This window comes from Melanerpes formicivorus, unplaced genomic scaffold (assembly GCF_026170545.1).
Source record: "Melanerpes formicivorus ecotype bairdi unplaced genomic scaffold, bMelFor1.0.p_v2 SCAF_39, whole genome shotgun sequence".
Taxonomy (NCBI): Eukaryota; Metazoa; Chordata; class Aves; order Piciformes; family Picidae; genus Melanerpes; species Melanerpes formicivorus.
In genome coordinates, this window is record NW_027142391.1 from 2,478,059 (window position 1) to 2,612,584 (window position 134,526).

Below are 134,526 nucleotides of genomic sequence, written 5' to 3' on the forward strand. Positions count from 1 at the left end.
CCCACTATGGTTTGCTTGACCTTTGTGATGCTGAGCCCACCACTTGCTCTGACAGTGGAACAAACTGCTCCGTGCAGAGATGTCCTGCCTCACAAAGCAGCCCCAGAGACAGGATGTCAAAACAATCCCCAGCATCTGAAAGAGCTGGGAATGGCCTTTTCAGCTCCCCAGTAGCTAGCCAGCAGCTTGTGCCAGCAGAGCTGCAGGTTTGCAGCAGGTTTCCAGCCTGACACGTAGGTGCTGGAACCCCAGAGGAAAAGCAAAAGCACAAATCTGTTTCCCCTTCCCCCTCCCCAAGGGTCTGTCACAAAAAGTTCCCTTCACTGGCATTGAAGGTGGGCCCCAGCTGCTCTGCTCCAGTGGGAAAGCACAGAATGGTTTCAGTTGGAAGGGACCTTAAAGATCATCCAGTTCCAACCCCCTTGCCATGGGCAAGGACGCCTCCTACCAGCCTCATCCAGCCTGGTCTTAAACACCAGCAGGGATGAGGCTCCCATAATGTCTCTGGGCAACCCCTTCCAGTGCCTCACCACCCTCACAGAGAAGAATTTGATCCTCAGCAGCCTTTAGTTGCCTTCTGCTCAGTCTCACACCCTGGAGGTGCCAGGGATTTGCTGAGTGGCTCAGTAGCAGCCAGGCTGTTGATGCCCATCAGATCCCACAAGTGCAGATTGCCGTCACAGGGACACCCACCAGAGCCAACTGCATCCCCTTGTTCTCCTCCGCAGACAAAGCACCCAGAGCCAGCTCCCTTCACACTCCTGGCCACCTGCCCTTTCAGTTCTCAAGCTGAGACAGTCACTTTTGCCTCACTTCCCCTCACTCTGTTATCTAAAACCATCTTCCCTGGGCAAGTCCTCAGCCTCCCACACTGGAGAGAGACAGAATAACTGCAGGGGCTGGGAAGCTGTCATCATCCCCTTGCTCTGCTAATGACATCAGCTGCCAGCCTGGCCCAGGTGGGCAGACAACGTGCTTGGGATTGCAACACATCCCAAAGGCTTCCCCATGCTTCAGCAGCCTCCTGCCTGCTGCCACCCAGGTAAAAAAGTGTTGACAAAAGAGTCTCTTCAGCAGGGGGGGTTATTAAGCCTGCTGCTGAGGAGCAGGAGGAATCCACCTTCCTCTCTGTGGATGATAGAAAGAAGTCCTTTGGGCATTAGGAAGAAGACCTTTGAGCATCAGGGGAAGTTCTTTGGGCATCAGGAAGAAGTTCTGCACCATGAGGGTGATGGAACACTGCACCAGGTTGCCCAGGGAGGTGGTGGAGGCTCCATCCCTGGAGACATTCAGCCCTTGCATCTGAGCAACCTGCTCTAGTGGAGGATGTCCCTGCTGACTGCAGGGGGCTTGGGCTGGATGAGCTTTGAGGCTCCCACCCTATTCTATTCCAAGGCACCCCCAGGTCCCTGCTGCTGTGGTGCTGCAGACAGGGGCAGCAGCTTTGGGGGATGCTGGCTGGCTTCCCAGCTGCACACAGCTCCAGGAGTGCTGCCCAGCTGGCACAGCTCAGCAGGTATCTCACTGTTAGGATGCTCTCCGTGGGGCAGTGCCCCCTGCAGCAGCTCTCAGCCATCTAACTGCATGCAGGAATGCCCTGAGTGAACATCCTTCTGCTCCTCTTTGTGGCTGGCTCAGGGAAGAGGCTGTGCTCAGGGAAGGAATCCAAGGACAAGTCCCCTGGGCAGCACTGCCAGCAGGCCAGCATTCCTGGTGGCACCTCATTTGGTGGAGCCAGTGAGATGCTGAGTGTCCTCCTGCCCAGCCCACAGTCACTCACACCTCTTTGCTGTGTGGTCAGGGAGGAGCTGCCTTAGGAAACTGGCTGGGAGTGAGCTGCTTCTGGCATTCAAGTGCACCCACCCTGACACAGAGCAGGCTGTGCTGCCTGCCCACATCCCCTGCCAGCGTTTCCATCAGCTCATGTCCTGGCAGAGAGCACAAATGCAAAGCAGAACCATGGCAGCAGCAGCCCTTGCATCCCATGGGGACAGCTCATGGCTCTTCCCATGCAGAGTGGCTCTGTGCTGCTCTGATAAGGGTCCCTGGTGTCCCCACTGAGGAGAAGCCCCACTCAGAGCCTGGAGCATGGGATGTAGATCCTTGCTTGGGTGGCCACCACACAACCCAGGACCATTGCCCAGCTGCCTCTGCATGCTCCCTCTCCCGTGGCATTCTTCAGCCCTCAGCAGGACCAGATCCTGCAGATGCTGCTCCCCAGAAGTGCCCTTGCCTGGTCAGAAGGAATTCAACCCAGAATCAATGCCCAGGTGCATGGCTGGGAGGAGAGCTCCTCAGGCTGGTGAGGCTGGGCCCCTGATGCAGTCCATGTGCTCACTGCCCCTACCACCCAACCCCACAGCTTTGTGGCCTCTCAGCCGGACACAAACCACTGCCCAGCATCCCTGCCGCTGGCTGTGCCCACAGGTGGCACACAACGGAGGGTGCAGGACCCGAGCCAGGCTGCGGTCGGGGATGCTCCAGCCTGTTCCAGGCTCAGCCCCACAGCACCATCTTGAGGTCTGGGCACCGCGGAGAGCAGCTGCTCCTCCAGGAACCGAGCAAGCTGCGAACGAGACATGGAATTAGCAGAACTTCCATCCTGAAGGGGACAAACAGCCGCAGGGGAACCAAATAACCAGAGGCCAATCCAGCTGCGTGCTTCCAGGGGTGAACCTGAGAAACCTCCTGGTCCAATAGCCACTTCCATCCCCACCTGCATCCCTTTCACAGCAGCTCTCAGGGTTTGTGCCCCATCCAAGTCCCAGGGGGCAATGCCAGGAGAGGGCTGCAGCCTGTGGCCCACTCACTCTGCAGGCACTCATGTCCTGGGGAGCTCAGCTGGGTGAAGGAGCCCTCGGGCAGGCACTCCCTGGGTTATTCTTTCTGTAATTGCTCCCATTCATTCCCACCACATTTTCTGCCAGAGCTGGAAACAATCACCAGGGACTGGTGAGCTTGGGGAAAGAGGAGGGAGGTGAAGGAGGACAATGGAAATTTCCCCAGAGGCATTCAAGTTCCAATTAAGCAGCTCAGCTACACAAATACAGAGAGCACAAGGAAGAATTGTCCAGCATCTATGTCACTGGAACTGTATTACCCTGCAGCTGCCTGCCAAAGCAGCCTGGAGTTACCCCCAGACATCTAAGCACAGGGAGCCTGTGGTGAGGTGAAGAGCAACAGCCAAGCTCCCAGGAGTGCTGTGCAAGAGCCTCAGAATCACAGCAGGGTGGAGGCTGGAAGGGACCTCTGCAGATCATCCACTCCACCCCCCCTGCTCCAGCAGGGCACCCACAGCAGCCTGCCCAGGAGCACAACATCCAGGGGGGGTTGGAATCTCTCCACAACCTCTCTGGGCAGCTGCTCCAGGGCTCAGCACCCTCACACCAAAGTTTTTCCTTAAATTCATGTGGAACCTCCTGGGTTCCAGTCTGTGCCCATTGCCCTTTGTCCTGTCCCTGAGCACCGCTGGCAAGAGTCAGGCCCCAGCCTCCTGCCCCCCACAGCTCCTTTAGCTCTTGCTGAGCGTTGCTCAGCTCCCCTCTGGGGCTGCTCTTCTCCAGGCTCACCAGCCCCAGGGCTCTCAGCCTTTGCTCCTCACAGAGCTGCTCCTTCAGCAGCTTTGCAGCCTCCACTGGGCTCTCTCCAGTAGTTCCCTGCCTCTCTTGAACTGGGGTGTCCAGAGCTGGACCCAGGATGCCAGGTGCAGCCTCACAGGGCAGAGCAGAGCCTGGTAATGCTTAGGAGGCAGCAGAACCCCTCTGGGGCTGTGCTTGCAGTCTGCACTGGATTTGGATCCATTTAACACACCTTGCTGTGCCCTGGGTGGTGGAGGAGCAATCCCAAGGAGAAGCCCAGAGAGCTCTTGTCCCTTCCCTTTGCTGTGTGGCTCTAGCTGGGACCATCCTCACAACCAGCCCCACTGCCTGCACTGCTCCCAGTGCTGACAGAGCATCCCTGGGGAGCAGATGGGATGCTCAGCTTCCAGTCCAGCTCAGTCTTTAGCACAGATGGGGCACAGCCAGGCAGCCACAGCCTTACCCTTGGATGGAAGGCTGCATTCCACTTCCTCTCACGGTATGTGCAGCAGGTTCCAGCTCCCTTTCCACTAGCCTCCCTCAAAGGAGGGATTTAGCATCCTTCCAATCAATGCTATGTTGTCCTTGGCTCCAAAAGATCTTCCTGATTGCTAGCTCAGCTTGACAGATGGTTCTTGTTTGCAGTGCCCCCAGCTGAGTCCTCCAATAGCTGAAGGCATCAGAGGGCCAATACCCAGCGGAAAGCTCTGGGAAATGGCTTCAACATTTCAGCCAGAATTTGAGCTGGGCTCAGAGGCTTCAGCTGGCAGGGAGGCAGGGAATTGGTTATGCAGGTGCTGGTTTCCAGTGGCCTAGAATTTCCCTGTGTTTGGCACAGGCTGTGCATCTCCTTGGGCTGGAGCGTGCTCCCATTCGCCCCGCCGTCAGCCCGGAGCGTCCCCACTGCTTTGAGTCGTGCCGGGCCAGATCCGTGCTGTGTGTGAGGGAAGAATTTGTTCTCCTCCTTTTCAGGAGTGCCTGAGCTTATTCATCACCAGCTCTGCACACAGGACAAGCCAGAGGAACTCCTCACTGGGAGTTAGAGCGTGTTGAGAGAAGCTCTTCCTGCCACGTGTGGAAACCTGTTAGCGCTCCGCTCTGCCGTGCTAAATCCCTCTCTAAGCTCCAGAGAAGGTTTCCATAAACATTTCTCCACGGGGATGCTGAGGCCCATGACAAAATCTGCCCATGGAAGCTCAGGGCTGAAGTCATCAGCTCAGTGCTGTTGAGCTGGACAGGCTGGAACAGAACTTCCCTGCGAGGAGGAAAGTCTTACCACATGGAGCTCCTTCCCTCCCTTCCTCCCTCCCTCCCTTCTTTCCTCCCTCCCTTCTTCCCTCCCAGATAAACTGCACTTCTCTTTTACCCTCCTTCAGCCTGGCTCAGAGAAGCTGTCTGATCCCATTCACATTAAGAGCAGATCCTGCTCTGGCTGGAGGTAAAGCCCCTGCTTGGCACCGACTGCCAGCGCTTGCAGTTCTTTTGGGGGGATGATTTTCTATCCCAGGAACTCAGGCTGCAGGAACTGAATGTTCCTCCACAGGCTGGTTCATAAATGTGAAGCACAGAGTAATGCTTTTAGCATCCCACCCTGGATCCCTGTCATAACCCTGAGGAGCTCTTCATGTCCTACCAGGCTGGTGGGGTCATGCAGGTGATGGAGAAGAGCTCTCAGGCTGGTGCTTGGAGCTAAGAGGAGCTTGTCTGAAGAGCAGGGAATGACTTCAGCACTGCAAGGCAGGGCAGGGGAGCTGTGTGTGTCCTGCAGCAATGGCTGAGTCCAAAGGCTTGTGGTCACTGGTCAGAGCAGACTCATGACCACAAAGAAAACAAAGAGAAAAGAAAAAGAGGCAGGGGAAAGGGGTGGAAAACCACATGAAAGACACCTGAGGAGGACTGGGAGGGACCTCAAGAGTCTGCTTCTCAGCCCCCAGAAAAGCTCCAATGCCACCCACAGAGGAATAATTAGTGCTTCAAAATGCTCCTGGTCTTTCTAGGCACCTCCACCTCTGCTCCTGAGGCTACTCCAGGACAGGAGAGGTTGCTGTGCCTGCAGCAGGAGAGGCTCCCAGCCTCGTGGCCGCCCATGCAAAGGCAGCAGCAGTTGGTGCATCTGCTTTCAGGAGTGCTGCTGTTGCTCAGCACTGGCTGTAAATCCCACTGCTGCCTGCAGCTCCAGGAGCCATGCTCATTCACCAGTCCCTCATGCCATCTCCCAGGGGCTTGCCCAGCAGCTGGATGCCTGATGCTTGCCTTGGAGCCTGACTCCAGGTCAGGAATGATGTCAGACACAGACAGGCTGATGAGGAAATCTGCATTGCTATAGCAACTGAGCCCTGGCACTGCTGAGCCTGGGCTGCAGGACTCCTCCTGAAACCTTCTCTTGGTGTATGAGAGCTGGGCCTTAGGTGCTGGAGCTGTCTGTGCAGCAAAGGCATCCAGGAGCAGTGTGAGCAGCTGGTAGCAAATTAAGAGGAAAGGGACACTAAATGAGACACAAGGCCACTTTTCTGTCTTGGAGAAGCCATCTGGAAGACACTCAAGAAGCATCACCAGCCCTAAACACAAAATCCCAGTATGGTAGAAGCTGGAAGGGACCTCTGGAGATGTCCAGTCAGGCTCACAATGCCCAGGCAGGTTCTGAAAGCCTCCAGAGAAGGAGACTCCACAACCTGTCTGAGCAACCTGCTCCCATGTCCTGGCACCTAAACAGCCCCATGGGCTCTCAGCCTTTCCTCCTCACAGAGATGCTCCAGGCACCTCAGTAGCTCTGTAGCCTCCAGTGGGCTCTCTCCAGCAGTTCCCTGTCCCTGGGGAGCCCAGAACTGGACACAACACTGCAGATGTGGCCTCACCAGGGCAGAGTAGAAGGGGAGGAGAACCTCTGTTGACACATTAACAAGTGACAACTGAAAGCCTGCTGAGGTCTGCTGCATTTTGCTCAGCTGTCTGATCCCTGCTTGTGCTGCATTTGTGTGTAGGGGGTTAGGAGTCCAGCTCTGCATTAGCACCTGGTCCACTGCATGCTCTCAGGCATGGCATAGGAGTGGCCCTGTAACTGTCTCTTCTGTTTTCCCTTCTGCCAGCACAGCTGCCTCCAGCCCTGGTGTGAAGGACCAAGTCATGATGAAACACCCACTGAGAGATGACATCTCCCTGGTGATTTCATCAGCTTTGGGTCTGGGCCAGTGATGGCAGAAGAGCAGGGAAGCACAAAGGAACACTGCACCCAAGCAAAGCCAGCTCAGTGTCTCCTGAGGCACAGCAGTCCCAGGTTAGTGCCATGGCTTTGAATCCTGGAGGAGGTGTGGCAGAGGAATCCAATCCACACAGAAGTGGGCTTTAAAAACATCCAGCTAAAGGAGGGCAGACTTAGACTGGAGGGTAAGGAGAAATTCTTTACAGTGAGGGTGGGGAGACACTGGGAACAGGCTGCCCAGTGGCTGCCTCCTCCCTGGAGCTGTTCAAAGCCAGGCTGGATGAGACCTTGAGCAACCTGGGCTGGTGGGAGGTGTCCCTGCCCAGGGCAGGGGGTTGGAACTGGATGATCTGTAAGGTCCTTTCCAACCCAAACCATTCAGTGACTGCCTGCAAACACATTCCTGCCCTCCCTCAGCACCTTGCCAAGCAGAGCCAAGCTCTGAGCTCTGCCCTGGGGTGGGAGCTGACAGAACAAAGCCTGGCTGTGACTTCAGAAGAGGCAAGGCAGCCCTGGCTAGCAGCCTTTAGCCCCAACATCTGTGGCCACAGTCCCTGCCTGGCACAGCAGCTCTGCAGAAGGCAGGCTGGCACAGCTGCACTCAGGGCTTGATCCCAGGCTGAGGATATGAAGAACATCTCTGCAATCTCGACAGGAAATTTAGGATCAAAACCAGACTCAGCTCAGAGCTCCAGCAGCACTGCTTGCAAGGCATCCTCCTGCCCTCTGCCCAAGCCAGGGCACCCCTGAGGTACAGCCTGAACTGTCCAGCCAGCCAGGGTCAGCTGTGCTGCCCAGCAGCCTCTCTGCAGGTACATTCATTTCCCCTCTGTTATTAAAACTCTCTGTGAGGCAAAACACCAAATTAAATCGATTTTCTCGTGTTTGTATATTAGAAAGGCTGTGGCCAATAGCTCCGTGGGCTCCTTCTGCAGAGGCAGCAGTGGTTTCAGAGCACTTCAAAAGCAGCTGGGTTCACCGGCAGGTGAGCACAAGGAACAGCAGCTCCGATCAAGCAGCTGAAGCCAGCCAGCAAGTGCTGCCTCCAGGCAAAGCCTCGCTGTCCTGTAGCACGATGTCTCTGTGCCATGGAGCACAACTCCTCTTTCCCTTCAGTCCTCTCCAACCTGTGGCTGTTTCTCTCCTTTTAACTCTTCAGGAGTTAAAGGGAGTGGCACTGAAGAGCCACAGAGCCACAGAACTGTCAGGGTTGGAAGGGACCTCAAGGCTCAGCCGGCTCCAAGCCCCCTGCCATGGGCAGGGACACCTCACACCACAGCAGGTTGCTCACAGCCACCTCCAGCCTGGCTGCAAACACCTCCAGGGATGAGGCTTCCACCACCTCCCTGGGCAGCCTGTGCCAGGCTCTCACCACAACCAGAACAGAACAGAATTAACCAGGTTGGAAAAGACCTTTGAGATCATCAAGTCCAACCTCTCACCCAACACCTTCTGATCAACTCAACCATGGCACCAAGTGCCCCATCCAGTCTCTTCCTAAACACCTCCAGGGATGAGGCTTCCACCACCTCCCTGGGCAGCCTGTGCCAGGCTCTCACCACCCTCCTGGGGAAGAATTTTAAGGCACAGAAGAATTGTGAAGCACAAATCCTCACCTTTGAACTCAGTGCCAGGGTAGAGTGGACACCACGTGGCTGCTCCAGCTGAGACAGAACAAACTCCCTGGGTGGGCTTTGCATGATCTTTATTGATACACAGCACTGGGGATGCTGATATTTGGGAGCCAGGGCAACAACAGGCAGTGGGAGCACACAGCTTAGAGCAAGCAGCAGCACACTAACCCCACTAGCAGAACACTGAGACCCACAGGGGCAGGAGAGGAGAGGAACATGCATCCAGCTGCCATGCCAGACCTTCTCACACACACTCTGCTCCTCACTCAGTGGCAATTTAGTGACAGAGGAGCTGTGGTCTTACTGCAGAGACCACTGAGGTGAAGAGGGAGATCCAGCTGACTAAGCTAAGCAGCTGTTCAGACCCCGTGGGAGTCCTGCAGCGCCACAGGAGGAGGCACAGGCTGGGTCCTCCTGCCCAGCAGCTCTCCCAGAGACAGCTTCTGTTCCAGGAACACACTGCAGCCACCCCACACATCAGCCTGGGTATGGCAGATGCCACCCCCAGCACAGCAGACACCACCCTCCTGCCTACCTGCATCTCCCTGGGGGCCAGTCAGTGTCTGTGGCCCCACTCAGTCCTTGTTTCACACAACACAGTGCCAGTGCTGGAATGGCTCCAGGCATCCAGCCTTGCTGGGACACCAAAAGTTTCACAGCACTCAGCAACAGCAAAAGGAGCTCAAGCACTGCTGTAGATGAGGGGGAAGAGGGATTGCTAAGGGGAGAGTATCTGGTGGGTAGGCAGGTGTGGAACTCAGGCATCGCAGAGGCAGTGACCTACAGGCACCCTTGAGGGAGCTTAGAAACATTGGCACCCCAGCACTTGGGCAAACCACAGGTCCCCCCCTGGCTGGATGTTTCCCCAGGGGCTGCCTTTCCCAACAGGACCTCTCCAAGGCATGGAGCAAGGTCAGCAGCTGCTCCCACCCCTGTGTGGTCCTATTCAGGTGCTCCATGCCCCAGGTGAGGCTGAACACGCTGTCAAGGCTGGAAGTGGTGCTGTGCCCTGGAGGCAACAAGCACTGGGGGGAGTCCATGCTCCTTCCAGGGCTGAACACTCTCTGTGTCATCAAGGATTTGTGTTTTCCCTGTTTCCCTCACGGTGGGCAGAGTCCTACCTGCAGGAGATGGCTCACTTAGTGCATCCCCCTTCCTCTCACATCTAGGTCCTGCACAGCCTGCAGAGACCTCAGGGTGGTGATTCTGGGAGGTGATGGTGGGGAAGGACAGGTCAGGGAGAAGGTGGTGCTGGCTAGGGCAGGGTCTCTGGCGCTGCCAACTCATACCCAGGCCTTGACCTGAGTGTTCCACCCCCTGGCACAGCGGCAGAGGCCTCCCTCCTCGTACCAGCGCCACTTCACCCCCTTGTACACAGCCCTGCTGCAGGGCTGGAAGCACATGAAGAGGCGGAAGCGCCTGGCCAGGCTGCAGTAGATGGCCATGGCTGCCACTATCAGGGGGGACATGATGACAAAGCCAAGGATAATGAGGGCAGAGGAGCTGCTGTCATCCAAGAAGCTTCTGCAGTAGCGGGCAGCTGAGTGCAGCACCTGTGGGGAAAGATGAGGAGGAGACTGTCACAGACCTGGTGGTGGACAGGAGTGGTGAGCCAAGCTCCCTCCTTGTGCTTTCACACAAGGACACAGCTCTCCCTCTTCAGGCAATGCTGTGTGGCTGATCAGACATTGAATCAAGCTTTGGATTACTCCAGCATCACTGTGAGGCAAGAAGCAGGTCCTGGAGCAGGAGCCACTCATCTGTAAGTCATCAGAACAGCACTGGGTGGGCAGAAAACAAACCCCCCAAAGCCTTCTGCTGCTACATCAGTGTTGGTGGCACAACAGACTGGAAACACAGTAAATGAAAAGCAGCAAGATGTTAGATCCTGCAGGCAGAGGTTGGTCACTCCATAGCTACCCCCTGGCTGGAGCCTCTCCAGACTCCAGCCCTGGAACATCCTCCCCTGTGCTCTGTGTGCACACCAGGCTCATAGCTACCCTCTGGCTGGAGCCTCTCCAGACTCCAGCCCTGAAACATCCTCCCCTGTGCTCTGTGTGCACACCAGGCTCACTGCTACCCCCTGGCTGGAGCCTCTCCAGACTCCAGCCCTGGAACATCCTCCCCTGTGCTCTGTGTGCACACCAGGCTCACTGCTACCCCCTGGCTGGAGCCTCTCCAGACTCCAGCCCTGGAACATCCTCCCTTGTGCTCTGTGTGCACACCAGGCTCATAGCTATCCCCTGGCTGGAGCCTCTCCATACTCCAGCCCTGGAACATCCTCCCTTGTGCTCTGTGTGCACACCAGGCTCATAGCTATCCCCTGGCTGGAGCCTCTCCAGACTCTAGCCCTGGAACATCCTCCCTTGTGCTCTGTGTGCACACCAGGCTCACTGCTACCCCCTGGCTGGAGCCTCTCCAGACTCCAGCCCTGGAACATCCTCCCCTGTGCTCTGTGTGCACACCAGGCTCATAGCTATCCCCTGGCTGGAGCCTCTCCAGACTCCAGCCCTGGAACATCCTCCCCTGTGCTCTGTGTGCACACCAGGCTCACTGCTACCCCCTGGCTGGAGCCTCTCCAGACTCTAGCCCTGGAACATCCTCCCCTGTGCTCTGTGTGCACACCAGGCTCACTGCTACCCCCTGGCTGGAGCCTCTCCAGACTCCAGCCCTGGAACATCCTCCCCTGTGCTCTGTGTGCACACCAGGCTCATAGCTACCCCCTGGCTGGAGCCTCTCCAGACTCCAGCCCTGGAACATCCTCCCCTGTGCTCTGTGTGCACACCAAGCTCACTGCTACCTCCTGGCTGGAGCCTCTCCAGACTCCAGCCCTGGAACATCCTCCCCTGTGCTCTGTGTGCACACCAGGCTCACTGCTACCTCCTCACAACAACCTGCCCTGCAAAATCTGCCAGGAGAGCCCATTCACCCCAGGGTGCTGCAAAGCATCCAGCAGGCTAACTGCTCCTTGCTGAGTGGTATTTAAATGCCTCCTTTCATCCTGGCAGCAGGAGATCAGAACTGAGCCACTCTGAGTTGCCCTGCAATAGGAAATGCCAGAGGCAAGCCCCTTGTCCCCCACCTTCCTTTGCTTTTTCCATGTTCTTTCAGCAGCCCAAGAAACACAACCCTTCATACCCAGAAAAAGAAATCCAGCTAATGGATCTGCAGGGCAGAATTCAGCCTCTGGCTACCAGGGAGGCACTGAAAAGCCCAAAGAGAAAGCATTGCTCTTCTCAAGCCACGCTGCCACAGTCCCTCTCCACGGCTATCAAAGTCTGTGGTAAAAGGCTCCCTCCAGCCAACAGCAACACAGTTGTCACTCCTGATGGACTTGGCTGTACTCAAAAATCTTTTACATCTCCTCAAAGCCCTCCAGAGCCTCCCACTTAACCCTGCTGGGCATCAAACACATTTGCACCCCACAGTAAACCATTTCTAGAAGGTGTCAGAGCCACGATGGGAACTGCCTGGCCCCAAAGGAGCTGATTTCTCTAGGAATTATGCTCCACTCCAGCCAGCAGCAGCAGCCCTCGGGTCTGCTCTGCTCTACCACACAATTGCCATGACAGATGATTCCCTGCTCGTTCGTCTGCAGGACCAGGAAGAGCTGTTCAATAGCAGCAGCTATGAGCTGGCATCATTGCAGGGCAATAAAAACCAAAGGCAGACTTCTCCAGCCAGCAAAGGCACCAGGACTGAGCCAACAAATAACAGCACAGTCCCTTTGTCAGGCAGCTTGGGGACTGGGAGCTGTGGGCTGGCAGCTCGTGTTGCTGGGGTGCCAGCTGGAGAGCACAGTGCAAGGGCTCCAGCAGAAAGTCCCAGCACCTGCAGTCAAAAACTGAGGGCTCCTTGGAGTCTTAGCATGCTGCTGTGTCCCAGCATTGAGAGACCTCGAGGGAGCAAGCTAAGATTCCACCTGCAGAGTGGGAACCTCTACCACAAGGCACTGCAAGTGCTGCCACAGCTGAGTGGCAGTTTGCATCCCTGGGAAACAGGATCAGGGAGGGGGGCTCCTCCTGCACTGAGGAATGAGACCTCCACTGAGCAATGAAACCTCCCCAGCTACATCCATCCACAGCTCCACAGAAGTCCACAGAGCCTTCCTGGGTTGAACTGGGCACGTGGTTGACCACTGCTGCGTGGTTCAATCCTTTCCTACCACCCAACCTGCTCACTCAAGAGGTGCCAAGGGCTTGGGTGAGTCGATGGGGTGCAGAGACTTCATTAAAATGAAGGAGAAAAGCTTTGTTCTTTTAACATTTCTCAGTTAAATACATCAGTTTGGGAAGATTTTAATGACCTCCTCTCCAGCTCAGACTCTGTGGAATGGGGAGGCCAACAGCATCTCTGGTTTGAGCCTATTCTCCCTGTTGGGAGAGGGAGGTGGGAGGGAGAAGGAGCTACAGTGGGAGGGAGAAGGAGCTGCAGTGTGAAGGGAGAAGGAGCTGCAGTGGGAGGGGGAAGGAGCTGCAGTGTGAAGGGGGAAGGAGCTGCAGTGGGAGGGGGGAAGGAGCTGCAGTGTGAGGGGGGGAAGGAGCTGCAGTGTGAAGGGAGAAGGAGCTGCAGTGTGAGGGGGAAGGAGCTGCAGTGTGAGGGGGGAAGGAGCTGCAGTGTGAGGGGGGAAGGAGCTGCAGTGTGAAGGGAGAAGGAGCTGCAGTGTGAAGGGGGAAGGAGCTGCAGTGTGAAGGGGGAAGGAGCTGCAGTGTGAGGGGGGAAGGAGCTGCAGTGTGAGGGGGGAAGGAGCTGCAGTGTGAGGGGGGAAGGAGCTGCAGTGTGAAGGGGGAAGGAGCTGCAGTGGGAGGGGGAAGGAGCTGCAGTGTGAAGGGAGAAGCAGCTGCAGTGTGAAGGGGGAAGGAGCTGCAGTGTGAAGGGAGAAGGAGCTGCAGTATGAAGGGGGAAGGAGCTGCAGTGTGAAGGTGGTTTTCCCCCCAAAGTAGGATGCAAAAGAGCTCTTCTGGCTTAAGACAATCAACAAGAAGTCATCATGAGCTGGCCTAAGAGGAAAACAAGAGAACTGCTTTTTCACACCCACCTCAGCCAACTGCTTCCTGAAATATTTATGGATGCACCTCCAGAAGAAACTGATAGGAAATGAAATGATGAAATGCAGAGGACAGCGACCAACTGGAAGCAGACACAGGCAGCCAGAGCCCTTCCTGCCCTGCAGGCTCATTTCTGATCTGAGAAGCTGTACAGCACATTTGGGAGCACTAAATTGGCATAAAGAGAGGATTATATATTCTGTTGGACTTCTCTGGCTCGATAATTAGTCGCTTGGCAGGCCAAATGTGAGAAACACTGCAGAGGGCTTACCTAAATGGAGAGGAACAAGCCCCACCAGAGCCTGTGGAGGGCTCCTGTGAATGAGGGATGAGTTCTCAGTGACAGAGGTCACCCACAAAACCAGAGAGACAAATATTGTGACATGAAAATGCAAACAGCAGCTCCATCAAGCCAAGGAGGGCATTCACCTGACCTGCCCCAGCTGCTGGTTATTTTCATGGGAATGCAACCTCACTGCACAACCAAGCTCCCATTTCATGTGACCCTGGAAGGAGGGAGGGGTTAAAACGTGCCTTGCTCGTTCCTGCCAGGATCCAGGTGTGCCCACAGGATTGGCACCTCCTGCAAGCTTGTGAGTCGCTGTAGAGTTCTCTCTGATCACTTTGAATGACTGTGCAAAGTGCAGTGCACCAGGGATCAGGACCATGGGGGTCTCCTACTGCCCCAGTCTCCAAGGCAGCCTGTCTCAGTGATCTTGTCTCTCCAAAGGGAGCTTTCCTGACACTGAATGGATGGGTGCCAACCAGCTGCTTTAAGACAATTAGTCCAGAACCCAGAGAGCCTGTGGTTCCCTAAACAGCTGCACACAGCAGCCTTCCTTGCAGCCAAGACCCTGGCAGCAGGGAGGAGACACCACTGCCTTGTACACCTGAGAGCCTGCAGGTCACCATCAGCCATCACAAACCTGTCCTTGTCAGCCCAGACTTGACAAATACTCCCCACTATGGAAAGATTAACACATGAACACACTCCTTACAGAAACAAAGCCAAAGCTCAGGCTGCCCATCCTTGGCTTTACAACCACTTCTCTCCATGGGCTGAAATAAACCCTTATGGATGGCCCTGGATGGCTTACGGGTGGCTCTCAGCAGCCCAAGGGAGCAAAGCTTACTTACCTTGGAGTGGCATTGGAAGCCAAAGTAAACCACCACGATGGTGGGAAGCAGGACAATGGTGAAGATGACAAACATCAGGAGCAAATTCATGAAAAAGACCAAGGTGTTCATGGTGACTATCAGCAGGGTCCATGCCAAGCAGCACCAGGCGCTCCGCGGCTCCCTGGGAAGGAGTTGGTCATCGATGTCGTAGGGTGGGAGGCTGGGAATCATCCGAGACTTCTCCGAGAGGTTTTCTGCTCCAAAGTCCTCAGTGTCCTGCCCAGACATTCTTCAGGAAGACTGCTGGTCAAAAGTGGCTCGTTTGCTTTTTGGCAGCAGAACAGGGAAGAAATGAACAGAAGCCTTTTCTGCCTCCTCTACACGCTTAAGCAGAGATCATAATGGAGCAAGAAAGGAAAGGCCTCTCTTGGCCACCTGCCTTCCCAGGACCTGGCCAGCACAGGTTGTTTCCTTTCAGAATGCTTTCCAGCAGTGTCCCAACCTCAGTTTCCAAGTCAATGTGGCAGCTGGCAGCTTGGCAGTGGCTGTTACTTTGCTTTTGAATCCATGGTACTCCTGAATTTGTTGTTGTTCTTCCCAGGATTGTGATCCCAAGAGGTCCCAAACAGTTGCTGTCTCAGTTTTGGGAGGCTGCTTGGCTCCAGAGTATTGTCCTCCACCTTTGAGCACTGCTGTTTGCTAAGAATATCAGGCTTGGGCACTTGAAGACAGCTCCTTGACTTTAAATCATCTTTCCAAGCTCTTCACCCTCTCCCCAAGCAAATATTCCTGCTCAGCTCATCCGAACAAGGTGAGCAGTGAGGGCAGCAGGCAGCAGCTCTTTCCCCGCTCCCTGCCTTGCTGGAGCCCTCGCTCACACCTGGCAGAGCTGGAAGCAGAGAGCAGAGCAGTGTGTGGCTTCACTGCTCTCAGCTGCCTGCAGTGGCAGGCACTCAGACACAGGCAGTGTCTTCCTCTCCCAGCTGGGCTCAGAGCTGTGCAACGCTGCTCTGTTTACAAGAGGAGCTTCTGAAGCTGCTTTGTGTGTGAACCAATCCTTCACATCTGCCTGGCTGCTGATTTGAGCAGCACCCAAGAGCCACGCTCACACCATGCTGGTCCCTTTTTCATCCCAGTTGTTCTCCCTCTGGTTCCTTTTCCCCAATTTCCCTCTAGCTTAAGAAAAATAAACTAAAAGAATGACCATAAGGACATGGCTCCTGTGCCCAGCAGACCTCCCCTGTCCTCTGCAGTCAGCAGTTACAGCTTGCAGAACATATTGGTGTTCTTGTTGTGAAGGCAACAGCAGTCATCAATTATTTCACCTGCCTCATCTGATCGATATTATTTAAGAGTTTCAGTGATATCTGCACATTTAGGTAGCCTTTGAGATTCATGGCTAGGAGGGCAGGAGGGAGAACTCCAGAAGCAAGTGAGGTAGCACAGGTCTGACCAGAAGGTATCACACAGAATCACTATGGCTGGGAAAGACCTTCCAGAGCATCAAGTCCACTGCTGTTAAAGACAATCCTGACTACAGGCCCATGTAGTCTACTTCCAATTGGAGTGGAATTTAATGGAACAGACTGTCCTCTTGATGCTGAAAGCATCTTCTCAGCCTGGGCTGGAAGAGTGTTCTACACTACTCCTAGGAGCAAGAAGTGAGACAAATTGAGAGCATTTGCAGCCCACCAGGTGTAGTCAATATCAAAACAGAGCCTTTAAAACTGAAGTGAGCTCAGGAGCTGTTTAAGGACACAGATTTCAAAGGTGTAATGAGTAACCTGCCCTGGTGCAGCAGGAGGCTGTTTCCTCCTGTCCTGTCACTTGACACTAGGGAGAAGAGACCAACACCCACCTCACTACAACCTCCTTCTGGGGAGCTGGAGAGAGTGAGGAAGGTCTCACCTCAACCTCCTCTTCTCCAAGCCAAACAATCCCAGTTCCCTCTGCTGCTCCTCATAAAACCTCCAGTCTCTCCTTCTGCAGCCCTTGGATCCCAACCTCCTATTAAGGAACCAGATCAGATGAACTCATCACCAGCTTTCTATCAATTTGCTGGGAACACACAAGGCTGCTGCTATTGTCAGCCAGCTCCCTGGGGAAGCAGGCTCTGGAGGTGAGATGTGCCAATCTCTTCCTACTGCACAGTGACCTGGTGAAGAGCCTGGGAAAGGAGCTAAGAAATGTGTGGGCATGGCACTTAGGGACATGGTTTAATGGCCTTGGTGGTCTTAGCTTGAAGGCTGGACTGGATGATCTCAAAGGTCTCTTCCAAGTGAAACAACTCCATGATTCTGTGACTCTGGAGCCAGCTGAGTGTTCTGCAGCTCTCAGCATTGCTGTGGAGATGGCTGTGTGTGAACCTGGGCTCTTCACATCCATGGCCACAGCTCGCTCTTGAGACTCTGCCTGCTCAAGTTGGGCAAGATCTTTTCAGACCACGCTATGGCAACGAGAAGAAAGGTTTATTATTGATGCCTTTGGTTTTCAAAGTGAGAAATAGACCTGCAAATTGCTCCTTTCAATGGGTTACAAATTCATTTCCCTCAGCTCTGCCTGGGAAGTCAGAACCCAACAGACAACTGTCTCCCAGAGATGAAGACGTTCCTCTGCTTTTTCATTTCCCAGTGCCAGGCACTGAAATGTTTTTGAAAGGTGTGTACTAACTAATCCCAACCTTTGAAATGGATTTCAGAAGCACTCCAGCTGACAGGTCAATTTCGATTTTAACAAGGCTGTAAATCCCAGGAGCAGCTCTGTTTGGACAGCTGCTTTCCTGGGAGAGGAGGGAATGAATTCCAATAAATGCATGAGAGAGGGAGAGATTGAAAAATGCAGAGAGAAACAACCTTTAGACCAGTCACCAGAGGATTAAAAGTCAATTTTCATCTTGTTCCACCCATTTCTATCACTGCACTCTCAGGCTGAAAGGCTCTTAGGGGAGGACACAGGGCAGCAGCCTTTCCTGGCGCTGCAAAATGTGAAAGCTCTTCACAGATCTGTCCAGACACCCAGGGGGGAATAACCATTGGAACCATCCTGCTTGTAGGCAGCCACGGGGCCAGCAAAGCCCTGGGTCTGTGCAGGAAGGCAGATGCTGTTGGGTGTAACAAGTGCCTCCTGTCCATTCCTCCTGCAGGTGCCACCTCTGACTTACTGCCCCCCAAGAGGGGCACAAGATGTGGCAGTGCCTTTGCTCTGCACAGGAGTAAGTCTCAGCCAGAGCCTCTCTGCAGCCCAGCCCTTGGCAAGGAACATTCCCCAGCTGTGTTCTGGCTGCCAGAAGCAGCTCCTGGCTGTGCAAACCTGCCCTGAACCTCAGGAATTGCCATCACTGAGCAGAGACTGAGCTGAGAAGTCCAATCCCTGACCAGAATCAGTTCTGGTCTAGTTGAAACCAGGAGAGTAAGATTCCCCAAGCCTCTGATTCTGTGAAATGTCCACATCCAGCAAGTTCCTGGCCCCTAAGTGGGGAAGATGTCTTGATAAAGGTGCAGTTATGGGGCAGTTTCTGCACATAAAGGTACATCAAGGGTGGCTACCAGGAGGATGGTGACTCCCTTTATACAAGGAGTCATGTGGTGAAGGCAAGGAGTGATGGGGACAAGTCACTGCTGGGCAGATTCTGATTGGAATCCAGAAGAAAGCTTTTCACCATGAGAACAGTGAGACATTGGAACCACTTCCCAAGGGAACTGGTGGATTCCCCTACACTGGACAGCTTTAAGCTGGGTGCTGGGCCAGCTCATCTCTGAGGTCTTTTCCAACCTTGCTGATGCTGTGATTCATTCCAAGTCCACTGTCACCTAGAAAGGTTGGACCAGGTGATCCTTGGGGTCCCTTCCAGCCTGGCATTCTGTGAGCTGCTGGAACTGCTAACAATTAAAGATGATCAGAGAGAGAATCATTAATTCTCTGACTGCAGAGACATTTGCTGTTAACAGATCTTTTTTTCCCCCTCTGCCTATAAGGACAGCACCATCTCGTGGTTTCTGCAGCTCCTCGGTTTCATTGTACAGCTCAGCCTCTTTCAATGGCCAAAACGAAACTGCAAGACAAAACCAAATCATAGTTTTGAGTGTGAGAAATTAAAATACAAAAGAAAACCCCCCCAAAAAATGTTACTTGTAACAGAAACTATCGAGGATGATGAAGAGGCAAAGGCCTAGAGAGACAAGCTGTTAGAGAGGTTCTTTATTAATAAGCCAAAGAGCTTTGATAACATAGGATGTTAAGTGTCCCCTGCAAAACATTCCACAACAGCCAAGGAATGCTGAAAGAATGTCAAAAGGATGATCTCTGACCCTCAAATCCCAGATGCCTACAGCAAAGCTTGCAGGGGCAGGGGGCTCCAGGGGTTGCTGCGGACATCCAGGGGTGCTGGAGGCCACGGATGAAGGGCCAGGACTCTGGACACGCACGGTCAGGGAAGGGGCCATGGGCGATGCGTGCAGAAGAGCCTCACGCTGCAGCTAGATGGGGAGGCGATCGTTCTGCAAAGGCTTCCGCAAAGCTGCCTGCTCCCACGGGGCTTTAAAAAAAATCCCCCATCTTTCCCTTAAAAACCCACCCGTGAACCGCTCGGGCTGGAGCGAGGTGGGGGTCGGCTTCTTCTCTCTCCTATCAGGCGACAGGACGAGACGAAACGGCCTGAAATTGTGCCAGGGGAGGTTTAGGTTGGAGCTTAGGAACAGTGCGGGAGGAGAGGTCAGGGATCGGAGCAGGCTGCCCGGGGAGGCGGTGGAGTCCCCACGCCTGGAGAGGTGTGCGGTCACGGCACATGGGGACATGGTTTGAGGGCCACGGTGCTGCTCGGTCGATGCTCGGCCCGCGGGGGAAGCCGCACCGGCACCGGCGGAAGAGAGGCGGCGGAAGGGCAGCGGCCGGGGCCGGGCTCCCCCTGTCCCCGCCCCGGAAAGCGGCGAGCGCAGCGCTGCCGCGAACCGCCCGCCGGGATGGTGCTGCTGGGCGCCCCGTGCTGGATCCGCAGCCGCCTCACCGACCGCTTCTGGAGGGTGCAGGAGGTGCTGAAGTATGCACGGGTGAGTGTCCCTCCCCGGAGCCTGCCGCCGCCCGGAGCTCGGCTCCTCCGCCGCGGGGCCGCGGAGCGCAAGCCCTCCCCCGGCAGGGGGAAGTCACGGTGCAGCGCCTGAAGGGGACCTGCAGGGCGGCTGGGGAGGGGCTGCTCAGAAGGGGCTGTGGGGGTGGGATGAGAGGCAGTGGTTTGAAACGGGAGCAGGGCAGAGTTAGGTTGGGCATCAGGAGTCTGCACAGTGAGGGTGGGGAGAGACTGGAACAGGCTGCCCAGGGAGGTGGTTGAGGCTCCATCCCTGGAGGCATTCAAGGTCAAGCTTGATGTGTCCTTGGGCAGCCTGCTCTAGTTGGAGGTGTCCCTGCTGGCTGCGGGGGGAGTTAGACAAGATGCGCTTTGAGGCTCCCTTTCAACCCGGTGCTGTCTGTGGCAGCTGGAGGTCATCAGTGCTTGTGGTATCTGTGCCACAGCACCGTGTGTGGGAACCTTGCCCCCGGAGCCACAGCCTGTAGCCAGGTCTGGCTTTGGCTTTCTCCTGCTAGACCGAGATTTTTCAGCCTGCTCCAACTCCAAGTTTCCTGTGCCTTAAAGAGTATTTTCCTTTTATGCCAACTGCTGGTTGTGTGTGGAGCCTTGTCCTGAAGAGTTGTGAGATGCAGTTCAGCTTGTCTTAGTACCTGTGAAGGGTCTGAGCCTCTTGCTGTTGCCCTTCCAGCACTTCCGTGGGAGGAAGAACCGCTGCTACAAGCTGGCCGTGCGCAGCGTCCGGAGAGCTTTCGTGAAGTCCACAAAGGCCAGAAGAGAGAAGAAGAGATTCCTCAGAGCGGTAAAAAAGAGCAAGATGGGAGGTGTACATGTTACAGTGGGGCAAGAGCAGAACTGAAACAGACCTTTTTCTCCCCAAATCTTGTTACTGGCGGGTGGGAAAACAGGAGTTCAACGTGAGCACAGCCTCTCTGGGGCCTGAAGCAGCTCACAGTCTGAGATTCTCGCTTGTGTGCTGAGAAAGCTCAAGGTGTGAAGAGCCTGGAGAACCTCTGCTATGAGGACAGGCTGAGGGAGCTGGGGTTGTTCAGCCTGGAGAAGCCTCCAGAGGGAACCTTAGAACTGCTTTCTAGGACCTGAAAGGATCCTACAGAAAGGTTGCAGAGGGATTTTTTGTCAGGATGTCTAGAGACAGGACAAGGGGGAATGGTTTGAAGCTGAGTGAGGGCAGGGTTAGACTGGAGCTGACAAAGTGCCTCTTCAGTATGAGGGTGGTGAGACTCTGCAACAGGCTGCCCAGGGAGTCTGTGGCTGCCTCCTCCCTGGGAGTGTTGAAGGCCAGGTTGGAGGAGGCCTTGAGCAGCTGAGTCTAGTTGAGAGGTGTCCCTGGTCATGGTGGGGAGGTTGGGGTATCTACTCCAAGGTCTCTTCCAGCCTAAGCCATTCTATGGAAGTGTTATGTTTACTCTGTTGTGAGGAGGCCAGCATGACAAAAGTTACTTCTTCAAGTAGTTTATCTCCTAATATGTTAATTTTCCCCCCCTTTTTTTAAGCTCTGGATCACTAGGATTGAAGCAGCTTCTCTTGAACATGGTTTGAAGTACTCAGCTTTCATAAGCAATCTGTTTAAGGTAAGGAAGGTGCCTGAAGAGCAATTACTTTGAAACAACAGGTTAGAGAAACTGTCTAGTAGAGGGCTTCTGATGGGCCAGGCAGATTAATTTCTGGAAGCTCTAAAATCTTTCAAGCAGATGTAGGCTGACAAACCTATTAGAGGGCTGCTGACTGCTGTCTCTGAGTGCAGCTGCAAGGAACTGCAGCTACAGCCTCTGCTTGCCACTATTTGAAGAGTGATGGTGGGGACTCAGGGCATGGTGGAGGGCTTGAAAAGCTCCTTCTGGCAAGACTGAACTGCCAGCACTGACCTGGTTCTGGTGATGAAAGTCCTTCTGTTTAAGGAAGGAACTTCTTCATGAGCTAAGTTCTGCCCTAAACCTCTCTTCCTTTTATGCATAATCCTCTTTTCTCCTGGTGAACTTATTGTTCTACACGTTATTCTGCCCCCCAAACTGTTACTCTGCATCTTAAGAACTGCAAAGCTTGTATTAGCAAAAAAAAAAGCCCTAAAAAGCCCCCTCTGCTCTTCACTGCTGGCTTGTGTTTGGTGAGCATGGACAGTGCAGAGCTGGTGCCACTCTGCCTTGATCTGAAACACTCCCAAGGAATTGGTTTTTATTTTGTTGGTACTGGAATTGTGAGGTTAAGACTTTGGTTTCTGCTTCTGGAAGTGGAACTGCCAGGAACTTACATCAGATTGCAAAACATTTTGCCTTTGTTTCAATTCAGTAGGTAACTGTCTAGGGTTTCTGACCTCAGATAACTGAGTTTCTGACATGTTTCTTGTCAAGTAGTGCAGTTTCTAGGCTCAGGCCCCTGGTTACCCTTGTTGCACTGTAACCACAAGAGCCAAGCACTACCTAAAAGCTTCTTTCCCCCCACACTCCCCACTTTGCCTGCCCCTTTGACTCTTGTTTCAGAGCAGTGTGGGTTTTTCAGTGTTCCCCAGAAGATCTTCACAGTGGGAAAAGATGGATTTAGGTTAGACATTAGGAAGAAGTTCTTCTCCATGAGGGTGGTGAGGCACTGGAACAGGTTGCCCAGAGAAGCTGTAGAGGCTCCAAGTGTGGCAGTGTTCAAGGCCAGGTTGGCTGGGACCTTGAGTAACTTGGTCTGGTGGGAGGCAGCCTCATGTCTGCCAGCTCTCTGAGAGTATTTACAGTGTAGAAAGAAAGTGACTCACCCAAAGACCTTGGGTAATCATTAAGCACTGTGGTGTACCTAAAAAAGTTACTGTACTTAACCAGCAGCTTTTCTTGCCTTCAGTCCCAGGTGGCACTGAACAGGAAGGTGCTTGCTGATCTGGCTATTTATGAGCCTAAGACGTTCAAGTCCCTGGCTGCCTTAGCCCAGAGGAGGAGACAAGAAGGCTTCCTTGCTGCCCTAGGAGATGGAAAAGAGCCGGAGGGGATATTTTCACGTATGGTTCAGCACTATTGATGTTAGAAGAGCCTGTGGGTACCTGTTACCAACAGGACCTCGTACAGCAGGATGAGCTCACTGCTGAGCACTACTGAGAATCGTCAAAGGTGGTTTCAGGAGGGGGAGGGAGTGGGTCTGGGTGCAAGGCTTGCACCTAGGTGATGTTTTCCCCTGTATTGCAAGTGAAATGTGCTGGGTGAGAAACCGTGGTTTGACGTTAGCAGGGTTCAGTCAGGTCTGTGGAAGTGCTGTTGCTAATGGCACACTGAGCGTGTTAAGAACTTTAAATAAAGATATTTTGTTAAGGAATTAAAAGACAGAGGGTTTGGTAACTGCTATGGAAATGCAATTGGGAGTAGTGACTTAAGGTGCTGCACGGGGAAAACCCCTGGTGGTGGTGGTGGGATAAATTGCAGACCCCAGCAGCAGCCCGGCTTTGGGCCACGCCGGTCTGGGCAGGGCTGAAGCGGGCCGAAGCGGGCAGAACCGGGTCGGGTCGGGTCGGGTCGGGTCGGGTCAAGCCGGGTCAGGCGAGTCCAGCGCGGCTATGGGCGGTGGCGCTTACCGGAAGCTCCGACCCCCTCCGCCCTGTTCAAATTCCCAACCGTTGCGTCACGTCGTTACGTGCAGCCCCAGGCCGGCGTCATGCGTAGCAGCGGCTGGGCCAATCGCTGATCGCCTCCTCCCCGGGATTCACCAATAGGCGCTGGCCGGAGGCGGGGAAGAGGGCGGGGCGGTGCTAGGCCGGAGGGTCCGCCCGGTGGGGAAGAAGAGCTGAGGCAGGCGAGGCGGCGGCAGCACAAAATGGCGGCGGGGTCCGGCAGCGCGGCGGCTGTGGTAGCGGTGGGAGGCAGCGGCCCGGCGGGGCCTTTATCTGCTGGTGCTACGGCGGTAGGATCCGCCCCGGCGGGGAGCGGTGCGCCGGTACCGGGCCCTGGGGCGGTGCTGATCGGGGACCGCCTGTACTCGGGGGTGCTGATCACGCTGGAGAACTGCCTGCTGCCCGAGCACACGCTGCGCTTCACGCCGTCCATGAGCAGCGGCCTCGACCCCGACACCGAGACCGAGCTGCGCGTCACCGGCTGCGAGCTCATCCAGGCGGCCGGCATCTTGCTTCGCCTGCCGCAGGTAGGGCCGAGGCCGCGGTCGGGGCGGGGAGGCCTCTCGCCGGCAGGCGGAAGAGAAGGCCCCGGCGGGGCTGGGCGGCGGTGGGGTCGAGGCCGTCGGTGCGCCTCGGCTGGGGCGACCTTTGTTCTGTGGGCCGTGGCCTGTGGCTCGCTCGGCCGCGGGCAGGGGCAGGGCGGGAAGCTGCCTCTCCGGGCTGGGCTTGGGGACGGCAGCGCCGCTCGGCCTGCTCGCAGGGCCCGCAGCCTCCCCGGCCGGCGGAAGCGGCTGATGTAAGCACCTCCCTGCGCCGCCTCCCCGCCCGGGCTGCGGGCTCCCCACGGCTTCGCTGCCTTCTCGGGGCTGGGGCCTCCGCAAAAGCTTTCTCGGAGTCCTTTGGGTGGTTGTGGCCTCGGAGAGGTTTCGTGCCTCAGCGAACTCCCATCGCGGGCAGTCTCCTTGCTCTCCTGCTGCGAAACTTTGCCGGCAGCTCACCGCTCCCCAGTCTCAGCCACTTGCGTGAGGAGCTTATGCAAATCGTAACACGATTAGCTCCCTGGCCTCCTCCCACGCCGAGAACGTCGTTTTTCTGGCGTACTCACACAGCCTCCAGTTTCCTTCCGTTCTGCTGCGTTGAGTTGAAGGGTTTCTTACTGTGTCGTAGTTTAATTTGGAGCGTGGTTTTGTAAGCGATAAGAACACAGTGATTTAGCACGTGCCCTTGACTTCTGGGTAGTTATCCTAGGGGGCTTCGGGATTGTTAATAACATGTGGGGGCAGCATAGCTTGTTCCTGAGGGGCCCTTGCTTTCTTTAGATACCACTCAACTTACTCCCAGGCTTAAATATAGCTCAGCTAATCTTCTCTCTTAACCCTCCTAAAACCATCCTAGGCAGTTGCTTTTGTGGAGCTGGTGCTCGTTTGGTTAATCTCTGTGATGGTTGCTTCCTTTCCAGGTGGCTATGGCTACAGGGCAGGTGCTGTTCCAACGGTTTTTTTATACCAAGTCTTTTGTGAAGCATTCCATGGAGGTAAGAAAGAATTCAAAAGGTCTATAGAGTGGGTTGGGTGAGAAGGGACCTGGAAGATCATCTAATTCCAAGCCCTCTCCCACGGGCAGGGACGCCTTGCTCTAGACCAGGTTGCTAAAGGGCCTCAAACACCTTCAGGGAGGGGACATCAAAGTATCATAGCATCAGTCAGGGTTGGAAGGGACCACAAGGATCATCCAGTTCCAACCCCCCTGCCATGGGCAGGGACACCCCACACTAGATCAGCCTGCCCAGAGCCTCAGCCAGCCTGGGCTCTAAACACCTCCAGGGCTGGGGCCTCAACCACCTCCCTGCACAACCCATTCCAGGGCTTCACCACTCTCATGGGGAAGAACTTCCTCCTTGTCTCTCTTCTAGTCTCTTACTGCCCTCATGGGGGGGATAAATTCTGTGTGGCTACAAATGTTGCTTAATTTTTGATACAGCCTTGCAAGCTGTTGCCCTGGGTGTGACTAGAGCCGCTAGCCTGTGGGTTTTACTTGCCAGGGCTCTACCCAGCTCCCTGGCGCCGATTTCTTACCAAGCCGTTAGCAACTCCTTGGGTTGCCAGCGTTTTCTTTGGGTATTCCCTCTTTGGGCTGTTGGGGGAGGTCAGTCCCTGGTTTGAGGCCACAGGGGCAGTGTGTTGCAATGCCTGTGTTGCAGCATGTGTCGATGGCCTGCGTCCACCTGGCGTCCAAGATCGAGGAGGCCCCGCGGCGCATCAGGGACGTCATCAACGTCTTCCACCGCCTGCGGCACCTGCGGGAGAAGAAGTAAGCTCGGGCCTGGGGCAGGCTCTGCAGGGCTCCTCTGCTCATTTCAGTGTTAACCTTCATGGGCTGATGTACACAGCTGTTCCCTGCTTCATAAATCAGGGAGCATCTGGAGGAGGTAGAACAGAATGGGATTAACCAGGTTGGAAGAGACCTTCGAGATGGAGTCCAACCTCTCACCCAGCACCATCTGATCAACTCAACCGTGGCACCAAGGGCCTCATCCAGGCTCTGCCTAAACACCTCTAGGGATGGGGACTCCACCACCTCCCTGGGCACCACATTCCCATGGCCAATCTCTCTTGCTGGGAAGAATTTCTTCCTAACATCCAGCCTGAACCTCCCTTGGCACAGCTTTAGACTGTGTCCTCTTGTTCTGGTGCTGCTTGCCTGGGAGCAGAGACCAACCCCCACCTGGCTACAACCTCCCTGCAGGGAGTTGGAGAGAGCAAGAAGGTCTCCCCTGCGCCTCCTCTTCTCCAGGCTAAGCAACCCCAGCTCCCTCAGCCTCTCCTCCCAGGGCTGTGCTCCAGACCCCTCCCCAGCTTTGTTGCCCTTCTCTGGACACCTTCCAGCAGCTCAACCTCTTTCCTAAATTGAGGAGCTCAGAACTGGACACAGGATTTAAGGTGTGGCCTGAGCAGTGCTGAGCACAGGGCAGGATGATTTCCCTGCTCCTGCTGGCCACACTCTTCCTGATGCAGGCCAGGATGCCATGTGGCCTGGGCGCACTGCTGGCTCTTGTTCAGCCTGCTATTGACCACTCCCCCCAGGTCCCTTTCTGCCTGGCTGCTCTCCATGATCTCAGGAAGGAGACCAGTGAGCCAACTGCTGTTACCCAATAAATGGGTTTGGTGTTCTAAATGTCTCTGATTTTCACGCAAAGACAGCTTTTTGTCTTCAGAATTTGAAGTGGTTTTGTTGGGGGGGGTGGGGTGGGAAAGTATTTTGATGTTGTAGATGGTCATGCCTCTTGTTTCTACACAAACACAGCTTCTGAGGCCAGGATTACCTTCAGGGTGTGACATTGTCTTGCAGGAAGCCTGTGCCTCTAATACTGGATCAGGAATATGTGAACTTGAAGAACCAAATTATTAAGGCAGAAAGAAGAGTGCTAAAGGAGCTGGGATTTTGTGTTCATGTGAAGCACCCTCATAAGGTTTGTAACTCTCTAATCAGTGTTTCCCATGCTTAGAAGCTTGAGTAAACTGCCTGCCTGGAAGCTGTTTGGCTTGCACATGGTAACCCTGCTTGACTCAGTCAAGTTAGCTTCTTGTCATCCCATTGTCTTTCTCATTTAAGTGATTCTTCCTAATTGGTCTTATATCACTGCTGAGTGATCACAGGAGATGGATGCAGATGCTAAATACTCCTTAGAAGTCAATTTACTACGTAGCTTTGATGTTGGGAAACCTCAACTAAACCCAGATCCTTCAGCAGAAAGGAATTGGGACACCTGGGGTGGTGCTAAGCTGCTGTCAGAAACCTTGTTGAGTGTTCATCATCGCTCCTTGTGGAAACAGGGAAGTCATTCAAACCCTGGGAGCTAGTTAGCACTGGTGCTTGTGTTCCAAAAAGTGCCCTCAGGTGGGAAGGGCCTGACTAGAAATGAGTCAGTTGTCAATACTGGAGTGTCCTGTGTCAGGCTAGGGTGATACCTGTAGGTGCTGAAGTCGGTGCTGTTGGCACCGTGTGTCTGAGAACCTCCTCCTGTGCCGGCAGAGTTTGGCTGCTTGCTCTTTCTTCATTGAAAAACTCCTGCCTTGAAGTCATCCTCACAAGCCTGCTTGACATTCAGAATTGATTTGTTTGATTGGTGTGACTTTTATGCTCTTGGAGTGGCCTTTTCCTCTGCATCCTGATTTTCTTTCCAGACCTAATGAAGTAGGAGCGAGCAAACCAGTGACAGGCAGCACGTTAGATTTGTTCTCCTGCAAGCACTGTGACCCTTGTGTTACTGTCTATTGCAGCTAGCAATGTTCTCTCCCAAGTTACAGCTGAAAGGAGTCCTGAGTTGTGTAGGACATAGTAGCTTGAACAGAGTTGAAGACCTCTAGCTGAATGGCTTGCTGCCTGAGCTCAGAAGATGGAGAGCTAGGAAGGTCAGAGCTGAGTGTCCAGCTTTTGGCACTGGAGAGAGCAGAAGCTGTGTGGATAAACACTTGGGGATGTTGCAAGTGCTCTCCCAAGTGGGTGGAGTGTTTAGAACTTGAGTGAACAGATGGCCTGATGGATGTCCCTCTGAAATAAGTAGGTGGCTCTCCAGATGCCTGTTAATAACTTGCTGACCCATATCTTCCAGATAATCGTTATGTACCTTCAGGTATTAGAATGTGAACGTAACCAACACCTGGTCCAGACCTCATGGTAAGTTGATTTTTCTTTGTTCTAAGAGACCAGCAAGGGCAGTAGCAGAAATATGTCACTTGAGGCACTCTGGGCAGCATTGCCCAGAAATGGTTGTGGGCCACACCAGACAGCTCCAGCGCTTCTCGGTGTGCCCCAAACTACTTCCCCAATGTTGATCGGCCTCTTAAGTCAGAGGCACTGTTTTAATGGTAAGGTAGCTTTCCACCCTGACTTCTCACTTCCCTCCTCTCTGCTCTCACTTTTCAGCTGAAGGGAAAATGTTGAGTGGGTCATAGAGATTGGTTGGTGGGTTTTCTTAGCTCTCACAGAGAAAACTGCAGTTCAAAGTCTGTTACCCGTGCTGGGAGATGGCTTTTCCCGGGGCTCCAGCTTGATCGCAGGCGTATCAGAACCTCAGCACAGAGACATTTCTTTAGCTATGTGGACAATGCCAAGATGTCAGCTTCTAAGACTGGAGAGAGACTGAGTGTTTTCATGTTTGCCAAGGAATGTTCTCTGCCTTGTTGCTCTCGTTACAATAAAGATTTGCTTGGGGGCTGGGAAGCTTTTAGTCAAATTGCAGGTGCGAGCCTTAGCAAAAGCAGCTCGCAGAGAGCCTTTGAACGCTGTGCTTCCAAACAAACAAACCGACCTTTAGTCACCCCAAAGATCATATTTCTGCTGACTGAACTGTCTGGTACTGTGACCTGTGTGTAGAGAACCAGTTTTGACTTTTCTTTTCTGTACTCTTTTAATCAAAGGGTAGCCTCTGAGGGTAAGTGACTAAGACTTCTCCTCTGCTGCCCCAGCGCTATCGTGCAGGGATAGCTGCCGTCTTCAGTCAAACCAAAGCAGGCTCTTCAAAGAGAAGGCTGACTCTAGACAGGTGGTATATACATGATAGTAGAGTAACTGGCCAACTGCTTCTTGTGCTTTTATACTTTTCCTGATGTTTATTTATTGTTATTATCCTTTTGACTGGTGGATGTTTTGGGGGTGGGGTGTTGTTTTCATAACCTGGCTTGGTTGAAGTTCTGCAAGGTTTGGTTGATTGTTTTTATTGCTGATCTGTTTCCATGGTCTATTTCCCAGAACTGTTAACAAAAGTGATGTGTTTTGTTTTAAATGGAAAAACAAAAAAAAGAACCACAAAAGTAAAATGGAGGTGGGGTGTAAGGTTTGAAAGGGGTGGATTAAAGCTTGAAGTCTTAACTTTGCACTCAGTGAGCAGCTTAGCAAATGTTTCAGTCCATGTGTGGAGCTTGGAGTCCAATGTAACACTTAAGAGAACCTTGCCAGTGCCACTGCATGAAGTACTGGAGTGTGAGTTACAGGCTACTCATGCCCAGTGTGCTGCTTGTTCTGAGGGGAGGGGTGGGGGAGGAGGAGGAGGAGGAGGAGGAAGAGGGAGGAAATGACACCACTCGAGAAACCTGTTGAGATGTGCAAAGAGTTTTATTTGTGTGCTGATTACTTGTTGCCTCCACCACCTGAGACCTGGTGGCTGCCCAGTGTAATGATTTGAACTGTGCCTTTGCTGCTTACCTTTTGCTTCAAGTCCTGTGTGACAAGGATTCATGTCCTCACGTGTCTGATTCTGAGCCCACAGGGAAGATAACGCAGAGGCCAAACTTGGAAGCATGTTTTTCAATTTGGCAAATTAGAGAGAGAAAGAGAAAAATGTCCCAACCCAAACCCCAAAAGCTGTGTGACTTCCAGATGGTTGAAGTTCCACTTTTCTTTATGGCTGCTTTTGCAAAAGGTTTGTGCTCTCTTTGTAGTGGGATGAGAAAAAGTAGGTTTGGAAGCTCTCTCCTTCCCAGAAAGATGAGCTGGGGTTGGAGGGGGGGAGGGTTAGCTGGAAGACACCTGGGGCAGGTGGGAGTTTGCTGCTCTTGGGATCCAAGCTCTTTTTGCCAGTCCTTTTGTCAGCTGGACTGTGGTCTCTGGTTTAGATGTCTTGGGGGTTAGTGAATCCTTGTGTACTGGGTACCCACGTGGTTAACCAACCACCCTTCCAAAGCATTCCTTGGAGGACCTTCCTGTTGTGTTTTTATAGCTGCTGATGCTTTGCCCCATGGGCTCAAAGAAAAGCCTAAACCTTGAAGCCCATCAGCTTCAGAGGAAGTTACTTTTGTGTATGTTAAGGCTTAGAAGAGTAATGCTGAAGTGTACTGACTGGACTATGTGCAATATTTTACAGTTGTCTCATTCTGTGAACATTGATTTTAAGCAACCTAACTGAAATGGGACAGTTTGGAGCCCGTGTTGCATGTGCCAAAGAGGAGACCTGCCCGGACACTGACTGTTCTGAACTGCTGTTCCCAAACACCCTGATTGCTTCTCTGGCTGCTTTTTACATCAAAAAAACCCAACAAACAATATAAATCAGAGATTCTGTTCTGGATGGAAAACCACTGCTCCTGGGAGAGAAAGGGACCTCTTGTATCTGCAGTGGGAAGCTGCCACCAGCTGGAGCCGACCGCCTCGCCGTGGGACCACGGGAGAGCTACGACGGGAGCCAGCTGCAGCTTGCAACCAACCCTCTGGGGCTCAGCCCTCTGGCAGAGCAACCTGTGAATCTAAAAGTCACTAACTGAGTCCTTCAGCTCAGATTCTAATGTTGTCTTGATGCAAATAACTTCTGTGTTGCATGAGAGCAGGCCAGTAGAGGTCCAGGAGGAGAAGTGAAGTTAAAATTGGTTCTCTTGTTGGTTTTTTTTGTCTAGAAGGAAAAGTGAAGTTAAAATTGGTTCTCTTTATATTTTTTTGTCCCCACAAGGGATTTTCAGCAGGCAGTCAGTCAGTCAGACATCCCTCCCCTTGAGGGATTGTTGGGATTTACTCTTTATTGTCCTTTAGTCAAAACCATTCAACTCTTGCTTGAGATTTACAGGAGCCTTAGGATTGAGGTCTAGTAACTGAACACAGAAAGAACTAGCCCTTGTTTAAGTCAAACCAAAACAACCCCCCCACACACACACATGCACACACTGGGAAGAGCTTGGCAGTGCCATGTAACTCTGCTGATCATCCTGTCTTTCAGGAATTACATGAATGATAGCCTGAGAACAGATGTCTTTGTACGGTTCCAGCCAGAGAGCATTGCCTGTGCATGCATTTACCTCGCAGCCAGGACGCTGGAGGTGAGCAGACTTCCATCTAGCCCAAGTTCTTTAGGGTTGGTTTGGGGAGTTTTGGTTGCTTGGGGTTTGGTTGGGTTGGGTGTTTTTTTTCCACCCCCCAATAGAAGCAGGAAGACTGAGCCACATCTTCCTCTCCTCTGCCTTCCAGATTCCGCTTCCCAACCGCCCACACTGGTTTTTGCTTTTTGGAGCCACAGAGGAGGAAATCCAAGAAATCTGCCTGAAGATTTTGCAGCTTTACACCAGGAAAAAGGTTTGCTGCTTTTTGTGTGTTGAGAGTGGACCCTGGAGGCTGCAGGTGGAGCAGGTTGCATGGGGGAGGTGGTTGGAGCCCCATCCTTGGGGATACTCAAAGTGAGGCTTGACAGGGCTCTGGGCAGACTGATGTAGTTGAGGATGCCTCTGCTTGCTGCAGAGGGGGTTGGACTGATGAGCTGCTGAGGTGTCTTCCAACCCAGAGCATTCTATGATTCTGAAACCTTGCCTGGTTCCAAAGGAGCTGCCAGCCTGATGAGTGAAGTGGAACATGATAGCAGCCAGTGTCTGGGTCTCTTTAGATTTACTGCCCCCCAGCCTGTGAGTAAGCAGACAGTGCAGTGTACCAAGCTTTCTCCTAAGCAGTGCTCCTGTGTTCACAGGTTGATCTGTCTGACCTGGAAAGTAAAGTAGAAAAGAAGAAATTGGCAATTGAAGAGGCAAAAGCACAAGCTAAAGGTCTGGTGCCTGAGGGAGCCCCAAGTTTGGATAACACCTCAGGATTTTCCCCTGTCCCCAAAAATGGTCAGTAGTGGATGACTTCTGAATGACCCTTCCTCACATTAAATGTACTTTCACTCTGGTTGGAGGTGCATGTGCAGTGGGCTTTGGCTTCTCTCTGTTTGGTTTGCTTTTAACTGGCTTCTAGCAGCAGCTGACGGGGCAGAGTTTGAGTGGTGGTGACCCTTAGTCATTTCCTGAAGCAGATGCAGGCTAAACCTGAGTTAGTCTGAGATCCAGGCCAGCTTAATCTCTCACAGTCCAAAGGCTGGGCCTTTCTTGGTGGGTGTGGCAATCAGCTTGAACAAATACTTGCAGTTGGTTTGTTATGCTAAAGCAGCATTCAGGGCCAGCTGTGATGAGGAGCCCTGGCTGTGATGAGGAGCCCTGGCAGGAGTGCTGCTCCTGGGTGACAAGTGGAGGATGCGTTCCTGCATCTGCTTGGTCAGAAGCTCGCGGCCTGGTGCCTGCCTTGCCTGGCAGATCACCTCTTTAGACTGAGAAGCAAGATGCTAAAACCACTGAGCTACTGGCAAGCAAAGCAAGCTGCTTGCTGTGACTTCTTGGAGTGGCTTTGAGGCCAGTCCCTTGCTACTGCAGTCAGCTCCCTTCCCGAAAGCGCTTCACTGTCGCAGCAGAAACCTTTCAGCTTGACCTCTGCCTTCTGTGAACCTCTTCAGACTGGCTTCTTTGGGGGTGGTTGTGTGCTTGCATCTGTGAGCAGCTGAGCAGACTGCATGGGGACAGTGCTGGTTGTTACAGAGGGGGTGAAATGGGGGCAAAGGGGAGGCCTCAGTCCTCTCAGCCACGACCCACACTTAAAGGCTTCTTTCCTTAGAGTCCCCAAAAGAAGTCAAAGGAAATAAACCTTCGCCGCTCCCTGTGCAGGCGATGAAGAACGCCAAAAGGAAAACAGAGGCAGCAAAAAGAACCAGTTCCAACAGCCCAGTAAATGGGTAAGGCTTCCAGCATGGAAAAGGCAGTTTTGGTGGTTGTCCTTTGTGGCCTGCTTGAAGCAAAATGACCTGGAGTCTGTTGTCTCTTGCAGCGTGCAGAAAGGGAGGGAGAGCAGAAGTCGAAGTGGAAGTCGAGACCCGAGTTACTCGAGGTCACCGTCCAGATCTGCCTCCCCTAAGCACAGGTGGGTACTGGGGGAGGAGGAGGAGGAGGATGTGCTGGGAGAAGCTCCCAGGACCACCCCTTTTGAGCTCACTCTGAAGGATGTGCTGGGAGAAGCTCCCAGGACCACCCCTTCGAGCTCACTCTGAAGGATGTGATGGGAGCTTCTCCCATCACATCCTTCAGAATGAGCTTTGGCAGCCTTTCAACAAGAGCTATAAGCCTTCCCTTGCTCTTTTTTCCCCCCCCTCTCCTTGCCACAGGAAAAGTGAAAGCTACTCCACCTCTAGCGGCTCCAAGTCGCACAGCCGCTCGCGGAGCCGCAGCGATTCCCCTCCCAGGCAGTTCAACCACGCCTCCGGCTACAAGGGCTCCAAGGTGAGGAGCTACAAGAAGTCCAAGGACTACAAATACTCCGCTCACAAAGGCAGGAAGTCTCGCAGCAGGAGCTCCTCCCGCTCCAGGAGCCGCTCCAGGGAGCGCTCAGACCACTCTGGGAAGTACAAGAAGAAGAGTCACTACTACAGGGCGCAGCGGCACGAGCGGGAGCGCTCCTACGAGCGAGCCGCCCACCGCTACGACCGAGAGCACCCCGGCCACAGCAGGCACAGGAGGTGAACCCAGCAGAACTGACCAAGCCCCCCCAGAGCTCTTGCCTTTGGGAGCTGCAGCAGGGCAAGCCCTTCCTCCTCCTGGAGCTTTGCAGCCTGAAAGGGTTCAGCTGGCCTGTAAAGCCCCCACCCCGACCCCGGCTTGAGCGGCGGCCCCGAGCGGTGCCCTGACTCCAAAGGAAAGGATGATGTGAAGGACTCCGTCTGATCCTTGGCTCTGTGACTGTTCTGAGAACGCTGCAGGGCTTCTCTGGATGCTCCTCTCTGCCTGTTCTTTAGTAATTCCCATACCATAGTGCAGTGGTGGGGGGGTGGGGGTGGCTGTTGCTTGGGACTTCCACTTCTGCGAGCCAGGACCTGGCGCTGCAGCTCAGCTGCTGGTGCTGAGGAGTCCTTCCTTGGGGAGCTGGCAGGCTCAGGGCTGCTCCTGAGGGGCTTGGTGCTAACAAAGCTCTTTCATACTGACTCAATGATGTTGTACAGATGCAAGGTGACTTTTGGGGGGGGTTGTTTTGTTGGGGGGGTGTTGTTTTTTTAGCTCTGTTGCCTATATTAGGTTCTATTTGTGTGTATATGTATATATATATTTTGCAGTGTTACAGTATGGGGGTTAGGGCCTTACTAAAAAAAAAGCCTTTCCACTTCACCCACAGTGTAAATAATCCTTTGTTTAATACAGCTGGAAGTTAGATACAGGGAAAGACACAAAAAAAAGCCCCAAAACCACCCCAAGAAACGACTTCAAAACTTGAAACTTCTGTTCAGAGACTTGTGTAGAGGATTCTGATCAATGTGAAAGGGTTGTGGTGGGTTTGAGAGGAGTCTATTTTTGATCTGTGCAATGCTGTGTGCAGGCCACCAGCTGGGAAGACCTTTTCCTATCTCTGCCTTTTCAGTGGTTTGGATTTCCTTCCCCCCTTCCCCCCCCCCTTCCCCTCGACTCAGGATGATCTTTGAGGCTCTCTTGAAGAATGGGTAGTCTGTCAATCCTGCATGCTTGTTTTGAAGAACAGAGCATTTCAAAGGAGTAATAAGCCCCCCCCCCTCCCCTCCCACACCCCCCCTCACAGCCCAGTAGTATCAGTTCTAGTGGTATAGCTGAGCTGTTACTCTTGATGCTCCCCTGATTTCATTAAAGTATTTGATTTTCTACTACATTTTACCTGCTGGTAGTTTCTTCTGAGCTCACACCTCCCTGCCTGCTCATAAGGGAAGGAAATGGGGTGCTTGAATGGGGAGCTGGGCAAGTTGGAGCAGGGTTAAGACCAGCCTGAGTTGTTCCACCCTCAGAGGAGGGGTAGAGAGGGATCAGAGAATCACAGAATCATGTTGGTTGGCAAGACCTAAGGTCATAGAATCAATGAGGTTGGAAAAGGCCTCCAAGGTCATCAACCTGTCACCCAGCGCCTCCTGACTACTCAACCATGGCATCATGGAGTCCAACCATTCTCTAACTACCATGTGAGGCTGGAGCTAAGCCATGTTCCTCATCTCTGCCCCTCTTAAAGCCTTCCAGGGCTGGGGATTCAACCACCTCTCTGGGCAAGGCTTTGGGAAGCTGGGCCCACCCTGGAGGAGCAGGCTGGGGTTGTGTGTGCTGCCCTTTGAGCTTTTCAGGCTCTTGTGGTTAGATCTTCCTGGGAGCACTGCCTGCTGGTTAACCACCTACTGCAAGGGAAGGGGTGCATGAGGGGGTTTGTGGGTGACTCAGTGTGACAGTGACTTGTAACACTTTCACATCCTGTGGTCATTCCATTTGTTTTTAAGGAGGCAAGGCAGCTGATTTGCAGTCAGCTGATTTGCAGTCAGCCTGCATTTGGCCAGCCTCTAGCCTGCCACTTCCCTGAGCTGGGATCACTCTGTGTCACTAGCAGTGGACAGCTTGATCAACTTTACCAACCTTTGATGCTTTGGAGCTCTTGCAGCTCCCTCTGTCCATAACCTAACTGCTTTTCATAGCAGGGATGTTCTACACAAGCATTACTGGGGAGCTGCAGTGGGCACCCCTGTTTCTTGTGCGGGGGGAGAGTAGTTCTTACCTGGTCACCCTCTAGCAGTGGTTGATCTGTAGTTATTTATCATAGTTCTGATTGCTTCTTAAGGGAGGAAAAGACAACTGAGATGGGCAGCAGATAGAAGGGAATCTCCCTGGGGCTGTAGCAGAGCGGTGGTGGAGGATGGCAGGCAGCAGTTCCTGCACCAGCACAGAGCTGGGCGGTAGTTAATGCTGGGGGCAGGGGGGAAATTTCAACCCACCACAAGGTGAAACCACTTAGTCAAATGATTGAGGAGTTAAGGCAGCTCACCCAGCGTGGTTCAAGAAGTCACTTTGTGACCAAGCTGCAGTAACAATGTCTGGAGAGTTCTCATTTTGAGTCTTGCCACCTGGCTGTTGGAGCAGATCAGCCTCACATCTCCATTGAGTATCTCCCAGGTCAGAGGTGAGTGATGTTCTCCTGTTTGGTTCCTTCATCTGCTCTGGATGCTCCTGGAATTGCCTCTTGCCCTGTTCCTGAGGTAAGCAGCATAGGGGGGAGGCAGGTTTCATAGCCTTGGCCTCCCCTGGAAGGGGAATCACCTTAGTGAAGCCTCAGTTCTGGTAGCTCCACACATGGCCTTCATCCAGCTCGAGTAGCCTGGAGAAGGGCAGAGGTAAGGCCAAGGCTAATCCAACCTCCTCCATGAACGTGATGTCCCTTGGCAGCAACATCAAACTACTGTGCTGAAGAAGCAGTTAGCTACTTTCTAAGGCACTTGGCTTCTCCTCTGAAGAGTTTTAACGAGGCAGAAGGTGTGGATTTTGACACCAAAGTGGTGAGCTCACAGGACAAAAAGACCTCCTGTTCCAGAAGAGAACAATCTGTCCCTGCCAGCAGAAAGCCCAACACAGATAACTCCACAGAAGGTCTTGGCAAGGAGGTGGGTTTGGGAGAAGATGCTGAGAGCAGCTAGAGGAGGTGTGAGATGGAGCTGTGGAAATATGGGGGTGGGAGATACACCTTGGTCCCACAGAGCTGTGCCTGGTGGCACAGCCATGAGGACAGGCAAATGTCACACTTGGCTCAGGGTGTCACCGAGTGGGTTGGTTTGGGTGGGAAGGGACCTTTAAAGGTCGTCTAGTTCAACCCCCTGCACTCAGCAGGGACGTCCTGAACTAGACCAGGTTGCTCTGAGCCCCATCCAACCTGGCCTGGAATGCTTCCAGGGATGAGGCATCTCCCAAGATTCAAGAGCTGTGGGATGTGCCTTGGTAACCAGGAGGAATTCACAAGCAAAGGGTTCCTCAGCACTTACTGTGCTGAGTGCTAGGAACTGTGCTGGCTGCCGGGCTTCATAGACAGCCCTGGCAGCTGCTGCTTACCTGCTCCACCCCCTGCCATCAGCCAGCCAGAACAAGATGTGATCTCGGGTGGGATGTTGGGTGCCACATCCAGTCTTGGCAGGAACAGGAGCTTTTCCCACCAGGTGTAGGGGACAGTGGAATCTAGCTCTGTGGATCTGCTTTAAATAGGCTGCTGGATCCACACAGGCGTCTTCACACGTGGCAGGGCAGCCACCAGACGTTTCCATGCTGGCTTTGCTGCTCTGCAACCCCTGATCAATTGGCCATCGATGGTGTGAGTGTGAGCAGCAGCAGCCGAGTCTGTTCCACCCCTGTGTGAAACTGGCCTGGTAGCTGCAGGGCTAAGCTTCAGTGAGTGGCTGTCCCCCGCCCCTCTCAGGGTAATCAGCCCCCCAGGCAGTGCCATTTCCAAAGCCACTCAACCTTGAGGGGATTGGGAGTTGGGAGGCCTCTCCCAAAGCTCCTATTGTGGAGTTATCGCTCCTAGGTGATCCCTTCAGGGCAGGTGAGTCCCCTCCAGTCTACAGAGCACTTTTCTTTGTGGAAGCAACAGCACGGAGCCCGCAGAGGATGCGGTATGGAGGCACTAAGAGGAGGTTCAGGCTGCCTGAGAACCTGGATACCAAAGCTGGGGAGTTCCCTCCCTTTCCTGTAAAGAGAATTTCCATTTCCAGACCCCTCCAAGCTGGCAGAGGGGCTGGGGAAGAGGTGAGGAGTGGCTGAAGGGACTAGGATTGCTTGGTCTGGAGAAGAGGAGGCTGAGGGGAGACCTCCCTGCACTCTACAGCTCCCTGAAAGGAGGTTGCAGCCAGGCAGCTGTTGGTCTCCTCCCATAGAATAAGTGACAAGAGAAGAGGAAATGGCCACAAGCTGCACCAGGGAAGGTTTAGGTGGGATGTTGGGAGCAATTTCTTTGCTGCAAGAGTGGAGAGGGGTTGGAACAGGCTGCCCAGGGAGGTGGTGGAGTCCCCATCCCTGGGAGGTGATCGAAGATGCACAGACACAGCACTTCAGGAGGTGGCTTAGTGGCCACGGCGGTGCTGGGTTCCCCTTTTGGTGTGAGTCATCCATCAGGCAGAGTGCAACAAGTGGGTGTTGTCCCCTGCCCCATGGCTCAGTGGGCTGAAGACAAACGATTTCTCCTCTGATCCCCAGCAGTGAAGCAGGACCAGCCATGCTTGCCACTTCTCTTATGTATTTCCAAACCTCTCAGGGAAAGGGACAATTTATGAGGGGAGTTGCCCTCAGGCTTTGTTTGCCAAGTGCTGTGTGTTTGATGCCATAAAAAGGCAGTGAAGCATCCCAAGAACCACCACATTCCTGCTCCTTGGAGCTTTTGCAATGGGCAAACACTCTGCATCCGCTCAACCTTGGACCTGCTTCAGAACCTCCTCGAGGCTTTGGCTCGGTGGCAGCCCAGGTCTCTGTACCTAGAGAGGGAAAAGAGCAGGGTGGGGACTGCACTCCAGAAATAAGGGTCAGAGCCATGACTTTCTCCACAGAGAGAACAAAAACACTGCTGAAGAAGCTGTGCTGCTGCTCAGCTTTGCTTGCAGTCCACACCTTTTGTGTCTGAGAGCCTGAGAGGGGAGAAACGACTGCAAGGATCTTGTGCCCTCCAGCCTGGGAGGGTGACTTGAGGATATCTCCAGCCTGGGAGTGTGGCAGGAGGATCTCAAACCTTTGGAGCTCTCCAGCAGGGCCAGACATTTTCAGAGGTGCAGATCCTGTCCAGGATTTGGAGCTGCTGCAGTCTAGAAACAAAGAAAACAACCCCAGGGAAATGGGGCAGAGTCAGAGAATGGGTTTGGTTGGAGCAGCCCTGGAAGATCAGAGTCCAACTGTCAGCCTCGGAGCCCGTGGCCATTAAACCACCTCCCCAAGTGCCATGGCCACAGGTTTCTTGAACACCTCCAGGGCTGGTGACTCCACCACTCCCTGGGCAGCCTGTTCCAGTGCCTGACCACTCTTGCAGGAAAGGAATTTCTCCTGATACTCAACCTAAAGAAGAACAAAGACAGAGGTTCTCTAACAGGGGCATGAAGCAGAGACCCTTCAAAGCCCAAGCCCACTGCAGTCAGCAGGGACAGCTACAACCAGAGCAGGTTGCTCAGAGCCCAAAACAACCAGACCTGGGGGAAAGAGTTCCAGGGAAAGAGCATCTCCCACCTCTCTGAGCAGCCTGGGCCAGGGTCTCCCCACCTTCAGTGTAAAACCTTTCCTCTTTATACCCAGTCTGAACTTCCCCTCCTTTAGTTTCAAGCCATCACCCCTTGTCCTCTCAGCTGTGTGTCCCCCTCTTTCTTACAGGTCCTTTGAAGCACGGACAGACCACAACCTTGCAGCTACTTTCCACACAGACAGCGTGAAGGTTGTCTCAGGTTCAACAGTTGTGAGCCTTGGGCACTTTAACCCCAAACCTTCCAGCCCATGGTCTGCTGGCTGAGGGGGAGCCCCCCTGAGCCTGGTTGTCGGGAGGTGAAGAGGCTTTTTCATCCCCAAAGGGTCATTTGCTGAGCACACTCTGCTCTTCCCGGGGGCTGCGGGCTCAGACCAAAGCTCGGCCAAGCACCCCCCGCTTCAGACCCTGAATCCCGGACCGCTCCCTGCGCCCAGCCCCGGGACCCTCCGGGAAGGCGGCGGCCGAGCCCCGCGGCTGCGGTGGCGGCCCTGGGAGGAGAGGGGGCTGTGGGTGGCCGGGAGGTGCTTTGTCTGTGGGGGAGGCGCTGAGCCGAGCTGGGCTGAGCCGTGCCGAGCTGAGCCGGACCGGGGGGCGGGAACAGGGCGGCGGTGCCGGCTCCGCGCAGAGCAGGTTAAGAACCGGGTAGGAAGGGCCGGGAGAGGAGTGAGAGGAGCCCCGCCGAGCTGAACCGGGCAGAGCTAAGCCTTGCTGAGCCGAGTTGAGCCGAGCCGTGCCAGCATGGCTCAGCCGCGCTGCCGCTCCGTGCTCATCACCGGCTCCAGCCGGGGCATTGGGCTGGGGCTGGTGCGGGGGCTCGCAGCCTCCAGCCCCTCCCCGGATTTCGTCTTTGCGACCTGCCGGTACCCCGAAAAAGCACAGGTAAGTGGGGCGGGGGTCCCCGGCAGGGGGATGCTGCCAGTCCGCGGCACCGCCGCTCCTTCCCCGCTCCCGGTGCGCCGGGACCCGCAGCCCCTGTGCCGGCTGGGCTGGGCTGCGGGACTCTCCCTGCCCGGAGATGCAGCCCAGAGAATGTCCCAGTGGTGCTGGCCCGGGGTGGGGGGAAGGAGAAGGCACTTTTGGAAGCGCGGAACAGGTCGAGCATCTCCGCCCCCGAGCGCTGGTGTCCCGGCAGCGAGTGCCCAGCCTGGGGTCGGGAGCTCGGGGCTGAGCTCCCGCACCGCGGCAGGTGACCGGATCGGATGGAGACGGTGCTGTGAAAGTCTCCGAGGTGGAACGAGCACGGGATGCTGCGCCTTGGGTACCTGTGAACATTCCCGAGAGAAGGAGGAGGAGAGGCGAGCTGGCAGGGCTGCGGCATCCCGGAGCCACCCACCAGCCGCTTCTCCAGCCCCTGTTTCTCGCTGGACTTGCAGCCAGAGATGACTTTATCTCGACCTTCCCCAGCTCTGCACACACCTGGGGCCCTTCAGGGTCAGTTCATCCCCCAGCAGCCTTCCCCGCGGAACCCGTTAGAGTTTTCCTTGCTTCTCCTACATGGTGTGTGTGTGCGCCTCGTGGTGTGCCTGCTCCTGCAACAAGTGAGACAGCCCAGATGAATGATGAATTAAACCCTTCTCTTAGTGCCCTTCTTGGCTGGGCAGGGACCAGAGTCCTCTGCTGCAAACAGAATCGTTTCAGTTCTGTGTTGCTGGTGGATTCGCTTGCAGCCCTTTCCCCTTTCAGTCAGCATTGCCGGTGCTACAGCATAGCAGGAATGTGTTTGGACCCCTTCCCTGTCCCTACACTGTTAATAAATGACTGTCAGGCAAATTAAAGGCACTCACAGAGCCTTGGGGAGGTAAACTGATAATGAGGATTGTCACTCTGCTGACTTGGTGGCCACCGGTGTCCGCTGTGGCATCTTGAGTCTGACCCTGCCTCTCCTCGGCAAGGTCGAATGCTGCCAGGGCAGCACAGCCATGCAGGCAGGCATCACCTCCTCCTCTCCTAGGAAAGTTTCAGAGCTCCAGGGAGCCTGAGAGAAGAAGCTGAGCTCTCATCTCTGTGCCTCTCCTAAGCCTCTTGGTAGGAGAATTGATCCCCAACCCTCTGGCTTCTGCATCTCCCCAGTTCCAAGCACGGCACAAGGCAGATTCCCAGGCATGTGCAGAGGTAAACAGAGCTTAATGTCTGCTCCCTCGTGGTGGATTTTACTCTTCACAGTGCAAGCTGTCATCACACCATGCTAGCAATAAACAAAACACAGCAACTTCGTTTACTGCTCAGCTGAAGGAGGGTGCTGAGGCTGCTCCTTCAAGGCTGATAGCTCAGGGCTGGTCACACACCTGCACTCCCTTCTCCAGCACCACTGTGCTGCTCTGCAGGTACTTCTGAAACTGAAGGAAAAGGTCTTCATGCTGTTTCTTGTTGTCCTAAACCATCTCTGGGGCACAAAGGCACCTTTAGGATACCTCTGAATGGAAGTGCTGAGAGACAGCACAGCGAGACAGAAATCTGGAGCACAGAGTGCCTTTCAGAGCCACTACCTGAGCTCCTGAGCAGGTATTCAGCACCATCCTGCTGGCTTTGAGCTCCTCTTACAAGACCTGGCCCGTGTCCCAGATGTATTTCCTATCAGAGATTGCACAACTGTGAGGTGCAGCAGCTACAGGAAACCAGCAGTGACATATGACCTGTGCTTAGATAGGGATCTCCCTGCTCACTTGTTTGTTCTGAAGCTGCTTTAGCTGCTGCTGAGGGAGGTTCTCTGTTTCACCCACTGGCCCCCATGCTCAGCAAGGATTTCTCCTTATAATGGCCTTGGATCAGTTACATGGAGAAGTGAAATGATTCCCTCAATAGGAAGAGCTTCCTAGGAAACATGACCCAGACTGATCTTAACACAGCTTGGGAGGGGTTTTGCATTGCCAGGACCTAAAAACCCCTTGAGAAAGAGGAAAGGGAGGAAAAAACCAACCCAAAAGAAAACCAAACCCAAAAGAAAAGGCTGCTAAACCTGCAGAAGGTGGTGACACAGCCTTCAAAGAACACAGTGTGCCTGGGAAGAGTCTGGGTCCCTCCTTGCTTGCAGCAGGAGCAACCTGGAAAGGCTGCTGGCAGTTGTGGCTCCTGTAGGCAGGAAGCTGGCCCACAGCCACATTCCAGTAACCCCAAGTGGTGATTCTGCAGGCCACATGGGGCACAGCCTAAGCTTTCCTCTTTCCTTTTTTCACTTCTAAGGGGAACAAGGTTTGTCCTTGGTGGATCAGGGTGGGTTTTTGTTCTTTGTGAGGACCTCCAGGCCATGTGCTGTGCCTTGGCAGTACATCAATGGAAACCTCTGCGGCCAGCTGAAAGCAGTTTTCTAACAGATGGGTTTGGAAACTCCACAAGGAAGGGAGATCTTTACTAAAGGTATTGTAGCAGCCTCACTTCGTGGTGTCTGTCCCATCTGCAGTGCATGAGCTTGGCACAAAAACCTTCTGACCTGCTGAGGTGTGTTTCCACTATGCTCTTAGTCCTTCTAGCTGGCAGAGGACAAGCACAGACGTGCCTGGGCCCATGAGCAGTGGGAGTCAGAACCCTCTACAACTATCCCAAAGCCTGGGTCCACAGTTTGGCAGTGTGGACTGGGCTAAGGAAAGGCAAAGGGGCAGTTGTTTGCTTCCTTTTCCAGAGAGAAAGCTTTGTCTTGACTGATTCTCCTTTCCTCCCTCTCCTTTCCTCCCTCTCCTTTCCTCCCTCTCCTTTCCTCCCTCTCCTTTCCTCCCTCTCCTTTCCTCCCTCTCCTTTCCTCCCTCTCCTTTCCTCCCTCTCCTTTCCTCCCTCTCCTTTCCTCCCTCTCCTTTCCTCCCTCTCCTTTCCTCCCTCTCCTTTCCTCCCTCTCCTTTCCTCCCTCTCCTTTCCTCCCTCTCCTTTCCTCCCTCTCCTTTCCTCCCTCTCCTTTCCACCAAACCTTGAAACCCCAAAGGTCAGGTTCCTGCACCTCAGTCATGGCTTGGTGCACATGGAACAAGCTTTGCCCAGCTAAGACCTGTTGGCTGACCATGCAGCCTGGGCTGTAAAGTTGAGTGACTTGCTCCTCCTCTGCACACCTGAGCTGTCAGTGCTGCATTTTCCTCTTGACAGTGATTCAAGTGACCCCATTCTGTTTCTTCCCAGCTTTGCTTTGTTTCAAGTGATGTTATGAACACAAATCCTGCTCAACAGGAGTGTGCTGCTCTCCTGGAGCAGAGGGGGAACCTGGAGAGCAGCAGCAGCAGCAGCTTTGGACAGCTCTCCTGAATTCTGCTGGTTTGGTAGAGCAGCATTTTTTTTCCCTGTTGCAGAATGCAGGGAGAGGAGGGGGGAAAAAGAATGGGAAGAGCTTGAAGGGAAAGCCTTGAAACAAACTCCTTCCAGTTTTAGAGGCAGAGGGATGAAATCCCCATGGAATGGAATGGAATGGAATGGAATGGAATGGAATGGAATTAACCAGGTTGGAAGAGACCTTTGAGATCATCAAGTCCAACCTCTCACCCAGCACCATCTGATCAACTAAACCATGGCACCAAGCTCCCCATCCAGGCTCTTCCTAAGCACCTCCAGGGATGGGGACTCCACCACCTCCCTGGGCAGCACATCCCAATGGCCAATCTCTCTTGCTGGGAAGAATTTCTTCCTAACATCCAGCCTGAACCTCCCCTGGCACAGCTTGAGACTGTGTCCTCTTGTTCTGGTGCTGCTTGCCTGGGAGAAGAGCCCAACCCCCACCTGGCTCCAACCTCCCTGCAGGGAGTTGTAGACAGCAGCTACTGGCAAATCCAGCACCCCTCTTGGGGACAACAGTCAGCAGCGACTGCCCAGTAGCTCAGAGCTCTCTACAGAGCCTCTGGGCAGTGTCTGCTGTGACCCAGAGCGCTGCATGCTCTGGAGCCCTCCAAAGAGTGGACAGAGGAGCCTCTAGGGACCTGAGTTTGGAAAGAGATGCTGGGGAAGAGTCTGCTTCCTCTGCTTCCTACCGAGCAGCACGTCTCCGTAAGCTCACCCTGGGATAATGCTGAACAGCTGCAGGTTTTTGCATGTGAGTCTGTGCTGGCAGGGGTTGCAATAACTCGAGTTCTTGTGCTGAATAGCTCCTAGGTGGCCTTCACAGAACATTTGCCTAACAAATGGGCTTCAGATCACACACGATAAGATGCAGCAGGCCCGCAGGCGAATCTAGATAACCGCTGCCCCTCCTTGAAAAGCACCGAGCTAGGCTCCTTCAGCCGCACCGAGATTCTGATCTGCCTTTGCTCGGGCTGCTCCAGCACGGGAGAAGGGGAAAGCAGCTACAAATCTCTTGCAAAATAGTCCTCTGCACTCCAGGTGCACAAAACCACTGTACAGCTATTGTTAGGCAGCCTGTGAACCCATCCCCCCCCATACACACACACTTCTGACTTCACTTTCTTCCTCCTTCTACCCCCATCCAGCTTCCCCACAAAGGGAAAAGCATCTCTGAAGTCTAAGGTGTAGCTCATGATGGTGTAACCTGTGGAGGGACTTTTGAGGGGGTCAGGGAGGGATAGGACTGGGGGGGGGATGGAGCAAAACTAGAAGTGGGGAGATTCAGATTGGCTGTGAGGAAGAAGTTGTTCCCCAGGAGGGTGGTGAGAGCCTGGCACAGGCTGCCCAGGGAGGTGGTGGCAGCCTCATCCCTGGAGGTGTTTGCAGCCAGGCTGGAGGTGGCTGTGAGCAACCTGCTGTGGTGTGAGGTGTCCCTGCCCATGGCAGGGGGCTTGGAGCTGGCTGAGCCTTGAGCTCCCTTCCAACCCTGAGCATTCTATGATTTTTATCCCCCCCAGCCCCCTCTCTGACTCACTGAGGCAGGGAAGGAAGGGATGGCTTTCTGGGGAAGCAAAGTAGCTGCAGGGATCCCCCAAGGCCATGGTGTACATCTGGTGGCAGCACTTCCTGCACTCAGCTGGGCTGTGCTGAGAGCTGGCTGTGGGACCTCGGGACAGGAGCATCTCTTGTTCCTCCTGCTCTCCCTGCAGGCCCGAGTGTGTTCCCAGGTGAACAAGAAAGTGTTCAGTCCCTCACTGCTCGAGAGTCCTCTGCTGGGCTCTGGAAAGCTTCCAGGGCTTAATGTGCTGCTTTCCTTCCTCTGAAGTAGGAGATAGTGTTACTAACAGAGCCCTGTCTGTTCCCTTGTCAGCCACAGAGCTCTCCCTGAAGTGCTTCTGCACACTGTCTCTGTCAGGGGGTTTTGTTGTTGTTGTTTTCTCTTTGCCACATATTTTAGCCGTGTGCTCTGCTCTGGGGAAGAGCAGCTGAGCATCCTCTGGAGCAGAGCTCTAGCACAGACAGATCGGGCAGAGGGGCACTCTTGAAGCCTTTCTAATGTGGGCTTGTTGCAGTGCTGAGGTTTTCTTCCTGGAGTGTTTTGCACTCCTGCAGGAAGCCCTGGCTCCCCTGGAGTCAGGGAGGGTGGTGGATTTGGGGCAGCCTCAGCAGCCTGGTGTGATCTGTTACACAATCAGAGAGCACGTTGGCAGTACACTGTGATACTGTGAGGCAGATATGATCCATCTCTGGCTCTGAGTGCAGGCAGGAGGATGTGAAAGGATACCCAAAGGATGCCCTTTGCCCTGACCAAGTGGCCCACAGGCTGTCTTAGCCTGGCTTGATTGCTTCCAACTGGCCCAAGCGTGGCCAGGCCCTTTCCAAGAGCTGTAACCCAAGTGAAGAATGCTCTCAGGAAGCAGGCAAAGTAAATCTTCCTCCACGACAAAGAGACAACATTCCTGCTAGAAACCATAGCCTGTGCTCTGCTGAGTCTGTGTCTGGAGCCCCGGGTGCCAGAGGATCTGGCTTAGATTGGAGGAGGCTGACTCTTTGTTAGTGGCAATTAAAATCAGCCAGCAGGAAACAACAGATGCTAATCACACCTTGAATTGTTCTTGGAACGCCCTGAGCTGCTTCTCAGGGGCAGAGCGCTTTGCTAAGCACAGTACGAGGGAGCTGTGCCGTGGGGGGTTGTTTGGTTTGGGTTTGGTTGGTTGTTTTGGGGGGTGGGTTGGGTTTTTTTTTTGGGGGGGGAGGGTGTTGTTTTTGTTTGTCTTGTTTGTTTTGCATTTGCCTCTCGGCACACCAACTGAAAACCACTTAGCCTGGGACCCGTTGGCTGTGCTGGCTGTCTGTGAGTGAAGCTGTGTAAACTGACATTCAAACACAAGCTGCTTTCCAAACAGCAGTGCCAGGGAGCTGACTTACCTCTGCATCGCCATTCTGGGCTGCTGCTGGCTCTGTCAGGCTGTGCCCTGAGCTCTTTTCTTCCTCTTTATCCTGGGAGCAGGGCCTCTGGACCAGCACAGTGGTATATAAAACAGGGGAGCTGCAAAAAACCCCAAACCCAACCCTTGGAGACAGCTTTGGGGGTGTAGCTTTGTTGCCTTTTGATTTTCTTGGTCTGGTTTGGGCCAGGGAAGGTCTTGCTTTGCTTAGTTTGTTTTTAAGGGGGGGGGGGGGGGGGAGGAGGAGCAGAGCAAGGCATTTGAGAGATGACCACAGTGAGGTTGAGGAAAGCTCATCCCTGCAGTCAGGAGTCAATAACCAGTGCCTGCTTGCACTGCAGAGGCACTTGCAGAGCTCTCTGGGCACAGGCAGCTTTTGAGCTCTTGCTCCAAACTGTTTGGGGTGGGAGAAGAGAAGAGGGGAAGCAGGACTAAGGTGAATGGGGGGGAAAAAACTAGAAGTGGGGAGATTAAGATTAGATGTTAGGCAGAAGCTCTTCCCCAGGAGGGTGGTGAGAGCCTGGCACAGGTTGCCCAGGGAGGTGGTGGAAGCCTCATCCCTGGAGGTGTTTGCAGCCAGGCTGGAGGTGGCTGTGAGCAACCTGCTGTGGTGTGAGGTGTCCCTGCCCATGGCAGGGGGCTTGGAGCTGGCTGAGCCTTGAGCTCCTTTCCAACCCTGACAATTCTCTGATTCCAAGCAGCACCCATGGCTCTATCTGCTTGTGCTGCCATGAACTTCTCTCCATCCTCTTCTCATGCTCCTCCCAGTCACAGTAGTGGATGGGGGGAGGATAAAGTTTGTTTTCTGCCATTTTGAGGTTTCCTAAGTGGATGTTTCAGCTTCTGTTTCTGTCAGGTGGAGTAAGGTTGTGGAGGACCAAAGCTAAGTCAGCTTCATGCCTGGAAGCTGCTTCTGAGAAAGTCAAAGCCCCGCAGTGGGAGTCGCTTGTTAACGGAGTAATTAACCACAGGGAAACCCCACCGGATTTTAAAGCTGCTTTGCATGCAGCCCTTGTCAGCCCAGGCTGTTTATGTCCTGGAGACTGCTTAATGCTACAGGGTTTGGAGGTTGTTAATTGAACACACTGCTGGCTCACTTCAGCAGCCTCTCAGCTGCCGTTGCTGCACACAAACCTCCCTGGCCTCTTCGCAGAAGCTAATGGCTTGGTTCTGTCTGAGGGTAGAGCAATCTGACTAAACAAATAAACAGTCCTGGAGCAGCCAAGAGCCCTTCTGGAATTCATTACCACCTAAGGGAGTCTGTCAAACTGAACTCCAGGGGACTGGCCAAAGCCACATAATTATTGCAGGCCTTGACACGGCAGAGCTATTTCATGCCTGGCTGTCAATAAACAGGATAGTGTGTTCTGGGCTGTTGGGCTGCTCCAAACCATCCCATTAAGCCCTGGCCAAGGGAAGGAATGTCTTTGGTGTTTTGCTTCTGCCTTCCCACTCCCCTTAACAGCCTTGACTGCAGTTGTAGATTGGCCTCAGCAGGAGAACAGATTTCCTAAACAAGGCTGGAGAGGGAGTCCTGCAGAGCATGAGGGGAGGTGAAAGATGTGATGCATTACAGCTTGACAGAGGACATGGAGTCCCTGAGTGCTGTCTCCAAGTGGCAAAGAAGAGCTCTTTCAAAACTCGCCCTCCCAACCCCTATTCCCAGGGGGCTCCTGAAGAAATGGATCTGCTGGAGCTGGAATGCTTGGCCAGGGCTGCCCAAGGCTCCTAAGCATAGCTGGGTGTATGTAATCCATCTGCTTCCCTTGGCCACGCTTCCCACTTCACCGCCTGGCACAGGAACCCCCATACCCCAGCTGGGCTTTGGCCACGCTCTGTGCAGCAGCCACACCACTCCTCTCTCCTATTCACTCCTCTGCTGAGGGGTGGTGGGCAGAGGACTGAATTCCAGCTGTCTAGCAGGGAGAGGCTTGCTCTCCTGGACAGATGTAAGAGATTCCATGTCTGCTTCACCCTCAGTTACAAGAAGCTGAGCAGAGTGCTGGGAAGCAGGATTTCCATGGGAAAATTGCTAGAATACTTCTTTCTGCCAGCAGGAATTCCAAGTGGCTTTTCTTAAGCCTTCCTGCTGCCCTGATCTGATGCCTAGCACTAGCTGAGCTGCAGGGGAATTAGGATTGTGTTACAGAAACTGGGAATTACTGGCCTGGAATGCAGGCTGAGCACCAGGTCTGCTGGGGAACTGGCAGCAGCAGCCCCAGGTCTTTGGTTACACCACAAACAGCCCCTGGGTTGCACAGGCTGGGGAACAACTGAGTGCTGGTCTCTTGGCTAAGCAGGGGAAGAGTCCAGTTTCTTGGAGCAGCTGATCTTGCTCTCAGGCAGACAGCTCAGCAGCTTGGAAACCGAGCTTGGTATCCCTGCCTTCAGCCCAGTTGTGGAAAGAGAGGGCAGCTCCAGCTCTGGAGGGGCAGCCCTCAAAGTGTTTGATGCAACAGCCACGGAGGCAGACAGAAAAGAAAGCTAACCCAAGCAACCTCTCCTTCCTAGGAACTCCAGCAGCTGAGCAAGCAATACAGCAACATCAAGCTCCTCCAACTGGGTGAGTAAATTCTGTTTAAGTCACAGGAGTGGTGCTCAAGCAACTGATCTGTGTGGGCAGTAGCTGTCCATCACCTCCAGCAGCTGAAAAAGAAGACCACCCTCATCTGCAGCCAGCACTGGGGAAGCATAAGTAAAGTCTTCAGGGCTTTGCCACCTCTGTGTGCTGCCCAAACATCCCCACTCAGACTGCTGCCTTTAGCTTTGCCTTAGCATGTGTTGTGCAGTGGCAGGTGGCTTCTCAGCCACCCAGCTCACTGTTCACCAGGGCTCTTCTCTTGGCTCCCCTCTGCAGATGTGGTCTGTGAGAACAGCATCAAGAAAGTGGTGAAGGAAGTAGAAGAAATTGTGGGAGACAAAGGTCTGAACTGCCTGATCAACAATGCTGGCATCAACGTGCTGGCTTCCTTGGAGGAGGTGACAGCAGAGACCATGCTCACCATCTATGAAACCAACACGGTTGCCCAGCTGATGGTCACCAAGGTAAGCACTGGGAGGAATGTGCTGCATCTGTGGTCCTGCAAGAGGCTTTTCCACCCATGAGCTGGATGTGTAACCCCAAGCATTTGTCACCTTAGAATCAGAGAACTGTCAGGGTTGGAAGGGGGCTCAAGGCTCAGCCAGCTCCAACCCCCTGCCATGGGCAGGGACACCTCACACCACAGCAGGTTGGTCACAGCCACCTCCAGCCTGGCTGCAAACACCTCCAGGGATGAGGCTGCCACCACCTCCCTGGGCAGCCTGTGCCAGGCTCTCACCACCCTCCTGGGGAACAACTTCTTCCTGGAACTGCACAGGCCTGACACCAAACTGCATCCTTGGAGGCAGCAGCACGAGAGCCTTTTTCTTGCTCTTTAAGCCCTTGTGGTATCAGGTCACTGCAGTGGGCAGGCTGGGCAGGGAGGTGGGCAGAAGAGACTGAAGGTCACTGCTGCTTACAGCTGTCTGCCCTAGGAAGGTTTCCTGTGGTCAGCTTGCCTGGGGAGCCATCAGCATTCTGTGCTGTTGTGCTGCAGCTCTTCTCAGAGCAGACCTCGAGACTCTGGCTTGCCTTGGACAGGCCAAGAGCAAGCTGACCAAATTGAACTCTTGTTTTCACAGGCATTCCTCCCCCTCCTGAGGAAGGCAGCCCAGCTGAGCACAGGAATGGGCTGCCACCGAGCTGCTATTATCAACATGTCCTCCCTTGCTGCCTCCATGCAGCTGGTCCAGGCAAATGAGATGTTCCTCAAGGTCTATCCCTACAGGATAGCAAAGGTGTGTAGGCTTCCCTGGGCTGTGCTCCCTGGGTGAGGGCAGGCTTGTGACTTAAAGACCACCCTGAGCTGAATGAGGTGTGTGCAGCAGCCCAAGGACAGGCTGACACTGCAACAGCTCTTCATGTGGGTGGAAATGGGACCTGTGGAAGGCATACAGCAGGAGCAAGCACACCAGCTCCTTAGGAACAGGCTCACACATGCTCCACCACTGCTATGCTACAGCTCCATTTCAGGGGGGGCTTGGCATTCAGGGATGAATTGATGCCACCAAGTGTGTGCCCTGATCACTGTGCTCCTCTCCAGTCCGAGCAGGGCAGCAGGCAGGAAGCCCAGCTCAGTGTGCTGCCCTGCACATGGCAGTGCTGGCTGGGGAGAGGTGGAGTTCTGGGCTTTGTCTCATCCAGAGCCTGGGTTTGTAGGAAGTCAGGATTAGACATCCAGCTCCTCCTACACCACCTACTCAGGAGCTGTTCAGCTGCTTGTTTTCCCTGCTCAGGAGGGAAAAACCTGAGTGTTTGTGTAGTGATTACTGCAGAAAAACAGAGTCCTTATGTCAATATTATTTTCCCCACAGCTCCTTAGGACCTCCAAATGCTGCTTTATCTCCCACCACCACTTAGCTTCATCTTTGGGTAGTAAACTTGTGGTGACAGAACTTGCACAAAGCCTAACAGAGCCCTCTGAGAGCCAAGCCCTGGCTGAGTCTGGCTCAGTTGTTGTGGCCCCATCCCTGCCCCTTGCTCTGCCAGGAGGCAGTGTGGTGGAGGGGAGATGCCCCTCAGCTTGGCCTGCTGGTCCTGCTGCAGGTTGGTGAGAGCAGCACACACTAATAGGTGGTTTCCACTCTCCCAGACTGCCCTGAACATGATCACCAGGTGTCTTGCTGCAGACTTGAAATCAGATGGGATTCTCTGCATTTCTTTGCATCCAGGCTGGCTTCAGACAGATATGGGGGGGAACATGGTAAGTGACAGCTCTGAACAGGTGGAACTGTGTCTCCCTTGTTGTCCCAGCCCCTGAGCAAGACCCCACTGTGCAGCCCACCCTCCCCTGTGCTGCAGAGGTACAGCCCCCTTGGCTCTGCTAACTCCTTGAACGCTTTTGATCCTCTTCTGGGAGGATATTCCCAGGAATGATCTGATGCTGGTTTTCCTCTAGGCTCCCATGCAGGTACAGGAGGCCATCCCAGGTATCCTCTCTGTTCTGGACCGCCTTGGTGAGAAAGAAAATGGATCCTTCCTGGACTGGCAAGGGGAAACTCTCCCGTGGTAGAGCAGCATAGCAGTCACTGTGTAACTTGTGCCACTGATGTCTGTGTCTCTAGGGTTTCCTTACTCACTAGCTGAAACAGCCAGTCTGGGAGCCAGCCCCTCTCTGGCTGCCCCTGGGAGCTGAGGTGGCTGCCTCTGTCACTTGGTATTGCTACTGCTCTGCTCTAATGCTTCCTGCAAACACTACTGTGCTCTTAGTGATGGGTATCTCCTGGAGCCACCTAAGATAGATTCCAAACCAGGGGCTGGTTCCTCTCCACTTCCAAAACCAAAGCAAACCTCTTGCTCTTTGCAGAACTAAATGACCTGACCTCAGAGTGAGGCAAATGTAAGCTGCCAGACCCCAGGGTCTTCAGTCTGCTGGAGACAAGTCTCTGGACAGTGTCCTTCAGTCCTAACTGAAGCATGGCTTGAGCCTGCCCAGCTCTAAACTCCATGAATTTGGTACTTCTGTCAATTCCTCAGCAAACTCTGCCTGTCCCCAGGTTGTCAGCACACACCAGGCACTTTCTGTGTTCCCAGTGGGTGACTAACATCCTGATATGGGGGTGGGAATGTTGTTTTGTACATAAACAAGTGTCTTCAATAAAGCCTGGTTCCAACAAAGATGCTGTTTGCTGACCTGCCTCAGTGAATTCCTCCCTAAGCTTCTCTCCCCTGACCAGAGCAATGTGCTGAGGAAGAAGCCAAGCACTGCTCTCCCCTCCAGGCTAGATGGGTTGAACCCAGTGGGGTGTACCTGAAGCTGAGGCAGACCCTTGCTCTGGTCTGAAATGCTACAGGCAGCTGGTGGAAAGATCTGTGTGTTCTGGCTGAGGCAGGGATAAAAGCAAAAGGTTCTTTGAAGTCTGGGACTGGCTTCAGCCCCACTCTCTCCTGCCAGCTGATCAGGCACTTTCATGCCGTGCCAGGATGGCGAGTTCCTGCACCAAGAGAAGACAAACAACAGCCAGGTAAGTGGGAGAGACAGGTGTGGCTGTTCCTGGACAGCAGCCACTGTCAGACCTGCCCTTGGATAGGGCTGAGGGTGTGGAAGGGAGAGGTGTCTAGCTGCCTTCCGTGACCCCCACGGCGGCAGGGATGTGAAATCTCGCTCTCACAACTGCTTGTGGCACCAGGCTGCTGCTCTCAGACCTATTTTTAGGAGGGCTGTGCTCCCTGTGAGTAAGCAGGGGAAGAGAGTGCTGTGCTCTCCTCTCAGCTGGGAACCAGGCTCTCCACCTCCCCGTGACTGCAGTGTCCGTGCAAACCTGATGGGCAAGGGGCAAACAGCTTGAACCAGTTTATTTAGGGTGAATCTGAAAAGGATTCATGGATTCAGAAGGGTAGGGGTTGGGAGGGACCTCTGAGGATCACCAAACCCAACCCCCCCTGCCAGAGCAGGACCTCCTAAAGCAGATAACACAAGAACACATCCAGGTAGGCAATGAAAAGTCTCCAGAGATGGAGACTCCACCACCCCTCTGAACAGCCTGCTCCAGTCCTCTGCCATCCTCACAGCAGAAGTTCCTCCTCACACTTAGATGGAACTTTCTATGTTCATGTTTGTGCCTGTTACCCCTTGGCCTGTCACTGGGACCACTGAGAAGAGTCTGTCCCCATCTTCCTGACACCCACCCCTTAGATGTTGTCTTAAAAAGCCTTCTGCAGCCTGCAGTGTGGAGTGCCAGGGGGAACAGCTCCGTGGTTCGGATGGCAGTGAGCAGGAGAGCAGACAGCTACGGGAACGGAGCTGCCGGCTTGCAAAAGCCTTGCAAGCTTTCCTCCCCTGGATGCTGCAACACAACACGAGGTCACTGCATGAAGTAACCGCCCAGGAGCCCTGCTCCCGCCTCACCCTGTTGTGCTACCGGGCCGAGGCGGGCAGCCCAGCCAAGCCCTGCCAGGGTTGGAGCAGTCTGCGGCACTGCCACGCTCCAGCACCTTCCTCATCCTGCTCCCGTCCCGGGCTGCCCGCGCTGCCAGCGAGTACCTGCCCCCTCCAAAGGGCAGGTGAAGGCAACCCTCCCCTGGCTCAGCCCCGCAGGGCAGGGGAAAGCCGGACCCGGCTGCTCTCCCTGACCCGGGGCAGCAGCGGGCAGCTGCCGAAGGAAGGAAACCGCTGCCCGGCTGCCGAGCGCGACCGCTCCAGCGCCACGCCGCCTCCTGCCTGCACCGGCGGGAGGACGCCACCGGAGGGCGCCACTGGAGAGCGCCGCACGCCGCCGCCACCCAACGTCGCGCCTGACGTCGCCGCCTGACGTCACCGGAAGCTCCGGTCGGGGGCGGGGGGGATGGTGAGTGATGGCGGCCGCGGGCTGAAGGGTCTGTGAGGGCAGTTTGGTAGCTCCGTGCCTCGGGAGCGGGGCGGTGGCGGAGGTGGCTGGCCGGGCTGCGGAGAGAGAGGCTGCCCAGCTGCCCGGCGCAGGGCTGCGGCCCGGCCTGCCCTGTCCCGTCCCGCGTCGCGCTAAGCCCTTGGCTAGGCCGCGCGGCTCTTCCCCACAGGCTGAGCGCGGCCGGAGCCTTCTCGGCGCTGCGGGGCCTGCCGTGGAGCAACGGCTTGGCGCGGAGCTGGGCAGAGCTCCGCCAGGGGGGTTGCCCTTATTTTCGAACCTAGGGCAGCTGAAGCTTTATTGATAGCTGCTGGGAATCGGCTGCGCCAGGGCTTGTGGGCCAGGCCCCCCCCTGCCCCCCGTCCCGCCGCGGCGCCCCGCAGCAGCCCCCCGCAGCAGCCCCCCGCAGCAGCCCCCCGCAGCAGCCCCCCGCAGCCTGCCGGTGAAACAAGGAGCTCATCCTCTGGGCTAAAGAGAGACTTCCTTTTAAACAACACCACACCTTTGCTTCACTGAACGAATCTTCTTATTTTAACAGTCCCAGCTGGCTCTGGCAGTGAGCACAGTGAAGCAGCATGTTAATAACACGAGTGACTTCCCACTTACTGAGGGCTTCACGATTTACAGGTAAACAGCTGCTCTGTGTCCTGGGGTTCTGTTTGTTTCCTCTCCTGGGGCTCTCAGCCTCCAGGTAATTTCCTTCCCAGCAAGCAGCACAGGAAGGGTGAGGCAGTTGGTGGTGTGGTGGTTATTGGATGTTATTGTGCCTCTCGTTCTCTGTCTTGTGTAGCTCTGGTTTGGCCAGAGCTGGGCACAAGCCAACCTCAGGAGGTTCAACAAGACCAAGGGCAGGGTCCTGCAGCTGGCTGGAGGCAACCCCAGGCACAAATCCAGGCTGGAAAGCAGCCCTGAGGAGAGAGCCTTGGGGGTGCTGGGGGAGGAGAAGCTCACCAGGAGCTCTCAGTGTGCACTTGCAGCCCAGAAAGCCAACCAGAGCCTGGGCTGCAGCAGAAGTGTGGCCAGCAGGGCAAGGGAGGTGATTCTCCCCCTCTGCTCAGCTCTGGGGAGACTCCACCTGGAGTCCTGCCTCCAGTTCTGGAGCCCCTATGGCAAGAGGGATCTGGAGGTGCTGGAGGGTGTCCAGAGAAGGGCCAGGAGGATGAGCAGAGGGTTGGAGCTGCTCTGCTGTGAGGACAGACTGAAGGAGTTGGGGCTGTTCAGTCTGGAGAAGAGAAGGCTCTGAGGTGACCTCATTGTGGCCTTCCAGGATCTGAAGGGGGCTCCAGGAAGGCTGGGGAGGGACTGCTCAGGATCTCAGGGAGTGATAGGACTAGGGGGAATGGAATGAAGCTGGAGGTGGGGAGATTCAGGCTGGAGGGGAGGAGGAAGTTCTTCCCCATGAGAGTGGTGAAGCCCTGGAATGGGTTGTCCAGGGAGGTGGTTGGGGCCCTGTCCCTGGAGGTGTTTAAGGCCAGGCTGGCTGAGGCTCTGGCCAGGCTGATCTAGTGTGGGGTGTCCCTGCCCATGGCAGGGGGGTTGGAACTGGCTGATCCTTGTGGTCCCTTCCACCCCTGACTGATTCTATGATACTATGACCTCTTTTGAGCTTAGGAGGAGATTCCTTGGCAGCAGAGAGGCTGACTGCAGTCAGGGCTCCTAACCACTGCCCATGCACAGGTGCCACATTGCATGGTGTGCTGTTAGCTGGTGGGGTAACAGCAGCATTGCTGAAGTCAGGTTAAGAAAGACTTCCATGCTTGTGGTGAGAGGATGAGGGGGAATGGATTGAAGCTTGAGGAGGGCAGATTTAGACTGGAGATTAAGAAGAAGCTCTTTCCAGTGAGGGTAGGGGGGACACTGGCAGAGGCTGCCCAGGGGGGCTGGGGGTGTCCCCTCCCCGGGGGTGTTCCAGGCCAGGCTGGATGAGACCCTGAGCAACCTTCAGTAGTGTAAGGCAGGAGGGTTGTGAGTGGATGATCTCCAAGGTCCCTTCCAACCCAAACCATTCCCTGAATCTATCAGTGTAACCCTTGGAAGCAGTTTCCTGTGTTGGCTCACTCTGGCCACAGCTGCCTGGCAGAGCTGTTCCCAGGGTGCTGTCTGCAGTTCTCCCTCTTCAGTGAGATTCTCTTCCTCCCCAAGGCCGCCTCCTGCCCCGCTCCGTGTCGTCCTTCCCCTGCCATCGCTCTCTGGCTGCACACTACAGCACTCAGCCCCCCAACACCAATGGAGCCCAGCCTCAGCAGTGGTATGCTCTGGACCCTGACCTGGAAGAGATGCTGGTGCCCAGGAAGCTCTCCATCAGCCCCTTGGAAAGCTGGCTGACCGTCAGGTACTTCCTTCCCAAAGGAGAAGTCCTGGACGCTCCGGAGCAAGTGGGTGAGGAGCCTCTCCAGAGCTACAGCTGCCCCCCAGCCACGGAGGGAGATGAGGTGGGGGAAGGAGGAGGAGCAGCTGGCAGCCAGGTGCAGTGCAAGAACGTGCTGGAGATCCGCAGGAGGAAGATGAACCGGCACAAGTACAAGAAGCTGCTGAAGAGGAGGAAGTTCGTGCGGAGGAGGATAAAGGAAGGGCGCAAGAAGAAACGCCAGGTGAGCAGGGGAGCCTCCTGGCACAGGTCTGCCTGCTCCTCTGCCTGCTCCTCTGCCTGGGCTCTCTGCAGCTGCTGGCTGGTGGGTGTAGGTGGGATTGATTTGAATGTGTCCAGAGAAGGGCAACAGGGCTGGTGAGAGGCTTGAACAGAGGCCAACAGGATGGCATTCAACAAGTCCCAGTGCCAGGGGCTGCACTTTGGCCACAGCAACCCCAGGCAGAGCTACAGGCTGGGGACAGAGTGGCTGAGAGCTGCCAAACAGAGAGGGACCTGGGGGTGCTGATTGACAGCTGCCTGAACATGAGCCAGCAGTGTGCCCAGGGGGCCAAGAAGGCCAAGGGCATCCTGGCCTGCATCAGGAATAGTGTGGCCAGCAGGAGCAGGGAAGTCCTTGTGCCCTGTGCTCAGCACTGCTCAGGCCACACCTGGAGTCCTGTGGCCAGTTCTGGGCTCCTCAGGTTAGGAAAGAGGTTGAGCTGCTGGAAGGTGTCCAGAGAAGGGCAAGAAAGCTGGGGAGGGGTCTGGAGCACAGCCCTGGGAGGAGAGGCTGAGGGAGCTGGGGTTGCTTAGCCTGGAGAAGAGGAGGCTCAGGGGAGACCTCATTGCTCTCTCCAACTCCCTGCAGGGAGGTTGGAGCCAGGTGGGGGTTGGTCTCTTCTCCCAGGCAAGCAGCACCAGAACAAGAGGCCACAGTCTCAAGCTGTGCCAGGGGAGGTTTAGGCTGGAGGGGAGGAGAAAGTTCTTCCCAGAGGGAGTTGTTGGCCATTGGGATGTGCTGCCCAGGGAGGTGGTGGAGTCCCCATCCCTGGAGGTGTTCAGGAGGGGATTGGATGTGGCACTGGGAGCCATGGTCTGGTCATGAGGTCTGTGGTGCCAGGTTGGACTTGATGATCCTTGAGGTCTCTTCCAGCCTTGGTGATGCTGTGATAAGCAGTGGCTGAATACTTGAGTGTTGCTCCTGAGCTGTGTCACTGGCTTTGTGTTTTGTCTTTCCCCTTCCCCCTCCTCTTTTGCAGATCAAATTTGAGAAGGATTTGGAGCGCATCTGGAAAAGAGCTGGCTTGAAAGGCCCCCCCTCAGGATGGCAGACACCCAAGATCTTCCTCAAGAGTTCCAAGAGATAAAGCAAACACACACCAACCAACCCCTTGTAATGAGTTGTGATTAAAACAAAATATTTAAGCCCCTGGCTGCCATTTAGCCTTTCTCTGAGGGCCAGGAGATGAGTAGCAGGAAGCTGCTGAAGCCATGGTGAGTGGTTTTGGGAGGACCAGCCTGCCAGCAGGGTGGTTTTCCTCCTCCTCCCCCCCACCCCACCCCAAAAGAGTGGTGTGAGCTCTTGTGCAGTGACTTGGCACTCCTGTGGTCACTCCTGTGCTGCTGTCCCCAGCTGTGTCTCTGAGCAGAGGGGGCTCAGACTGCAGCTGGATTCCTGCAGCTGCTGTTTCAGTGCAGACTGAGCTTATTGCACTGGTTAGGACACACCTGGAGTCCTGTGTCCAGTTCTGGGCCCTCAGGTCAAGAAGGACATTGAGAGACTTGAAGGTGTCCAGAGAAGGGCAACAAAGCTGGGGAGGGGTCTGGAGCACAGCCCTGGGAGGAGAGGCTGAGGGAGCTGGGGTTGCTTAGCCTGCAGAAGAGGAGGCTCAGGGGAGACCTTCTTGCTCTCTCCAACTCCCTGAAGGGAGGTTGTAGCCAGGTGGGGGTTGGTCTCTTCTCCCAGGCAAGCAGCACCAGAACAAGAGGCCACAGTCTCAAGCTGTGCCAGGAGAAGTTTAGGCTCAAGGTGAACAGAAAGTTCTTCCCAGAGGGAGTTGTTGGCCATTGGGATGTGCTGCCCAGGGAGGTGGTGGAGTCCCCATCCCTGGAGGTGTTCAGGAGGGGATTGGATGTGGCACTTGGTGCCATGGTCTGGTCATGAGGTCTGTGGTGCCAGGTTGGACTTGATGATCTTTGAGGTCTCTTCCAGCCTTGGTGATGCTGTGATTGATCTTTATGGATGATCTGGAGGAGGGGATTGAGTCCATCATCAATAAATCTGCAGCGGACAGCGAGCTGGGGGCAGGAGTTGATCTGTGAGAGGGTAGGAGAGCTCTGCAGAGGGACCTTGCCAGGCTGCACAGATGGGCAGAGTCCTGGGGCTTGAGATTGAACACATCCAAGTGCTGGGTGCTGCACATTGGCCACAACAACCCCAGGCAGTGCTGCAGGCTGGGGGCAGAGTGCCTGAGAGCAGCCAGGCAGAGAGGGACCTGGGGGTAGTGGTCGATAATAGGCTGAACATGAGCCAGCAGTGTGCCCAGGGGGCCAAGAAGGCCAAGGGCATCCTGGCCTGCAGCAGGAGCAGTGTGGCCAGCAGGAGCAGGGAGCTCATCCTGCCTTGTGCTCAGCACTGAAGAGTTCTCTGGTTCTGTGAATCATGAAGTACAAACCCCTGTGCCCAGGACAGCCCTGCTGCAGCCAGCTGCTGTTACATGACTGAGCAGAGCCCCAAAGAGATCTCTAAGACAAACCCTGCCTGAGGGCTTGGTAGCTGGGTTCTGTTTGGGTCCTGCTTTTGGGTTTGTCTGGCTGAGGCAGTTCACTTCTGTGTGCTTTAGCTCTTGCAGTCTGTGTTCTGGATGGGGTAGAGTCACCTCTGAGAGAAAGGAGGGGGGAAAGGAGCTCCCTTAGGCTCCTGCTGTAGCACCCAGGGCAGCTGCCCTGGCAGTGCATTCCCTGTTACCTGACTGAAGGGAACTCAGTCACTAGCTGGAGTGACTTGGCTGAAGGGGAAGCAAAGCTGGCCTGTGGAGCTCGGTACTGCCCTGCTCCGGCGTCAGTAGGTGGCAGTAAATTCACAGCCTCTGGAGCTCCTGGGCCACTACAGCAGCAGCTGGCTGGGGCTTCACGGTGGTGTGTTAAGGGAAGTGTGCACCCACGCTAAGAATGGATTAGTGTCCCCTCCCTGGAGGTGTTCAGGGCCAGGTGGGGTGAGGACTTGAGCAGCCTGGGCTGGAGGGATTGGGACTGGATGATCTTTAAGGTCCCTTCCAAGCCATTCTGTGATTAATCTTGCTGGAGAGCTGTTGGCATTCTGGGAGCCTTGCTGAAGCCCTGGAGAAGCATGGTGAGCACATAGTTAGGGTCCTTTCTTCCAGCCCATTTGCTCACAGTAGGCCTCATAGGGCTGGAGAACCTCCCCTGTGGGGACAGGCTGAGAGAGCTGGGGCTCAGCCTGGAGAAGGCTCCAGGGAGACCTCAGAGCAGCCTGCCAGTGCCTGAAGGGGGCTGCAAGAGAGCTGGACAGGGATTTGTTACAAAGGCTTGGAGTGAGAGGAGAAGGGGTCATGGCTTCAAGTGGATTTAGGTGAGACACTAGGAGGAAGTTCTGCCCCAGGAGGGTGGTGAGGCACTGGAACAGGTTGCCCAGAGAGGCTGTGGAGGCTCCAAGCCTGGAGGTGTAGTAGTGGCCCCAATGATCAGCCTGGCAAGAGCATTCATCACTTCTACAGCTCTTGGACACAGTTACCCAAGCCTGGAACTGCTGTGTCTGAAACCCAGCCCTGGCTGTTCACCTCAGAGGGCCTCAGGAGCTGTGCTGGGGCTTGTTGGTGGCAGGCACTGCAAAGGTTCTGTCTTACCTATTGCACAGCAGAGCCCTGGCCCAGTTTGCTTTCACTCTTGGCCACAGGATGCAGTTTCAAACTGTGCTAAGCCAAGAGAGAGTCAGGGGAAAGCTGCACCTGGCTTGCTGCAGGGGGCAGCTCTAAGTGCTCTCTGCCAGAGAATCAGAGGCAAAAGCTGCAGGGGGAGCAAGAGTATCTCACATACTCCTCACAAGGCTCTTCCTCTCCAGAGTCCCTGCATTCCAGTCCACCTGCACACTCAGTGCCTGTGGCAGCAGCAAAAAGGGCTGTGAGCCACAAAGATTCACCTCTGGTTTGTCTCAGGGGCAAGGGAAGGTCCAGCAGTCCATACAGGATGTTTCCTTTCCCTTGGGAATCTTGCTCTTGCCCCACAAAGCCTCTTGGAGAGTCTGTTAGCTGTTCAGGCAGCCCTGAGGTCATGCAGACAGTGAGTCTGAGCTCAAGGATCCCCTCCCCATGTTGTCCTTGGCACTGCCAGGGACTGTTTGGTGGCTGTCCAGGAAGGAGTCATGTGGAGAGGAAATGGAGTGGAATGTAATGATGGTTTCTCCAGCTCCTGCTGGTGAGGCCAGGCCTGAAGCTGCTTCAAAGCAGGAGCTGCACAGGTGGTAGTGGGACCAAACCCACTGATCTGAGCTGAAGCTGGCTGTGGCCACACAAGAGGTTTGAGTGCCCCTGAATCCCAAAGCATGGGGAGCCTGTAAACCAACTCAGTGTCTTGGTGGTGCTGTTAGGCTGCTGTCACCTTGGGAAGATGCAAAGTGCTGGTTGGGGGTGACCTCAGCTGTGCTCTCCCAGGAGCAGGCAGGGGGTGTGGGCATGCTGAGGCCAGCAGGCTCAGGGCACCTGGCTGCACACAGCAGAGGCAGAGCTGTGTTCATTGATTCACAGAATGAGTAGGAAGGGACCTTAAAGCTCAGCCAGTTCCATCCCTCTGCCATGGGCAGGGACACCTCCCCCCAGCCCAGCTTGCTCAAGCCCTCATCCAGCCTGGCCTTGAACCCCTCCAGGCAGGAGGCAGCCACAGCCTCCCTGGGCAGCCTGTGCCAGAGCCTCCCTGGGCAGAACCCCTTCCTAATTTCCAGTCTACAACTATTTCCTTGTGCTCTGCCTGTCACTGCTGCACTGGCTGCTGACAGGGAGCCTGCCCCAGGCTTGCTGTGTGGAGTGTGGCTGTGTTGTGGCAGTGGTGGTTGTTTTGGTGAGGAGAGGGGGAGCTTGGTTTGGCTGCTGTGAGCTAATCTCTGTGGGCTTTTCTGGCTGGCTGATGTGGTTTGGGGTTGGTATGTTTGTGTGTTGGGGGTTGTTTTTCTTTGCACCAGAGGGACAGAGGGTGGGGGAGCTGCCTTCCCCTGTGCTGCAGGAAGGTTTCTCTGCATACCATAACCCTGGCACTGGCAGCCAGGGCTCTTTTGTGCCTCTGCTGTGGGCATCCAGAGAAGGGCAACAAAGCTGGGGAGGGGTTTGAGAGGGGAAGACACAGGTGGAAGTTCAAACATAGATAACCAAGGCATAGATAACCAAACACAGATAATCTTTTTTGGCTGCACAGTGTGGGGATGGTGCTGACTCCACCACCTCCCTGGGCAGCTCCAATCCCTGACCACCCTTGGAGGAAAGAGATTTTTCCTAACATCCAACCTGAACCACTGCTGAGGCCACACCTGGAGTCCTGTGTCCAGCTCTGGGCTCCTCAGCTTAGGAAAGATGTTGAGCTGCTGGAAGGTGTCCAGAGAAGGGCAAGAAAGCTGGGGAGGGGTCTGGAGCACAGCCCTGGGAGGAGAGGCTGAGGGAGCTGGGGTTGCTTAGCCTGCAGAAGAGGAGGCTCAGAGGAGGAGGAGGTTTGACTGGGCAGGGAGTGGGATCAGGTGGCTGTTAGTGCCTTGTCTCCCCAGGAGCTGTGGCTGCAGTTCTGTTGCACTACAAGCAGAAAACATCCCCCTGAGATCTTGCTCAGGAGTGGATTGTTTCACCTGCTCCATGAACAGAGCCTGCTGCTGCTCAGGCAGGCCTCCTGCTGACAGAGTCTCATTGCCTTTGGCATGTCTAGGGCTGGACAGAACACTCCTGGAGCCTCTTCTCAGCAGCTGGGAGCTCTCCAGAGACCTCTAGCCACTTGTGATGTGACTGGTGCTGAGACCAGGCTGGGAAGTCCTGAGCAAGGAGAGGGCACAGCAGGTAAAAAATCCAACCCTAAGAGCTTGGAATGTGTCAGGTTTATTTGAAGGGGAATGAAGAGCTTCAGGCAGGGTGCTTCTGCCTGGGCTTTATCACCAGCTAGGGAGCAGCTGGTTTATCTGGCAGGAGAAGCAGCCAGGGAAGAGCCTGCCAAGGGAAAAAAACAATGGGAGAAGAGACTCCAGCAGTTAGAGTCAGCAGCTTGACTGTGTGTAAACAGCAGCACAGTTACTCACCAGCTCCAGCCCCTGGGTGCTCCTGAGTCAGAGCTGTTTCCTCTCCTGACGAAGCAGCAAGCTCATTCTGGAGCAGCCAGCTGGAGCCTGTTCAGCAGCAGAATCAGCAGGTACCTCCTGGAGGCAGGAGCTCTGACTGGCCACCAGGGCTCAGCTGCCCTTCCTTGGCTTCCCTGACCATTCAGCTTGTTCCACTTACTGCTCAGAAGATGCTGCTGCAGCTGGGCTTTGATTCTGCTTCCCCTAGGTCTGACTGGGCAGCCTCCAGAGAGCTCTCTGCCTGATTTCCCTGCCTGTGAGGTGCAGGGGATGGGCTGTGTTAGCACTGGCTCCCTGCCATCTGCCAGAGCTTCTGCTGTGGGCCCATGGGGACAGAGCTAAGTGTGTCCCACTTTCTGACAGCATCAGCCATCCTTTGGGGAAGGGAAGAGGGTTTGTAGCCCTGGGAGGGACAGGAAAGGCTTCCCTCTCACAAGTCACTCATGCAAGAACCCCAAGGCTGGGACTGTGGAAGAAAAGGGAGCAGGAAGGAAGCATTCTGACATCTGTGCCTTGGGTGAAACAGCCTCTCCTTGAGTGATTCCTGGTTAGGAGGTGGAGCTAGGGAGCAGAAAGGAGAGCAGGGCTCAAGGAACCTGAACATCCCTGCCCTGTGCTGCTGGAGGAGTATCCAGGGGTGCTTGTGCTCTGCTCCCCAGCCCACAGTGGGAGCTCTAAAAGAGCTTTGCTGGGGGTGTGTTGAGTTTATTTCTTGGTTGGTTTGGGCTTTTTTCCCTTCTTGAGATGGTTTCTGTACCTGAGGCTGTTCATAGATCACAGCTGCAGGGCATGGGGTGGGTTGGAAGGGACCTCCAAGCTCAGCCAGTTCCAACCCCCTGCCATGGGCAGGGACACCTCCCACCAGCCCAGCTCAAGGCCTCATCCAGCCTGGGACATCCCCAACCTCCCTGGGCAGCCTGTGGGTCTCTGGTGTTCTTCTCTCTGAGGGAGGAGGGCAGAAGTGCAGAGGGCTTCCTGGTGATGCCTTGCAGTCAAGGCCTGACAGTGCTGCAAGTTGTGTAACCCTGGTGCTGGGCACTGCCCCATCCCAAAGGGCTGGCAGCACAGCTACAGAGCCTGCTGTGGTGAGAATGGAAGCAGGGAGCCTCTGCTTGAGCTGTGGTCAGGCTCAGCCTGCTTGGCCTGCTCCAGGGGCACATGAAGGCGTGGGAGGGCTGCTGGAGTGAGGCAGGATGTCTGGATGGGGTTTGTCAGGCCTCCATTTCCTTCTCTCTCTCCTTCAGAACCTAGTGTAGGATGAGCAACTCCCATCTGAAGTGCCCTGAGCTCCAGGGTGCGGCAGTGTGCAAAGTGCAGGCCTCCTCTTTGCAGAGTGCTGCTGAGCAGGACCCAGCTCTGCCTCCCTGCTGCTGTGGGCTTTGGAGTGTAGGAAGGGGATGAGTAAGAGCCCAGTGGAGTGTCACAGTGGTGAGCTGCTGCCTTCCCTCCTGACAAACACACTGCCTGAGCAGAAGTTCAAAGCAGTGACTTGATGCCTCAGCCATTTCCTCCTGAAGCTGAGTGCTGCCTGGCAGCTGCCAAGCTGGACCAGCAGTGGATATCTGTCCCCTGGAGGGGGGAGCCTGGGGGGTTTGGTGTGGATCTGCAAAGCTCCTCTGGGGGTGAGTCAGTCCTGTGTCACAGGTTGGATGCTCTCCTGTCTCAAGCAGCTGATGTTCAGAAGTTAATCTGGGGGTGGGAGGGGGGAATCATTCCCCTGTGGAGATCCAGAAGCTTTGAGGACACTCAGCTGCAAGTGGTGGCTTGGTCAATAAATCTTCCCCCTGCTTGGCAAGGAGCTCTGACAAGAAATCCTCCCCTGCTTCCTAGCAGCACACAGTTGCTGGCTGGCTGCTGGGCACCTTTAGAGGGAGGTTTCCAGATGCAGACAGATGAAGAGAGCCAGCTCCTGACCTTGGGACTGAGGGTAGCTCCAAGGTGGACTTGCACATCTCTCCAGCCCCTCAGGGTTCATGCAGGGAGTTTGAGCTCATACCTGCTCCCCTTGGCTTTTTTTCCCCCCTCTTCACTGCATTGCAAACAGTGCTGGCTGCTGGAGTAGAGTGGAGAGAAGTGCTTCAGAGGGGAAACAAAATACACACACACACTGATTGTCCTGTGGTCTCCTGAGGGGAAGCAGCAGGTAGCAAGGCCTCTTCTCTGCCCTAGGGGATCAGAACATCACGGAATCACTACGGTGGGAAAAGATCTCAGAGAGCATCAAGTCCAACCTGGCACCCAACAGCTCCTGACAGCTCAACCATGGCTCCCAGTGCCACATCCAATCCCCTCTGGAACACCTCCAGGGATGGGGACTCCACCACCTCCCTGGGCAGCACATCCCCAGGGCCAATCTCTCTCTCTGGGAAGAACTTTCTCCTCACCTGCAGCCTAAACCTCCCCTGGCACAGCTTGAGACTGTGTCCTCTTGTTCTGGTACTGCTTGCCTGGGAGAAGAGACCAACCCCCACCTGGCTCCAACCTCCCTGCAGGGAGTTGGAGAGAGCAAGAAGGTCTCCCCTGAGCCTCCTCTTCTCCAGGCTAAGCAACCCCAGCTCCCTCAGCCTCTCCTCCCAGGGCTGTGCTCCAGACCCCTCCCCAGCTTTGTTGCCCCTCTCTGGACACCTTCCAGCATCTCAACCTCTTTCCTAACCTGAGGGTCCCAGAACTGGCCACAGGACTCCAGGTGTGGCCTGAGCAGTGCTGAGCACAGGGCAGGATGAGCTCCCTGCTCCTGCTGGCCACACTGCTCCTGATGCAGGCCAGGATGCCCTTGGCTTTCTTGGCCCCCTGGGCACACTGCTGGCTCCTGTTCAGCTGCTGTCAGCCAGCATCCCCAGGTCCCTCTCTGTTTGGCAGCTCTCAGCCACTCTGCCCCAGCCTGCAGCACTGCCTGGGGTTGTTGTGACCAAACCTGAGAGGCCAGGAGGATGCAGCAGGCTGTTGCAAAGTGAAGATTCAGGCTTGTGGCCAAGTGATGTCTGAGTTTCAGGGCTCACTGGAGCTTCTCCAGGGCTGACAGACAGGGATGGTTTTGTCCACCTGCCCTTCAGGCTGCTGTGCACAGAGTCCTCACTCCAAGGCAGGGCTTCCCAGGCTCCCTGTGAGGACAGAGGCAGCACAGTCTGGGCAGCAAGTGCTACCAGGCTGCCATGCAGCTGCTCTGGGCTCTCTCCCTGGCTCTGCCACTGCTCTGCTCTGTGGATTTGGGTGAGTCATTTCCTTTTGTGTTCTATGGCTCCCTCCTGCTCCTCTCTGTTTAGACTGCAAGCTTTTCCTCCCAGGAGCTGCCTGTGCTGTGCATAAAGCCTGCTTGTGTGGGACAAATAAACACAAGTGAGCTACTGCCAGTGAAGGAAAAGGCACCAAGGCCTTGCAAGCATGAATGGGGGAGCAGGAAGAAAGCACAGAAAGTGTTCTTGGCTTGGCTGGCTCAGGAGACAGTGGAGGTGACACAACCTGACCAGCTGCCCACAATTAAAGAGTTCCCTTTGCTTCAGCTCAAAGATACTTTCATAGGCAGGACTTGCAGCATTGCCCTTGGTATAGGCTTTGATTTGTGCCAGAGGTCTTGGGCTGGGGAGATTGGACTGAAGGCAGATCCTGGCCTGGAGAGGTTGGATTTAAGGTAGATTTGGGCCTTGGGAGATTGGATTTAAGGCAGATGCTGGGCTTGGGAGGTTGGATTTAAGGTAGATATTGGGCTTGGGAGATTGGACTGAAGGCAGATTCTGGGCTGGAGAGATTGGATTTAAGGGAGATCCTGGGCTTGGGAGGTTGGACTGAAGGCAGATGCTGGGCTGGGGAGGTTGGGCTGAAGGCAGATGCTGGGCTGGGGAAGTTGGACTGAAGGGAGATCCTGGGCTTGGGAGGTTGGACTGAAGGCAGATGCTGGGCTGGGGAGGTTGGGCTGAAGGCAGATGCTGGGCTGGGGAGGTTGGGCTGAAGGCAGATGCTGGGCTGGGGAAGTTGGACTGAAGGGAGATCCTGGGCTTGGGAGGTTGGACTGAAGGCAGATGCTGGGCTGGGGAGGTTGGGCTGAAGGCAGATGCTGGGCTGGGGAGGTTGGACTGAAGGCAGATGCTGGGCTGGGGAGGTTGGGCTGAAGGCAGATGCTGGGCTGGGGAAGTTGGACTGAAGGGAGATCCTGGGCTTGGGAGGTTGGACTGAAGGCAGATGCTGGGCTGGGGAGGTTGGGCTGAAGGCAGATGCTGGGCTGGGGAAGTTGGACTGAAGGGAGATCCTGGGCTTGGGAGGTTGGACTGAAGGCAGATGCTGGGCTGGGGAGGTTGGGCTGAAGGCAGATGCTGGGCTGGGGAGGTTGGGCTGAAGGCAGATGCTGGGCTGGGGAGGTTGGACTGAAGGCAGATGCTGGGCTGGGGAGGTTGGGCTGAAGGCAGATGCTGGGCTGGGGAGGTTGGACTGAAGGCAGATGCTGGGCTGGGGAGGTTGGACTGAAGGCAGATGCTGGGCTGGGGAGGTTGGGCTGAAGGCAGATGCTGGGCTGGGGAGGTTGGGCTGAAGGCAGATGCTGGGCTGGGGAGGTTGGGCTGAAGGCAGATGCTGGGCTGGGGAGGTTGGGCTGAAGGCAGATGCTGGGCTGGGGAGGTTGGACTGAAGGCAGATGCTGGGCTGGGGAGGTTGGGCTGAAGGCAGATCCTGGGCTGGGGAGGTTGGGCTGAAGGCAGATGCTGGGCTGGGGAGGTTGGACTGAAGGCAGATGCTGGGCTGGGGAGGTTGGACTGAAGGCAGATGCTGGGCTGGGGAGGTTGGACTGAAGGCAGATGCTGGGCTGGGGAGGTTGGACTGAAGGCAGATGCTGGGCTGGGGAGGTTGGGCTGAAGGCAGATGCTGGGCTGGGGAGGTTGGGCTGAAGGCAGATGCTGGGCTGGGGAGGTTGGGCTGAAGGCAGATGCTGTGCTGGGGAGGTTGGACTGAAGGCAGATGCTGGGCTGGGGAGGTTGGACTGAAGGCAGATCCTGGGCTGGGGAGATTTGGTTTAAGATACTGGACTTGAGGTGGATATAGAGCTTGAACTCCTGGGCTTGAGCTATTGGACTTGAGGTATTAGAGTTAAGCTAGATAATGGACTTAAGCTACTGGGTTTGAACTTGAGACAGATCCTGCACTTCTTCAGGTCTGGGACCTGCTATTGAGCAGAGGATCTGCCTTTGGTGAGTTGTTGGTTGCTTGGCTTTGGTGGCACCCATGGGGCAATGGTTTCAAAGTGGAAGAAGCTGGATTGAGATGAGACACTGGGAAGAAACTCTTCCCCCTCAGGGTGGTGAGGCACTGGATCAGGCTGTGGAAGTGTTCAAGGCCAGGCTGGATGAGGCCTTGAGCAGCCTGATCTGGTAGGAGGTGTCCCTGCCCATGGCAGGGGGCTTGGATCTGGATGATCATTAAGGTTCCTTCCAACCCAAACCCTTCCCTGATAGATGATAAACCCACTTGGCTTTTCCTCCCCTTCCCCCCACACCCTGAGCCCAGCTCTTTGGATTTGATGTGGTGGAAACAAAGTCACCAAATGCAGATTCTTCTTTTCCTTTCATCCTGGGTGGGGGGGAAACCTAATCTTCAGACATCAGTCTGGAAAGAAATGCTAATGATAAATCTGTGCTGCTTTCCTGGGCAATTCCTCTGTTTGGCTAACTGCTTCCTATTAATGGGGGCTGAGATGAAGCCCAGGAATCTGCAGCTGAGAGGGGTTTCACTCCAGTGCCATCCAAAGATGCCAGACCACAGAGCTGCCTCCAGGCAGAAGCTGCAGACAGAGCTCTCTGGCCTGTTGGGGGGGCAGCAGTGCTGGGAGGACACAGAGGCACAGTTCAGGAGGAGCAGTCTGCTGCCTGCTGACCTCCTTGCTGCATGTCCAAGCCTCTGCCAGGCAGGCTGCAAAGCTCAGTGCCTTCAGCTGAGCAAAGCCCTCTTAAGAGTCCATCCAACCAAACCTGAGCTCCCAGCATTTCCCACCTGAAATAGAGGTGAAACCAACCTGGTTCCTGTCACCATCTGGTTCCTGTCTGAAATAGAGAGGACTCTGGCAAGGCCCTGGCAGCCTTTCTTCTCCCTGCTAGCCTGGTGTGTGCTGGGCATGGCAGGTGCAGGGCTCCAGGAAGCCAAACCACTTGTGAGGGTGCTGGAAGGTTCCTTCCCCTTGCATGGCTGAAGCTGCTGTGCTTGGCCAGGGCCTGTGGCCAGGGTGGAGAGCTGCATGTGCCACAGTGGGCAGCTGAGGGATGCTTCTGGTTTGGAGAACCAACACCCAAAAGAGCTGTGGGAGTGAGGAAGGGGAAAGGCTCTGGGCAGTGGTCAGGTCAGGCTCCATGGAGAGCCTAGTTAAAGATCCAGCTCCTGAGGGGCCAGAGTGTTGACACAGCTGCCCCTCCAGCACCTCTTTGGAGCAGCCAGGCTCTGGGCTGACTGGAGGCTGTGCAGAGCAGAGTGAGGAGAGGACATCTGTGAAATAGCCTCCCCTGTCCCTTTCCTCCTCCTGAACCCCAGAGAAGCTGTTGCTCTCTCCTTCCAGTGGGTGGTTTCCTTCAGTAGGTTTGGCCTGAACTTGGCTTCTTTCAGTCAGGAAATAGCCAATTCATGAGAGCAGCAACCACAGCAATCTGTATCCATCCCAGCAGGCCAGCAAGGAGCAGGCAGTAACCTCTGCAGTGCCAAAGCTGAGGGGCAGAAGGTGGGAAAGCAACCTGGAGTTGCAGCCTGGAAGCCTCTGCCTGTGGTGGAGAGGAGCCAAGGGAAGGAGAGAGTGTTCTCTCTGTGCAATGGGAGCAGCTTCTTGCCTCCCAGCCACACATTTGCCAGGCTGTGCTCTGGTGAGGCAGCTGGACAGAAGGACTTGAGCCTCTCTCTGGCCTGACAGGCACAAGAGGAGAGGCTCCTTCCACTAGACTCTGGCACCCCAGCAGGTCAGGGTTGGCTTTGCTGTGGTGCCTGAGAGTCTGGCAGCAGGTCTGCAGCTTAGGGACAGTGTGGGGCTGCATTTCCTTGCCTGCAGCTGGTTGTGGAGTTGGACTCCTGCAGATATTTGAGGCTTGCAGAGGCAGGGCTGTGCTTGTGCAGTGGGGGTGCTGCTGGCCTGGCCATCCAGGCTGCTGGCATGGCTCAGCTGCTGAGTGTGGGAGCCTGGCCTGGCAGTGACTGCCTGCCTCTGACTACCCCACTGCAGAGCAAGGACAGAGGGGAAGTCTGCAGTGATATTTCTCTGGGGGCACCTGAAGATTGCTGTACAGCTTCTCCCTAGGAAGCCAGCAGCAGCTCACCTGGGTCTGGCTGGGGCAGGGTGCTGAGCTGCTGGAGTTAACAGCAGGCTGCTTCCTTGTTATTGTTCCCATGGTGAAGTTATTCAATGATAATAATAGCTGCAGTTTCTTGGAATTCCTTTGGAAGTGGCTTCTTCTGTCTGCTGCTGGAGACAGGATCCTGGCCCTGGGCTGGATGCTTCCCTTGCTGCAAAGTGTTAACTGTTTAGATGTTTGGTTAAGGATTTTAGAATCATAGGGTCAGAGAGCTGTCAGGGTTGGAAGGGACCTCAAGGCTCAGCCAGCTCCAACCCCCCTGCCATGGGCAGGGACACCTCACACCACAGCAGGTTGCTCACAGCCACATCCAGCCTGGCTGCAAACACCTCCAGGCAGGAGGCTTCCACCACCTCCCTGGGCAGCCTGTGCCAGGCTCTCACCACCCTCCTGGGGAAGAACTTCTTCCTCACAGCCAATCTGAATCTCACCACTTCTAGTTTTGCTCCATCCCCCCCAAGTCCTATCACTGACACCCTCAAAAGTCCCTCCCCAGCTTTTTGGTGGAATGCTCTCCTCTTTCCTGCACCACAGCCCTCCTGGGGGCAGAGGGAATCTCCCTCCTGGTGCACTAGGTGGTACAGAAGAATCTAGAGGGAAAGAGACTGCAGTGGAGCAATTCAGTTTGTCTCCATGGAGTGGCAGGGGAAAGCTCCTGCCTTGGAATTTGAAGCCCTCCTATGAGAGCCCCACATAAATTTAGCTCTGTTCTACAGAGGGACTTTTAGGAATGACAACTTTTCACTCCCTTGCCCCAGCCTTTTCCACTTGGTGACTCATTTGATTGTATTTCTAGATCCCCTGAGCACTGCCAACCACAACCAACAACAACAGAATGCAAGCAGGCAAAGCTTTACCACAGTGCAGTTTCTAACAGCTGCAGGAGCTCCTGGCTTAATATTCCTCTCCTTTGCCTGCACATCTTGCATTGAAAGAGTCCTGCAGGAGCTCCTGGCTTTGGATTCCTCTCCTTTGCCTGCAGATCTTGCATTGAAAGAGTCCTGCAGGAGCTCCTGGCTTTAGATTCCTCTCCTTTGCCTGCAGGTCTTGCATTGAAAGAGTCCTGCAGGAGCTCCTGGCTTTAGATTCCTCTCCCTTGCCTGCACATCTTGCATTGAAAGAGTCCTGCAGGAGCTCCTGGCTTTGGATTCCTCTCCTTTGCCTGCAGATCTTGCATTGAAAGAGTCCTGCAGGAGCTCCTGGCTTTAGATTCCTCTCCTTTGCCTGCAGATCTTGCATTGAAAGAGTCCTGCAGGAGCTCCTGGCTTTGGATTCCTCTCCTTTGCCTGCAGATCTTGCATTGAAAGAGTCCTGCAGGAGCTCCTGGCTTTAGATTCCTCTCCTTTGCCTGCAGATCTTGCATTGAAAGAGTCCTGCAGGAGCTCCTGGCTTTAGATTCCTCTTCCTTGCCTGCAGATCTTGCATTGAAAGAGTCCTGCAGGAGCTCCTGGCTTTGGATTCCTCTTCCTTGCCTGCACATCTTGCATTAAGAGAGTCCTGCAGGAGCTCCTGGCTTTAGATTCCTCTTCCTTGCCTGCAGATCTTGCATTGAAAGAGTCCTGCAGGAGCTCCTGGCTTTAGATTCCTCTCCTTTGCCTGCACATCTTGCATTGAAAGAATCCTGCAGGAGCTCCTGGCTTTAGATTCCTCTCCTTTGCCTGCACATCTTGCATTGAAAGAGTTCTGCAGGAGCTCCTGGCTTTAGATTCCTCTCCTTTGCCTGCAGATCTTGCATTGAAAGAGTCCTGCAGGAGCTCCTGGCTTTAGATTCCTCTCCTTTGCCTGCAGATCTTGCATTGAAAGAGTCCTGCAGGAGCTCCTGGCTTTGGATTCCTCTCCTTTGCCTGCAGATCTTGCATTGAAAGAGTCCTGCAGGAGCTCCTGGCTTTAGATTCCTCTCCTTTGCCTGCAGATCTTGCATTGAAAGAGTCCTGCAGGAGCTCCTGGCTTTAGATTCCTCTCCCTTGCCTGCAGATCTTGCATTAAGAGAGTCCTGCAGGAGCTCCTGGCTTTGGATTCCTCTCCTTTGCCTGCAGATCTTGCATTGAAAGAGTCCTGCAGGAGCTCCTGGCTTTAGATTCCTCTCCCTTGCCTGCAGATCTTGCATTAAGAGAGTCCTGCTGCATTCATTCCCCTCCAGGGCTCAGGCCATTAGGCTGGATTCAGAAGGAGCCATGCTCCCAAGGCTGAAGCAACACTTTCCCACCCCTGGCTAAGGTGCTGTGTGGAACAGGTTGGTGAAGACTGACTTGGGGTCTTTCAGCACCTTGTCCTGCTTGAAAACAAAAGAGGTTTTTCCACTGGAAAGGAACTGGGGTCTCTTCCTGGACTTGGATTGGTGTGGTAGCGAAGCAGAGGACACTTAAAAGCAGCCTGGGCCACCAGCAGCCTTGGTGAGCTGTTCCCACCACTCCCTGGGAAGGTGCCTGCTCTCTTCAGCTTTGGCTAGTGGAGTTTCAGCTGTTGGAAGAGTGTCAGCACAGGATTTAATGCCATGCTTGCTTAGCTCTGCCTTTTTAAGCAGCCCTGTCCCTCCTGAGCATCCCACAGCACCCCAGAATCATTGGGGTTGGGAAAGACCTTTGAGTTCATCAAGTCCAACCATTCCCTGGCTCTGCCAAGCCTGGTGCTAAACCATGGTCCTCAGCACCACAGCTCTGTGCCTTTGAAATCTCTCCAGGGGTGGGGATCCAAGCACCTCCCTGGGGAGCCTGTGCCAGTGCTTGAGAGCCCTTTCAGGGAAGGAGTTTCTCCACTGAGAGAAGAAGTAGTAGTGCTCTAAAGGGAAAAAGCCCAAAGCCAACCAAACAACAAACCAGGGCTGACTCTGCTCTGCAGCTGCAAACTGAAGCAAGCTGAGCTTTAACTGCTCTGTGAGTGCAGAGTCCCTCTTGGGAAGCAGTGTTTGGAGCTGCAGCATTCACTGCTGCCTTCCCTGCTCCACTGCTGCCTTCCCTGCTCCTTGGCACTGATTGCTTTCAGCAACTGATCTAACTGGGGCTTAGATAAACACAGTTAAATACAGCAGTTCAGGCTTGAGCAGCTGGTTGCTGTCATGGAACAGCCATTCCCCTGAGCAGAGCTTGGCATTGCTGTGCCCTACCACTGCTGTCAGGGCTGATGTTGCCTTGTGAGCAGGCAAAGAGCAGCAGCAAGGTACCAGCTCCTCTGTGGGGAAGGTTACTGCAGCCTGCTGGCTGCTTGTCTTGGAGCCAGGCAAGCAGCTGCTGCCACAACTCAGATCACAGAAGCACCAAGGCTGGAAGAGACCTCAAAGATCACCAAGTCCAACCTGTCACCACAGACCTCCTGACTAAACCACGGCACCAAGTGACACCTACTATTGGATGTGGCACTTGGAGCCATGGTCTAGTCATGAGGTCTGTGGTGCCAGGTTGGACTTGATGCTCTTTGAGGTCTCTTCCAGCCTTGGTGATTCTGTGATACATCCAATCCCCTCCTGAGCACCTCCAGGGATGGGGACTCCACCACCTCCCTGGGCAGCACATTCCAGTGGCTAATTACTCTGTCTGGGAAGAACTTTCTCCTCACCTCCAGCCTGAACCTCCCCTGGCAGAGCTTGAGACTGTGTCCTCTTGTTCTGGTGCTGCTTGCCTGGGAGAAGAGAGCAACCCCCACCTGGCTCCAACCTCCCTTCAGGGAGCTGGAGAGAGCAAGAAGGTCTCCCCTGAGCCTCCTCTTCTCCAGGCTAAGCAACCCCAGCTCCCTCAGCCTCTCCTCCCAGGGCTGTGCTCCAGACCCCTCCCCAGCTTTGTTGCCCTTCTCTGGACACCTTCAAGTCTCTCAATGTCCTTCTTGACCTGAGGGGCTCAGAACTGGACACATCTTGTGTGAAGGGCTGGAAGCAGAAATCCTAACCCTGAGCCCAGCCTCTGTGACAGGGAGATGTTCCCCACATGGCAGCATTCTGGGGGAGGTTAGTTGTGTTTTAGGCTCTTCTTGCCTGTGCTGCCCTAAGCTTCCCCAGGCTCAGCCTTGCTCACTCCTTTCCTTTTGCTAAGGTAGCTGCCATTCAGCCTTTGCTTACAGCTCACAGGGCAGAGCCAGTCTTGTTTTCTAGGCTGCTGTCTGAGCTTGGAGGAGGAGGCAAAGATCAAAACCCCAGTGAAGGCAGCAGAATGAATCCAGTCTCCAGCAGCCAGCTGGGTGAGTGTCAGACAAAGGGAGAAACAGCTGGCTCCAGTAAAGCACAGATCAGTTCCTTCCCTAGGGGAGGGGGGGAGCAAAATGTGTTTGTGAGCCCAGAGCTGTGGGGACCAACTTTACTCGACAAAACTTGGCCATCAGAGTCAGCTCAGCTCAGCAGGTCCCAGGGGGAGGGGAGAGAGGAGAGTTTGCAGTGGCCCTGCAGAAGGCGCTGGGGAAAGGAGGTGGAGAGTCGAGCGGCGAGGAGAGCAGAGCGTGGGGAGGTGGGGAGCTGGGAGGTGGAGTAATGCTTGCAGGGAATATGAGCTGCTGTCCACAGCTCTCTGGCTGTAAATTGATGAGGTCATAGTGGGGTTTCAGTTTGAAAAGAAAAGCAAAGTGGAGGGGGAAAAAAAAAAGTCTTCAGCTTGTTTTTGAAGAGGGCTGAAAACACGGAGGGGAGAGAGAGAGAGCGGAGGAAGACGACATGGAGCAGCTCACAAAACTCCTCCTGTGGCAGCTGGTGCTTCAGCAAAGTAAGCCTCTAGCTGGTCTGCCTGATGGGACTTGAGTTTGCTTTCCTCTCCAGAGCCTGGGGCTGGCTGGCTGCGAGCTTTGCAGCTGCTCTCTGTGTAAGGCTGCCGTCAGGTTGGTGAGGGAGCCGCGGGCTGGGCTCCGCTCTGCGAGCCGCAGGGGAGTCCTGGGCTTCTCCTGCTCTTTGGGACAGGGGAGGGGGGGGAGAAGGGCTTGAGGATGTTTCAAGCAGGGCTCCAGCAGGTTTGGGCCATCTGGGGCTTTTTCTTTTTCCCCTGTCAGTTACCTTGGGCAGCAGATGCAAAGCCAGTGAGCTGGAACGTGCAGCCTGCACAGGGAGATTTGGAGGGGGCTTTGTGCTTTGGAGGGGGCAGAAGCAGCTGATTGGGAGGTTATGCTTTTGAGGGGGCAGAAACAGCTGATTTGGAGCTTGGTTTATACTTTGGAAGAGGCAGAAACAGCTGATTGGGAGGTTATGTTTTTGAGGAGGCAGAAACAGCTGATTTGGAGCTTGGTTTATACCTTGGAAGAAGCAGAAACAGCTGATTTGGAGGTTGGTTTATACCTTGGAAGAGGCAGAAACAGCTGATTGGGAGGTTATGTTTTTGAGGAGGCAGAAACAGCTGATTTGGAGCTTGGTTTATACTTTGGAAGAGGCAGAAACAACTGATTGGGAGGTTATGTTTTTGAGGAGGCAGAAACAGCTGATTTGGAGGTTGGTTTATACTGTGGAAGAGGCAGAAACAGCTGATTGGGAGGTTATGTTTTTGAGGAGGCAGAAACAGCTGCTTTGGAGTTTGTTTTATATCTTGGAAGAGGCAGAAACAGCTGATTGGGAGGTTATGTTTTTGAGGAGGCAGAAACAGCTGCTTTGGAGGTTGGTTTATACCTTGGAAGAGGCAGAAACAGCTGCTGTATGTGTGTGAGAGAGAGAGTGTGTTCAGGATGGGGTTAAAAATCAGTGTGTGGAGTCTCTTTTTTTCCTTCCTCCCATGTCAGCAGAAAGCCTGAGACACAGGAATTCACTTTTGGGTTAGGTACAGAGAAAGGGTGAGGAGGAGGATGGTTTGTCAGAGCTAAAAGCAAACTGAGGGTCCTGAGAGCCTGGCCCCAAGGTGAGCAGAGAAACCCCAGTCAGGCTTGGGTGGCAGGAGAAGATTTGAGGGTTGGTTGCCACCCCCCAGCAAATCCACACTGGAAACTCTCTGGGCTCTAAGGAAGGGACCCCTGAGCACAGGACCAGCTGCAGCTCGAGGAACAGGATGGAGAGACTTCATTTAGGTGCTGACAGGAGGAAGTGGGGAGCACAAGGGGTGTTTTGGGGGGCTGGTGAGTCCCCCTGCTCTTCACAGCCCTGAAAGGCTGTGGCTGGCCTGAGTCTCTGAGGATTCCTCAGCAGGTAGGTGGAGGAAGCTGGAGAGTTCCCAGTCCCTCATTAATCTAACTTCCATGTCATCTCACCCCAGTTTTGCAGTGCCTCAAGGCTAGGTTTGGGAGTTGGCAGTGCATGGCAGCAGAGGGAGAGAGGAGTTCAAGTGGCTCAGCAAACTGCTGGGAGAGGGTGGGCTCAGGCTGGAGAAGGAGGAGGAGGAGGGACCACAGGTGGTGATTGAGGAGCACCAACCAGTCCAGCTGCTCCCCAGGGGGTGATTTAGTGGTGTTGGCAGGGCCTGGGGGGGAGCAGCCCGGGCAGGAAGAGCAGGTTGGGTTGCTGCAGAGCAGTGGTGCAGCTGTGTGGAGGCAACAGTGTCCCACCTCAGGATGGATTAGCCCTGAGAGCCCTTTCCTGGCTGTGCTTCTGAGAGATGGGCGTCCAGGCAGCCCTGCTGGCTGAGCCCTGCTGGCCCCACACGTTATTACATAATGAGGGGAGGGGAGAGGGGGGGAAAGGGGGCAATCTGTTGCTGTTCCAGAGCTGCTGAGATGATCCCTTCTGGCGAGGAACCACACCCTCAAGTGTTAATGTCTGGCAGGGAGGAACAGCAGTGTGTTTGGAATGGCTCTGCAAACTCTTCTGTGGGCCTGGAGCCAGCCTGAAGTACACAAAGCAGAGAAGGGTTTACAAAGCTTGAGCTGTCTGTGAGAAAGTCAGGGCAAAGCTGAGAGGGCTCCTGGCTGCAGCAGCCAAGATGGAGCCCAGAAGGCTTTTGCCCTCCTGCAGAGGCAGCACATTCCTGCTCTGGGCATGCTCCTACCTGCACTGAGGTGCTGGAGTTGTTGTGAGGGAGTTTGGGGCTCTCCAGTCCTAGCAGAAAGCAGCAGCCTCTGCTCTTGAGAAAGTTGTCCCAGGAAGCCTTGGAAGCTGAACAAAGACAAAGCCTTAGCTGAAAGCCCAGCTCAAAGCTTGGCCACCAGCTGGCTTTGTGAGGGGCACTTTGGTGTGGTGCCAAGCTTAGCTGTGCAGCTCCAGGCTGGGAGGTGTCCAGGTGGAGCTGTGTCACTCACTGCCTCCCTCCTGTGCCTCTTTGGGGTGGTCTCAGAGGTTAGTTGTGGCTCCTGGTCACTGGGGTTTATCAAGCTGGCTACCAGAGGAGGGCTGAGCTCCTTTGTGTGGCTGCCACCCTGATGCTTCTGCATCAAACCACAGTGGCCTCTTAGCTGCTGGCTCAGCTCCCTGAAGAGTCAGGATGGAGCCACTGCCCTTCTCCATAGTTTGGGAGCACAGGCTGCTGGTTTTGCAATCACTGTGGGATGGCTCTGCAGAGGCCTTTCAAGCCCCTGCATGGACAATGGGATTGAGGGGGGCCCAGGAGCCATGGCACATGCAGGGTCTGTGAGGGACATGTCCTTCCCCTGGGACCAGGCCACCCCTCTGTGTCCCCAAAAGGCAAGAGGGGCTGAGGCTGAGCAGGAGATGGCAGGGAAGGTGTGCAGGGGAATGATCACAGAGTGCTGGGGGCCGGAAGGGACCTCCAGAGATCATCCAGTCCAAGCCACCCAGGGCAGGCCACACAGGAACACATCCAGGTGGGACTGGAAAGTCTCCAGAGGAGGAGACTCCACAACCTGCTCCAGGGCTCCAGCACCCTCACAGCAAAGAAGTTTCTCCTCATGGTTGAGGTGGAGCCTCCTGTGTGCCAGCTTGTGCCTGTTGCTCCTTGTCCTGTCCCTGGACACCACTGGAAGGAGCCTGGCTCCTTCTTCTTGCCCCCCACCCCTCAGCTATTTGGGGGCATTGATCAGATCCCCTCTCAGCCTTCCTTCTCCAGACTCAACAGCCCCAGGGCTCTCAGTCCTTCTTCACAGCAGAGCTGTTCCAGTCCCTTCATCATCCTTAGAGCTCTCCATTGGAGTCTCTCCAGCAGATCCCTGTCCCAAAACTGGACACAGTGTCCCAGGGGTGGTCTCACCAGGGCAGAGGAGAGGGGGAGGAGGAGAGCCTCCCTAGACCTGCTGGCCACACTTTCCTGCCTGCACTCTGTGTCACCCTCAGAGGCTGTTTGAAGCCACACACCTGCTGGGTCATGACACTCATTTCTCCAGTCACTTCTCTGCTCTCTTTCCTTCCCACTGCTACAGTCTGGACCTCAGTGGTGCTCCTTGCCTCCTAAGGCACTGCTCCAGGCAGCTCCTCTCTGCTGACCTCAAGGGCAAGGCTCTCACTGAGTTGAGCAGAAGCTCTGCAGGCACTGCTGGTGTCCCATGGAGTGTTTGTGCCACTTGGCACTCAGGTCTTGCACTTCCAGTGCCTGCAGTCTCCTTTTCTGCTCTGGCAGCCTTTCATCCTCCAGGGTGAGGCAGAACTCAGTGGTTTCCTCAGGACATGCTCCTGCCTGTGAAGCAGAACCTCTGCAGGAGGAGAGCAGTGGTGCTGTGGCAAGGCTTAGGGGACAGCCTTCTGGGCAGCTGCTCCAAGGCCGCTGCCTGGAGAGCTCTGGGTGCCCAAGATGTCTTTCAGAGCCTGAGGCTTTCACTTCTAGCTTTGCCTGCAGGGTTTCATGGCTTAATTTCTCAGTTGGGAAGTGGATGGGGCTCAAGGGGTGAGAGCTGGCTCTGCCTTTTACAAGGGATTAGGAAATGCTTTTGCAGGCTGCTTTCCTCTTCCTGTGTTGTGTGAGCAGCAGAACCCAGCTGAGGCCTGCACAGAGCCTGCCAGGGCACAGCTGATTGCTGCCTTCTTGTTATCTTCTTGTGGCACATGACACAGAGAGCACAGAGTGATCATCCATCACCTTGGAAAGGCAAATTGAGAAGTAGCATAGAATCAGTCAGGGTGGGAAGGGACCACAAGGATCAGCCAGTTCCAACCCCCCTGCCATGGGCAGGGACACCCCACACTAGATCAGCCTGCCCAGAGCCTCAGCCAGCCTGGCCTTAAACACCTCCAGGGACAGGGCCCCAACCACCTCCCTGGACAACCCATTCCAGGGCTTCACCACTCTCATGGGGAAGAACTTCCTCCTCCCCTCCAGCCTGAATCTCCCCACCTCCAGCTTCATTCCATTCCCCCTAGTCCTATCACTCCCTGAGAGCCTGAGCAGTCCCTCCCCAGCCTTCCTGGAGCCCCCTTCAGATCCTGGAAGGCCACAATGAGGTCACCTGGGAGCCTTCTCTTCTCCAGACTGAACAGCCCCAACTCCTTCAGTCTGTCCTCACAGCAGAGGTGCTTCAGCCCTCTGCTCATCCTCCTGGCCCTGCTCTGGACACCTTTCAGCACCTCCAGATCCCTCTTGCCATAGGGGCTCCAGAACTGGAGGCAGGACTCCAGGTGGGGTCTCCCCAGAGCTGAGCAGAGGGGGAGAATCACCTCCCTCGCCCTGCTGGCCACACTTCTCCTGCTGCAGCCCAGGCTCTGCTTGGCTTTCTGGGCTGCAAGTGCACACTGAGAGCTCCTGGTGAGCTTCTCCTCCCCCAGCAGCCCCAAGTCTCTCTCCTCAGGGCTGCTTTCCAGCCTGGATTTGTGCCTGGGGTTGCCTCGACCCAGCTGCAGGACCCTGCCCTTGGTCTTGTTGAACCTCCTGAGGTTGGCTTGTGCCCAGCTCTGCAGCCTGCCCAGCTCCCTCTGGATGGATCCCTTCCCTCCAGCTGTCTGCTGCACCACACAGCTTGGTGTCATCAGCAGCCCTGCTGAGGGTGCACTCAGTGCCACAGCCAACAGTGAGTTCTGGGGTGACAACTACTGAGCTGTTTGGTGGGTTTGAGGTTCCCAGGTGCTGCAGTCTGAGCTTCCCCAAGGTGCAGAGATCCTCTTTGAGTTTTACAGTGGCAGGTTGGGAAGTGTGACTCACTTCCAGTTTGCCCCAGTCCTGTAGCTCCTGAGCTGTGAGCTTTTCTGGCTTCTGGGTATCTCTCTGTCTCTGTTCAGCAGCTGCTGTGTTGCACAAAGAAGGACTTGAAAAGGCAGGGCAGGGGCACAGGGGCACAGGTGCCCTTTGCTTCCCTCACAGAGGTAGGAGACTGAGAAGAGAGAGGCTTTAGCCACTGCTCTGTGCTCAGGTTACTGAAGGTCACTTGGATGAAATTCCTTCCTCTCCAGACATGCCTGGGATCAGAGACATCCCAAATTCCTTGGATTTCTGAGTGATCTCATCCACAGCCTTGTCAAATAAGTTGGAGTCTGACCCATGGCTTGATGTACAGCTGCAGATTTCCAGCCATGCCAAAAGGTTCTTCCTCCTTTGCCTGGTGGAGGTCCCATGCCTCATGGCCAGACCTGGCCTTCCTTTCACAGAGTCCTTTAGGCCAGCAAAGACCTTCAAGGTCATCAAGCCCAACCATTTGGAGAAGAGAAGGCCCTGAGGAGACCTAACTGTGGCCTTCCAGGATCTGCAGGGGGCTACAAGGAAGCTGGGGAGGGACTTTTGAGGGTGTCAGGGAGGGATAGGACTGGGGGGGATGGAAAAAACCCACTAGGAATGGGGAGATTCAGATTGGATGTGAGGAAGAAGTTGCTGCCCAGGAGGGTGGGGAGAGCCTGGCACAGGCTGCCCAGGGAGGTGGTGGAAGCCTCCTGCCTGGAGGTGTTTGCAGCCAGGCTGGAGGTGGCTGTGAGCAACCTGCTGTGGTGTGAGGTGTCCCTGCCCATGGCAGGGGGTTGGCGCTGGCTGAGCCTTGAGCTCCCTTCCAGCCCTGACAATTCTCTGCTTCTATGACCAACCCAAGTCTGCTGCTAAGCCATGTCCCTAGCACCACATCTCCCCAGCTTTCAAATCCCTCCAGGGATGATGATTCAACAACTTGGCTGCTGTGCCACTGGCTTTTTGACACCTTGGAGTGGTAACAAGAGGCAGGTCAAGAGGAAGTGGCTTCAAGTTGCATTAGGAGAGGTTTAGGTTGGATATGAGGTAAAAATTCTTCCCCAGAAGGGTTGTCCAGGCCTGGAACAGGCTGCCCAGGGCAGTGGTGGAGTTCCCCATCCATGGAGGGGTTTCAAAGCCTTGGAGATGTGGTGCTGAGGGCCATGGTTCAGTGGTGACCTGGCAGTGCTGGGTTAATGTTTAGACTTGATGCTCTTAGAGGTCTTTTCCAACCTAAACCATTTATGATTCTATTCCCTGGAGCAGGCTTCAGACCCCAAAACTCCTGTCCAGAATCTGTGTGCAGTGCAGAGCCCTTTTACTGCCATGGCTCAGCTCTGTGCTGAGCTCCAAATCAGCATCCCCACCTTGGGTGGCTTTGGTTCTAGTGCACATCACTTTCACCCTGGGCAAAGTCCCAGAGCCAGCAAGGCTCTGCCCTCTTCCCAACAGGAAGCAACATCCCCTGGACACTCAGGGGCAGCCCTAGGAAGACCCTGGAGGGTAACTGCCAAGAAAGGAAGAGTGTGCTCCTGCCATGCTGCTTAGGGAGCTGCTAGGGGAAGCTTTGAGAGTGGAGGGGAAAAACAGCTGTCAGCCCCCCCAAGACAAGAGCTTTCCTTACCTAAAGGCTGTTCCATCACAGACAGCTTCACCACTCCCCTGTTTCACAGAGCTGTGTTGGGAAGTGCTGGCTGAGAGGCATCCAGCAGCTTAGCCTGGCAAAAGGGTCCTGTGAGTGGGATGGAGAGAGAGGACCTGGCTGGCCCTTCCCATGCCAGCAGGGCCATCTGAGAGGTCCCAGCCTGGGGCTTGGTGGTGTTGTTACTTCAGGTCTGCAGCAGGCTGCTGAGCAGAGCACACTGGAAGGCCTGGGTGGAGACTTTGGTCAGGGATATGATGCTGCCCAGTGTTTTTCCCATTAACTTGCAAGAGGAAAGGAGAAAAGGGAAAGCATTCCTCTTGCTGAGCCAGGAGAGGATGTTTGTGTGGCTCCAGACCCACTTGCTCTTACGGAGCAGAGATGCAAGGCCAAGGCTCTGGGAGCAGTGGCTGCACAGCCAGCTCACAGCCCCCAGCTGCTGTTGGTGTTGTGCTGTTCCCTGGCTGCAGGGGCAACAGCTCCCTTCAGGCACAGGGAGACTGCTTTGGCACAGTGATGCTGTGAGCTGAGATGGATTTATTCTGGAGAAGGCTGATTGGGTGCTGGAGAAGAGCTTTGTTGTCCCCAGCTAGATCTAAGTCCTGGCTGGCAGAGGCTGGCAGCTGCTTGTTTTCACCAGCAGGCATTTTGCAGCCTGCTAGAGGAGAGCATCAAATGATGGCATGAAAATGTTCTCAGTGGGATGTCTCTTGCTTGGATCCAGCACAGACTTTCTCTGAGGTTTTGGGGGTTTGTTTATCCCTTTCTGAAGCTGAGATTAGAAATGTAGGAGGGGGGGAAAAAACCAACCCCAAACCCCCCCTGACATTTGGAGTGCCTCTGCCCTGCTGCTGCTCAGCTCTCTGGTGTCACTGCTCAGTGCTTTGTGATAGGGCCACGGAATGGAACTGAGTTCATTGTCACTCCCCACCCTGGGGGAGTGGGTGAGCCAGCCCCAGCCTGGAGTTCATCTCTGCTGTTTTGAAATGCAGGAATTCCAGGGCTGAAATAAATACACAGACAAACCAACCACTGCCTCTGTTTGGGGGACACTGGGAGGGACTCTGTGCCCATGGCCTCAGCAAGACAAAACATCTAATGGGCTTGCTGGAACCCACTGGGGCTTGACTGGGTAGGGAGGTGAATGATGTCATTGTGTTGGGAAGCTGAACTGGGCTCTCAGAGTGTGATGTCAGGAGATCTCCTAGAGCCCTCCTACACAAAAGGCAGAGCAAGGCAGAAACAAAGGCCTTGGTTCAGTCCTGGCAAAGCTCTTCCTGCCCAGACCCGAGTCAGGGGCCTTGGAGAGAGCTGCAGCTGCAGCTGGAGCCATGCAGAGCAGGGCAGCCTGGGGGCATGGCCCCAGGCTGAGGTGGTGGTGGGGCAGCAGGGTGAGGTACAGCAGCCAGGTCAGCTCCCTCCTCCCTGCTCAGCTGGGCTCAGCACACTGGAGCAGTGTATTGACAGGGGAGGGAGGGTAGATGGAGTCACAACAGAGGAGGTGGCTGCTGGCTGAGCCTTTTTGTCTCCTCCCTGCCTGTCTTTGTCAGTAACAATTCTTTCCCTTTGCTTTGACAGGTTCTGTGCATTTATATTCAGGTGAGTGACATCTCTGCTGCCTGCCTGCTCTGTCACCCTCAGGAGAGATGGGATTCCATGACAGGCACTGGGGCTTGCCTTGCTGACTGCCACTGGAAGTTCCCATGAACCACTGCCTCTAAACTTTGATTGAACTGGGGCTTGGGGTTAGGAAGGGAGGGGAGGGCAGGGCAGACCTGCAGTCCTCATGGCAGACACTGTAGATCCTGCTTGCACTGGATGCACTCACTGCTTGTGAAGGGTTTTCTGTTGGGATTCATAGAATGGGTTGGCTTGGAAGAGACCTTCAAGATCAGCCAGGTCCAACCCCCTGCCATGGGCAGGGACACCTCCCACCAGCCCAGGCTGCTCAAGGCCTCATCCAGCCTGCCCTTGAACACCTCCAGGGAGGGGACATCCACAGCCTCCCTGGGCAGCCTGTGCCAGTGTCTCCCCTCCCTCACTGGAAAGAATTTCTTCCTAATTTTCAGTGCCCTCCTCAAGCTTCAATCCATTTCCCTTCACCCTATCACCCCCAGCCCTAGCCAAAAGTCCCTCCCCAGCTCTGCTGTGGCCTCTTCAGGTACTGGCAGGCCGCTCTAAGTTCTCCCTGGAGCCTTCTCTTCTCCAGGCCCAACTCTCTCATCCTGACCACGTTGGGGAGGTTCTCCATCCCTCTGATCATCTTCCTGGCCTCCTGTGGACCTGCCCCAGCACTTCCACGTCCCTCTCATGCTGGGGGCAGCAGAACTGGACTTGCTCCAGGAGAAAGCTGTTGGCCTTGAAAGTTTCTTTTGGGCAGCAGGTGTGCAGAGCTTCTAGAACAGGTCTGAGTCCTACTCTGCTGTCAGCTTCATTCACCTGGTACCTCTGGTTTGTTTGTGTCTTGTCTTTTGTTTCTTTGTTGGTTTGTTGTTTGGTTTGGTTTGATTTTTGTGTTTGGTTTTCCTTTTGCCCTTTGCCTTTGGCCTTTTCCCTTTGCCTTTCCCCCTTTGCCTTTGGCCTTTTGCCTTTGGCCTTTTCCCTTTGCCTTTGGCTTTTCCCCTTTGCCTTTGGCTTTTCCCCTTTGCCTTTGGCTTTTCCCCTTTTGCCTTTCCCCCTTTTGCCTTTCCCCCTTTTGCCTTTCCCCCTTTTGCCTTGCTCCTGGCTCTCAGTTCCAGCTGATGCCTCCAACCCAGCCAGCGTGGTAGTGTCAGTGCTAAACATCAGTGCTGCCCTGGGCTCCCAGGCTGTGCTGCCCTGCAAGAGCCACCGCATGGTGTGGACCCAGGACCGGCTCAACGACCGGCAGCGCGTGGTGCACTGGGACGTGCTCAGCACCTACTATGGGGACAACAAGATGGAGAGGCTCTGTGACATGTACTCAGCTGGGGAGCAGCGTGTCTACAGCTCCTACAACCAGGGCAGGATCCTCATGCCCCAGAATGCCTTCACAGATGGCAACTTCTCCTTGGTGATCAAAGGTACTGAGCGGCGCCGCTGGGCTGCCTGCTGGGGGGAGGCTTCCTGGCTCCCTGAGCTGTGGCTTTCAGGGCAAGTGGCTGTTTCACAGGGCACTGTCTACAAATGAATCAATACCAGGCTAATGAGGTTAATGAGGCTCTCTGGAGCACTGGCCATGGTGTTTAGTTTCCCTTTGAGACAGTGCCATTTCAAGGGACTTGGACACAACTCACTGCCTGAAAGTCTCTTGGGCTTCTTCTGGACCTTTGTGTGTTGGCTCCTGGTAAGCCCAAAGCTCTCAGCCATGCTCTTAGCTAAACCTAACCCAGCTCTCTCTTTCCATCTGTTAGTACAAATACCTCCCCATAAACTAATGAAATCATGACATTAGGTGGTTTAGGCTCTGCTCAGCCCACCCTGGTGATCAGGATGGGTTAGAACCAGGTGATACAGAGACCCTTTTGCACCCAGACAAGGCTGTGGGAGGCAGATAAAGGACAGGAGCAATCATTGCCTCAGTACCAAGCATTTAAGTTCTCCTCTCTTCCCTGCTGTTCTAGGTGTTGCAGAGAGTGATGAAGGCATCTACTCTTGTAACCTTCACCATCACTACTGCCACTTATATGAAACTGTGAAAATCCAACTCAGTATCACCAAGAAAGGTAAGTGTGGCAGGCAGCTCGGTGTTCCTTTCAGAGAGGGACCTGCTCTGGAGTCCAGTGGCCCCCAGAGCTACTGACTTCACAGTGGGGCTTGTGGTGTGGATGCAGGGGGTTGCCTCTGCATTCTCATTTGCAGGTTCAGGGCATAAATGCCACAAAAGGCCTGGAAAGCATCCAGAGACAGTGGTGCTCACTCTGCTGTTTGCTCTCAGATGCCCTCAGGTTCAGTGCCAGTTGGTGACAAACTCCCAGGAGCCAGCAATGGTCACTGGCAGCCCAGAGGGCAACCATGCCCTGAGCTGCAGCCAGAGCAGGGAGAGCAGCAGCACAGGGAGGGGATTCTACCCTTCTGCTCTGCTGAGACCCCACCTGCAGCACTGCCTCCAGTTCTGGTGCCCCCAGCAAAAGAGGGACAAGGAACTGCTGGAGAGGGTCCAGACAAGGCAATGAAGATGATCAGAGGGATGGAGAACCTCCCCTGTGGGGACTGGCTGAGAGAGTTGGGGCTGTTCAGCCTGGAGAGGAGAAGGTTCCAGGGAGACCTCAGAGCAGCCTTCCAGTACCTGAAGAGGCTACAGCAGAGCTGGAGAGGGACTTTTGACAAGGGCTGGGAGTGACAGAACAAGAGGGAATGGATTGAAGCTTGAGGAGGGGAGATTTAGACTGGTCTCTTCCAACCTTGGTGATTCTGTGAGATTAGAGTGAGGGTGGGGAGGCACTGGAACAGGCTGTCCAGGGAGGCTGTGGCTGCCTCCTTCCTGGAGGTGTTAGAGGCCAGGCTGGATGAGGCCTTGAGCAACCTGGGCTGGTGGGAGGTGTCCCTGCCTGTGGCAGGAGGTTGGAAGTGGATGATCTTGAAGGTCCCTTCCAACCCAACCCATCCTAGGGTTCTATGGCACTTTCTTCCCTGTGTGTCTCTGTGCAGCTTTCTCCTTTCTTGGCATGTGCCCAGCGCTGTGTGGAGCCTGTTCAGTGCCTTGTTTGCTGTAGGCAGCCCAATTACTGCTCCAGCAGCAGAACATCTCTGCTAACTACCCATCAGCAGTCAGCTTAGCCACAAAGTTGTGCCTTGTACATTGCTTGGTGAGCTTGCCCTGAGAAGCCTGCAGTTAAAAAGCCTCCTCAAGTTACCACACCTTAACTCCAGCTCTAAAATCAAGCTTCTAAGGGCAGTTGGCAGCTGCAGTGTGTGCCACCCATGCCACACACTCCTCACTACCATGTCATTAAAACCAGCCTCTGTGGAGCTGGGGCTGAAGGTGCTGGGAAGCTCCTGAAGGGCTGAGGGGGTAGCAGCAAACTGCCTCTCTTCTGCTGCTCTTCTGGCGGCTTCTAGGCAATAAAAGCAGCCAGGCAGGCCTGAGAGCCCCAGTCTGCTCATCTCTGTCTTGCTGCTTCTGTTATTCCTTTTCAGGAGTGACTATAAAGTGATGCTCCTTGAAAACCTGCAGTGATTAGGGCATTTGTGGGTAGAAAAACATTTCCTGCTTGGAGCTTTGGGATGCAGCATAGTGAAGATGGAATCTGTTATTCTCATCCCATTCCTAGCCTGCAGAGAGAAGGCTCTTCCTGCTTTCTGAAGCAAGGACTTGAACTCACAGCTCCAAGGAGAATGGTCTGGGTTAAACTGACCCAGGGTGGAGAAGATAAAGCTGGGGCTGCTCCCCTGGCTGCTGAAGCAGGTGTGAACAAGGCACACTGCCCCTGGGGCACCTCAGGGTGCAGTGAGTCACAGAATGGTTTGGGTCAGAAGGGACCTTCAAGATCATCCAGATCCAACCCCCTGCCATGGTGTCCCACCAGCCCAGGGTGCTCAAGGCCTCATCCAACCTGGCCTTGAACACCTCCAGGGAGGGGACATCCACAGCCTCCCTGGGCAGCCTGTGTCAGTCCCTCCCCACCCTCACTGGGAAGACTTTCTTCCTAATTTTCAGTCTCAATCTGCCCTCCTCAAGCTTCAGTCTGTTTCCTTTCATCCTACCACTCCAAGCCCTTGTCAGAAGTCCTTCCCTAGCTCTGCTGTGACCTCTTCAGATACTGGCAGGCTGCTCTAAGTTCTCCCTGGAGCCTTCTCTTGCCCAGGCTGAAGAGCCCCGACCCTCCCAGCGTGTGCCCATGGGGGAGGATCTCCATCCCTCGTCCGGACCCGCTCCAGCGGCGCCGGCTGCGGAGGGGGCACGCTGGGGGCTCGCAGGGTCTGCGGGCGCCCCGGGCTGTGCCTGGCCGTCCTTAAGCCCCAGCCCAGGTGTGTCAGGACGTCTTGTCCCCGCAGGCGAGGCCGCCAGCGAGTACTGGGACGGGGAGAAGCCCGTGATCGTGGCCCCGGAGGGCAGCACGGTGACGCTGCCCTGCGTCAACCGCAACCACATCTGGACGGAGCGGCACAGCGAGGAGGAGCAGCAGGTGGTGCACTGGGACCGGCAGGCGCCGGGGGTGCCGCACGACCGCGCCGACCGCCTCATCGACCTGTACGCCTCGGGCGAGCGCCGCTCCTACGGCCCGCAGTTCATCCGCCGCAAGATGAACGTCACCGGCGCCGCCTTCGCCCTGGGCGACTTCTCGCTGCGCATCTCCCAGCTGGAGAGCGCCGACGAGGGCACCTACTCCTGCCACCTGCACCACCACTACTGCGGCCTGCACGAACGCAGGATCTACCGGCTCTCCGTCACCGAGCCGCCCAGGGAGAAGGAGGCGGTGGTGAACCTCACCAATCACATCGCCCCCGCCCCCGGTGAGTGGCCTCGGGGGGTGGCGCTGCCGGTGGAGGGAGAGGGGAGGGCCACAGGGTCACAGTGCCACAGGGTCAGAATCACAGTGCCACAGGGTCACAGGACCCCAGGGTCAGAATCACAGTGCCACAGGACCCCAGGGTCATAGTACCACAGGGTCAGAATCACAGTGCCACAGGGTCACAGGACCCTAGGGTCACAGAATCACAGTGCCACAGGACCCCAGGGTCACAGTACCACAGGTTTAGAACCACAGTGCCACAGGATCACAGTGCCACAGGACCTCAGGGTCACAGTACCCCAGGGTCAGAATCACAGTGCCACAGGACCCCAGGGTCACAGTACCACAGCACATGAGTGGTTGGAAGGGACCTCCAGACATGATCATCCAGTCCAACCCCCCTGCCAAAAGCAGGATCACCCAGGGTATCCCACACAGGAACACAGCCAGGTGGGTTTGGAAAGCCTCCAGAGCAGGAGACTCCACAGCCTCTCTGGGCAGCCTGCCCCAGGGCTCCAGCACCCTCACAGTGTTCCTGGGTGAGCTGCTATGGGTGAGCCTGCTCAGACCAGGGGGGCAGGACTGGATGATCCCTTGAGGTCCAGCCCCTGTCATTCTGTGATCACCCCAGGAGGCCTTTGCTCCCAATGGTAAAATATCTTTGCCTTTCCTCTCCCCCCACAGTGGTCTGCAGGGATCAGGTAGTGCCAGCAGCAGAGGGCTTGCTCTCAAGGCAAAGCTGCACCCTGCAGTAGCAGCAGACACCACTGAGGTGCAGGGGCAGCACCAAGGCTTCCTCCATGAGGGGGCCTCACGTTTGAGCCAGGGGTTACTCCTGCCCTTAGGGCTAGAAATGTTGATGGGGTCTTGCCTCCCTGTTCCTAGGGCATGGCTCTAGGGTCTGGGTTGGGTGTTTCTGAGCTCTTCCCTTTGCTGTGCTGTACCTAGAGCTGCCTGTGTGGCCATAGTGGGGAGGGTCCTGCAGAGCTGCTTTAGCCCTGCTGCAGCACAAGTGCAGTGTCCCTCCTGGCAGGGTTAATGACCCTGCTGGCACTGCTCTGGTGAGTCACAGAGCCATGGAGTCCAGCTTCTGTTTGCTCCAGGGCAGCTCTGCAGCCTGTGCTGCTCTGCAGTGCTGACATGTCCTGAGGCAGACAAGCTGTTTGTCTAGCAGCCTTCCTCTCCTGCTTGCTTGTGTGGGGCAAGGGTCAGATCTCTTGCCTTTGCTCTTCCAGTGTGCCACCATGCCCAGCAGTGTAGCCCACCAGTGTTCCTCTGCCCTTTGCAGAGGGCTTCAGGCTGTGCAGAACTGAGCACCAGGAATTCTCCTCCACCCTTCAGCCTTTCTCTCTCTTTGTTTGCCTCAAACCAATGTTCACATTTTCCACAGCTATCAGCTGCCAGCCTGTCCAAACTCCAAGCCATCAGGGCTTAGTTCAGGCAGAAGACTGAGAGCAAAATCACAACTTGAGTTCTTTTTAAAGCCTTTTTTTTTTGGGGGGGGGGGGGGATGTGTGTTTGAATTTAGAGCCTCACTAACATTTGAAAATGCTCTTTGTGCTTTCACATTCCTTGGCTGCTTCACACAGAGTTTTGCCATCCCTTTTCAAGCAGCTCTTCTCTTCTCTTCTCTTGCAATTGGCTTCCCCAGTTCACAGAAGTCTAAACCTCCCTCCTGGGACTCAAGGTTGGTGTCCAGAAAAACCTGGGGCAGGACTGAAGAGAGGTGGCTCTGGGGGGCTGAGCTGACTTGGAGACCAGGGCACACAAATATCAGCCCCCCCCCCCCCCAGCCCCTGCACCTTTGTGGTGCCCTTGAGCCCTGTCCAGATCACACTGTGCAGATGGAAACTAGATCTTGTTTTTCCACCCAGGAATTTATTCCTCTCTTTCCTGGATGTTGTCCTGGTTGTTGCTGAGCAGAATCAGAGAGTCACAGAATGTTAGGGGTTGGAAGGGACCCAGTCCAAACTCCCTGCCAAAGCAGGGTCACCCAGGGCAGGGGGGGTGGAAAGGACCCAGTCCAACCCCCCTGCCAAAGCAGGGTCACCCAGGGCAGGTCACACAGGAACACATCCAGGTGGGCCTTGAAAGTCTCCAGAGAGAGACTCCACAACCTCTCTGGGCAGCCTGCTCCAGAGCTCTGTGACCCTTACAGTAGAGACTGGATGGGGTGCTTGGTGCCATGGTTGAGTTGATGAGATGGTGTTGGGTGGTAGGTTGGACTTGATGATCTCAAAAGTCTCTTCTGCCCTGCCCTGCCCAGCCCAGCCCCCTGCCCTGCCCAGCCCAGCCCCCTGCCCTATTCTATTCTATTCTATATTCTATTCTATCCTCTCAGCCTCCTCTTCTCCAGCCTAAAGGGCCCCAGGGCTCTCAGTCTTCCTTCCCAGCAGAGCTGTTGCAGTCCCTTCATCACCCTTAGCTCTCCCCTGGACTCTCCAAGAGCTGCCTGCCCACTCAGAAGCTGCACAGAGCCTACAAGGAACTTAACCTGCCAGGGCTGCCTTGGCTTGGCAGTGCTGCAGGAGCTCTCCTTCCTGAGCCAAGCCCTTTGCAGTGTCAGAAGGAGCAGCTTCAGCTGGGTCCCCTGGGGGCAGCGCAGGCTCAGCTGGGTCCCCTGGGGGGCAGCGCTGGGTCCCCTGTGGGCAGTGCAGGCTCAGCTGGGTCCCCTGGGGGCAGCGCTGGGTCCCCTGGGGGCAGTGCAGGCTCAGCTGGGTCCCCTGGGGGCAGCGCAGGCTCAGCTGGGTCCCCTGGGGGCAGCGCTGGGTCCCCTGGGGGCAGTGCTGGGTCCTCTGGGGGCAGTGCAGGCTCAGCTGGGTCCCCTGGGGGCAGTGCAGGCTCAGCTGGGTCCCCTGGGGGCAGTGCTGGGTCCCCTGTGGTCAGCACTGGGTCCCCTATGGGCAGCGCTGGGTCCCCTGGGGGCAGTGCAGGCTCAGCTGGGTCGCCTGGGGGCAGCACTGGGTCCCCTGGGGGCAGTGCAGGCTCAGCTGGGTGCCCTGGGGGCAGTGCTGGGTCCCCTGGGGGCAGCGCAGGCTCAGCGGGGCTGAGAGCACCACGCACAGGAATGTGCTGAGTCGCTGGGAACGTGGAGGGGGCTGAGACATCCGGAGGGCCTGCTCCAAACCCACTGCTGCTGGCACAGGCCCCTGCCTCTGGAGAGCAGGAAAGGCCTGGAATGTTCTCCCATTCCGTGGCAAACCCTATGGAACCCTGCTGGGGTGGATGATGAAGCCAAAGCTCTCGATCAGGAGATAACCAAAGCAACCCACTGAGCTGTTTGCAGCAGGCAGCTATAGTTTCTGGCGCAGCTCCCAAGGCCTGGAGCCATTTCCAGACAGGAAGCTTCCTCCTGTTTTGAATAGAAGCATGAGCTCCATCCTGCTCTGCACCTCAGCACTGCAAACGTGGCTGGTTGCTGCTGCTGCTGCAGAGCATTTTCACTCTGCAGCTCTGGAGGGAGTGATTCTGGCCTGGCATCTGCTGTGGCTCCTGCTTCTTGATGAAACATCCCCATCCTTTGCCAGCTGGGTGAGCCAGTGGGCCACACAGCCAGCACTTGTGGGGGGCTCTCTTGGTGGAGAGCTCTCCATGGCTCCTAACAGAAGAATTTGCCCCTCTGATCTAACTCTTTCCCCCCTCACTGTTAGAAGTAATGTTCATGGATTCACAGAGTGGTTTGGGTTGGAAGGGACCTTCAAGCTCAGCCAGTTCCTACCCCCTGCCATGGGCAGGGACACCTCCCACCAGCCCAGGCTGCTCAAGGCCTCAGCCAAGCTGCCACTGAACAGCTCCAGGGAGCTCCAGGGACATTCACAGCCTCCCTGGGCAGCCTGTGACTCTCTGGTGTTCTTCTCTCTGATGAAGCAGGGCAGAAGTGCAGGGCTTCCCTGGGCAACCTCTGCCAGTGCCTCCCCACCCTCACTGCCAAGAATTTCTTTCTACTCTCCAGTCTAAACCTGCCCTCTCCCAGCTTCAATCCATTCCCTCTCATCCTGTCACCACAAGCCCTTGTCAAAACTCCCTCCCCAGCTGTCTTGTAGCCCCCTTCAGGTACTGGAAGGCTGCTCTGAGATCTCCCCAGAGCCCTCCCTCCTCAGCAGTTAAACCAGATCCTGTGAGGCAGAGGGACCATGCTGAGAGGTACTGCAAGGTCAGAGCTTGGCTACAGAGCAAACCTCCATCCCCTCAGCTTGAATTCTCCTCTCAGCCTCTGTGGTATTGTTCTAGGAGCTGACATCCCCCTGAACAGTTCCTCTGTGCCTCAGTTTCCCCAGTTACAAACTGGGATATCTGCTGCTGCCTTCCTGGTGCTGCACTCTGGAGCTCACCACTGGTGCCCTGTCCAAACACCACCAGAGGTATTTTCAGTGCTGCCTGCCTGAGTAACCCAAAGAGGTCCCCAGTCCCTGAGCCTCTTTCCACTGTTTGTTGTTCCAGTGACCTCCCCAGTGTTGACTGCAGTTTAACTCAGCTCCTACCCTGCCTCACAGTCTTGTGGGAGAGCAGCAAGCCAGGAATAGCCTCTCCTTATGTGCTGCTGCTCTGGTGGCTACCCTCTCATTGTGGCAGCTGCTGGAGAAGCCTTTCAGGATGCAGAGATCAGTGAAAGCAGAGCTGCCTCTGGGTCTGTTTGCAGCTTTGCAAGTGGCTTTTGTTTGGGGGGGTGTGTTCCTATGGTTTTGAGCTCAGCACTGGTGAAAACCACAGTGCTGGTGTCCAGCACATGGCATCTAGCAGTGCCAGTAACAACTGGAGTGTGGCTGGAGTGCAGGGCTGGGCTGCCCAGTGAGACCTCTGCATTTGCTGGCACTGCCCACAGCGTTAGCAAATGCTCAGCTCTGCTTTCTGAGTGTCCACTGTCATCCCCACCCCGAGCACTACCTCCAGTTCTGGGCCCCCCAGCATAAGAGGGACCTGCAGCTGCTGGAGCAGGTCCAGAGGAGGCCACAAAGATGATCAGAGGGCTGCAGAACCTCCCCTGTGGGGCAGGCTGAGAGAGCTGGGGCTGTTCAGCCTGGAGAAGAGAAGGCTCCAGGGAGACCTTAGAGCAACCTTCCAGTGGCTGAAGGGCTCCAGGAGAGCTGGGGAGGGATTTTTCAGAAGGGTTGGGGGTGATAGGATGAGAGGGAATGGGTTGAGGCTGGAGGAGGGGAGATTTAGACTGGAGATTAGGGAGAAGTTCTGCCCAGTAAGGGTAGGGGAGGCACTGGCACAGGCTGCCCAGGGAGGCTGCAGCTGCCTCCTCCCTGGAGGTGTTGAAGGCCCGGTTGGATGGGGGGTCCCCAATGGCAGGGGGGGTTGGAACCCAACCCATTCTCTGCATCCATGGATCTTACTTGACTTTGTTGCTGCTGGGGTGGTGTGTTTAAATGCTGGAAGCAAAGTGCCTGACAAACCAGAGGCAGTCCCCATGGCGGCAGCAGCATCTCCCCATGGCAGCAGCAGCAGCTCCCCATGGCGGCAGCAGCAGCTCCCCATGGCTGCAGCAGCAGCAGCTCCCCATGGCAGCAGCTCCCCATGGCAGCAGCAGCAGCAGCTCCCCATGGCAGCAGCTCCCCATGGCAGCAGCTCCCCATGGCGGCAGCAACAGCTCCCCATGGCGGCAGCAGCAGCAGCTCTCCATGCCAGCAGCTCCCCATGGCAGCTGCAGCAGCTCCCCATGGCAGCAGCTCCCCATGGCAGCAGCAGCAGCTCTCCATGCCAGCAGCTCCCCATGGCAGCAGCAGCAGCTCCCCATGGCAGCAGCTCCCCATGGCAGCAGCAGCAGCTCTCCATGCCAGCAGCTCCCCATGGCAGCAGCAGCAGCTCCCCATGGCAGCAGCAGCAGCAGCTCCCCATGGCGGCAGCTCCCCATGGCAGCAGCAGCAGCAGCTCCCCATGGCAGCAGCAGCAGCTCCCCATGGCAGCAGCTCCCCGTGGCAGCAGCAGCAGCTCCCCATGGCAGCAGCAGCAGCTCCCCATGGCAGCAGCAGCTCCCCGTGGCAGCAACTCCAAGCCTTAACGTTGCTCACAGGAGAACACATCTGCTAAGTGGCACTGGGGCTTAGGGGATGGTTCCCCTCCTCTTCCTCCTTATTCCCTCTAACTGATTTACAGGTTGAACACCCAAGGGTGGTGGCCAGGCCTCCACACTGCTGCTTGCCTGCTGCTCTGTGACTGTCCCCTGCTTGGGGGGGGAGAAGGTGTCGCTTCCAGCTGCGCTCCGAAGCGGAAAGCCTCTTCCAGCACACTGTGCCTCAGGGATCTGCAGAGCCTGGGCTGGAATTATCCATTCCTCTCCCTGCTGTAAGGGGGGGGAAAGTCTCTTCCTCTTTCTGTTGACCTATTTATCTGAGAGCTACAAAAATGTTCCACTCAGAAGGTTCCTGAGCTGCCCTTCGCTGCGCTGTGGCAGTGCAAAGCTGCTGCACCCACAGATGGAATGGAGTCTTGGCTTCCCCTTTGCTGTTTGCTTCCCCCCTTTCCTCCCCCTTCTTTCTTTCTTTCTTTTCTTTCTTTTATTGAATTGATTTTTTTGTTACATTTAATTCAGAAGGAAGCTCATTCTTTGGCTTTGCACATTCCTCCCACCCTGTAAATTACAACCCTTGGCAGGGAGGGGCTGCTTCAGGCTTGGAGCTGGCTGGAGCCGAAGAGCAGCGTGGTTGTGTGTGTTGTGAGGGACCCAGAGGAGGCTTGGCTTACCCTGCAGAAGGACCTGGGGCTGTGCAGTGGGGATGTCTAGTGTAGCTGTCTAGCGTAGGAAAGATGCTGAGGTGCTGGAAGGTGTCCAGAGAAGGGCAACCAAGCTGGGGAGGGGTCTGGAGCACAGCCCTGGGAGGAGAGGCTGAGGGAGCTGGGGTTGCTTAGCCTGGAGAGGAGGAGGCTCAGGGGAGACCTTCTTGCTCTCTCCAACTGCCTGCAGGGAGGCTGTAGCCAGGTGGGGGTTGGTCTCTTTTCCCAGGCAAGCAGCACCACAACAAGAGGACACAGTCTCCAGCTGTGCCAGGGGAGGTTTAGGCTGGAGGTGAGGAGAAAGTTCTTCCCAGCAAGAGAGCTTGGCCATTGGGATGTGCTGCCCAGGGAGGTGGTGGAGTCCCCATCCCTGGAGGTGTTTAAGAAGAGACTGGATGGGGAGCTTGGTGCCATGGTTTGGTTGATCAGATGGTGCTGGGTGAGAGGTTGGACTTGATGATCTCAAAGGTCTTTTCCACCTGGTTAATCCTGCCCTACCCTACCCTGCCCTACCTCCTCAGTCAGTGGCAGCCCTGACCCTGGGCAGGCAGCAGGGAGGGCCTCAGGGAATCATTGAGGCTGCAAAGAGACCTCCAAGATCAGCGAGTCCAACGGAAACCTACCTGCCCCCACCGCTGCAGTCACTGATGTCCTCATGCTCCTGGGGAAGGGTAGTGGTCCTGGGAGGAGCACAGGCACCTCCCCTCTGCAGCAGGTTGTAAATTAGGCAAGCATTTGCCCTCCCTTTGTGCAGCTCAGGAGTTTCCCTCTGGCCGCGCTTTGGGCGCACGCAGGGTGCCAGCTCTGAGCGTGCTGTGAAAATCACCAACCCGCTTCCCTCTGCCTCTCCCATCAGACCCAAACGTTGTCAGGGGCCACAATGTCATCAATGTCATCATCCCTGAGAGCAGGATGCACTTCTTCCAGCAGCTGGGCTACGTCCTGGCGACCCTGCTGCTCTTCATCATCCTCCTCATCGTCGTCGTCCTCATCAGCCGCAAGCGCCGGCACAGAGGTGAGCGCAGGGGGAGCCCTGGGGTGCCTGCAGGGACCTCCCATGGCAGCAGGGCTGTGGCTGATGGCAAAGAGCTACTGCACAGCACAGTGCTGAGAGCAGGGATCCTCCTCTGGGTCCCCCCCTTGATGTGTTCTTTGCAGTGCCACATTCCTCCTTGTTTGGGTGGTGTCTGGGTCCCCAAGGCACACTGCAGGGATCCCCCTCTGGGTCCCCCCCTGCAAGGCACACTGCAGGGATCCTCCTCTGGGTGCCCCCCTGCAAGGCACACTGCAGGGATCCTCCTCTGGGTCCCCCCCTGCAAGGCACACTGCAGGGATCCTCCTCTGGGTCCCCCCCTGCAAGGCACACTGCAGGGATCCTCCTCTGGGTCCCCCCCTGCAAGGCACACTGCAGGGATCCTCCTCTGGGTCCCCCCCTGCAAGATACACTGTAGGGATCCTCCTCTGGGTGCCCTCCTGCAAGGCACACTGCAGGGCTCCTCCTCTGGGTCCCCCCTGGTGTGTTCTTTGCAGTGCCACATTCCTCCTTGTTTGGGTGGTGTCTGGGAGGGCTTGGCCTGGCTCCCACTGCTCACTGTGCTGCTTCTCCCTGTTTAGGTTATGAGTACAATGTGAAGAAATATGGAGAGTAAGTATCATTACCTGGGCTTGGAGGGGGTAAAGATGAGCTTGTGGCTGACCTTCAGCTGTCCCTGAGAGCCTAAAGCAGCTGAGGACCTGGTCAGTAAGAGTGCAGCCCTGTCAGGCAAAGGCTGCTGGTGGAGCTCATTCATTGCTTCCCAACAGTTCATAGATTCCATGAAAGGTTTTGTTTGGAAGGGACCTTAAAGATCATTCAGTTCCAGCCCCCTGCCAAGGGCAGGGACACCTCCCACCAGCCCAGCTTGCTCACAGCCACATCCAGCCTGGCCTTGAGCACCTCCAGGGAGGAGGCAGCCACAGCCTCCCTGGGCAACCTGTTCCAGTGTCTCCCCACCCCCATTGGAAAGAATTCTTCCTCCTCTCCAGTTTAAATCTGCCCTCCTCAAGCTTCAATCCCCTGCCCCTCATCCTAGCACTCCTAAAAGGTCCCTTCCCCAGCTCTCCTGTAAGTCCCTTCAGCCACTGGAAGGCTGCACTAAGGTCTCCCTGGAGCCTTCTCTCCTCCAGGCTGAACAGCCCCAGCTCTCTCAGCCTGTCCCCAGAGGGGAGGTTAGGGGTGTTGGGAAAGCAGTTGTGAGCAAGTGTGAGAGGAGCTGTGCCAGCACCATTTGTCACTGAGCTTTCTCTTTCAGGAAGGATGTAAACCTCAAAGAGTTTACAGTTGACACCACAGATCTGACTCAGCACAGAAGTGAAGACCTCAGGCTGGGTATGCATCAGCTACAACTCTCCCCCAAAGCAGCTCCAAAGCTCTTAGAAGTGAGGATTCTTTGGCAGCACTTGGATGCCCCTTTCAAAGTGATTTAAGCTCCTGATTGTAAATGGCAGCTTTGAGAATCTCAGCCCCCAGGTCAGTGCAGGCAGAGGGCCTGCAGGTGGGGAGGGCACTGCTGCCTTTGGAGCTTAACTGGAGGCTGATGGATGAGGCTGGGCAGGAGCCAGGCACAGCTGCTTCTGTTTCACCTGGAGTTTTGGGGAGTTCTTTGCCATGCACCTGAAAGTGAGTGCAAACCAGTGTGGGATGAGAGCAAGACAGCAGCTAGGGAAGAAGATTCCTCAACTTCAAGCAGTGTAGGAAAGAGAACCAAGGCAGTTCTCCAGTCCCTCCCTCTCCTCTGTGCCTCAGGAGAGCTCTGCCCTGAGCAGATCCTTTGAGTAACTGCAGCAGTCATCTCCAGCTGAGCTGCAAACAGTATCACAGTATTAGTCAGGGCTGGAAGGCACCACAAGGATTTGCCAGTCCCAACCCCCCTGCCATGGGCAGGGACACCCCACACTAGATCAGCCTGGCCAGAGCCTCATCCAGCCTGGCCTTAAACACCTCCAGGGCTGGGGCCTCAACCACCTCCCTGGACAACCCATTCCAGGGCTTCACCACTCTCATGGGGAAGAACTTCCTCCTCACATCTAGCCTGAATCTCCCCACCTGCAGCTTCATTCCATTCCCCCTAGTCCTAGCACTGCCTGAGATCCTGAGCAGTCCCTCCCCAGCCTTCCTGTAGCCCCCTTCAGATACTGGAGGACAACCCAGATAGACAACTAGACAACCCAGAGCTTCTGACACTGGCTGGAGGAGTCTGTGCTGCCTCTGAGGAGCAGGGAGCTGAAGTATGCAGAACTGAGTAGTGCCAGGGGCAAAGATTAAGTCCTAGCAGCTTTCCCTTTTCCAGCTGAGTAAGTCCATGAGTTACTCCTGGAGGTGTGGAGAGGCCAGGCCAGGAGTGCTTGAGGGAAGGATTGATCACTCAGCTGCCTGGGCTCTGAAGCTCACTCTCCTAATGGCTGTCTGCATTCCTCTTCTCCTCCCTGCCACAGATTACAAAAACAACATCCTGAAGGAGAAGGCTGAGCAGGCCAGGAGCTTCCCAGCAAAGAACATCGATTTAGACAAAGGTAATGATGATTTGCTTCACCCTAATTGGTGGCTGCAGGAACCTTGTGATGGGTTGAAGGAGGGAGGGACACAGTTTAGCAGTGAGCTGACCAAGCCACAGCCAGATGAGGAATGCTAACCATCAGGGCAGATGACAGCAGGAATGAGAAGCTAGGTCCCTTCCTAGCCTTTCATCAGGGAGCCACAAGATGCAAGCAGTGATTAGGCTTTGAAAAGCTTCTGGCATGGCACAAGTGGGATTTGGTTCTTTGCTGGAAGAGGAGGAATGCCTGGCAGGGCTGGGAGAGAGCAGGCTGGGCTGGGAGAGAGCAGGAGCAGGCTGGGCTGGGAGAGAGCAGGCAGGGCTGGGAGAGAGCAGGCTGGGCTGGGAGAGAGCAGGCAGGGCTGGGAGAGAGCAGGAGCAGGCTGGGCTGGGAGAGAGCAGGAGCAGGCTGGGCTGGGAGAGAGCAGGCTGGGCTGGGAGAGAGCAGGAGCAGGCTGGGCTGGGAGAGAGCAGGAGCAGGCTGGGCTGGGAGAGAGCAGGAGCAGGCTGGGCTGGGAGGGAGCAGGCTGGGCTGGAACCCCAGAGGGGGATGCAGCTCAAAAATGTCCTGGCCTGGTGCTTGAGAAGAAAACACTGGGCAGAAAAGAGTGTTTGGAGTTGAATTCCTTTCTGGCTGGTGAGCAGTCACTTGCTTCATCCAACAAAAGCAAACAACTCTGCTTCCCTAGGGGCTGAGGCTCCTTTTTCTTATCCAGGATTCATAGATCCATAGAATGGGTTTGGGTTGGAAGGGGCCTTCAAGCTCAGCCAGTTCCAACCCCCCTGCCATGGGCAGGCACACCTCCCACCAGCCCAGGGTGCTCAGGGCCTCATCCACCTTGGCCTGGAACACCTCCAGGGAGGGGATATCCACAGCCTCCCTGGGCAGCCTGTGCCAGGGTCTCCCCACATTCAGGGCACAGAATTTCTTCCTCCAGTCTCAGTCTGCCCTGCTCAAGCCTCAGCCCTGGGTGTTAAGAGTATTCATCCTGAGTGTTATGAGTATTCATCCTGAGCAGGATGCCTCTTATGCAGGGTCACACTTCTGTCCAGCAGTGCTTGGAAGCAGCTGGCAGGTTCCATGGCTCCTTTCCTGGGGATTTAGAGCACAATAAGTGTGACTAAAAGATCAGGAAGGGAATGGTCTGGGGAGCCCCTGAGTTGCCTTGGAGCTGCTGTCCTTGCTTTAGTCGTCAGAGAGTGTCCTGCAGAGATGATCTGTGCTGTGGTTTGGCCTCAGGGCCTCTCCCTGGGGGCTTTGTGCAGAAGGTCTTGGGGCCAGGGCTGGCTGCAAATGGTGACTGGTGGCTGTGTGGCTAAGTCCATGGCACACTGGGTGCTGCTTTGGATGCTTTGAACTCTCTCCTCAGGCACTGACCTTCATTTTGATCTGCTTGCAGATTTCAGGAAGGAGTACTGTAAATGAGGACATCCCCAAGCTGCTGGCTGGCCCAGAAGCTTCAACCAAAGAGAGAGACATGGAAGAGAGATGCCTTTTCTTCACCTCATGTCCTTCCACTTCCCACAGATGGGGTTTTCTCACATAGACTCTCCCCCCCATTAAGCACAAGGGGCTTTGCAAATGCTTCTTGACAGAGTTTAGGCTGTCTTGGGTGCACTTAGGATGGGTCTGGGTTGCCTTTTCTTCCTCTTCTCTTCTCCCAACCCTCCAACCCCCCTTTTTCTTTCTTGAGGTTTGAGTTTTTATGAGCTGAATCAGCAGACCTTTTGCTTTGATGTTACTGCTTTAAATAAACCAGCCTGCAGCACCACTCTTCAGCCCTCCTTCTCTCAGGCTCTTTGGCCATGTTGAGTGCTCCCCAGCACAAGAACAGCAAAGCCTGCTTGGGCTCTCTCCTGGGCTGGGGTAAATCACTGCCACACAGCACTGTGCACACTCCAGCTGCACCCCTGCACGATGTACATGCCTCATTGGCTGCATGGGGGAAGGTCAATGTCCTCATTTTCCAGGGGGAAGCAAGGCACACAAATGACCAAGGGTAGGGCTGGGATCAGCTCCAAGGAGCTCTGGAAGCCTAACTCTGTTTCTCTGACTCTGAGCTTGATTGGTGATTTGTTTTTGTTTCACACAGAATGGTAGGGCTTGGAAGGGACCTCTGGAGATCCTCCAGGCCAAGCCCCCTGCCAGAGCAGGAGCACCCAGAGCAGGTCACCCAGGAACACAGCCAGGTGGGTTTTGAATGCCTCCAGAGCAGGAGACTCCCCAGCCTCTCAGGGCAGCCTGCTCCAGGCTCTGCCACCCCCACAGGGACAAAGTTTTGCCCTCTGTTCCCCTGGCATCTCCTCTGCTCCAGCTTGCCCCCAGTGCCCCTTGTGCTGTCCTTGGCCAGCCCTGAGCAGAGCCTGGCTCCAGCCCTGCACATCTTTAGCCCCAGCAATGAGGGCAGCCCTCAGGCTCCTCTGCTCCCAGCCCCAGCTGCCTCAGCCTGGCCTCAAAGGGAGATGTTCCACTGCCTGCAGCAGCTCTGTGGCTCTTTGCTGGTCTCTCTCAAGCAGTTCCCTGAGGCCCTTCTTGAGCTGAGGAGCCCAGAACTGGGCACAACATTCCAGCTGTGGCCTCAGCAGGGCAGAGCAGAGCAGAGCAGAGCAGAGGGGCAGGAGAACCTCTCTTGACCTGCTGGACACAGCCCTTCTGATCCACCCCAGGCAGCCATTGGCCTTCTTGGCCACAAGGGCACATTGCTGGCTCAGGAGCATCCTTCTGGCCACCAGGAGCCCCCAGGTCCTTTTCCTCAGAGCTGCTCTCCAACAGCTCAGGCCCCAACCTCTACTGCTCCTTGTCTAGGAGTGGAGAATGAACTGTGTCTGGATGCTAACACTCCTCCCTGTTAGGGGAGAGCTTTGTTTTTAATGCCTTCAAATACTGAAAATAGTAATAATAGAAGAGTAGAGGTGAACTAAGCCACAGCTGGGCAGAGCTTTGCCTTCCAGTTTGCTTAGCCCTTCTGCTGCTTCTGGGCAGTTTTGGTCAGGAACTGCCTTTATCTTCCCTGAAATTCACCCTCTAAGAAGTGCTGAGACTGGGCAGAGCCATGAGTCAGTGGAAGGCAGGGGCTGGGGCTGGGCCCAGGTGCCTGTTTGCCTGCCCTCCCCCCAAAGCAGACAGCACTCCTGTGGCTGGACCTGAGTGAAACCCAAGGCACATTCCTGCAGGTGCAGGAGGCTGTGCTGGGTATTCCATCAGGGTGGCAGGGGCTCAGGTAATGGTCATGAATGTCTTTCTCCCTCCCTTTCATCTCTGGGAGTCAAAGGTTGGAGATTTTGACTTGCCAAGCTCCAATTGCTTAGAGACACCAGCTCCAAGGGGGGATCCTCAGCAGCTCCAGAGCCACTTCAGTATTTCACTGGCTGCAAAACAGCTTAAGGGGGAGGAAAAATGACTCTGTCCTCTGAAACAAGCAGTGGGAAGTGCTCTGTGAGTTCCCCATCCTTGCTTTGGTCACTAGCTCGAGTTTGGGCTGTGGGCAGAGGTGCCAATGTCACCCCAGAGCAGTGCAGGGGCAGTCCCAGTTGAGGTGATGTCTCAAGAGAGGCTGATGAGCAGAGCAGGAGCAAAGCAGCCTGCCACATGCAGTGTGCAGTCCAGCATGGCCCAGCATGGCTGCAAGGCTGCTGGGCAGCCACCTGTGCTCCCAGGCTGGGGGGAAAGAGAGAGAGAGAAAGCAAACAGCTCTCAGCTGGAGGGGTTTGGTTTGTTTACTTAATACACAAACAATCTCTCTTCATTTCCTCTTAATGAGAGGACTTAGCAAAGGTTGTTTACTCTTTAATGCAGGTGAGGAGCCTCTTAGGCCCTGCACTTGCTCTGGCAGTGTTGGCAGGAAGCCTGTGGCTCATCTTGGGTGTGAAAATTAGAGGCCTTGACTTGCAGGTAACCACTAGGCTTAGAGGCAGGACCACTCTGCCCTGTTCCCAGTGCCAGACAGGTTGGTTTGCTCTCCCTTCCCCTCAGCTCAGCCTTTTTTTGTCTTCCCTTCTCATGGAGAAACAACTTTTTCATGTGTAAGTTTGGCAAATGCTTTGCCTGAGTTACCCACAGCAGTGTTCTCCCTGTGCTGATGGGATGCTGCATCCTGGCAGGCTGCTTTGCTCACCCCTTGGCAGGTTCTTGGCAGCTTGGGCCTCATTTATTGTCTCCTTGGTCTCCTGAGACATGCATTTGATGTTGTGCTAGTTCAAACAGGGACAGCCTCTCACCTCTTCCTGCCAGTGAGTGCTGAGCTCAGGGAGGGCAGAGAAATGGAAGTGGTTTAAGGCAGCTATAGAATGGGTTGGATTGGAAGGGACCTCAAAGGCCATCTAGGGACAGCTCCCACCAGCCCAGGTTGCTCAAGGCCTCATCCAGCCTGGCCTTGAACCTCTCCAGGGAGGGAGCAGCCACAGCCTCCCTGGGCAGCCTGTGCCAGTGGAAAGAACTTCTTCCTGAGCTCCAGATAGAAGGAAGCTTTGGTCCAGCAGGTTTGGCACCCTGGAGGAACATCCCAGTTTCCCTCTTTCCTTTCCAACTGGGTGGTCTCTGGTACCCATTTCACTTAATGCATGGACTTGTGGAGCAAGGAGAGGGTGCATGGCAGTGACTTGAAAAGGGGTTAAAGCTGAAGCTGGAGTCAGAGCCCCCTGTGTTCAGCTCTGTGCACACTCTGCTTCCTCTCCAGACTGAGAGGAGGACTTGCTCCATGAAGCTTGGGTCTTCCTTTGTTGTAATCTCCATTATTCTTGTGACTTGAGTGCCTCCATTTGTCACTGCTGTGTAACTCTTCCTGCCATGTAAGAAATAAAGGAGACTCTCCTGGACTTTCAAGCTCAGGTGGATTTTCTTGCCTGCTGTTTGGAGATGCTAAGCTATTAGCTCATTCCTCCCAGTGGCTGGGCAGCCTGCTTCACCTCAGAGCATCCTCACAGTGTTGAGAAAGTGCAGACTGGGTACAAGAAGTTATTCCAGGGCTTTCAGTCTGCTTTCCACAGGGGCCAGGATCATTTGACTTGGTCATGGGACCCAGAGGCAAATGTGAGCCCTCCAAAAGTGCTGTAGAATGAAGAGCAGCTCTGCAGCTGGAGCTGGAGTTGAACCCATCCAGCAGAGCTGAAGGTTGGCTCCTCCTTCCCAGCACATAACTCTGCTAGTCCAGAAGGGAAGGTAACATCCTACTGGAACATGAACTGCACTTTTATGCTTCACCCCAGCCCAAATTCCTCTTTCCCTTGCAGAACTAACACCTTGCAAAGTTCCTGCTGCACATTCTGCTCTTGGAGGACTGCCACCCACTGAGTAGTATCCCAGCTGGCATGACAGAGTTCTTCCAGGGACACTGGTGGAAAGAGCTTGTGTTGCTGCTTGGATGGACAGTGCAGGGTGCAGGTACAGGAATCTGAGGGATCAGAGCAGGATGTGAAACTAAAAAGTGGCAGAGAAATGCAGCTGGCAAAGGGAGATCAGTTACCAGCCTGCCCAGCTGTGCTGAAGGGATTCTCTGCACTCCTGCCTGGCTGGAGAGCACTCTGCAGCCAGTCTCCTAGATCCGTGGAAGGGTTTGGGTTGGGAGGGACCTTAAAGCTCATCCAGTTCCAACCCCCTGCCGTGGGCAGGGACACCTCCCACCAGCCCAGCTTGCTCAAGGCCTCATCCAGCCTGGCCTTGAGCACCTTCAGGGAGGGAACATGCACAGCCTCCCTGGGCAGCCTGTTCCAGTGTCTCCTCAACAGAGTCAAATTAGAGGGAAAAGAGACTGGAACAGGAGGAGACACTCTTCATTCCTAGCAGTCTGGGCATCTGCTGCCAACATTGCTTAATGCTTCCCATTCCATGCTGGTGAGTTCATTGTAGCAGTCCTCCTGGAGCACCCACATGAGCCTTGTCCTCTAGTCCTCTCTTTTTCCCTCCCAGCAGAAGGGAGGGAAGTGTCTCCCTCCTACAGACCTGTAGGGCAACGTCCCTCTGACACTCCACAGCTGAGAGGGTTGTTGGAAATGTCACTGAAGCTCCTCCCTGCCATCTCCCCCTGGGTTTGTTTCTGTTTGAATCCAGCGCCAAGGAAAGCCCTGGGGAGCCTTGCCCAGGAGGCTGACGAGCTGGACTGCAAGGCTTCTGCTTCCCTCTAGTGTTTGATGTCTTTATTTGCTTGTGAAGCATGGGGACGGAATGAGAACGAGATGGGACCTGCCCCTGAGATGAAGAGCTGCTGGAAGAGGGCAGATTTAGACTGGAGAGTGGGAAGAGTTCTTTCCAGTGAGGGAGGGGAGGCACTGGCACAGGCTGTCCAGGGAGGCTGTGGATGCCTCCTCCTCCCTGGAGGTGTTCAAGGCCAGGCTGGATGAGGCCTTGAGCAGCCTGGGCTGGTGGGAGGTGTCCCTGCCCAGAGGGGTTGGAACTGGATGATCTCTGAGGTCCCTTCCAACCCCAACCAGTCTATGGAGCGGTGCTGAGCAGGGCAGGCTTCCTTTAGCAGGCCAGAGGCTAGCTCTAGTCCAGCCCATGTTTCCTGAGCCCCTGAGCTTTGTGTGGGTTTTGCAGTATGAGACTCAGGCAAAATATTACCACCCAACCCTTTGGTCTCTTAATGACCTCCTGAATCCCTCTGAGAGAGCCAGGTGGTACCCAGGCAAAGATTAAATCTGCCAAGAGCTCTGCTCTTGCTCTGTTGCCTTTGCTTTTGCTTTCAACAGCTGGAAACACAATGGCTTGTGTCATTGTCAGATGCCTGCCTTGGCACAGCCACGGATCTGTGACTCACAAAAAGCTTTCAGAGTCCCCACAAGCACAGGAGAGAGCAGATAGCACACTTTGAACCCACTTTCATGTCACAGTCGAGCCACAAGCTAATCCAATTAATGAGTGGACATGGGATTGCAGAACACACCACTGCTCCATCAGGGCTAACATCTTGCTTCTTGCTGAGTTCAGGCTTTAACACTCGAGTGGAAAACAAATAGGAGGCACAAAATCTCTTGCTATTAGTGCTGTGCTCTCAGAGATAGTGCAAACGGTCTGGCTGACCCCTGCAGGGAGCAGATAGTGGCCTGAGGCATAAAAGCCACTCACCCTTTGCTTCATTTGTAGAGCAGAGCACTTCATTACCACACAAGAGAGCAAGCAGGCCTGTCAGGGAAGCCGTCCTCCGAGTCACACTGATGGCTGTTGCTTGGCTCAAAGCTTAGCAAATCATTATTTGCTGAAGGGGAGGTGACCAAAGGAAAGGCAGGGCTCTGAGCACTCTGACACTCACCAGAGCTGCGGCTTGGCAGCCACTCCGAGATCTCCTGGGGAGTTTCACTTATTCCCCCTCTCTCCACCTGCAAAAAGGGCTTTGGAAAAGAATAAAATCGTCTGTCACTTGGAGGGGTGTGCTTCACTTGGAGGGGTGTGTCTCACTTGGAGAGGTGTGCTTCACTTGGAGGGGTGTGTCTCACTTGGAGGGGTCTGCTTCACTTGGAGGGGTGTGTCTCACTTGGAGGGGTCTTTCTCTTGGAGGGGTGTGCTTCACTTGGAGGGGTGTGTCTCTCTTGGAGGGCTGTTTCCCTTGGAGGGGTGTTTCCTCTCAGGAGTCAGCTGCTGTCAGTAACATCACAAATCTTCAGTGCTTTGTGCCTCCCTCAGGATTTCTAGAGAGGAAAGGGAACTTCTCAGGCAGTGATAGGACTAGGGGGAATGGAATGAAGCTGGAGGTGGGGAGATTCAGGCTGGAGGGGAGGAGGAAGCTCTTCCTCATGAGAGTGGTGAAGCCCTGGAATGGGTTGTCCAGGGAGGTGGTTGAGGCCCCAGCCCTGGAGGTGTTTAAGCCCAGGCTGGATGAGGCTGGGCAGGCTGCTCTAGTGTGGGGTGTCCCTGCCCATGGCAGGGGGGTTGGAACTGGATGATCCTTGTGGTCCCTTCCAACCCTGACTGATCCTATGATACTAACTCCTCCCCAGTGCATCTCAAATGCATCTCCTGCCAAATACCTGCAAAATGTGGTGCTCCAAAGCCTCTTCTCTTGACTGTGTGCTCCAAGACACACCTATCCCACCTGGCAGCCCTGCAAAGGGACTGTGCTATGACATTCAGGAGAGGATGAGTCCAGTGCTTGCTCCATGCCAGGCCCCTCAATGGCTTCTGTGCCCAACAGCCATCAAAAGGGATCTCTCCTGAGCCACAGCTGTGGCTCTGCTCAGTTATTAGCAAAGCTGTGGAGAAGCCAACTGCACTGTGGAGAGCTCCTGGCCTGCAGGGAAGCTGTGAGCTCCTTGCTTAAATGGAATCCATCTCAACTCTCAGGGAATCCAAAGGGGAAAGGGAGCCCAAAGCCTTGAGGTACCTGGGATACAGCGTTCTGCCTGCTGGCACCACGCTCTGAGCAGTCACTCCTCTGGCCCCTCCATCTCTCACATGAATATGTTGGAGGGAATGTGCCTTGCACCTGGTAAAGAGCTGGAACAGAAAGCTCTGCTCACTGGGGGGGCGTATAGCAACCCAGCTCTTCCTCTTGCCACGTGAATGTGGATCCTGACCACCACTCTGCATTGCCTGTGGGGCTGTACCTGGAAAGTGTTTACCAGTTCCTGGAAGGAGAAAATAAAGAGCCAGCTGCAAGGGGACTCAGAGTGTTTTCATAACCCTTTGGGAATGTTTACTCTGTTTTATTCAGTCCAAAGGCTGTGCTGCTTACACAAGCAGAGCATCTCCTGCATGAGGCACTCAGATAAACCACTGCCAACATCAAAAGCAACCAAAGCAGTGCTTGTGCACCTCAGCAGTTTGAATGTGAAAGATGATTATGAGGGTAAGGAGAGCTTCACACCTTCACTCTTGCTTCTTCTTGTTCCCTTGGAAAGGATGGGACCAGGCTGCTAAAGTCAGGCTGGCCCTGCAGAGGTGTGGATCCCTGCATGGTGGGGGCTGGAAGGGACCTCTGGACATCATCCAGTCCAACCCCCCTGCTAAAGCAGGGCACCCACAGGTGCAGCTTGCCCAGGATCACAATGTCCAGGTGGCTTTGGAATCTCCCCAGAGGAGACTCCACAACCTCTCTGGGCAGCCTGCTCTAGGCCTCAGCACCCTCACAGCAAAGAAGTTTTTCTTTAAATTCAGGTGAAACCTCCTGGGTTCCAGTTTGTGTCCTGTCTCTGGGCATCACTAACAAGAGCCTGTCCCCATCCTCTTGCTCCCCACCCTTTAGCTATTGGTCGGCATTGATCAGGTGCCCTCTCAGGCTGCTCCTCTCCAGGCTCAACAGCCCCAAGTCTCCCAGCCGCACGCAGAGAAGCAGCGCGGCCCTTGCTCCCCGCACTGCACCCCGAGGCGCCGCCCGCTGGGCTGCAGCACGGGCGGCAGCGGGGAGGGAGGCAGCCCCGGGGAGCCCACCCTGGCTTCGCCCGCGGCTGCCGGGGCCGCGCCGGGCCGTGTGCGGCCGTGTCGCCGCCGCGCCGGCAGGGGGCGCGGTGCGGAGGCGGCGGGCAGCGCGGCGGTGGCGGCAGCAGGAGGCGGGCGGCTGCTCCTCGCGCCCCCGCCGCCCGCCTCCCCTCCCCTCCCCTCCCCTCCCCTCCCGCCGCTGCCCGCCGGCCCGGGCAGGAACGGGGGCCGGGGCGGCCCGCTGCCGAGAGCGGCGAGGGGCGGCGAGCGGCGGCCGGAGGATGCAGGCGGGGCGGGCGGCGGCGGGCTGCCGTTCCCGGGTCGGGCAGCTAGAGAGCAGTGCAGGGAGCGAAATCCCGGCCGAGGAGCCCCTGCGCGGCGGCGGCCGGGCGCTGCGAGCTCCCTTCCTGTCGGGGGCGGCTCTGGGCCGCAGGCCGTGAGAGAGGAGCCGAGCGGCGGCGGAGGCCCGGGCCGGCTCCCCCCCGCTCCCCCTCTGCCCATGGCGGAGACTAAAATCATCTACCACATAGACGAGGAGGAGACCCCCTACCTGGTGAAGCTGCCCGTCCCGCCGGAGAAAGTCACGCTGGCCGACTTCAAAAATGTCCTCAGCAACCGGCCCGTGCACAGCTACAAGTTCTTCTTCAAGTCCATGGACCAGGATTTCGGGTGAGCGCCTGCGGCTCGGCGGGGGGCGGCGGCGCCTGCCCCTTCCCTCCGCCCCGCGCCCCCCGCCGCTGACAGCGAGGGGAGGGCTCAGCCTCCCCCGGCCCCGAGCGCCAGGCACCTGCTTCGCTGGCGGCCGCCTGCCTGCCTGCCTGCCTGCCTGCCGCCCGGGGGGGTGGGCTGCAGCCCGTGCCGGCAGGGCCGTGCCCGGGCGCTGTGCTATGCCAGGGTGCTGTGCTGTGCCCGGGTGCTGTGCTGTGCCCGGGTGCTGTGCTATGCCCGGGCGCTGTGCTGTGCCCGGGCGCTGTGCTATGCCCGGGCGCTGTGCTGTGCCCGGGCGCTGGGCTGTACCCGGGCGCTGGGCTCTGCGCGGGCGCTGTGCTGTACCCGGGCGCTGTTCCCTGGCTCTGTGCTATGCCCGGGCTCTGTGCCCTGCCCGGGCGCTGAGCTGTGCCCGTGTCGGCAGGGCCGTGCCCGGGCTCTGTGCTGTACCCGGGCGCTGTGCTGTGCCCGGGCGCTGTGCTGTTCCCTGGCTCTGTGCCCTGCTCGGGCGCTGTGCTGTACCCGGGCGCTGTGCCCTGCCCGGGCTCTGTGCCTGGGCGCTGTGCCCTGCCTGGGCGCTGTGCCCTGCCTGGGCGCTGTGCTGTGCCCGGGCTCTGTGCTATGTCCAGGCGCTGTGCTGTACCCGGGCGCTGTGCCCTGCCCGGGCGCTGTGCCCTGCCCAGGCGCTGTGCTGTGCCCGAGCGCTATGCTGTACCCTGGCTCTGTGCCGTGCCCGGGCGCTGTGCTGCGCGGCCCTGCCCGTCAGCGGCCGCGGCCCTGCCCGCCGCGCACTGCGGCGCCCGCTCGGCGCTAGGCCCCGGCCGCCGGCGCCCGGGGGAAGCCGACAGTGCCGCCGCTAACATGGCGGCACGGCACGGCACGGCACGGCCCGGTTCTGCCCGGCCCGGTTCTGCCCGGCTCGGCTCCCCGGGGTGCAGGCGGCCGGCGGTGCTGCCGTCGCCGTTCTCCCCCCCCCCGGCGGCCGCTGGTCCCCCTGCTCCGGTCCGTCAGCCCGGTGTCCGCCCCGGCAGCTGGCAGCCCCCCGCTGCCCCCCGAAGCCAGGAGGCCTTTCGGTCACCCCCCCGCGGTGCTCCGGGGCCATGGCCGGGGCAGGCCGGGCTCTCTGCGCCGCTCCCGGGCCGGGCCGCAGCCCGAGGCCGGGCGGGCAGTGACCGGCGGCCGCGGCCGTGGCTGTCCCCGCGCCGGGGCGAGGCCGCGGGGCTGCGGCGGAGCGCTCGGCCGGGGCGGGGATGTGTGAAGAGCCCAGGCGGGCCGGGCTGCGGGCGTGCCGGGCTGCGGGCGTGCCGAGAGGCGAAGCCTGCCGCGAATGCGGGAGTGCCGGCTCGGGAGCCGGGCTTGCGCCGCTGGGTCCGCACCGGCGCCCCGCGGGGCGGATGGCTGGGTGTCCTCCCGGCTCCCCGCGGCGGCTCCGGGCTCCCCGCTCCCGGCTGCCCGCTGCGGCTCCCCGCTCCCGGCTCCCCGCTCCCCGCTGCGGCTCCGGGCTCCCCGCTCCCCGCTCCCGGCTCCCCGCTCCCCGCTGCCTTCCGCTTGGGGAGACGCGGGCCAGCCTTTCAAACGACCTCTAGGGCAAATGTCTGCCCGGAGCTGAGGGGATATTTGGGGTGGTTCTGGTCCCTGCGCGCCGGTGTGCGTTGCGTGCCACTGGGTTTATTTACAGCCGTAGTAAAAGAAGCCAATAAAAACCCATTTGACAGTTTGCCAGACAGCAACTTTCAAAGTGTATTAATCCTTTCGTGGCTGATCGCTTCTCTTTGTACTCACATCTGTCGCCGGCAAGACGATTTCACGTGTTTAAATGCCGGGGGAAAGAGAGAAGGGAGCAGGTTAGTGGGAAGCCGATGTGAACCTGACTCCACAATAAGGCTGGGGCCGAGGTGTGAATGCGGTGTTGGGTTGAGGCAAATCATCCCAAGCATCCTTTTGCATACTGTGCAGCCTCTTCCCTGCCCCTGAGACCCGAAGGCTTTCATGTTAATTGTGTTTTCATCCCCGGTGGAATGTGGATGTTGGTTGTTGATGTGTTTCTTCTGCTGTTGGTGTTGGCTTGCTGGCTGGAGGAGCGTTGGAGGCCTGGCTCCGGGTTGTGAAAACAGTTTTGGAGGGGAAATAACTCTTGCAAAGTGTTTGCTTTCAAAAGAGAGAGAGGGAGAGAGGGAGAGAGGGAGAAGGTTCTGCCACTCTGCTCTGGGGAGACCTCACTTGGAGTGCTGTGCCCAGCCGTGGGACCCCCGACACGAGAGGGACATGGACCTGCTGGAGGGGGTCCAGAGGAGGCCACAAAGATGATCAGAGGGCTGACAGGCTGAGAGAGTTTGGGGCTGTGCAGCCTGGAAGGAAGAAGGCTCTGGGGAGACCCTAGAGAAACATTTCAATACCTGAAGGGGACCTACAGGCAGGCAGGGGAGGGACTGCTCAGAAGGGGCTGTGGGGACAGGATGAGAGGCAATGGTTGGAAAGTGGAGCAGGGCAGATTTAAGCTGAACATCAGGAGGGAGTTCTGCACACTGAGAGCAGTGAGGCACTGGAACAGGCTGCCTAGGGATGTGGTTGAGGCCTCATAGTATCAGTCAGGGTTGGAAGGGACCACAAGGATCATCCAGTTCCAACCCCCCTGCCATGGGCAGGGACACCCCACACTAGATCAGCCTGGCCAGAGCCTCATCCAGCCTGGCCTTAAACACCTCCAGGGCTGGGGCCTCAACCACCTCCCTGGGCAACCCATTCATGGTGAAGAACTTCTTCCTCCCCTCCAGGCTGAATCTCCGCCCCTCCAGCTTCATTCCATTCCCCCTAGTCCTATCACTCCCTGAGATTGATCAGTCCCTCCCCAGCCCTCCTGTAGGCCCCAAGGTCAGACTTGCTGTGTCCCTGGGCAGCCTGCTCTAGTTGGAGGTGTCCCTGCTGCCTGCAGGGGGTTGGACAGGATGAGCTTTGAGGGTCCCTTCCAACCCAGTGCAATCAGTGACTGTAAAATAAGGTCTTTAACCACTGACAACCTTTTCTCCTTCACCCTCAAAGTGCCAGGGACTCCTTACCCTGCTGTTCTCCTGTGGGCTGAAGCTCTTGAGTTTCTGTGCTGCAACCTCAACAGAGGCTGCTGGGGTTGTGGAGCCAGCACATGCAGAAATCCAGGCCTGCAGAAGGTGAGCCCTGCTGAGGCATGTTGGACGTGCTAGGAAGGTCTCCAACACGTCTGGGCTGATCTGTCAGGAGGTGACAGAGTTAGCTAAGGTAAACCCTAGGCTGGATTCTCCTCTTGGTCTTAAGGCTGGGCTGAAAACGATCTGTTATTCTTGCATTGTCTTGGGAATGGAGATGGTGGCAGGTGAAGGGCTGCAAGTGGGTGGTGAGGATTAGGAGCTGTGAATTCTGGCTCTTATTTAGACAGTAGCCTGGAGTGTGACTGCTGAGTGCATCAGGGTGGCAAATCCGTGGTCTTGAGGCAGCTGGCAGTGGCTCTGCACGCAGTGGCTCTGCACGCAGTGGCTCTGCACACGGTGGCTCTGCACGCAGTGGCTCTGCACGCAGTGGCTCTGCACACAGAGCCTCTTGCAGGCCAAGAAGCTGTCAGTCAGGTTTTGTGTTTGCTTTTGGGTTGTTTGTCAACCAAATTTGGGTCCCACACACTTCACAGAATCATGGAATGGCCTGGTTGGAAGAGACATGAAGATCATGGAGAGGAGGGCAGATTGAGACTGAAGCTGAGGAAGGAATTCTGTGCAGGGAGGGTGGGGAGGCTCTGGCACAGGCTGCCCAGGGAGGCTGTGGCTGCCTCCTCCCTGGAGGTGTTCGAGGTCAGGCTGGATGAGGCCTTGAGCAAGCTGGGCTGGTGGGAGGTGTCCCTGCCCGTGGCAGGGGGGTTGGAACTGGCTGAGCTTGAAGGTCCCTTCCAACCCAGGCCATTCCATGAATCTCTGGGTGAATCATCAGGCCCAGCCATAGCCCTAACAACCACGTGAAAACATTGGAGCTGGGAGGAAACCGAGCTGACTCTTGGCTGTCTTATCGAGTGCTAATGGTAAATAGAGGCTCTTCTATCAGCAGCCTGGCTTCGAACTGCTGAGTGCTTTTAATGGCTGCAAATCACAGATGTAGTCACCACTAGCCATAACCAAACCCTGTCTCCAGTTTCTGCTCTGTGTGCCTGAAAACATCCTCCAGAGGAGCTCCTTCCCCTGCCCGCCCCGAGCGGCCGCTGAGGCTCCAGCGAGAGCCACGTTTTGGGTCGGGCTGCGGCGTTCCGCGCTGCCAGCCTCCCCTTCCTGCCCTGCCTGCACGGAGCTGGGGCTTTGGCAGGGCGACTGCTGGTTGGCAGGGCGCTTTTGCAAGTCCCAGTGTGGAGTGAAGAGTGCTCCTTGTGTTAGGAAAGCAAATGTTTTCCTGGAGGAGCGGAGCCTGCTGGAGCAGGCAGCCATCGGGAGCTGCCCTCGCAGCGCCGCACATGTTGTTGTAATTAAGGCAGGGCCTTTTCCTGGATCCTGGAATAGTGTGAGAAATGATTGTGCTCAGGAGCAGGGGCTGTGCTGACTTGTGGCCAGCTGGGACAGAGAGAGTTGGGAGCTGGGTTGGAGATCTGGAGCTGTATCAAGCTGTGTTATGAAATGAGGCGGTTCTGGGGTTCTGTGTACCTGTGCTGAGCTGCCAGCCTGCTTCCAGCTTTGCTTCTCAGAGGGTGCAGGAGAAGAAGGGTGGAGGAGTGGCCTGATCCCTTCTGAACTTCAATTTAATTTGCTGCTCTGCCTCTCAGTCTTAATGTCACACTCTCAGTAAAGCTGGGGACAACAGATAGGGTGTGGAGCCCTCATCTTGGTTTGCCTGGCAGTGCTCCTTCGACACAAACCCTGCCCTTGGCTCTGTGATTTCATTCTCTGGGGTCCATCTCTTGATGGGCTGGACCTAGCCTGGTTGTGATGGGCTGGACCTAGCCTTGTGGTGATGGGCTGGACCTAGCCTTGTTGTGATGGGCTGGACCTGCCTTTGTTGTGATGGGCTGGACCCAGCCTTGTTGTGATGGGCTGGACCTGCCTTTGTTGTGATGGGCTGGACCCAGCCTTGTTGTGATGGGCTGGACCTAGCCTTGTGGTGATGGGCTGGAACTGCCTTTGTTGTGATGGGCTGGACCTGCCTTTGTTGTGATGGGCTGGACCTAGCCTGGTTGTGATGGGCTGGACCCAGCCTGGTTGTGATGGGCTGGACCTGCCTTTGTTGTGATGGGCTGGACCCAGCCTTGTTGTGATGGGCTGGACCTAGCCTGGTTGTGATGGGCTGGACCCAGCCTTGTTGTGATGGGCTGGACCTGCCTTTGTTCTGATGGGCTGGACCTGCCTTTGTTGTGATGGGCTGGACCCAGCCTTGTTGTGATGGGCTGGACCTAGCCTGGTTGTGATGGGCTGGACCCAGCCTTGTTGTGATGGGCTGGACCTGCCTTTGTTGTGATGGGCTGGACCTAGCCTGGTTGTGATGGGCTGGACCCAGCCTTGTTGTGATGGGCTGGACCCAGCCTGGTTGTGATGGCTTGGACCTAGCCTTGTTGTGATGGGCTGGACCTGCCTTTGTTGTGATGGGCTGGACCCAGCCTGGTTGTGATGGGCTGGACCTAGCCTGGTTGTGATGGGCTGGACCTAGCCTGGTTGTGATGGCTTGGACCTAGCCTGGTTGTGAGGGGCTGGACCTAGCCTGGTTGTGAGGGGCTGGACCTAGCCTGGTTGTGATGGCTTGGACCTAGCCTGGTTGTGAGGGGCTGGACCTAGCCTGGTTGTGAGGGGCTGGACCTAGCCTGGTTGTGAGGGGCTGGACCTAGCCTGGTTGTGAGGGGCTGGACCCAGCCTTGTTGTGATGGGCTGGACCTGCCTTTGTTGTGATGGCTTGGACCTAGCCTGGTTGTGATGGCTTGGACCTAGCCTGGTTGTGATGGGCTGGACCTGCCTTTGTTGTGATGGGCTGGACCTAGCCTGGTTGTGATGGCTTGGACCTAGCCTGGTTGTGAGGGGCTGGACCCAGCCTTGTTGTGATGGGCTGGACCTGCCTTTGTTGTGATGGGCTGGACCTAGCCTTGTTGTGATGGCTTAGGACCTAGCCTGGTTGTGATGGGCTGGACGTGGCCTTGTTGTGAGGGGCTGGACCTAGCCTGGTTGTGATGGGCTGGACCTGTCTTAGTTCTGCTGGGCTGGATCTTAGTTCTGCTGGGCTGGACCTGCCTCCCTTCTGTAAGCCCAGGCTTTTCTCCTGAGTGCAGGCATGATGCTGTTTGCAAGGTGCAGGATAACTGTGTTGTGACTTTAAGGCTCAAGCCTTGGGAGTGCTCTGTAGGTTCTATTTTCATTCTAGCTGGTGGGAAATGGAGCCCTGAGATCAGAGGGTCAGAGTCACTAATGGCATGGCATCCACCACCAGTGACATTCAGCAGAGGTGGTGCCTGTGGTGTGTGCTCCCCAGGCAGGGAGCTGCCCTGCCAGCTCGCTTGGCTGCTGAGCCCTTCCTCTGGGGGAAGAGCCCAGGGGTCACTTTGCTCCCAGGTTTGTTGATTCTGAGGCTGCAGCCACACACATCCTTGCAGTAACAGAGGATGCAGTTTTGCTCAGGCTTTGATGGTGCAAAGATGGCAAATATTGAACAGTCTGAACCCAGAGCTATGGTTTGTGGTGCCTGGGCTCTCGTAGCTGAGACTCTGACAGCTGCATGAAGCTGTGCTGGGTCCAAATGGTTCATGATGAATCTCTGACACATCCCAGAAGGACTCCTATCTGTCTGCTCTTAAATATTCTGTGTTTCCAGAGCCTTTCTTGTACAACACTGTCACCAGCTGCTCCAAACACACAGCTATGGGTGTCCAGGATCCAGGCACTCCCATAAGTTCCGCGTTTGACTTTTGCTATAACCTCCTGTGAGAGCCCCTGCTGCTGTTTCAGCAAGTGCTAGGCTGATAGCAGGAGAGATTCAGAGGAGGAGCTGTGCCCTCTTCAGCACATGGCCTGTACAAAAGCTCACACTGCTGAGTTCCCTCTCTCCTGCCATGTCCTGGCTTCCTTTGCTCTGCTCAGTCCAGGTGTCCCTGGGGCAGGAGCTGCTGCTGCTGCCTCTCAGCGCTGTGGGGTAGAGAGCAGCCAAGCTCAGGCTCTGCAACCTTCATCCATGGAATACCAGAGAGTGTCTGTTCTGCCATCCTCCTGGGTGAGGTTCAAGTCCTCATTCTTTCCATTGTGTGAACTAATACTCTTTTGATTATACTTCTTCAGGGAGTACTTTGAGGAGTGGCTTTTGAGGCATTCCTTTGGTATCAGCAAAAGAACTTCCTCCTGGACTGCACTTGTGGGTGCAGCCATTTCTCGAGCAGGAATTGATTTTCTTGGTGTGCTGCAGCCAAGCCAGCAGCAGGGATTTAAAGCAGCAGGGATTTAAAGCAGCAGGACTCTGGTTTGGGCTTGGAATTGTGAGCTGAGTGGGGCAGTTCCTGCTGGGAGAGGAGTGCTGGTTTGTGTCTTCCCTCATGGAAGCAATGTACCCTCTCTAGTATCACCCCTGCCCTGTGAGGAGTCCTGAGTGAGGAGCAAGAACCCTGCTTGGCAGCTGGGTGTCTGTGGAGCTGCAGAGTCAGTGCACTGTGGGGAAAGCTTTTAGAGCCAAGATGTGAAAGACATCCTCAAAAGGTTGCTTCTGGGAGGGGGAATGAAAGTAGGAGATGCCTCAGCTTGGTGCTCAGAGTGCCACTGGCACACTGGACAGCCAGCAGCTGGGAACCAGAGAGCTGATTTGTCAGCTGTGTGTGCAGAGTTCTGTGCTCACTGAATCCCACAGTGTTAGGGGTTGGAAGGGAGCTCCAGAGATCAGCAGGTCCAGCCCCACTGCCAGAGCAGGATCATGAAAGCTGTTGCAAAAGCCCAGCCAGCAAAGGAACAAACCCATGGAAGCCTGATTTCTGCCTCCTCTGTGTCACTCAGGTGCCACAGAGGTCTGGGCCCCGAGCTAGCCACACTCCAAAGGAAGTTTTCTGGGCTGAGACCTGTGCTTGGAGCACTGCTCCCACGCTTCCCTTCAGCACAGTGGACAAAAGTGTCTTGCAGGCACTGTGCAGCCTTTGAGGTGGACTCTGCTGTGTAGGAAGAGCACAGGTTTGGGTTGAGGCTTTTTTTTCCCTGTCCTTTGGTAGTTGCCTGCCACAAAGATTTTAATGAGGTATTTTTTTTTTTGCTGGTGTTTTTTTTAAGGAGATCCTCTCAAGACTAAAGAGCAGCATGAAAGGATGCCTGCAAACCAAACCTGTTTGAAAAGTGAGCAAGCAGGTGACAGAGGCTGATGTAGGTCAGTTCCAGGTAGGAGTTTGTCTTTTCTGGGGTGCATTTTCTCCTTTGCTTTGTTTGCAGCAGAATTGGACTGAAGGCAAGAGAGCCACATCTGCAGCAGGGACTGTGGAGCTGGGAGGCTGCTGTGCAGGGGAGGCAGGTGCTAAAAATAGCCCTGGAGGCAAATGATCTCTGCAGCTCTGTGACAAGGATGGATACCCACAGAGTGAGGCTGTGTGTGGATCAGAACTAGGCAAGGAGGTGTTGAGGCAGCTGCTGTGATCAAAGCTCTGACGAGAGCTGGGGCTGCCTGAGTGGAAAATTTCACAGCTCCCACACAGGCTGCAAGGCCTCAGGGTAGGTTGGCTGTGAGGGTCTGGAGAGCAGGCAGGGGATTCAAGGTGATGTCCAGGTTACTGACCTGTGCAGGCAGGTGAGGAGAGGAGAAGATGTCTGCAGTGCCATTTATGGCCTGGAAAGGAAAGCTGAGGTCTCCTTACAAAGCAGCCTTATAGAAGCTCTCTCTGTGCTTGTTCTCCATGTAGAAGCTCTCTCTGTGCTTGTTTCCCATATAGAAGCTCTCTCTGTGCTTGTTTCCCATATAGAAGCTCTCTCTGGGTGCTTCTTCTCCATGTAGAAGCTCTCTCTGTGCTGCTTCTCCATATAGAAGCTCTCTCTGGGTGCTTCTTCTCCATGTAGAAGCTCTCTCTGTGCTTCTTCTCCATGTAGAAGCTCTCTGGGTGCTTGTTTCCCATGTAGAAGCTCTCTCTGGGTGCTTGTTTCCCATGTAGAAGCTCTCTCTGTGCTTGTTTCCCATGTGGAAGCTCTCTCTGTGCTTGTTTCCCATGTAGAAGCTCTCTCTGGGTGCTTGTTTCCCATGTGGAAGCTCTCTCTGTGCTTGTTTCCCATGTAGAAGCTCTCTCTGGGTGCTTGTTTCCCATGTGGAAGCTCTCTCTGTGCTTGTTTCCCATGTAGAAGCTCTCTCTGGGTGCTTGTTTCCCATGTGGAAGCTCTCTCTGTGCTTGTTTCCCATGTAGAAGCTCTCTCTGTGCTTGTTTCCCATGTAGAAGCTCTCTCTGGGTGCTTGTTTCCCATGTGGAAGCTCTCTCTGTGCTTGTTTCCCATGTAGAAGCTCTCTCTGGGTGCTTGTTTCCCATGTAGAAGCTCTCTGGGTGCTTGTTTCCCATGTGGAAGCTCTCTCTGTGCTTGTTTCCCATATAGAAGCTCTCTCTGGGTGCTTGTTTTCCCATGGACAGCTCTGTCTCTTTAGTCTCTCTTGCCCTCAGTGTTACTGAGGCAGCTGAGTGTTTTTAGGAGGGCTGAATGAGTGAGGCAGTACTTCCATGAGGACAGAAGTGGCAAAAGCAGGCCTCCTTCTGAGGACAGACTGAGGGAGCTGGGGCTCTTTAGCCTGGAGAAGAGGAGACTGAGGGCTGACCTCATTCATGCTGCTAAAGCTGTGCAGGGGCAGTGCCCAGAGGCTGGAGCCAGGCCCTGCTGGGGGATGCCCAATGCCAGCACAAGGGGCAGTGGTGGAAGCTGAGGCAGAGGAAGTGCCATGGAAGCAGGAGGGTGACAGCAGACTGGCACAGGCTGCCCAGGGGGTGTTGTGGGGTCTCCCTCCCTGGAGATAGTCAAGCCCCACCTGGCTGTGTTCCTGTGTGATCTGCTCTAGGTGCTCCTGCTCTGGCAGTGGGGTTGGACTGGATGAGCTTTCAAAGTCCCTTCCAGCCCCTAACACTCTGTGCCTCTGATTGGTGTCCTTTCAGTGTCAGCTCCCTGTGTCACCTCCCTTATCTCAGGCTGCTTCATCAGCATCCAGAGAGCTGAGGTACAGCTAGACTGAGAAGGAGCCATGGGTTTGCTTGGGCAGGAGGTTGAAGAGGGCTGAGCTGGCAGTGCACTCACATCATTTGCCATCCAGGTCTCTGCAAATGCCTGTGGCATGGTCCCTGCCATTCTCTTTTGGACAGCAAGTGTGGTTGAACAGATGGAGCAACAAATGGGTTCCTTTCAGACAGTTTTTTGGCCAGGTTTGCCTGTCTGTAGGCTGGAAAGGAAGGATTGCATCATAGGCAAAGCTGTCTCCAGGTCATGCTGGGACAGCTGCTCCCTGTGATGGAAGCAAGCATGGCTGCCCAGGAGCATGGTTGCAAGGCACCTTGCAGCCTGTGGCTGGGACTCAGGAGCCCTCCCTGCTGCTGCTGCCAGCTTTGCTGTGGGAGGCTGCAGCATGGGAGCTCTTCTCTGGGGCTGCTCCAGAGCCTGGGGAAGGCACTGAGAGTCTTCCTCTGCAGGGCACTCCATTTGGAGCCAGTTTCTGGCTGCCCTGCTCTGCCAGAGGAGCACTGCAGGCTCAGCTGTGTGGCTTGCAGTGAGTGCAGTGGGAGGAGAATGCTTTGTAGTGAAGCCTTCCCCAGAACCCCCACAGAAGGCTAAGCAAACTGAGCTGAGCAGATGCTTGGGTTGGGACTGGGTGTCTGGGGCAGCTGTGAAGCTGAGGCTGAAGCTCTGACCTTCTAGATCCCTGGGCTGCTCGTGGCTCTCTCCAGCTGTCCCTCCACCCAGCGTGGTCTGTGGCACACTGAAGCACTGCAGAGCTCTTGGTCTGCTGCTGGTGAAGCAGACCAAAGGTGCAGGCTAAGCTTCAGCTTGAGTCACTCAACTCCATTTGGAGTAACACTGTGAAACCTGCTGGAGAGCCACAAAGATGCTGAGGGGCCTGGGACATCTACCTGACAAGGAAAGGCTGAGAGCCCTGGGGCTGTGTAGCATGGGGAAGAGCAGCCTGAGGAGGAGTCTGATCAATAGCTGATCAATAGCTGAAGGCTGAGTGTCAGTTGGATGGAACCAGAGTCTCCCCAGTGGTGCCCAGTGACAGGGCAGGGGGCAGGGGGCACAAACTGGAATGAAGGAAGTTCCCTCTGAACATAAGGGAAAGCTGCTTTGGTGTGAGGGTGCTGAGCCCTGGAGCAGCTGCCCAGAGAGCCTGTGGAGTCTCTGGAGAGCTTCCAACCCCCCCTGGCCACTCAGCTCCTGGGCAGGCTGCTGTGGGGGCTCTGCTTTGGGAGGAGGGTTGGGCTGGATGATCTTCAGAGCTCCCTTCCAACTTCCACTCTCCTGTGATTCTGTGAGCATAAGGATGACCAAGAGCAGGCCCTAGGCCTGAGCATCTGGATCAGGAGCAAGCACAGAGGGGCTCAGGGAGGAGGAGGATTCTCCAGACTGGAGCAGGGTGAGCCAGTGGAGGGAAGATGGATCACTGCACAGCTAAAGACTCAGCTGGGGCTTGGGAAACAGGAAGAGCCCTGGGCTCAGCCCCAGCTGTAGGCCTGGAGTCAGCCACTGAAGCACAGTGCTGAACTGGGGGCTGTGTTAGCTCCTTGCCTTTGCTGCTCTGAGCTTTTTCCCCCCTCATTTTCTCTGCTGAAATGTAGACACCTCCTGGATGGAGCCTGTGTGTCTTACTCCTGGTTACCCAGCACCTGGCCCTGGGGGGCTTTGCTGTCTGCTGCCCTCAGAAGGCACTGCTGTGGTGCAAGCAGTAGCAGCGTGGAGCAGAGCAGAGCAGCCTGGCAGACCTCAGAGCTCCTGCTTTCCAACCACAGCAGCTTTGCTTTGCCCATGTCTTTGCCAGGCTGGTTCTGACAGCTGTCTGCAGCACAGCTCCCTGCTTATTTGACTGTCCCAGCTGTAATGTAAGCTAAACAGTTCAAAGCAGCTCCTTTCTGTTTTTCCCCCTGCTGGACCCTGAGGACTGCTCTGCCCTGGGAGGGTGGAGTATGTTAGGTTTGTTCAAAGCCAATGCTAGGAAAACATGCTGAAGGGAGACAGCAGGGTTTGGGCTGCTTCCTGTGGCTGCTGATCTGCCCTGGGACAGGCCACAAAAACAAGTTTACTACTGTTCAGTCAATGAACACCTCCACTTCTGAGTTTCTGCTTCTCCCAGGGCTCAGGTAGGCCTGGGGGGGACTGGTTCTGGCTGAAGAATACTCACCCAGAGGTGGTGCAGCTGCTGGGAGCTTTCACCATCCCCACAGGATTCAAGTTCAGCAATGAGGAAGAAGTTGTTGCCCAGGAGGGTGGTGAGAGCCTGGCACAGGCTGCCCAGGGAGGTGGTGGAAGCCTCATCCCTGGAGGTGTTTGCAGCCAGGCTGGAGGTGGCTGTGAGCAACCTGCTGTGGTGTGAGGTGTCCCTGCCCATGGCAGGGGGTTGGAGCTGGCTGAGCCTTGAGCTCCCTTCCAGCCCTGACAATGCTCTGGTTCTGTGATTCTAATTTAGCTGTGGCCTTGCTGTGTCTCTTAATTACAATTTGCCTGTGAAGGAGGTTGAATTAAATAGGATTTATTTAAGGCCTCACTCTCTGGAGACCTTCAAGGCCCATCTGGATGTGTCCCTGTATGACCTGCACTGCATGATATGGCAGGGGGGTTGGGCTTGATGAGCTCTGGAGGCCCCTTCCAACCCCTAACATCCTCTGATCCTGTAATAATCACTTTGGAAAGGTTATCATCATCCCAGCCTGCCACAGGGAGAGTGAACAGGCAGCCAGGGGGAGATCCAGGTGCACCAGGAGGAGATTTCAGTGCACCAGGGGGAGATCCAGGTGCAGCAGGAGGAGATTTCAGTGCACCAGGGGGAGATCCAGGTTCAGTGTTTTGAAAGCAGCCCTAAAGAGCCATGCAAGAGGTGAGACTTTTGACTGAAGGAATGAATTTACACCCAGTAGTAAAGCCTGGAAAGACTTCCATGGTATAGCTCAGCATTGGTCCAGCAGGCTCCCCCCACTTGGCCTCTGCCTGCCTCCAAACACCAGCCTGGCATTTCCCAGACTGCTGTGTGAGCTGCTGCCCTGTGGTGAGCAGAAGCCTTTCCTGGTGCAGCTTAATGGCTCATTACTGATGATACCCAGGGCTGCAGCTCTGCTTTGGCTCTGTGGTTTAGAGGGAAAGCAGTTGCCTCCTCTTTGACTAAATGTCTGCTTTATCTGCTCTAATTGTGTTGTTAGATGGGGGTAATGAAGACAGTCCTGCAAGGGATGCTTGTGTGAGCTGCAGATGCTTCCTCTCCTCTGCTTGTCTTGAGTAAACCAGAGAACCAGAGCATTGTCAGGGCTTGAAGGGACCCCAAGGATCAGCCAGCTCCATGGGCAGGGACACCTCACACTACAGCAGGTTGCTCACAGCCACCTCCAGCCTGGCTGCAAACACCTCCAGGGATGAGGCTTCCACCACCTCCCTGGGCAACCTGTGCCAGGCTCTCACCAAAACCAGAACAGAACAGAATTAACCAGGTTGGAAAAGACCTTTGAGATCATCCAGTCCAACCTCTCACCCAACACCTTCTGATCAACTCAACCATGGCACCAAGTGCCCCATCCAGTCTCTTCCTAAATACCTCCGGGGATGAGGCTTCCACCACCTCCCTGGGCAGCCTGTGCCAGGCTCTCACCACCCTCCTGGGGAACAACTTCTTCCTCACATCCAATCTGAATCTCCCCACTTCTAGCTTTGCTCCATCCCCCCCAGTCCTATCCCTGACACCCTCAAAACCCCCTCCCCAGCTTTCTTGTAGCCCCCTGCAGATCCTGGAAGGTCACAATGAGTTCTCCTTGTGGGCTTCAGTAGCCAGCATGTTGAAATCCCTCTGCCTGCAGCTGATGAGGAACCCACATGGAAACTGGAGGTGCAGTGCAGCTCTTGGGTAAGGATTCAGCAGGAGGTGGTGTGCACAAGCCCAGTGCCAAAGAACTGCCTCTTTTCAGGCAAGATTCACTGAGTAGGTGGATTGGGAAGATGGAGAAGGGGGAGGGAAACATTCCTGACAATCTCTTAACCCCACTCTCACTGTTTGCCTAAGCTGTGCTTGTTGTGCTCTTTCAGCAGGGGGGCTGCATCTGGGCAGGTGATGGCACTCAGCTGGTTTGCTTCTCCCTGCAAGAGCTGGTGGGGATTTTCTTCCCCCCCCCCCACCTTTAGGGTAGGTCTAACTCTGCTTCCAGGGAGGTTAGAGGAAACCCAGGGATGCTATAGGAAGGCTGGAGAGCAATAGGACAAGGGGGGGTGGTTTGAAGCTGAGGGAGAGTAGGTTTAGACTGGAGCTTAGGAGGAAGTTCTTTACCCTGAGGGTGGTGAGAGGCTGGAGCAGGCTGCCCAGGGAGGCTGTGGCTGCTTCCTCCCTGGAGGTGTTCAAGGCCAGGTTGGGTGAGGCCTGGAGCAAGCTGGGCTGGGGGGAGGTGTCCCTGCCTGTGGCAGGGCTTTGGAACTGGATGATCCCAGTGTCATAGAACCAGTCAGGGTTGGAAGGGACCACAAGGATCATCTAGTTCCAACCCTCTGCCATGGGCAGGGACAGCCCACACTAGATCAGGCTGGCATGGTCTTGAAGATCCCTTCCAACCCAAACCATTCTCTGTGTTGCTGGCAATAAACCACAGGGAGGTTGTAAAAATGTCCTCAGTGAGAGAACCCTGAGACAGAGCTGAGCTTCACCTCTCTGGTCCTGTACCTGCACTGCTCAAAGCAGTCTTGTGGAGCCCAACCTGAGGTGGTACCAGCTAAGGGATTGTTGTGGTGTGATCCTGAGCCTGGTGACATAACAGCAGAGGTGGAACAGGGTGAGCCCTGTGTGGGGATGGTGCTGTGGGTGAGCTTCCACTCCAGCAGGCTGCAGTGCAGAGGCTTTCCTTGGCTTAGCTTCCCATGGCCTGAAACCTGCAGGCTGCAGACCTGTGCTAGCTGGAGGCCCTCAGTGACCACCTCAAGTACTTTGGGAGGTGTTTGCTCCTCGTGGCTGTAGTTGGCTTAGCACTCAGCAGGTTAAAAGCAAGTTCCTGATAGAGGTTCTGAGGGGAGCAGCCTCTGCTGATCCAACATCTGAATGTTGTTGTGTTCCCCTCGCAGTTCCTGGCAGCTCCCACTGCTTTCTGACCCTCTCTTACTTTGAGAGCACACAAAAGAGAAAATTCCTCTCCTTCCACACCCTCCAAAAGCTGGCAGATAGCTGATCCTCTTCTGGAGGGGGAAGAAAGGAGGAGGTCCTGCCTGCTGTCCAGAAGGCTTCAGATGCAGGAGCTGCCTCCAGCTGGCCTCTGAATCCTTCTGGCTCTTAAAGGCTGCCTGCTTCCCCAAACCTGAGACTGACCTCCAGGGGACAGAGAGCACCTGCAGCCAGGCTGGCCCCTTCCTGGGGCTGCCTGACTGTTCTCTAGCAGAAACACAGCACCTCAGGAGATGGTTCTGCTCCTTCTTCCTACAGGCAAGAAGAGGAGGAGGCCTTTCTCCCTGTGCAGGCTGCTTTGCTCTGCTTGCTTCATCCTCTCCATTGTACTCTGGAGACCATGGCACAGTGGAGGCTGCTGCTGGCTGAGCTGAAAGTAGCCAGTTCCCAGCCTTTGCCATCTCCACCTTGTAAGCAGAGGCCATGGAGGTGGGCTGGGTCCTGAAATGCTGCTTCAGAAGGGAACTCTTCCTGGGGTGCTGACCTCAGGAGGAAAAGCTCTCTGTGCTTGTGCCAGCTGCTCTGAGCTGGCAGGGTGAGTTCTGCCACTGCTGAGGCAGGGAGCAGTGGGGTTATGGGGTGGCCATACAGGTCTGGAGCTTCTGGGAGCCTTCTCCTCTGAGCACCAGGGCTGAGGGAAGGTTCTGAGTGTAGCTCAGCTGTGCAGGAAGAGCTTTGATGTCGAGGCTGTGCTTTTGCCATCTGATGACTGCTTGCCTTCTGGCCTGGCCTGCCACTGGAATGCCACTTTCCAGAGTAATTAAGCACCAGCTCATGGCTTTAATGAGTGTGGTGGGGAAGAGGGGAGGATGGCCTGGTGACTCTGCTGCTGCTGGTTTGGGGTCCAGCTTCTCTGAGAAGAGCAACTGGAGGCTTGCCCTCCCATTTCTGCAGCCAGAGATTAATCAGTGGAGACAAGCTGCTGAGCAAACACAGAGCAATTGCCAGGGCTCCAGGAAGGAACGACCTAAATAGTTGCCCTGTGATTGTGTTGTGGCTGATTTGCATGTGAGGGGAGGAGAGGGGTGCTGCAGGAAGCAGGAACATGAAGGAACCTCTGGAGCAACCAGGTAGCTTCTAACCAGAGGTGCTGCTTACACTGTGGAGTGCTGCAAGGTCCTGCAGCTGGGGCAGGGCAGTCCCAGGCACTGATACAGCCCAGGCAGGGACTGGCTGGAGAGCAGCTCTGGAGAAAAGGACCTGGGGGTGCTGGGGGAGGAGAAGCTCAGCAGGAGCCAGCAGGGAGCCCTTGCAGCCCAGAGAGCCAAGCAGAGCCTGGGCTGCAGCAAGAGAAGTGTGGCCAGCAGGGCAGGGAGGGGATTCTGCCCCTCTGCTCCACTCTGCTGAGACCTCCCCTGGGGCTCTGGGTCCAGTTCTGGAGCCTCTGTGCCAGGAAGGATCTGGAGGTGCTGGAAGGTGTCCAGAGAAGGGCCAGGAGGAGGAGCAGAGGGCTGGAGCTGCTCTGCTGTGAGGACAGACTGAGGGAGTTGGGGTTGTGCAGGCTGGAGAGGAGAAGGCTCCCAGGAGACCTCATTGTGGCCTTCCAGGATCTGCAGGGGGCTCCAAGAAAGCTGGGGAGGGACTTCTGAGGGTGTCAGGGAGGGATAGGACTGGGGGGGATGGAACAAAACTGGAAATGGGGAGATTGAGATTGGCTGTGAGGAAGAAGTTGTTCCCCAGGAGGGTGGTGAGAGCCTGGCACAGGCTGCCCAGGGAGGTGGTGGAAGCCTCCTGCCTGGAGGTGTTTGCAGCCAGGCTGGAGGTGGCTGTGAGCAACCTGCTGTGGTGTGAGGTGTCCCTGCCCATGGCAGGGGGGTTGGGACTGGCTGAGCCTTGAGGTCCCTTCCAGCCCTGCCAGCTCTCTGATTCTATGAATTCAAGGGAGAGGTTGGGTTTCTGATGTCAGGAGGAGACCTGGAGATACTTAGTCATTAGGGGTGGTTGAGCAAGGGCAGTGCTTGCAGACGGGCTTGACAAGTTCCTTCATTCACTCTAGGCAAAAACCCTCCCTGCCTTCAGTGGTAGGAGAAACTAATCCTGCAGTGGTACTGAGTGTGCCTTCCAGAGAGCTTGGAGGCTTGGGAAGGGAGGGAAAGGCCCAGCAGCCTGTGGGGACCTGCAGCTGCAGCTTGCTTAGGAGCTCTCTGCTCTTTGTTTCACCACAGCTCCTGCAGCACCACAGGCTCAGGCTGTGCCAGGGGAGGCTCAGGTGGGTGAGAGGAAGAAGCTCTGCCTAGAAAGAGAGATTGGCCTTTGGGATGTGCTGCCCAGGGAGGTGGTGGAGTCCCCATCCCTGGAGGTGTTTAGGAGGAGACTGCATGGAATGGAATGGGATAGGATAGGATAGGATGGAATGGAATAGGATAGGATGGAATGGAATGGGATAAGATAGAATAGAATGGAATGGAATAGGATAGAATGGAATGGAATAATATAGGATAGGATGGAATGGGATGGGATAGAATGGAATAGAATAGGATAGGATAGGATAGGATGGAATGGGATGGGATAGGATGGAATGGGATGGAATGGAATGGGATAGGATAGGATGGAATGGAATAGAATAGAATGGAATGGGATAGGATAGAATAGGATAGAATGGAATGGAATGGGATAGGATGGAATGGGATAGAATAGGATAGGATAGGATAGGATGGAATGGGATGGAATGGAATAGAATGGAATGGACCAGACCAGGTTGGAAGAGACCTTCAAGATCATGAGGCACTGGGTGCCAGGGTTTAGTTGATAAGATGCTGCTGGGTGGCAGCTTGGCCTTGATGATCTCTGAGGTCTTTTCCAGCCTGGTGCATTCTGTGTTCAGTGTCTCCTGCTGAACTCTGAGTGAAGGCAGTGGAAGTTTGCAGCCCTGGGTGAATCTGTGTGTTGCTGTCAGCGCTGTTGCAGGTCTGCAGCATTGGCTGTCAGGGGAACCGAGCTCCTCTTCCTCGTGTGATGCCGCAGAGAGGAGCAGCTGGAGCAGAGGCACCAAAGAGTTAACGCTCAGGAGCGCTGCCTCTTCTGTCTTTCAGGCTGCCCCAGCAGGGGGTTCATTTCATGGCTGACATGAGCCGTGCTGTTGCAGCTCCTGCGCCTTTCACATCCTGCTTTTCATCCCCTCTCCCTCCTTCCCTTTTTTTTCTCCCCCCTTTCTTTAATGCAGCTCATACTCACTGTGGCTGAGAAGCAAGTTTGTCATCTGCTGATTCTGTGCTGCCTTTGCTGACGCCCCCCCAGCAGATGAGCAGTGGGGCAGGCAGTGGAAGAGATTGCTGCCGGGAGTTGGCCTTTGCTGCAGGGCAGCTTGGTGCTGTGACTGAAACCAGGCAGTGCAGCAGGAGCTGGGAGTCTCAGTGCCTGACTGGAGGGGCTCCTGGGTGTCCAAGGGGAGCGACTGAGCTTCAGCAGGAGCCTCCTTGGCAGCTGCTTTTCCTGGGGACACCTTTGTGGTGTGTCTTGGCCTTGTCCTGGGAGTTGCTGCATGAATTGCAGGGAGGTCATTGTGCCCTGGGCTCAGCACTGCTCAGGCCACACCTGGAGTCCTGTGTCCAGTTCTGGGCTCCTCAGGTTAGGAAAGATGTTGAGCTGCTGGAAGGTGTCCAGAGAAGGGCAATGAGGCTGGGGAGGGGTCTGGAGCACAGCCCTGTGAGGAGAGGCTGAGGGAGCTGGGGTTGCTTAGCCTGGAGAAGAGGAGGCTCAGGGGAGACCTTCTTGCTCTCTCCAACTCCCTGAAGGGAGCCAGCCAAGAATAGGATAGGATAGGATAGGGTAGGATAGGATAGGATAGGATAGAATAGAATAGAATAGAATAGAATAGAATAGAATAGAATAGAATAGAATAGAATAGAATAGAATAGAATAGAATAGAATAGAATAGAATAGAATTAACCAGTTTGGAAGAGACCTTTGAGCTCATCAAGTCCAACCTCTCACCCAGCACCACCTGATCAACTAAACCCTGGCACCAAGGGCCTCATCCAGGCTCTTCCTCAGAAGAGAGAGCTGCTTCATGTGTATTTATTTCTGAGTTCCCCACGAGCCTGCCTGACTTCTGAAAGGCTTTTTGGTGCCTTACTGGATCCTGGCTTGCTGAGCACCAGCTAGATTCTCACCTGTGGCTGAGGTGCTTGATCTCTTTGGCCACACTGAAACAAGTAGGCTGTGTCTCAGAGTTTAATTCCCACCCCCACCCCCACTGCTGTCTCCTTTGGAGAGCTGCTGCTGCTCTCTTCAGACTCCAGGGATCACTAATTAAGAAATCAGCCTCTGCTTGGCTGGATAACCATTGGAAGTGCTGCAGCCACAGAGCTGCTGGTCTTCCAAAGCCCCTGGCAGCAAATGAGTCAGGATAGAAGCACAGCTGTAAGGGAAGAATGGAGAGATTACAAAGCCTCTGGGATTGGGTCTCCTGTTATCTGGCCCTGCCAAACAGCAGGATCCATGGCTCAGGGAAGTCAGAATTAGGAAAGGACAAAGTGGAGTTTTACTCTTGAGAGATGCTATCAGTAGCCTTCTGCAGAAGAAAAGAGGATTGGGAAAGCTCCAGAAGCTGTGCAGGATTGGTGCTGTGGGTTGGGTTGGCTTGGAGCTGTTCAGCTGCTCTTGGCTGTGCTGGGAACCAAAGCAGCAAGCTGAAGGAAGCTTTGCACTTTGCCTCTCCTGGAGCTGGGGGCTGCTGGTGTTGAGTCAGCTGAAAATGAGACCTGTGGGCAAAAACCTGCTGAGACTTAGGCCACCTAAGCCCCAAGCCCTAAGAGGACTTAGGGGCTTGTGAACACTGGGATGTGAATTTGGGCTCTTCTCATTAGCTTGGATTTGATACAGCAAACAGCTTTGCCTTCCCTAATAGGATTTGGAGGAAACCTTCTGCACTCCTGCTGAGCATTGCACAGCCTGGCACAAGTGCACAGCCTGGCACAAGTGCACAGCCTGGCACAAGTGCACAGCCTGGCTGCTTCTGTGCCTGGGCCTCCCCCTGTTCTCCAGGGGCACAGCAGGAAGCTCAGTGGGACCAGCCCTCGTGGGAGGGTCAGGTTCCCCTGTGGTGTGTTTCCCAGCCAGCAGCTCAGAGCTTTCTTGGGTCCCTCAAGAGCTGCCTTGCCAGGGGAAGTGCCACAGGTGGCTGTGGCCAGAAGCAGAAGGGCAGGTGTGGTGTGTCTGCCAGGCTGCAGCAGGGAATTGTGCATCTGGAAGGCATCAACAGACTGGCAAAGGGCACTGTGCAGCTCCTGTAGCAATCTTGGCAGTGGGGCTTCTGGTGATAGGGTGAGAGGGAATGGATTGAAGCTGGAGGAGGGCAGATTGAGGCTGGAGGTGAGGGAGAAATTCTTCCCAGTGAGGGTGGGGAGGCACTGGCACACGTTGCCCTGGGAGGCTGTGGCTGCCTCCTCCCTGGAGGGGTTCAAGGCCAAGGGGATGAAGCCTGGAGCAGCCTGGGCTGGGGGGAGCTGTCCCTGCCCATGGCAGGGGGTTGGAGCTGGCTGAGCTTGGAGGTCCCTTCCATCCCATTGTAGGGAGTTATGAGTCTGTGAAAGCTAAGACAATGAAGGGGAGCTGCCTGTTACAAATGGGAGAGCTGAGATTGCTCCAGGAGGACACTGTCTGCCCAGCTCCTGGTGCAGTGTCCTGCTCCTCACTGTGATTGAGGCCCTTCAGCAGGCTGCTGCCTGTGGCTCAGGAGGTTACCTGGCGCTGGGAAGACCTGAGCTGGTTTGTGGCTTTCCAAGCTTGCCACTCACTTTGCTGCCTCATCTTAACCATCTGTTGGGGGGGGGGAAGATGCAGCAAGGCTTTGATCTTGGGTTTTAGATGATGATTTTCCCCTGCAGAAGGCTTATCTCATTCTGTGTGGTGCCAGGATAATGAAGGTCTGCTCTTCCTTTCAGAGGCCTTTAAATGCTGCTTAATTAAGGGGGGAAAAAACCCAACAATAAACTGGGCCCTGTGTTGCTCCTCTCTTCCACACTGAGACATGGGGAAATGAAGGCAGAGGTTCTGTTGGATTCTGCACTTAAAGCTGCAGAGCCTCATTTAGAAGTCAAATGCTGGGCTTGGGCAGGTTTGGAGTGAAGGGTTTGCATCTTGCTTGCTCTCCCTTTGCATATGGAGGAGCTTCACTTCTCTCCATGTGATGCATAAAATCTGAGCACCTTTCATCTGAGCTGCTCCTCTGAGCAGCCTCTTTTGGTTGCTGAAAGGACTCTTGAGAAGAGAGAGGGAGGTGGGGAACCAAGCAGGCAGAGCTAGGCAGGGAGGGAGCCTGTCCCTGCTATGCTGATAGGGATCCCTCCCAGAGCAGGGCCTCTGTGCCTCACCAGCTGCTGGATGCTGCCTCCCCAAGTGCAGTGCTTGGAGCATTTCCTCATGGCAGCTCTTGGCCAGCCTGCTCCTTCTCTTTTGAAGGGTCCTTTCACTGTGCCCGGTGTTTTAAACCTGTCTAATACATGGAGGGCTTAAGATGCCCCCTCCCTGGAGGCAGTCAAGGCCAGCTTGAAGACAGCCATGGAGCTCCTTCAAGGAGAGTTGAAATGGCAGGGTCCACAGGGGCACAGATTGCATTAGATCAGAAGGGACCCTCAAAGGTCACCTTGTCCAACTCCCCTGCAGGGACACCTCCCTGGCCAAGCCAGCAGCACCCAGCTGAGGGGCACTGGCATTCCAAACAAACCACCTCGCACCCTTCTGAGCTGGTGACAAACTGCAAGAGCCCAACTGGAGCTGAAGGCTGCAGCTCTGCAGGCAGGCAGATGGAGATGGCTGGCATTGGGGGGTGAGTCTTTAGTGCAGCATTAAAGCCTGGGGCTTTTTGGAGCTGAGGGGGCAGCACACAGAGCCTTTAGCCACCCTTCCACCTGCCTTAGCCACCCTTCCACCTGCCTTAGCCACCCTTCCACCTGCCTTAGCCACCCTTCCACCTGCCTTAGCCACCCTTCCACCTGCCTTAGCCACCCTTCCACCTCCCTTAGCCACCCTTCCACCTCCCTTAGCCACCCTTCCACCTCCCTTAGCCACCCTTCCACCTCCCTTAGCCACCCTTCCACCTGCCTTAGCCACCCATTCCCCCAGCCTGGAGGCAGGAATGGAAGCAGAAGCAGCCCCTGGCTCGCCAGGTGAGGCTTGGCTGGGGGAGGAGGTTTGTTCAGGAGATAAGGAAGAGGGGAGGAGAGGAGAAAGCTTTCTGCCAAGCAGATAAACACCATCAGGCAGTGCAGCAGAGGAGGGCTCTGCTCAGCACAAAGGACCTGCAGCCTTCTGTGATGCAGGGAAGCCTCAGATCTTGCCTGCACCCCACTGAGCTGGCGAGCAGGGAGCCGTGTTGCCGGCTCTGAGGCACAGCTCCCCTGCTTCCCCACGGAAGGCTCATGCCAATCACTCCTCAGAATACCACAGAGCCAGGCTGGGACCAGCATTCTCCTTTCTTAGGTTGTTATTCCCAGAGACAGGCAAAGCTTTGCCTTTCCAGAGCTGCCCTTTTGCATGCCAGCTCCCACAGAAGGCTGTCAGGAAGGCATCTGGAGGTGCTGCCTGCTCCCATCGCAGTGGCACACCCAGCTCTGCACCAAAACCCTCTTCAGGACGCTGCACAAAGGAGCTCTGGCTCCCCTGGACACCACAGCTCTCCTAAGAGAGCAGCTCAGCATCATCTGCACAGGTTCAGCTGCACAAGTCCTGCATTTCCTCTCCATGAAGCCACTGACTGAAGCCAGCTCCTGTGGTGGCACTGCCTGCACTCACAGAATGTGTGGGGTTGGGAAGGACCTTCCAAGGTCACCTTGTCCAACCCCCTGCAGGCAGCAGGAGAGAAGGCTCCTGGGAGACCTAAGAGCAGCCTTCCAGTACCTGAAGGAGGCTACAAGAAGGCTGCAGAGGGACTGTTTGCAAAGGCCTGTAGTGGAAGGATGTGGGGCAATGGTTTGAAATTAGAGAAGAGCAGATTCAGATTGGATGTGAGGAGCAAGCTCTGCACCATGGGGGTGATGGAACAGCTTGCCCAGGGAGCCAGTTGAGGCCCCATCCCTGGAGATCTTCAAGGTCAGGCTGGACAGGGCTCTGAGCAACCTGAGCTAGTGGAGGATGTCCCTGCTGAGTGCAGGAGGGTTGGACTGGATGAGCCTTGGAGCTCTCTTCCAGCCCAAACCATTCTCTGATCTCCAACTACATCTGCAGCTTCTCAGCCTGAGGTTTACCTCCTGTCCTTCCACCACACACAGCAGCTGCTCCTTGCAGGGGTGCAGTGGGTGTTGGGGAAGCAGAGGTGACAAATGCACTGAGCAGCATTCTCCTCTGCTTTGTTTATGCAGTGAGCTGCCACTCTCTGTCTGCTCTTAGCCAGGACACTTCTGAAATACAAACACAGGGATTCTGCCTGCCATTAACAGCCAGGCCTCTGTTTACACACCAGTTATCCTCTGCCACATCTCATCTTCTTCACCACACTAAACACCTTTGCCCACACAGCTGCCTCTTCCCTCTTTTCCCCACTCCACCTTTATTCCTGGAGGCACATCCAGCAGTTTCTCCTGCCAGCCTTCTCCAGCAGCAGGAAGCCTTTAGCAGCTTGCAGGAGAGCTTCTGGATGCTAGAGAGGTTTTGGCACTTAGGGCCTGTACCAGATGCTGACCTAAGCTGAAGCATAGGAATACAGTGAGAAGGATTCAGTTCCCCAGGGGAGAATCCAAGGGCAGGAGATGGAACACATCCAAGTGCCAGGTGCTGCACTTTGGCCACAACAACCCCAGGCAGTGCTGCAGGCTGGGGGCAGAGTGCCTGAGAGCAGCCAGGCAGAGAGGGACCTGGGGGTGCTGGTTGATAGTAGGCTGAACATGAGGCAGCAGTGTGCCCAGGTGGCCAAGAAGGCCAAGGGCATCCTGGCCTGCAGCAGGAAGAGTGTGGCCAGCAGGAGCAGGGAAGTCCTTGTGCCCTGTGCTCAGCACTGGTTAGGCCACACCTGGAGTCCTGTGTCCAGCTCTGGGCTCCTCAGGTTAGGAAAAATGTTGAGGTGCTGGAAGGTGTCCAGAGAAGGGCAACAAAGCTGGGGAGGGGTCTGGAGCACAGCCCTGGGAGGAGAGGCTGAGGGAGCTGGGGTTGCTTAGCCTGCAGAAGAGGAGGCTCAGGGGAGACCTTCTTGCTCTCTCCAACTCCCTGCAGGGAGGTTGTAGCCAGGTGGGGGTTGGTCTCTTCTCCCAGGCACCCAGCCCCAGAACAAGAGGACACAGTCTCAAGCTGTGCCAGGGGAGGTTCAGGCTGGATGGTAGGAAGTTCATCCCAGCAAGAGAGATTGGCCCTGGGGATGTGCTGCCCAGGGAGACCAATGGGAGCACGCCAGGGAGGGAGCAGAGCAGAGCAGAGCAGAGCTCGCTTGCATTACAGCTGCCCCTGCTCTGAAGAAGGGGATTTTGATCTCCAGCAATCCAGTTCAGCCATCTGCAGCAGCCTGCAGGCACTTCTGAGGCCTGTCACTGGTTACCCAGTGCAGCAGTCTGCCACAGTGACTCATCCTGAAAGGTTCCACGTGTTTTGAACCAACTGGTGCTTGGGCTCTCAGCCCAGATCTGGCTCATCCTCCAGTTTCAGTCAAGTGCAGCCCAGCCCAGCTTGTGCTAGGCTGCAAACCCTTGCCACAACTTCTACCCCATTATCTCTGAAGGGCCTCCAAGCAGAGTGCCCTTTGGAGCATCTGTGAGCCATGGCTTCCAGCTAAGTACCTGAAAAACATTTAGGGCTGACTGTTAAGGAGCAGAAGCATGGAGGGAGCTTGCTGCATGCCACAGTTTGCCTCTCTGCTCCTTAAGTAGCAGCATTTCAGTGGCTCTGCAGCTGCTCCAGGTGTGAAAATCTGACTCAAGTGCAATGATTTATGAATTCTGTGTTGCTAGCTCTAGAAATTAGTCTGCTTGATTTAGCTCTGGCAGCCCCAGCTCTGCACAGGGTGAGTCTCCACTCCATTAGCCCCAGGAGGAGAGGCTGAGGGAGCTGGGGTTGCTTAGCCTGGAGCAGAGGAGGCTCAGGGGAGACCTTCTTGCTCTCTCCAACTCCCTGAAGGGAGGTTGTAGCCAGCTGGGGGTTGGTCTCTTCTCCCAGGCAAGCAGCACCAGAACAAGAGGCCACAGTCTCAAGCTGTGCCAGGGGAGGTTTAGGCTGGAGGTGAGGAGAAAGTTCTTCCCAGCAAGAGAGATTGGCCACTGGGATGTGCTGCCCAGGGAGGTGGTGGAGTCCCCATCCCTGGAGGTGTTTAGGAAGAGCCTGGATGAGGCCCTTGGTGCCATGATTTAATTAATCAGATGGTGCTGGGTGAGAGGTTGGACTTGATGATCTCTGAGGTCTTTTCCAACCTGGTCTGGTCATGTCTTCTGTTCTATTCTACTCTACTCTACTCTATTCTATTCCTCTACTCTACTCCTCTTCTACTCTATTCCTATCCTATCCTATCCTGTCCTATCCTGTCCTGTCCTGTCCTATTCTCAGCTTCTCTAGCAGGGAAAAGGTTCCCCTTAACTAACTGTGTGAACAGAAAAGCCACCAAATGGTGGACTTTGGGAGTCCTAAGTCCTTGCTCTTTGCTTTCATCAGTACCATCCACTCCCTCAGAGAGGCTTTGGGATGGGGCTGGCCAAGCTGTGCAGCAGCAGCAGCAGCAGCGAAGCATTGTGGCCACGCCACCAGCCTTCTGGCTTTGCTGTTGCTTCCATTTTGCCTCTCAGCCCCATTGCTAGTCAGTAAATGATTTATGTGCCTATCTCACAGCCTCAGAGGTGTGCCTGAATGTGTTCCTGCAGCTGTCCCACAGGGCCAGGCACGATGCCATCAGCTCTGCCCGAGGGACTCCACCATACAAAGGGGCAGGTCAGCAGAGCGCTGCCCCGACTGACCCCACATTTCCCAGCCCCAATCCAGTGGGTTAGTTGCAAATCAATAAATATTAATAACCACCACCCCCCCTCCCATGGAATGAAGTAGTTCTTGAAAACAAAGCTGGGGAAACCACTCAAAGGGAGGCCACAGGCAGCAGCAAGTTGGTTGGGGACTGCCTGCTTGAAAGAGCTGCCTCCCCCTTTGCTTTCCCCAGGGTGCAATTATCTGCAGAGCTCCAGAGCAGGACACCCTCAAAATAGCACTTGGAGATGACTTCCACAGAGAGCCCAGGCAGAGATGCAGCCTGTTGAGTATCTAAGGCTCCTCTGCAGGCTGGAGTCAGGTCGTGACCTTGCTCCCTGCCAGCTGCATTCCGATGCCTTCAGCCGCTGCGGTTTGCGGTGCGCAGTCCCAG

The 134,526-nt window shown here is 55.6% G+C and overlaps 7 protein-coding genes across 13 annotated transcripts in view; 6 read left to right on the plus strand and 1 right to left on the minus strand.

Annotated features, from left to right (window-relative positions):
* Positions 1-8,472: 8,472 nt before the first annotated feature.
* TMEM88B (transmembrane protein 88B) lies at positions 8,473-15,547 on the minus strand. The gene is made up of 2 exons (XM_068158281.1): positions 14,597-15,547; positions 8,473-9,964 (listed from the first exon to the last, which is right to left on the minus strand). The coding sequence occupies exons 1-2, from the start codon at positions 14,864-14,866 to the stop codon at positions 9,695-9,697; spliced, it is 540 nt and encodes a 179-aa protein (XP_068014382.1). The 5' UTR covers positions 14,867-15,547; the 3' UTR covers positions 8,473-9,694.
* Positions 15,548-19,496: 3,949 nt separating this feature from the next.
* On the plus strand, positions 19,497-22,952 carry MRPL20 (mitochondrial ribosomal protein L20). The gene is made up of 4 exons (XM_068158282.1): positions 19,497-19,623; positions 20,329-20,439; positions 21,152-21,229; positions 22,482-22,952. The coding sequence occupies exons 1-4, from the start codon at positions 19,537-19,539 to the stop codon at positions 22,653-22,655; spliced, it is 450 nt and encodes a 149-aa protein (XP_068014383.1). The 5' UTR covers positions 19,497-19,536; the 3' UTR covers positions 22,656-22,952.
* Positions 22,953-23,392: 440 nt separating this feature from the next.
* CCNL2 (cyclin L2) lies at positions 23,393-34,686 on the plus strand. Of its 2 annotated transcripts, XM_068158264.1 has the most exons (11): positions 23,393-23,765; positions 24,698-24,772; positions 25,439-25,548; positions 26,587-26,707; positions 27,851-27,915; positions 30,944-31,043; positions 31,192-31,296; positions 31,682-31,823; positions 32,638-32,755; positions 32,848-32,940; positions 33,182-34,686. In XM_068158264.1, the coding sequence occupies exons 1-11, from the start codon at positions 23,442-23,444 to the stop codon at positions 33,534-33,536; spliced, it is 1,608 nt and encodes a 535-aa protein (XP_068014365.1). In that variant the 5' UTR covers positions 23,393-23,441; the 3' UTR covers positions 33,537-34,686. The 2 variants fall into 2 exon arrangements, with proteins under 2 accessions (XP_068014365.1, XP_068014366.1); XM_068158265.1 differs by lacking the exons at positions 23,393-23,765; positions 24,698-24,772; positions 25,439-25,548; positions 26,587-26,707; positions 27,851-27,915 and adding exons at positions 28,685-28,783; positions 29,507-29,659 and having other exon boundaries at positions 30,101-31,043.
* A 4,987-nt stretch (positions 34,687-39,673) lies between these two features.
* On the plus strand, positions 39,674-51,945 carry LOC137451100 (C-signal-like). The gene is made up of 6 exons (XM_068158276.1): positions 39,674-39,933; positions 48,765-48,816; positions 49,111-49,298; positions 49,917-50,072; positions 50,927-51,037; positions 51,233-51,945. Exons 1-6 carry the CDS (start codon positions 39,793-39,795, stop codon positions 51,344-51,346), a joined length of 762 nt encoding a protein of 253 aa, XP_068014377.1. The 5' UTR covers positions 39,674-39,792; the 3' UTR covers positions 51,347-51,945.
* A 1,595-nt stretch (positions 51,946-53,540) lies between these two features.
* Positions 53,541-57,432, plus strand: AURKAIP1 (aurora kinase A interacting protein 1). Of its 3 annotated transcripts, none has more exons than XM_068158278.1 (4): positions 53,541-53,621; positions 54,196-54,284; positions 55,800-56,248; positions 57,267-57,432. In XM_068158278.1, exons 2-4 carry the CDS (start codon positions 54,233-54,235, stop codon positions 57,372-57,374), a joined length of 609 nt encoding a protein of 202 aa, XP_068014379.1. In that variant the 5' UTR covers positions 53,541-53,621; positions 54,196-54,232; the 3' UTR covers positions 57,375-57,432. The 3 variants fall into 3 exon arrangements, with proteins under 3 accessions (XP_068014379.1, XP_068014380.1, XP_068014381.1); XM_068158279.1 differs by having other exon boundaries at positions 53,617-53,649; XM_068158280.1 differs by lacking the exons at positions 53,541-53,621; positions 54,196-54,284 and having other exon boundaries at positions 55,804-55,905; positions 56,007-56,248.
* On the plus strand, positions 57,416-99,678 carry MXRA8 (matrix remodeling associated 8). 2 transcript variants are annotated; one of them, XM_068158268.1, is made up of 11 exons: positions 57,416-57,501; positions 61,930-62,057; positions 82,780-82,800; positions 83,934-84,242; positions 84,783-84,884; positions 87,157-87,615; positions 95,188-95,346; positions 95,946-95,976; positions 96,623-96,699; positions 97,806-97,883; positions 99,307-99,678. In XM_068158268.1, the coding sequence occupies exons 1-11, from the start codon at positions 57,473-57,475 to the stop codon at positions 99,330-99,332; spliced, it is 1,419 nt and encodes a 472-aa protein (XP_068014369.1). In that variant the 5' UTR covers positions 57,416-57,472; the 3' UTR covers positions 99,333-99,678. The 2 variants fall into 2 exon arrangements, with proteins under 2 accessions (XP_068014369.1, XP_068014370.1); XM_068158269.1 differs by lacking the exons at positions 57,416-57,501; positions 61,930-62,057 and adding an exon at positions 73,545-74,324.
* Positions 99,679-107,436: 7,758 nt separating this feature from the next.
* Positions 107,437-134,526, plus strand: part of DVL1 (dishevelled segment polarity protein 1) — an 88,163-nt gene continuing 61,073 nt past the window's right edge. For 2 of the 3 annotated variants that reach the window (XM_068158255.1, XM_068158257.1), the window contains exon 1: positions 107,668-107,921. In XM_068158255.1, coding sequence (XP_068014356.1) covers positions 107,752-107,921 — 170 coding nt within the window. In that variant the 5' untranslated portion in view covers positions 107,668-107,751. Of the gene's footprint in view, positions 107,922-134,526 lie in introns of all 3 variants that reach the window. The other variant, XM_068158256.1, reaches the window with a different exon arrangement.

Coding starts and splice junctions, on each gene's coding strand:
- TMEM88B (XM_068158281.1), bottom strand. CDS start 14,866: ATGTCTGGGCAGGACACTGAGGACTTTGGAGCAGAAAACCTCTCGGAG. Junction 9,965..14,596: donor GCTTCCAATGCCACTCCAAG/GTAAGTAAGCTT, acceptor CTTTCCCCACAG/GTGCTGCACTCAGCTGCCCG.
- MRPL20 (XM_068158282.1), top strand. CDS start 19,537: ATGGTGCTGCTGGGCGCCCCGTGCTGGATCCGCAGCCGCCTCACCGAC. Junction 20,440..21,151: donor AGAAGAGATTCCTCAGAGCG/GTAAAAAAGAGC, acceptor CCTTTTTTTAAG/CTCTGGATCACTAGGATTGA. Junction 21,230..22,481: donor TCATAAGCAATCTGTTTAAG/GTAAGGAAGGTG, acceptor TCTTGCCTTCAG/TCCCAGGTGGCACTGAACAG.
- CCNL2 (XM_068158264.1), top strand. CDS start 23,442: ATGGCGGCGGGGTCCGGCAGCGCGGCGGCTGTGGTAGCGGTGGGAGGC. Junction 23,766..24,697: donor TCTTGCTTCGCCTGCCGCAG/GTAGGGCCGAGG, acceptor CTTCCTTTCCAG/GTGGCTATGGCTACAGGGCA. Junction 32,756..32,847: donor TCCAACAGCCCAGTAAATGG/GTAAGGCTTCCA, acceptor TGTCTCTTGCAG/CGTGCAGAAAGGGAGGGAGA.
- LOC137451100 (XM_068158276.1), top strand. CDS start 39,793: ATGGCTCAGCCGCGCTGCCGCTCCGTGCTCATCACCGGCTCCAGCCGG. Junction 48,817..49,110: donor CATCAAGCTCCTCCAACTGG/GTGAGTAAATTC, acceptor TCCCCTCTGCAG/ATGTGGTCTGTGAGAACAGC. Junction 51,038..51,232: donor CAGATATGGGGGGGAACATG/GTAAGTGACAGC, acceptor GTTTTCCTCTAG/GCTCCCATGCAGGTACAGGA.
- AURKAIP1 (XM_068158278.1), top strand. CDS start 54,233: ATGTTAATAACACGAGTGACTTCCCACTTACTGAGGGCTTCACGATTT. Junction 54,285..55,799: donor GAGGGCTTCACGATTTACAG/GTAAACAGCTGC, acceptor TTCCTCCCCAAG/GCCGCCTCCTGCCCCGCTCC. Junction 56,249..57,266: donor GGCGCAAGAAGAAACGCCAG/GTGAGCAGGGGA, acceptor CCTCTTTTGCAG/ATCAAATTTGAGAAGGATTT.
- MXRA8 (XM_068158268.1), top strand. CDS start 57,473: ATGAGTAGCAGGAAGCTGCTGAAGCCATG. Junction 62,058..82,779: donor GCAAGGAGAGGGCACAGCAG/GTAAAAAATCCA, acceptor TTGCTTTGACAG/GTTCTGTGCATTTATATTCA. Junction 87,616..95,187: donor TCACATCGCCCCCGCCCCCG/GTGAGTGGCCTC, acceptor CTCTCCCATCAG/ACCCAAACGTTGTCAGGGGC.